Raw genomic sequence first — 135939 nt, forward strand, 5'->3', positions numbered from 1 at the left:
GGTACAGTAGCTACACCGGGCACAGAAAGAAAAGAAAATCCCTTTAGGTCACAGCCTCAATTACGGGTACTGCAGGGTGGGGAAACAAAAACCAAAACGAACAGAAGAATAAAAAGAATAAGAAGAAGAAGAAAAGGGGTTAAAGATTGGGGCAAGTAAAGCGCAAATCCTTTACTGCGCCTTCCCAAACCGCATCTCGGAGGGCTCCTGAGCCACCGGCTGTGCCTCTCCCTGGACAAACCGCTCCCCCGCCACTTCAATTTTAAAGAAACTGTCACCCTACTGGCGTCACACCAGGGTTCCGAAGGCAGCTGCTGACCGAGCCCGGCATCTGGAGGACCCTCTGGCTAAGAAAGACGGAGGAAGGAGACGCGAGTCGCGGGCGGTGGCTCCAGCCTTCCGTGCCCTCGGCGAGGTCCCGTTCCCGGCGGCGCTGTCAGGCTGACCCGCGCCCGGCACCCACTGCCCACCTCCGCCCGACACCCTCCTCAGTCCTGGGAATGCGACCGGGGAAGGCGGCGAGAGGGGTGGTTGCTCACGGCCAAGTACATGGAAGCAGGGAAAAAGATGGAATGTGAGCCCCGGAGAGGCGGGAGTCCCCACGCCTCGCCCCCGGCGTCACGGTCTGTCCCTTGTCCCAGAGCCGGAGCTGGCAGTGTCCCAGTACAGCAGCGAGCGCCTTATACATCCAGAGGTAACCTTTTCCTCGAGGGTATTTATAACAGCCCAGTAACAAATTATTTTGGGCTATATCTCTTATATAATTGGGAGTAGTCTTCTTTTGCTTTCGCTGCTACCTTCCTGTTGGGTGGAGAGGAAAAGGGGCAGCAGAAGTGATACTGGGCAATCTCGCTGCCATCTTCCTGTTGCTAGATTAGGATTTTCCAATGATAAAACTACAACAGGGATAACTTATCAGGCCTTGTCACAGGCTTGACAGAAACAACCCATTTCCCAGTCTGATTAATTAGAAACAGCATTCTTAGTGATAAATACAGGACATTCAGTGTCTGCTCTTCAGATGCTTTCATACATATGCACATGTTCATACACTGTTCATATCAGTTGCAATATTTATCTCGCCAGGCTCTAGAAGGTCTCCTGTTTTAAGCCATCATTGCTCACAGGAAAAAGCAAACAGCACAATTTCAACTCATTGCCAAAATTAATTGACAAAGGTGCCCACATAAACCCAGAAACTCATTTAAGACACAGATGTGTGGGAATATGTGGGGCAATCGACTAAACTGTCTTAAGGAAGAAGGTGATGTTTGTAGCTTTCCCGGGTCATCCCAGGCTCACATGCATTAAACCTTGCCTGTCCTGCTGCTCTCAGTACCTCAGTGCACAAAGGAGTGCCTTTTGACCTGTAGAAACAGAAAGCTTCTGCTGCCTCCAACAGATCAGGCCTAACTCATCGCTGGCATCTGGAGGTCAAGGCAATGTCTCTTCCAGATGGGTAGAGGTGTACTTGGAGACATCTTTCCCACCACCGTGCTTGATTTAGTACAGCCTTTTTTCCCTGCCTACTAACCAAAGACCCTTGGCTTTTCAACAAAATTTCAACTTCACCACTACCTTTATTTCCACCTTTCTTTCTATTTCCTAGAATCAATCAGTAGGTCTTCACTTAATTTTCCCTCTGCTAGCCTTCCCCTTTTTGTTCTCTCTAAAACAAGCCAGCAACTAACCCCCCAGTTGTTTGAGACTGATGTACCTACACCCTTCACACTCTTTCTGTTTTAATGAGAAAAATGTGTTAGTAAGTTTGCTGTGCTCACCTGCCTTCACTATAGCTGAGGGGATTTTAGAGGGAACTCCAGAGGACTGCCCACTGCACAGCTTAAAACAAATTTATCCAGAAGAACCCTGGGCCATCAAAGCCATGAAAGGAGGGAAATCCCAGTGAAATCTTCCTGCTCTTATTTCATGAAAATAAAGGGGACTTTTGGGGGATTTGAGTGATATATTACAGTAACTCACATCTACTGAGGTGGAAAATGTCTGTATTTAGGCAAATGTTATTACTTCTTCAGTGGGCTGGAGAAACCTCGAGAAGAAAATGATGAAAGGGTCTGGAAAACAAAAGGGCTGCTTCTTTGGAAGAGAGGGAATAAATTAGAGCTGAGCAGGGAAAGGATGGTACTGAAGTAGTAGGTAAAGACCAGAGGTAACCTCAGGACAGACAGATGCAAATGAAAAATAATCCAGACAAACCAGCAGTGGCGGAAGATTCAAAATATTTTTATATTTAGAGGAGAACAAGGCACAGAAATTCCCTTCTGCCCAATTCTGTGTTCTTATGTGAACTGTTTCTTTTTACAGGAACCTGTTTGCCAAGTTTCACAAGGTTCTTTGTATGTTACCTTCTCTGGAGCTGGTGGTGGTCAAGGTGTCACAGACTCTCTGGGATGATAAAACCTTTGAAGTTAGTGAGAAAGAGAGGAAGTAGAGAGCTCTTGTCCTAAAATCCAGAGAGGTCTTTGTTCCTCTTTTTTTTATTTATTCAGCTGTAATACACCCTGCATGCTGGTGAAAGAAACAATCAAAATTCCTTCTGTAACGAATGAGGTCTATTCTTTTTTCTTTCCTCTGCCTTCTGGGTGGACACATTCCAGTATTAATATACTTCTTCATTCTTCCCTTGATTTCTGGACTACTGACTTCTTATAAGCAGAGCCATTTGAGCCACTAGCCAGCAAAACCTGTACAGGCTTAAGGCAAATATATGATACACCTGATCTGCGTTTTTACATAGAAAAGGAAAAAAAGGATAAATGGAGTCAGTGACACAGATTCCAGTAAAACCAAACACAGTGAGTTTTATAGGAAGTAGTGCCTGCTGGGTACTTAGAACATCTGCTCTGCTGATTCAACTCCCTTCTGGCTCTGCACATATCAGTAAGCATATCCCCCTTAAGCATCATGCTCAAGCAGTGCATCTTCAAGTCATAAATGCTCAAATGGGTCTACTAGAAGGTCTAGCCTGGTCCAGAGGATCTGCCACCAGCTGTCATTTGCTGGTGATTCAACCACATGATCATAGATAAATGACATCTCTCTCTCAGGCTTACTTCTATAAAAAAGCAAATGTTAAATTGTTTAAAGTTTGAGATCCTAGCAATTCTCCAGTGCAAGTTGCACAAGATTTCCCAGCAGAAAGTTAGCTGTGTGGGTGGGGATAAAAGCACAAAAAATTTCTGGAGTCCCTTTAAGTGTCAGTTTATCAGTGTATAAGGGGAGACTGGATCAAGGAAGGGGAGCACAGGAGAGAACAATGGCAGGGAGTGGGTGAGGAATTGGAAGAAGAAGAAAGTGACCACGGTAATGAAAGTTTTAGCCCATAACAGGGCAGATAAGGGGGGCAGGGGGGGCACACAGGTAGTACATGCCCCACTGCAGCAGGTGGTAGGAGCTGAGGAGTCCATAATTGTTAAGGTGTTGTATGTAGATTTGTTTTACAAATGCACACACACACACACAGTGTAACTTGTTATTAAGGGGTCCTTAAGTGATTTTAGCTTTAGAGAAAGAGCAAGAAAAAAAGCCTAAACATGCTGCTGAGCTTGTAGTATTGGGAAACACTGAAAGTATGGTCATGGAAGAGAGAGTTTGGGAGGGGCTGTGAGGGTCCATGAGAGGCCACAAGGGGACAAGAGGAGCTGACAGAGTAGATGAGGTTGCAGCTGGGGACTTTGTCCAGCTGCAGGCAAAAGAGGCATAAGTGATCAAGCTGATGGAGGAGCAGAAGAAAAAATTTTGGGTTTGGAAATCAATGAAGGGTTTAGTCCTATAGCATGAACTTGTAGGGAAGACCTGGAGAAAGTTGTGAAGGTATGTGATGATTGGATATGTTATTCCTAGGGATTTGAGTAAGTTGTTAGAAGCAGCATGGAACATGTACAGTAATTAGGAGTGAAAGCTGCGATAGCAGAACAAAGCCCAGTAAGGGGGGGCATCATAGGAAAGAGGCAGAGAAGGAATTACAGGCAGTTGCACAGAGGTCTGTGTGCTATTTGTTAAGAGAAGGGCCACTGGAAATGGAAATGTCTGTGGGAAAGGGACAAACAGAAGCTGCTGGACCCTGGACTTCACCCAAGGCTCCTGATCAGGCAGGAGGGCTCCAGATGTTAGGAGATGTGCGATGCGGACTGGATGTGTCATCCCCAGCTGAACCTCTGGTTACATTAATGCTGGGGAATGACAAACAGAATTTCTTAGTAGATACTGGAGTGGTGTATTCAGTTTTAAATAGGCCTAAAGGAAAATTTAGTCAGGAAACAATTCATGTTGGTGTGACAGAACAAAAGGAAAATAGGCCTTTCTTTCAACATTAAAATTTGGAATTCGTAAGTGGGTGTTAGCCCATCAATTTCCTTATATACCTGAATGTCTCATACCAATACTAGGAAGAGATGTATTGAGTAAATTAAATGTACAGATTACATTTGAAAAATAAAAAATCCAAGTTTCTGGCCACAAGCTCCTCTGTTACAATGAGCTGGTTGGGTTTGTCCTGAGGCCGAGGGATTGGTGCAGCACTGCAGAGGCCTGTGCCTGCTCAGGTGAACTGTTCTGTGGAAAGGCTTCACCTTGTAACTGGAAGGGTACTTGCAGTTTAGGAGATTTGCTGTTTCACATGGACAAAGGAGTCTGGGCCAGGAAAGAAAGGAGGATATCTGTCAGACTCCTGAGCCACTTTCTAAAAAAGAACTGAGCCTGAATGCCGGAAAGCCTTTCAGGAATTGAAGCATGATCTATTGACTGCTCCTGCACTGGGACTACTGGACTTAGGAAAACCTTTTGAAATATTTGTGCATGAAAAATTGCATTTGGCATTGGGGATATTGACACAACAACTGGCATCCTAGAAGAGCAAAGGATGGTCAGCCTGCCTCCGGACAGTAGTGGCAGCAGTCCTCCAAATCCAGGAAGGAACAAAATTAACCCCGGGGCAGCAATTGACTGTTTTTGTGCCCTGTACAGTTGTAGTGGTGTTGGAACAAAGAGGAGGACACTAGTTATCACCAAGAAGGATGTTAACATACCAGACAGTACTGCTAGAACAAGATGATGTGGAGTTAAAAGTAACTAACCCTCTGAATCCAGCATTGTTCTTAACAGCTGGCCCATAATGAAGGGAATTGGCCCATGATTGTTTGCAGGCCACTCAACAGGTATACTGTAGTTGAGATGACCTACAGAACTTGGAAGACATGGATTGGGAACTCTTCATGGATGGGAGCAGCTTTGTGAAAAATGGAATCCAAAAAGCCAAGTAACTCAGTGGTAACTCAGCATGAGGTAATAGAAGCCGAAGTTATAACCCCCAACACATCAGCTCAGAAAGCAGAACTGATTGCATTGACAAGACCATTGGAGCTCTCACAGAATAAGATTGTAAATATATGGACAGACTTAAAGTTTGCTTTTGGAGTGGTCCATGACCATGGAACCATTTGGAAAGAGAGGGCTGTTAACCTCCCAGGGATCCCCTGTGAAACATGGACAAATAATAACAGAGATTGTTAGAGGGGGTGCAGCTGTCTTTAAAGGTGGCATTAAAGCATTGTAAATGTCATTAGTCTGGACAGGCCTTTGGACAAGCAGGCTTCCTATTATCAGGCTAAAGATGAGAAACTGGCAGAATTGTTACATGCTGAAAAGAGTCCTGAAGGATGGTGGATTACACCCAGCAAACAAGTAATAATTCCCCAACACCCTATGAGGAAAATCACAGGGGAAGGACCTATGGTAATTCACTGAGGAATAGAGTCTATGGCAGAAGCAATGAAGCCTCAGGTTTTGAACATATGACTGGTATCATAAAAAGCATTCCTAAAAAGTGCCAAACACTTAAAGAACAATGCACATGAAATAAGATATCCTACACCTGTGACTGTTAAGAAAGGAAATTGTTCAGGAGGCTGTTGGCAAATAGACTTTGCTGAACCACCATGGCAAAAGGGCAGTAGGTATTTATTGGTACTGGTAGATACTTTTTCAGGATGGCCAGAAGTTTCTTCTTGTTGCACTAACAAAGCTGGTAAAGATTTTGGTGAAGAAAATGATCCTAAGGTTTGGAGTGTGAGTGGGAATATCACTGGACAGAGGTTCACATCACTGCTGAAATAGCACAAAGGCCAGCTAAAATGTTAGGGGTAAAGTGAGACTTGCACAATCCATGGAGACCTCAGTCAAGTGGGAAAGTAGGAAGAATGAACTAGAGTCTAACAGAATATATGAAATCCCATAGGAAGGTGTTATGATACAAAATGACACAGAGTCTCCAGGCAGGTGCAGAAAGGAACTCTTTTATTGCAAAACCCAGGCCTTTTAAAGCAATTAGGCCTTTATTAGTATCATTCCTTTAAAACACAACAAATATAATTCAACCAACCACCATAAACCACGATGTGAGCATGTGATGGTTATACAACTTGTTTTTCTATGGTTACATAACTTGTTTTCTACCTCTATTCCAGCTGAGTAATTACCCAGAATCCTTTTCTACTTAGCCAAAGTAACAGGAGTGAGCCATGATTTTACAAGGGTAACAAGACCTTCATTTTATAAGTTTTTACCTATCTGCAACAGGAAGCTGTTTTCCTCTCTCCACAGACACATTGTGCTGGCAGCACCCGTGACACTGGATATCACAGCCCATCTGTATCAATGTGGAGATTACCTCAAAACCTGGACTGAAGAGCCTCTCCAAGAAAAGTGGAAGGGACCATATCAAGTGCTGCTAACCATCTATACTGGTGTTGTTGTAGGAGCTATTCCAGTTTAGGCAGTTTTATGCGTCCTAATTTGGGTTGTACGGGTGTTAGGTAGGATGGTTGAATGTTATGATTTGGGCTGTATAAAGTTACGCTGTTTAAACTGTTGAATAGAGGTGGAAGCCCTTTGTTTGGAGGACTGCAGTTGATATGAAGAGGCCAGGAGGTGATGATATAGAGTATGGAAGGTCCCTAAGCCCCATTGGGATTACATTAGCCTTGGGAGAGGCAGCTGCACCCACCAATCACCAGCCTCCCTCCCGGACCTTGCACCAATCACTCGACGCACTGTGAGGGGAGAGGGAGCGACCTAGTGACGAGCCAATCATCACCTGAGAAGTGGGAAATCTAAGCCAATGAACTGAGCCGCTAAGCAGCAACCCTGAGGACTGACCAATCAGAAGGACTGAAAGAGAGCATAAAAGGCCGTGTTCAGCTGAGAACATGTCCTCCTGTGGCTTCCAGTCTCTCACAGTGAAGTCCTTCTGTGATTGAAGCCTACCACAGCGAGGTCCTCCCGCCTCTGGGTTAAGAGGAGAGGGCTACTCCCCCTCCTGGTTCTTCCACCTAGTCTGTTTGTTTTCTTCTCTATTCTTTTAATAAATTACCAGTTAATCACTTTTGTGGATAACTGGCCCTCGTTTAATACAGTGTGAAGGTATATGAAGTAGATTAGTGGCTCCCCAACTTAGGATGGTTAAAACAACTGTTTGTACTTACTGTGATGTTCTTACTCGTGATCTTAATCACTTGTTGCAATGCTGTATACTGCTGTATAGACTAGGTCAATACAATAAGTGAATATGAGACTTTGAAGAAATTACATTAAAGTCTCAAAGGAGCAATTTGTTACCAAATAAGTTATATTTTTATGAATAAACTATTGTTGGCTTTCTAACCTAGCACACTGCTTGTAGAATTTATTTCCTGGTTTTTGGTGACACAATGTCGGTTTAAAAAACAGATGTCTGCTAAGGAGGGCAGGAATCTTCCTGGAATGGAAAGATGACCCCTCCCTCCAAATTATTGTAACTTTGAAATTAGGGGGCTTTCAGGTAAAAATGTAGGAAAAGGAATAACAGTTCTTTACTGGAAAATAGATATAGATATAGATGTTGTGATAGATAAATGTTATAATATTGGCTTTCTGCAAATGTTAAAGAGTGATGTTAAAGTAGCTTTGTTATTGTAATACATACATATTATAATAGTGGCTTTCTACAAATTGATGCTATATGTAAAAGTAGCTTTGTTACAAATAGATGCTATATGTATAATATTAAAGTAGCTTTATTATAAAGATGTAGTTTTGTAACAATAACTAATGCCTTTATTTCTGTCGTTAACTGAACTTAGACATAATAGTGAAATAGCTAATATAGTTATGCTTGTTGGTAATTGAACTGTCTGCTTGGTTGGATAACATCCAACCAACGTGTGTCAAAGACCCCTGCTACTGACACACCAACTATCGGCAACTACCGCAGAAACCATGGACCAAAGCCCACTCTGAGGATGATAATAAAAACTGACTAAAAGCACAACCAAGAAATGCGCATGCTCTAAAAGGGCGGACCCAAGGAAGAGCCATGCCGAACGTCCTCGAACATGTGAACTAGTTTGAGGAAAAGTTTGAATATGCATAATTGATTATGAATATGCACTAGGCTGATGCAATAGAACAGGTATGTAAAGGGTGTCTCCGAAATAACAGCTGTGCTCTTGGCTGAGTGCCAAGGCACCCGGAGCCGTGAATTGTGCTTTATTATCTTTGTCCCTTATAGTCCTTTATTAAACTTTTAAATCCTAGCAGAAGAGTGAACCTCGTTTTTCACAGATACGTAAGAGAGCAGAACAAACACCACCACAGTAACAGAAGTTTCGCGCCTGCTACGCGCCGTGTTTGCCCTACGGCCGGCAGGGAGCGCAGCCGGCCCTAGCGAGGCAGAGAGATGCCGTGATCCCCTCAGCCGGCGCCGGGAGGGAAGGAAGGAACTTGCTCCTTCTGCAAACTCAGGGTTCGATCTCAGCACTACCAAGGAGCAGCTGGCAGAAGCAGGGAAAGCAGGCAGATTCGACTGTAGCCAGATTGGAGCGTGGCAAAGTTCTGGAGCCCAATGCACAACTCCTGCAGCACCACGCTACCCCTCTCCTCAATCCCCTGAAACAGCAGAAAGGAAGGATCCACTCCCCCAGCGAAGTCTCACGCAGAGCCCAAAACTTCTCACACAATATCCCCAGCCTCCCAAGCTCTGAGGGGGAGAGCCCACGCCCCGATTCAAAATTCCCAAAACCCAAAACAATTCCATTGGTATGCCAGAGCTATCAGCCACTTCCCTTTGTGTCTTAATCACTGTCTATTCACTGAGAAAGCTGCCCCCTCGCCCTTCCAGCATCTCCCTGGTAAGATTGGGAAGAAATTCACTGAAACCTAAACCCACCCCCCACAAGAAATATGGAGGCAAGGCCATACGTCTCCCCTGACTTCAGCAGTCTCTGAGCCACTCAGCTGGAGTACCACTGGTAACTGTCTCACAGTACTGAGCCTGCACATTTTCTCTCCACAATTTCCACTTCCCGGTAAAAATAGTTAATGTTAGGGACCCAGTCTGGTGAGCTGGCCAGATAAACGACATATACACCGATATGATTAAGCATCGTTCTCCCTTTATTGTTCAACTATGCAAGCTTATATCTACTTTTGCAAAGATTCATGCCCAATCCCTCTAGACAGCCTCTAATCAGCAGGGGAGCCGGCCAGTGTATACCTTGCCAAGGACTCTCAGGGGTGCCTGCAGCCAGGTGCTTTCCAGGCCTGCCTGAAGCCAGGGGCCTGTTCAGGGGCTTTTCCTCAGGAACCCTGGGTTGTCCAGTCTTTCCAGGGGTATCATATGCCCTTGTTCCATAAGGAATTCCTCTACAAGTTAACTTTGAAAACGGTATTTAAACATTATCTTGTGTTATGTTTATACTCATATATTGATGGCATCCAATCATAGTCACAATGGAAGAGCACACATACATCAATGACAACCATGAAAAAACCCCACAGATAAATACTCTACCAAAAAAAAAAAAAAAGATAACGAGCACTTAATCTCAGGAAACCTACATTTGAGGAATACCAAGTTGCAGCCCTCATTGTAACCCACATGCATGCAACATGACCCACTTCAAGGCAAGCTGAATTAGCATGGGATTTTCAGAAAGCGAGGAATGATTGTCTTCTAAATGCTGAGCAACCCTTGCTTAAAACATCACTTGAGCTTGACTTCTAAAGGTCCATTGGCCAAGAAGCCTGAGATTACTTTCTAAAGGTCCCTTTACCAAGAAGCTCAGCTGCAGAAAATCCTGCTGTGTCAGAACCCCGGGCAGAATTTGTCAGAGGAATTTGGGCAGTCTGGCTGCTTTCCCAGGTACAACCAAATGGCTGCCATTCCCATTTCTCACTGAAAGGAATAGTAGGAATTTGGCTTCACAAACAGACATGTAGAGATAAGGCCAGAGACAGAGACAAGACAGTAACAGGAAGAACCATTCAGAAGAATGTTACTAATTGACACTGTCAGGAAAATTAATCCACAAACACCAGAGGTTTATGTCCAAAAAAGAGACAGAGGAGTCCTGTTACTTTATTCAAATAAAGGGAGAGGCCATGGGGCATTCCCCTGGCGTCTCTCAAATTATTAGAGGATGCAGCCTCCTTTCTATCCTAATTTCCCAGCCGCATTTCCCTCTCTCTTTCCCCATTGGCTGAGGTACTTGAGAGGTACAGACTTTGTGAATCATGTAATACAGACCCCCTTCTAATGTATACACACCCTTTTTCTTTTCCTATGGAATTTAAGGTTCTTCCCATTGCTTCTTTCATCTCTCAGTATCTATCTTTACCTATCAGCAAACCCACAGTTTGTTTGTAAAGACAAATCTATCTCATTCCTTTCAAAACTGAATGTTGCTCAACCAAGGCCTTGTTAAATTCCTGAACCTAGAGTAGAAGAACAAAGATACAAAGGGGGTTGTGTGCACATTAGAAGGGAACATGTAGTGAGTGAATCATGAGTGTACTGTACCTTCCAAGTATCTCAGCCAATGGGGAAAGGGAGAGGGTGATGCGGCCAGGAAATTAGGATAGAAGGGAGGGTGTGTTTTCCAACAATTTGAGAGAGGCCAGGGGAATGCCCCATGGCCTCTCTCTTTATTTGAGTAAAGTTACAGGACTCCTCTGTCTCCTTTTGGACATAAAATTCTGTCATCATTAATTTATCCACACATTTTCTAGCACCTTCTTTTACCCATCGCTGGCCAGCCTGGAAGTGTGGAAAACAGACTTGGGAACATTTCCACATTCCTTTCCCTGGTCCTTGGAAAAACCTCTTTCTCCAGGAGAGCAAAGAAGAACTGATATCCAGTGCCCAGTTCCTTCACCCGTCCCTTTCAACATCTTCTCTTCCAGCAACCACAGTCTGTGCCTCCTGCTGGGCAACCCTCACAGAGTGATTTCATCCTGGCATGACTTCGGATATGGTAGTTGTAGCAACTTGATACCAGAGATGGGGTTGCTGGATACCAAAAGACTATTTGAAAGTCCAAAGAGGAAAAACACAGTGCTGGTGAGTTACTATTTTAATGGAAGACTCACTGAAGGTGTTTTCCCTTCAGTGAGTGGATTTGGGATCTCTCCAACTAGTGAATTAAAGAACTTAAATCCAACAGCAAAATTCTGTTAGATTTAGAATTCCTTTATTACAGCGCTGGAGACATGCTGGGAATTTTTTGCCATGAGCATGTCCCACCAGACACAGTTCCTTGGGGTTTAAAGACATTTTAAGACTTAGGATTTCCTTCTAGCCCCTCCCAGAGTCTGCCCAGCCCATTACATCAGAGGTGTCCACTCCAATGTTGTCTTGGTGTGGAGCAAGGCTGCCATATAATGTCCTTTTCCTGTTATTATTTTGATTAGGGAGCTTTGTTGCTTCATCAGAGGGTCTTCATTATTGTCTTCATCTCTGGATGACACTTTCATGTTCACAGCTCCCAGCACGTGTGTAATTCACTTCTGATGACCTCTAGTTTTTTATCTTACTGTACTAAGTCACTACTAAGACAGTACATTTACCTTTAGTTAAAGATAACCCAGAACTCCTCTTAAGTAAACAATTCTCTATTGAATTTGCTTCTGTAGCTAAAGAATCCTCTATTCATTAAGTTTTCTGAGGTGTGTCGTTCCCTGATGTTATTTCCTGCAGGTTCAAGTTCAGCTGTTTATTATCTTGGGTTTTTAATCTTGTTCTGCTGACACTAAGTTAAACACAAATTTAAGTAAAAACAAACTACAAAACCCCCCACAAATTCTTTAGCTAACTAGGACATGACTCCTTACAAAGTTCAGGGGACTTCAAGATTCTTGGCTAAATGAGATATAAGTCCTTTTCACTAGAGGGTCCTGTGCGCTTACCACAGGTAGTGCTCTGCGCTGAGACTGTCAGAGGAGCCTTTGCAAATGCATTGGAAGCACATCTCTGAAACACCTCGTGTAATGACACACAGAGCTGGAGGGGAACTTTTGCAGATCAAGGCCTTAAAAAAATAATATTTTTTATGATTTTTTTTCCCCCCAAATACCAGTCTTGGTCTGGTTCTGTTGGTCTTAGCCCATCCACAGCACAGATCCTTCTTCCTGATTGCTTGTGAGATATTGAAGAACATCCCGGGACGTGTCCCCTACTCACTGGCTGGTGTGGCTTGAGCCCTGCTGGCCCTCACAGGCTCACCTGTGCTCGCTCCAGGTGCCACATCAGGGACATACAGGGTCTGGCCCTGGTCCAGGCTGGTGGCTGGCACTTGGCCTGTCTCACTCAGGTCTCCCCAGCTGCTGGCACCCGGGCACATGGGATCCCTGGTTCTGGCCCAGCTGCTGACATCAGGGCCCCCTACACACATGCACACCAGTTGGGGTGTCCCTCACCCCGGAGAAGAGTTAGAAATGGAGTTTAATGAGAAGACAGGACAGACTGTGGTGACAGGGCACTGGGCCAGCCCAGACAAGTGTACTGACCAGCCTCCTGCAAAAATGAAACCAGACCCTTTTATTTTTTTTATCCATCCATTTTCCCAGGCTTTTTATTCCCAGATGCCCTTGATTCCTCCTTTTCCCACTTTTGTCTCCTTCCCTAAGAATCCCATAACAGCCCAGTTCAGTCTCCAAATGCACTTCATTTGCATGGCATCACGTGTCCATAGCCCTCAGGCAGTGATGTCCTGAGTTCAGAAGGTGCTCCACTGATGGACTCATCTGGATGGGTTTCCCATACAGACCCTAGGACTAAGGATCTCCTGGGACACCCCTGGAAGGAGCCTGGGCAAGCTGCCGCTTCCTCTGAGTCCTTAGTGTGGGCTCCTGAGCTGGCATGGGCCCCTGTGCTCCTTTGGGCTTGTGGAGCTGGCTGGTGTCTGGCCTTCCTCTGCTGGGCTGGGGAGCAGCTGGGCTGGGGTGTCACCTGGACTCCCTCACGTGCCATTGCCTCCCAATCCTGCTTCACGGGAGAGCAGCCAAGCTCCTTGATGGATAACCCAGCAGGTCCACTCTTCAACTCACTTTGGAAGCTGCTGTTCAGGTTCTGCGTTTCCTCCGGAAACAAGGGCCTCCAACTTTTTCTCAATCCCAGGTTTCCGTTCCACCTTTTGCGTAGTGTGGATCCTGGTGTCTGCTTCTGCAAGAGACCCAGAAGAGTGGTGTGGTAATCACGGCAGAGCTCTAGACTACGTGGAAGAGAGAAGTGATGAGTAGACAAGAGAGTTCCCAGTTACAGCATGGGACCACCAGGAGCTTGCAGGGAAAACAGGGAACACATGGGATGTCAGAGCAAAGTGTCTAGGGGGAGGGATTCCCAGCTGTGACCATTTACTGGTTCTGTCTGTGGATGCCAGCAGCCCTCCAAAGCAGCTTTGTGTCTGCACCAGGAGGAGGGCAGGGCAGACCCTTCCCAGTGGGGAAACTTCTGTGTGAGGCTGCTCTTGACAGCACCCAAGCTCTGCAGGGCTCTCTGCCCTTGTCCAGAAGGGACATCTCATCTGCCCTCCTGGACATTTCCAGTGCCTCTTTCATGCCTTTGCAGCTAAATAACTTTGACTAACTTTTCTCCCCCACCCTCCAGGCCAGTGGTGCAAAACATTAAGCAGTTTTTCCTGATCGTTGCTGGAGGTTAAATGGGGCACATGTTGTGTCATCTACCTGGTACAGCTGTCCCATGCAGCAAAGACATGGCAGGAGAAACAGAGACCCCTAATGGAGGATGTGAATAATCACTAGAAGCCTTGGGGGTTTGTGTTACCTCGTTTTGGTAAGTGATGTGCTGCTCTTTCGGTGTGTGCAGGCTCTCAGAGGCTCTCTCACCTAGGTCTTGCTGTGAGCCTGTCTCCTTTGCAGGAGTTGTGGGTGTGCGGTGTGTCTTCTGCCTGGGAGAAAACCACAGCATCAATTAGTCCCATGATGCTTATTATACCCCTTGTCATTTAGAGTGAATTGTGCTATTTTAAAGACGCTGTTATGAGCTGGATGAGTTTCCTGAACGGATATATAAAAATGCCAAGAAGAAGGAGAAAGGCAAATTGCAAGGTGAACAGAGGCAAGCCACATCATTTGCAAGAAAATGGAAATTATTCTTACTTGTTCCTTCTGCTGTTATTCAGTCGCACGCCACAATATATCAAGACTGATAAGAGCAACACTGCTGTTAATATTGATGTGATGATGACAGTGCTCTTCTGAACATCTACAAAAAGAAACCAGTAAGTTCACACAGAACATGATGTGTTTCTGGTGTCCTCTTCCAGGGGCTGGGACTGAGAGTGCAACATTCAGCATTTTGTGCCCATTTATTCTTTGAAGGAGAGAAAGGAGCACTGTAACAATATAACTCTACCAAAGGTCCTCTACTGAAGGATTATTTTACGTTTTTAAATAAATATGGATAATGTCTCACACTTCCCTGGTATCAGGGGTATCAAACCCCAGAATTTTTACTCTTGATCTATTTGCGTTTCTCTTTCTGTTGAAAGAGGTTTTATCACAAGAGAAGTGTCCCATCCTTCCTGACACATATCTTCCAGCAAGATAATCTATGAGAAATGTTTTTCCCCAGCATTTGTCAGCCAGGAGCCTGCTCTGCTGGTACCCTCCCGCTGTGGGTACTGGTGCTCTAAATAAATCATTATGTAGAAATGTAGACATACAGAGCCATATATGCATGTGTATGTACAAATATACGTAGTTATCCCATATAACACATGCCCCACACACATACAAAGGTACTACAGGGAAGAGTCTTCTGGAGTGTTTCAAATCCTGAAATCTTCATCTAGCATGAGATCTGGCCTCACAGAAAGTTGTCTATCAAGACCTACATAAGTACAAGCGGCCCTCCCATAATTGCACATCCTTCCCTAAGCATACCCCACTACACATTACACATCTCCACAAAACTACAGCCTACCTTCCCCTCCTTTTTCCAGGTCAAGTGCCTTCATTTTCCTTCCTTGTGGGTGGTCAAGGAGGCAGAACAAGACATGGGGGTGCTTGGCAGAGAAGGTAACTCTGCTTGCCACTGTTACTGTTCCGTTTGTGTTTTGGATGTGGTGTATTTCAGGTGCGTCCTCCAGGCCTCTGTCATGCAGCCAGGTGATGTTGGGGGCAGGCTTTCCTGTTGCTGAGCACACTGCAGTGAGGAGACCCTCAGTGGGCAGGAGGGAATGGAATTCCACTGTGAGCTCAGAAATTGCTGGCAGCAAAATGAGAAGGTGCTTTTTACATTCTGTGATGAGTTTACAGTCAAAGCTGAGTGGGTTTATCTCTCTGTACAACGTTTTTATCCAAAAGCATCTGCTGGCTTATTTGCCTTCACTTCCCCTGAGGAAAGTGTTGTCTAGAAAATAGAACCGATCTTCCCAAACAATGTTAGAGTGAATTTAAAAGCAAATTTTTACTTGAAAGCTTTCAGGTACACAATATGGCAAAAACCACATGTGGAACAGTAATTCTACAATTTTTATAAGGATAATTGATTAGTATACCTGTCATTTATTGTCTATAACTAAAAGGTTAGTTGGTTAGGTAATAATTCCAGTGTGGCAGTCTGAACACTATCCACCAAGGAGATGCTGCTGTGTGGAAAATCTCCATGTGGTGGATAGGATAATGACATCCCCACCTCCTGACTACATCAGACCCGACCCGAGTGCCAGAAAGAGAGAAGATGCTAGTGCAAAACTTACTTTGGATGTTGAGGCGTATGTCTTTGCTGATGGAGCCACGACGGAACACATTGAAAATGCATTTGTAATAGGACTCATCTTCAAGTGTGAGATTTTGGAGGGTGATAGCTGAGGCCTTTGGGGTTGCTCTAGTGAAACGCACCTTCTTCTGAAATGACCCTATCAGCCTCAGCCCGTGTATTGGGCTGTAGGTGGCCATATTCTGGAAGGAAGTGCCATTTCTCTTTTGCCAGGTCACTTGCAAAACATCCATCCAGAGCGAGAAGTTGCAATAGAAATTTGCCTCTCCCCCGAGGTCTGCTACGATGATGGTATCAGACTGGATGGGTTCCTTCAAAGCTAGGAACAAAGCAAACCCCAAAATCAGGGCAGAAGGAAAAGTAAATCACTCAGGCAAGGCCATAGTTCCTTGAAACATCCAGTCTCATTGTTCCCATCTTGTAGAACACTGGAGTAAGGAATTCCACTGCGAGGCCGTGTGGCACACTGGGAGACTTCAGACACCCTGTTGTCACAGGTGGGCATCACATCATTATCCTCTGCTGTACAGTTCCATGGAGAGGAGGAAGGCAGCATGGGAATGGAGGGCAGGCAGGCTCTTTAGCAAGCACAGCAACCACCCAGCAAAAACAGTTCTCGCTCCCAAGAGCACTCCTGGTCCCCTCTTGCCGGCGCCTGCAGGGCTGTGGGGAGGCAGAGCAGCCCAGGGCAGCCAGGAGGCAGCACGAAGGGCTGCAGAGGGATATGCCCTACTCCAGCCTCTCCCCAGAGAAGTGTGCACCACCCAGACATGGACACTGGAAATGCAAACCTGCCCCATCCCCTGTGCTGAGGAGTTTAGCAACACCAACAAAGAAAGGGAATATCCAGGCAGAGCACACAGCTTGTGAGCAAAGTGCCCAGTGCTCTCTCTAACCAAGCCTTACCCAATTTGGCTGCTGCTGCTGACTCATGCCCAGCTTACTAGTTACTGTTCCAGTCACCATGTAGTATATTTTAGTCAGCATCATATCTGTGTCTCTCTGCTTGCTAGGAAAGGCTGGTGCTGCTCCACAGTTAAGCTGGTGTGGGGAAAGAGCGCTCCACTCACCCACTGCCGGTTCCACTCGCTGGCAGCCTCCCCAGAGCAGCAGGAGGCAGATTTCAGCCCAGAAGAGCAGGGGGGAAATCATTGTGGGTTGAAGCAATTGCCCAGGAAAGCTCATCCCTTTCCCCGTTTCCTTCAATGAGGGGCTGGCATTCTCAGGGAACCGTTGAAAATTCTGGCGCCTTTTTTCAGCACACTCCTCGGTGGCCAATCAGCAGCACCACTGGTCAATCATTGATCATTATTGTGCCCTGCCTGCCAACAGCACTGGCTGCCAGAGGTGGCAACAAACAGCCCTCACTCTTTCTTTTTTTTCCTTTTTTTTCCTCCTTCTGCAAAGTTTGGTGGTGTCCCTTGCTCACCCCATCCTGGTGATTTGTTAGGAGGCATCACAACCACTACTTGCACCTCTCAAGGGTGTAAATGTGGAATCTTGCTGGTATGTGTGGGAGGTGTCTGATGGAAGAAACAAGGGACCACAGGCCCTGACAGACCCTGCTCTCTTTCTCTTTGGCTGGAAAGGGATGGTGGGAAGGGAGGTGCTGCCTGTGGATCACTGCCTCGGAGGCTTGCTGGACATCACACTGGGTGCCAATACTGGAGTCCTCAGGGAGATCACTTTCCTCCCTTGGATGTGGCACAGAGGAATCCCAAGCAAGAGCGGGAGATGATTCCCCATCAGGAGAGCAGTGCGGAGTCGCCTGCAGGTGGCACTGCTTTGCCACAAGCAAACCAGACTCCCCCCCCCCCCCCCCCCTCTCCAGTGGGTTGTGAAAGGAGTCATTGCAGGGAGCAGGTTTGGCTGAAGTCTCATCACCCCAGATGTGTTTGCATCTGATATAATTCCAGCAAGGGAAAGCCAGGGGTGTGACGGTGCTCTGGTGCCCAGAGGTGATGCCCTGTGCCCAAGGGGTTCACTGTAAAACTGCACAGTGCAGTTCCTGCCCCAATGGCACCCCAACGTTGAGATCAAGCACCACGTGAGGTTCCAAGCTGTACTTACAGCAGGATACCCACTGCACTCTACACAGGCTTTCTGTAAGAAAGGGAGAAGGCTATTTTACAGGAGAATATGAGAAGCAAATACCAGTCTGTGTTCATCCCTGCTGTTTATGACTTTGACTCTTCCCTCCATCGGGGCAGCAGCATCAAGTTCTCTAGTTCTCATCAGCTCTATGATTTCTTACACTTCCACCCCCTCCCTTCTCCCCATTTTGTAGGTGAATTCCATACAAGGTGAGATGTACTGCAGAACATCCCTCCTGGCACCTCCTGGCATTAAGGGAAGAGGCTCCATCCAGCCCCTCATTTCTAGCTACAGCACCAGCTTGCACTGCAGGCAGTGAGCAGGGCAGTGAAACCAGCACATGCCACCATGTCAGAGCCTTTCCACAGCGTCCCTCAGGGGTTTTCAACTTCTCTCCCCTGATGCCTGCTCCCATCCCAGCCTCCTCTGTCCCAGAAGTCTGCTTTTGGGCAGAAGGGATGTCCCTACTGCCAGCAAGGCAGAAGCATTTTGGGCTAGGAGTGAGCTCCCAGGGGCTGGCTGAGCCAAACTCTATGACATGGAGCAGAGAAAGTAATGACAACTCACTTATGTCCCCTTTTCCAGGGCCAGAATTGCCAATCAAATTCAGGCACTTTGTTAAACTCAGAAACCTCAGCAAAAACAAACATCAGAGATTTTGGCGCAAGGAACTCAGGACAAGAAAGGACAGGTGAGGACAGGAGAGATGCAGCTAATGCTGCTGAGCTCACACAAGGATCTTTCCTGGTTTAGAAAGTCCAAAGAGCCCATGGATGTGAATATGCTCAATGCACATGGGCAGCTGCATGGGGGCACAAGGTCAGTGTACCAAGCAGAGTGACTGTGTAGCTAACACTAAGCAATCAGCATAAATACCAAGTACTGCAATGTGTATCTTACACCTAAGATACAAGAGACTTAGCAGAGCAGATCTGCTCTTTTCCATCAGTCCCCAGAGCCTGGTTGGAGATGGGAAAGCAAACCCAGGTGCAAGCATCAGTGGAGGGTTGCACGTGTAAAGCGTTTTGTGGAGGTACATCTTCAATTTCTTTCCTATATAAGAGGGGAATCATCTTAGTTTTCTAGAAGCTCTTCATTGTCCAGGCAACAAAACTGGGCTCAGATATTTTGATTACAGCAAGAACCTTTACCCTCTGAATCTCACTGCATTTTTTACCTGGGCAAGCATCCTACTGGCCAGCTGCATGTTGTGGAGCAAAACCTACCTGCTCACATACACAATTAACAACATACAGAAATTGCACTAACATCTCTGGTGCAACAGGTCCTGGCAACAGGTCAGATTACAGAAACAGAATCTGTCCAACTTTTTTCCCACATGTCCCTTCCCCAACCTTTGCTTTTCTTTTGCATAGTTCTGAACTTTGCTCAACAAAAGAAGCCAGCTGTTTTTCTCTTTTCAGTCATTTTATAAAGTTGCTGGAAGATGCAGTTGTTTGTTTAAACAGAACTGTCCCAGGGGACTGCTTGTCCAAGCCAGACCTCAGTACTTTCAAAGTTTTAGATAAAGCAGCATGTTTGGACTGTGAGTACTGGAGAGTGTCATCTTAATTACTTAATTCTTACTTTCTGAAGGGAAAAAAATAACTTTCAGAGTCTGCCTAATTGCCCTATGCTTAAATTGAAGAGACAACTTTCTGGTGGCTTCTCTCCTTTTTGGGCTTAAATTCTGCTATTTCTGCTGATGCCAAAAAGGAGAATTACTCGTGAAGAGAAAGACAGTTCATCAGCAGCTTTATAGCACTGTATTTCCCCCGCTTTCTGGTGGTTCGTGTTTGTTGTTCTCAGTTCTGCCAGAGATCAAGGGTCACAGCTCCTGGTCACAGCCTGTAGATGAAAGGGTGAGGAGGAAATGAAATGTTGGCTCACTCCTGGCTGCAAGCCCAGACTCACTGCTGAGCCAAGAGGGGCAGACATTCGACTAGAAAATGCCATGAGAGCAGGTTATCACCATTTTCTGTTGGTAGCATGTGTACTTCTGTTAGGAAGTTATGGGAATTTTATCAGAAATCAATTGAGGAACACAAAGTAATATCCAGTGCCAGATCCCCCCTGCAGCATCAGCTCCCTGCTGTGCCCAGTCCTTATCTTCCCTGGCTGCATTACCCATAGCCAGCCTCATGTCATATGCTGGCCATCAAGGGACAAAAAGGAATGCAAACTGCTCCCATCCATTGCTAATTAACTCTGCAGTCTTCACAAAACAGGACACTTGCTCATAGTCTTAAGAGGTTCTCTTTCTAAACACTCCTCAAATTACTTTCACCAAGCATCTCTGTGGCTTGGTTGTCCAGCTGGCCAAACTCCTCAAGCCACTTCGTTGCTAATGCCTGCAGGAGCCACAGGCCACAGAGAGGTATGTACAGATTGCAGGTAACATTCATATTCCAAAGCTAATTCTGCGAGAAGTTTTACTGCTGGAAGTAGCCAAGTCCTAAGCCCATGTTCTCTAACAAATTGCCAACTTGAGAGCTTTCCTGAAAAAATTGTTTCCCCATTTGGCTCCACTTTGAGATCCTTCCCCTGCCTTCAGGCTCTGTGTGTGCCCTTTTGCTTTTTTCTCTCCTTCCCTCCTTCCTCCCTAGCTCCCATTCCCCAGCTCAGCCCTATGACTACCCTAGTTGAAGAACAAGAGGTGCCCAGCAGAAAAGAGGTGATCCAGGTAGGTGGACAGCATCTTCAAAGATGTGGTAAGACAGAACAGCATCAGGGAGAGGAAACAACTTTGAAACAACCAGGTGAGGGAAAATAGGTGGCTGAGTCAAGCAACAGGAATACAAAGGACAAACTTGTTGTTTGAAGCAGAGATATGACACTGATAGTTCAGCATCAGGTCTGGATCCCATGGGCCAGAAAAAGAGCAAACAAAGAATTAATGTGCTAAGGGAATGAAGGAAACTGTAGATAATCAAGTATGGGGTCCCCAAGCCTTCCTGCTCACCTTTCAGGAAAAAGATCTGTCTCACTATTGATGACTGATGCTGTTCCTTGGAAGTTTCTGGCTTCAGTTTTTCCAAGCCTCCCAACCCACATGTGCCAGATCCACAGCAGAGTGATACAGAGTCACAAACCTGAGACTAGAGGAATTAAAACTGCATGATGGCCACAAGATCCTTCTGCTGGGCCAGAGCCCACTGGAGATCCTAGTACATCAAATCCTTTCAGCCTGGGATGTTATTACCTGTGACCCATGATGTGGCCCCCTTTTGTTTTGCATCCTAGTCAGAAGGTTTCCACCCCAGTGGAACCTGCAGGGAGCTCAGCACTTTCTCTTAGTGATGCAGCAAGGTCTGGGTTTCCCTGTGCAGCCTGAGCTAGATTCCAAGGAATGTCTTCCAATTGTCTTGATGTGGTCAGAAATTGTTACAATACAGATTTTCAGAAAGAAATGATGAAGTTATGTACATAAATGCTGAAGTATTGAGTAGACAACTGACACCTTATTTCTATTAATATGTCCTAGAAAGTAGGCAGCATACATTTAATACCCTTAAAATCAAACCATTCTAAAGTAGGTATGCAAAGAGTCTCAGAAAACTACACTAGGACTTTTCCCCTTTCTCCTCTTTGCGTATAGGTTCTGGTATTTAGAGAGAAACTGTAGCAAACAATAATATTTCTTGTTACTCAGATGATGGGCAGCTAAAATCCACCACAGTCTCATTTATGAAAATAGCTAGTTTCCTGTAAACAAGGAAGGCTCAAGGCAAATTGGTTTCTTGAAATTAAAATGTAAGCCTGGGTGTTTATGATGAGACCTGGGCTTTCTGTAATTTATCTGAAGGATAATATCAAATAAAATATTCTGATTGAAAAAAGAATTAGGTTGTTTTCTTTTTTTTTTTTTTAATTAAGAAGTGTAGGGTTTTTTCTGCAAGCTTTTCATTCCACCTTAGCCTGCTCTTTTACTAGACAAAGCTGCCTTTTCCTCCTTTTTCCTTAGGGTGGTTAAGGACCACAGCTTCATGCTAGGGAATTTAAAACTGTTAGTATTGTGTAGGGGTCTTAGACTGAGGATTCTCTCAGGCTTCCCAGAAATTTCGGGTGGCTTTTCTCAAAGTTGAGCAGACTACAATGGAGTCCATCCACAAAGAGGTGGACAAGTATTCACTGCTCCTTTCACACATAGCTTTATATGTCCAAAGATGAAAGCAGCAGAGATATGAAAAGGCCCTTTGTAAGGCTTCCAAAAATATGAGCAATTTCTGGTGTACTGAGAGTGAAAACAAAAATACACTTGATTTGTATCTGCCTGGCTTGATCGTCTCATTTATAAAAGAGAAAAATGCAATCAATTAGTGCAATTCTCTTGTTTCAGCTGATTTCCAGAGGCTCAGTGCTGAAAATCGAATGAAAAACAATGGGTTATATTTTCTTCCATGTCTGATTTCGTAAGAAAATTTACTTGTATGGTATTTAGATGAATCATTCCCCCAGGGTCATGCAACAGAGAATTGATGAATGATGCTTTCAAGGTCTATCACCAAAACAAAGTTTCTTTTCACTGTACAAATTTAGTCCCATGCCTCTGTCAGCACTGGTTTCAGAAAAAGAATATTCTTCCTGTTTCAGCCAGTGCCTATAAAATATCTAAGGCAAACATTTCAGTTACAATTTAAAGTCATATCTTCATATTGTTGGGGCAATTTGCTTGCATCTTACTGCTCTCTTAGAACCAGGAACGCAGTATCTGGGCAGAAAAAAATACCAACACAATACATCTCTGCAATACCCTGGCATGCCAAAACATGGACATTTTACACAGCCTGAAGAACCTTCATTTTATATATATATTTATATATATGTCTATATCTATAGCTGTCTATATATATCTATCTATATCTGTATCTCAACAGTTAAAAAGGACACTTCTTACATGAGTTAAAACCTTAACCCAAACCGGCTAATGTCAAAGGATCCCAAAGCTGAGAGGTGCAGGCTACATTTGCTTTATAAAGAGAAACACGTTACCCAGAGCCAGTTTTATCTACGTGAGAGGCAAGCAGGAAGGTGGCATTCCCTCTTGCCCCTTTTCCATCAGTTAGGAGAAATTATACCCTGTATCAACACCACTTGTCCCTAGGCTAGACAAAATGCAGTGACACAAAGTGGCCAAAGGCAGAGTTGGGTGAGAATGACAACTGCCCAGCCTCAAAAGAGGCAAAAATCCTAGACTTTTTTTTTTTTTTTTTGGTGGCAGTAGTAGCTCAGAACATTCTCATAGAATTTATTCTGAAAATATGGTCTGCTTCCATTTACTTAAAAAGTTAACTTGCTTCATATCGCTTGTATTGGAGCAGCAAAATGGAGCAGTCTATTTCACTTAAATATCCTACCAGTTTTATTCTTTCTCCTCTCAAGCTCCACACCAACCTCACCTACAGTCATGCAGGGCCACAGCAGACAAAAGATGTTGGAGATCACACCCACCCATTTATTAAAATCCCACATTTATTAAAACAAATATTAGGTCTGTGTATAAACCCATTCAAAATATAACCTCCAAGGAATTGCTTACAAATTGTTAACAGAAGTAACTGGACAGACAAGCACAAAATAATCACAAAGAAATCTCAAAACAGCATTTACGATGTTCATCATTCATAGTCAAAACTTCTGAGTTCCTCAGTCATGCTTTTGTTGATTCCACAAAAGGTGGTTTGTATCTTTTCCATATTCTTTTTTCCCCCCCATAGCTGTCAGACTGTTAATTATCCACAGTCTGTATTCTTGCATTCATTTCATTGCTATGTGAAGCCAAAAACCTAGCAGTAGCATTCAGCATTTTATGGCACTGCATCTTAGTAGATGGCTTTGTATAGCATGAAGGTAAGTACATGTATTGGTTTTAAGTGTTCTGTATCTGGATGTCATGTTCTCATTCTGATATCCTGAATGAAAAATAAATCTTGTACAGAATTTTTCTTGTAAGCCAGCTTCTGGACCTATCATGCTCATAAGCAGAAACGTCTAAAAGCTTAAAAAAATTCTACATTCAGCTAAAAAGTAAAAGAAACAACAGTCCCACACATAAACAGATACTTTTGTGACTCCAAGCCCTGCTTTCCCACACTCCAGGTGATCAGCTTGTAGAAAACAATAATAGATAATCTCTGTCATTTTCCTGGGTTTGAATAGATTTCTCATTGGCCTTGTGCCTATCTCTCTTCCCTCAGGAAATCCTTTTCTTTACCCATGTCCAAACTCCCTGTTTCTGCAAGAGTTTAGTTTCTTTTTTTTATTAAAAAACCCCAACAAACCAAACAACAAAACCTTAGTCTAAACACTAGCAGAAACCTCATGTTAGAACTCAAATAAACTGCTCTAAATTGCAAGTGCAGACTCTGCGGAATGGCAAGGCCTGAGGCCACACAGCCTACTCAAGAAGGGTGCCAGGGGCTCTCCTCCCATTCCTGCCCTCCCCAAGCCCAGGGGAAATCCTTCTTCTCCCCTGACCTCTTCCCTCATGGAGGAAGAAATGAAGCTGCAATAGTGGAAAAGTTTGGACAAACCATTACTTCCTCCTTTGACAGTTGGGGGATAAGGAGAAAAAAAACCCCAATTGTAACAGCTGCAGCCAGTTCCCCTTTCCCCTCACTCACCAACTGTGCTATTACTAAGTGTTAGGGGGGCCTAAAAAATGTATTTGATAGCAGAGACCAGGTTTACTCATTCTCACCCACTTGCTTTCATTTTAGTTCACTTGGCTTTTTGACCACAACTTAGTGAGTCATGTGGGATGCCCGTTTGAAATACATGGATGAGGAAAAACCAGATTACATGCATTCGCTCCGGGAAGCCTGCACTGGTGGCTTCCCACAAGACCAGCGTCAGCCAGGTGGGCTCATTTCCTCTTCCCTAAGTCTACAAGACTTCATAGAGCTCAGATCTGACCTACTGGTTATAAACAAAGCATTTTCAGAATAGAGAACACTCCTTGCCCTGCACTGGTATTTATCTGCCCATAAGGAAATAAATAAAGCACCCACCTCCTCAGGCCTACCTGCCTCCTGCTCCCCACTGCATGCACCTGCCACTACACCAGGACACAAACAAAATGTACTGGGCAACCTACTACCCCTGCAACTACTCCTTCATTGCCCTGCTTCCTCCTGCAGGTGGGTGGGATGCTGGGAAACACAAGGCACTGTGGAAAGCCCTGAGAATGAGGGAAGAAGGAATCATCTATGTGCCTTTTACATTGCTTTCCAGGAGAAGTGGCTGGAAATCAGACTTGGCACTCCCTCATGACTCCTGGCTTGAAGCCTGTTGCTCCTGGCACCTGGGTTATAAGTTCAGGCTGGCTGCAGTTTTGGCCTGATCTCTTGTGCCCTTTAGGGAACAAGTTCAACACCTGAAGTTCAGAGCAGTGTGCTAGGCTGTTCCATGGATTTTCTGCAGCCCAGCTCCTGGTCCATCAGCAACCCTTTCAAAGGCAGCCTTACAAAATGCTGCCTTGTTTCAGACAATCCCCCATCACTTTTGAGTTTGCAATGTTAAAATATCAAAAAGTAATAAACAATGTTCAAACCCCCCAAAAACACAAAGCATAAGTTCCACTAAATGGATCCACACAGCCAGCATGCGTTTCAAATAAATACTTTACATTTTTTTTCTTACAAAACAGAATATTATAGTGTAACAAAATAAATAAATATCTATTATAAATTGTCCTTTTTTGTATTTCTCTGGGAGAAAGTCACAGGAGGTTTCCTTGGAAGCTTGAGGTGCCATTTTAAGAGTTTCTCTCTTGCATGTGTAGGGTGGAGAGCTTCTCAGGTGTTCAGTGGTGCACTGAGGCTGGGGGACACCACAGGAGCCCACCTGCCTGCAGCTCCATACTGCCTGCACTTCTTGGCCTTGGTACAGGCAGGAAGTACCTGATGAAAGAGAGGTTGTTGTGTTTATTTTTTCAAAATATATGGATGTTTTAAGTGCGAGGCTAAAGATCCTGGATATTTGTATTGCCAAATGAGTCCTTGCATCTCTCTGTAACTCCCTTGCAATCCCACCAGTAGTCTTCAGCTTGGATCTAGAGGTATAACACCCCTGGAAGACATGTTGCATTTCCTCCACTGCTTCTTTTTCTCCAGGATTTTCACCAAAATTCAGGGTGCATATGCTAGGCATATACTGCAAAGAGGATGAGGAACCTTCACAAAACTGGACTGTGATTCTCTGAAATGATGCCACTTCACTCAGTTTACCCCCACCTCAAGCTTGTATCCTGCACTCCCTGCACTAGGATAGCCTCCATGGACAACCAGCAGTGCCTCAGCCCGTGCCACAGTGTGGGACCCTGGACTTCCCTCAGAGAGGCACGGTTTTCCTCCAAGACCACATTTTGTTTGACACACATCCTCAAAGCTGCTGCCTTTGTAAGCTGCATTGGCTGTGCTGAAGTAGATTATTTTAGGAGCTGCAGAAGACCAGTGCAAGGTCCTGGCCACTGCTTCCACAACTATTTTGTGTATAAATATAGTAGTAGAGTGATGCTTCTGCCGCAGCGTGCCTTGTCATTGGCACAGTGAATGTTTTCTAGCTCCCAGCACTCTTGGGCACCTGTAGGCTGGCTATGCAGAATCAGGTTTCTGCTTCCCAGCTGTCTGGCTGGGGGCTAATTCCTGTGTCCATCTCCAGCCCAGGTTCAGCCAGGCTTGGGAAGTGTGCAGGCAGCCCTGGTGTGGCTGGGGAGAGCCAGGTCACGGTACTGAGCCCCATGACCTGTGGGGGTGACCCCGGCAGCACCCTGAGGAAAGGCAGACCTACCCAGCATGGCCAGGCTGGGTTTCCCTCTGGGCCGTGTAGGTGCCTGAGGCAGGGGTAGAGAAGGCAGGTGAGAAGGAGAAGGGAGGTCAGGGGGACCAGGACCCCCACTGCAATGGCAATGGCCGGTGCCATGCTGCTGTCTGGACCTGTGGGGAAAGCACAGGGACTCAGTTTGTGCAGGAAGTAAAAATCCAACCCAAAACCCAATTCAAACATCCCTTGGCCATTCCCTGGGGTGAAATGGAGTGGATAGGGGCACTGGGAGCACATTTCAGCATGATGCACTCAAGTGGCACTGCCAGCAGACTTATGCTTGGGGTCTGATGTAAAGGTCAGGCATACAGAATTCAGTCTCTCTGACCTACCCAATGTCTTGTCAGTGTGTCACGCTACATGACAGGGAACCCTGTCACAAATAGTCTTTCACAGGGACAGAGAGGCTGGGGGACACCATGGTGGGTGAGAGGACTTGATGACCAGTAGACATTATGTGCAGTTGCCCAGGGCATCTGGATGTTCCATGGCACCTCCTCCATCCCTCCCAAGCCCAGCCACAGCTGCTCTTCCAGGTGCCTTCCCCACCTGCTCCCAACCCTCTGCGGAGTTTTCTGATCAACCCCAGGAGGTGTTGTGCAGTTTCTGCTCCACTCAGAGCAGGAGCAGACTTACATACTGACCTGGCTCCAGGCTGTCTGTGGGCAGGACCAGGGTCACATTTAGAGAAGGGTGTTGGATCACACAGGTGATGGGGTACTCCTGAAGGATTTTGGAGTGGGTGTGGGTAAAATTGCTGATGACAGTCACAGTCTGGTTGCTGAACTTTATGTGGTACTCCCTTGGTTTCTGCTGCAGGATGCTGGGAAGGTGCCAGGTTATTTTTGGAGCTGGTTTCCCTGTTGCTGAGCAGCTCATCCCCACCATTTTCTCAGAGTCCTCAGCTTTGTCTGGACTGAGTATAAGCTTAGTTTCCACTTTGGGGTCTGAGATGGCTGTAAACAACAAAGTGACAAAGTCCATTAGTTTCTGCCCATGTTTGAGCAAAGAGCATCTATATTTACAATTATCTTGGAGGACAAGCTTGCTATCTAATCTTGCCTCCCCCCTCCCAAAGCCCCAGCAGTGACAAATAAACATGAAAGTGATCAGACAGCAGTCTGGAAGTAAAGAGCTAGACAAAAGTAAAGGCAAGAGGGTAGAAGCATCTGTTTCAATTCTGTTACTAGCAGCAACATCCCAACTGAGAAGTGGTGATTATGGCTGAGTTAAAAGCAGAAGGTAGTGAAACTGTGAAATCATATGTCCTTTTCTCTCTGAAAGAGCTGAACTGCATTAATGAGTTAAAATTATTTTCCTTTAAAATTACCTTCAGGGTTATCTTTACTGCTGTTTGAGGTGTGTAGAGTTGCAAATCAAAGGACTAAATGCATTTATTTATGCAAGACAGTAATAGTGAATTTGTATGTGGTTACACCATGGGATTTCACCTGTGGAGGGTTTGTGCTTGTATAACTTTGTTCCCTCTTGTACTGGGTTTTGGGTGCATCACAGTATCCCTTAAAACTTTCATTAAAGATCACCTCTTCTGAGCTCTCTCACTCCAGAAGATTTGCGGATGCTGTCACATTTCATTTTAGTCTGGAAGAAGGATGAACTACAGGCATCATTCATGCTCACTCACTCACATGAAGTCTACTTGTTGATTCCTATTTATACAAACTGTGTTTGCAAGGAATAGATAAAGGGGAGAAGTTCAAGAAGCTGCTTTCAACCTGGATAGAACTCCAGGTGAGAACTGAACACATAAGGACACATCGGTCCCGTGTGGAAAAGTCACCTATTTATCCTTTGACATAAAATCATACCATAATTTAGGTCAGAAGGGACTTCTGGAGATTGTCTAGTTCAAGCTTTTGCTCAGTTTGATAAGGTCAGTTTGTGCAGGCCAGTATCTATAAAGGCGTGCAGTTCCATTTGGGAGTGCAATCCATGGCTTTCTGTGTGGCAGCTCACCAGCCTGCCTTCTACTTCAGTACATGTGCTGATGGAATAGGGGTCCAAACCACACTCTACTTCTAGGTCTCTGTTTCTCAGAATATTACTTCTTTTAACCATTTCAGTGCAGTGGCAGCTCTACTTTCAATCAAGTCTGGGGTACCACGAATGCCCTCTGATTAAAAAAGTATGCATTACTATAATTAGTAGAACTCCATGTGTATATTACTACTTACATAAGAAAAATAACAGCGGTAAGTGGCAATGTTTATGCTGAAATTATTTTTTGTCCCAACACTAAAACATCCCACTATCATTTAGCAATTCTGCTTTTAAACAAGTGAACCAAACTTCTTTTTATTCTTCTTAGGAAAAACAATGATTTTTTCCTTTCGTGAGGTAAACAAAGATTTGCCTGTGAAGTGTAGCAGGCACTGTGAAAAGGGGAAAAGGCTTGTGCCAGATGCATAATGGCACCTATGACCTCCTAGCACAATTCCAGTTGTACCTCAAGAGGTTGTCTGTGTCCTCCAAGCCATAACTGCCAGAGGGTGGAACCAAGACTTTGTATATCAACAATTTTGCTGCTTTTTGTTGGTTTGACTTTTTTACAAGCCTGACCTCATTCACTTATTATGGTTGTGTGAGCCTAGAAAAAATAAGCTTCTATTTCTCCTGTTTTGCATCACTCATAGACGAAAACTCAACCCCCACAGAGTTGCTGAAACCTCTGAGAAAAACAAGGAAAGTGTGTAGGGGGATTTCAGTTGGAACTTCTCAAAATCTCCCAGGTATGAAAAGACTAGTGTCACAAACAAGTTATGTTTCAATTAATAAATGATCTCCGAACTTCTTCTTTCACTCACGGGATGCATAAAAATAACATATCCACCCACAGCATTAACTTCAAATATTACATTGCAAAATTAAAAAACAATCAAAGGGACAAGTCACAGATGTTACCATAGAGGATGAGAAAAAATTCTCAGTGTCTTGCCAGAAACATAGGCACTCTACAGCTGCTCTTCTTCTGACTAAGCAGTTCTCTCTCTTCTCACAATGGACCCCAAGGAATGATCCTGTAGGGCTGAGCTTCTCTCTAGCAAATGTCTGTAACAGATGCACTGTCAAAACCTGTAAGTGCTTGCTTTTGCAGTAAAGTCCCTCTACACTGTTTGCTAGTATGTGCTGGCTGTTTATGTTTGATGCATACACTTAACTGCTTCTTTTGCCTTTCATAAAGATATTTGTTTCCAGTGAAAGTCTTTGCATAAGAGGTTGTTTGCAAGTATTTGCTTTAGTCTCTCTTGCAGATCAGTATTGCAGATGTTCCCAAATTTGATCTCTGTCAGCATTCCCAAATATTTGAAAAAGGGACTTTCTGTAATGGCTTTCCGTGATTGGAGGGGGACTGTCTGGTCATGATATGCTTTTTATGCTTAAAGTCTTAGTAGTGGTGTTATAGAGAATGATAAAAGATTGTAGGAATCACAGTGTGCCTTGTGATGACAGAAAGCTTTTTCCAGCCATGGGGGGGGGGGAAGGGGGAAGGGAGCAGTCTGTTTAAAGAGACCCACTAAGCTTGCTTGAAACTATTCTGTTCCAAAATGGATTTTGCTGAAGGGTAGGAAATTTCTGCTTCTTCCTGGGTTTGCTGTTTTCAGCCAGGCAGGTCTGACATCCCTCCAGTCATACCTGTTTCTTTTTTCACAGTGTTGTATCCAGTTCTTACGTGGTTTCATTTCCCCTCATCACGTGGCGATGGTGCCCATCTCTCCTGGAACAGCCGCACTTGTGAAGGCTGCTGTAATCGGGCAATCACCAGCTCGTAAACTCCCTGGCAGTCCCCTCTTGAGGGCAAAGACATGGCAGCGTTTCATTTTCAACTGGTGACTCTGATTTTCTCACCTTGCCCTGAACCTCTGAACCTTGGGAGATTCCTGCTGGCTTCACTCTCCCTCATGGGGCACCCTCTGGGCTTGTTCAGACAAGTTGTTCCCATCATTAAGAGTTGGGCAATAAGGAGCAAGACTGTGGCTTTTAGGTAGCATTGTATAAATTAACTTCAATGCAATAACCATATATGACCTAAAATCTTCTGTCAGAGTGCCAAATACTCAGTTTGTTCAAGGTGACCCTTGAGGGCAGGTTTGATACGGCACATTAAAGGGAGGCCACCATGACCTTGGTGAGGCAGCCTCTGGCAGTGGCCTGTGAGGCCTATGAGAGAAGTTAAGCCCTTCTCAGCTGATGTGTTTTCATCAGATGCAGGAAGAGATGCTTGCATGAGTGTGTGTGGCAGCAGAAAAACATCCCTTTTTTTTTTAGAAGTAGTGCTCTGGTGAAGGATGAACCATAGCCACAAGATTGGTGGTTTTGGGAAGGAATTCTCCCACTTGGGTAAAAAAAACCCAAACCAAACCAAAAAATCAAAAGAAATCTCTGTGTGTAGATTTACATGATAAAAAAGAATGGGATCCCTCTGCAAGGCACTTCCATGTTTTTCCTGTAATATATAATCAGTGTTTACCCTCTGACTGACTCAGAACTGGGTTTCTTTAGGAACTTTCCTCTTGATATATGAAATACTGCATGAATTTCTCCTAGTTTCTCTTTTCTGTCCTAGGAGTTTTCCCAGAAGAGGGGAAAAAGAACTTTTGTTCCAGACTTGATTTTCCCTTGTATTTTCCACCACCACCTCCTTTCCCCTGTAAGTTAGGAGCTTCCTTTCTCCACATGCAGGACTCCAGAGACATGTGTGTGGACATATGTGTCTGTGTCCTTGTCAGCAGAAGGTACTAGGGTTAAACAAAATACTCTGCAGGGGTCATATCACCAGTGAAAGGTCACAGACACTGACACTCTCCACATGGGATATGATCTTTGGCCAATGTCCCCACAGCAGTCTCATGCATGAGAAAGCCAGGAGCCAACAGGGTGTCTTCAGGGCATGTTTAATGTCTCAGCTTTCTCAGCTGGACAAAACCTAGCAGCTTTCCTCAAGAGATAAGCAGCTTATCACTCTTGGTTCTTTGAGTTCCTCATTTGTCTTTATTTCAGGTTACACTTGCTAGTTGATGATTTCATATGGAGGTGACAAATATTACCATCTTGACTCATGATTTGTTTCAGCTCTCTTCTTTAAGCTAGTTGATGCTGACCCCAGCCCAACTACTGTTATTTTTACTCTAGCTTCAAAATGAGCTTCCAGCTATTCTGGTCACACATGTGCCTCTTTGCCTTTTGAATACTTTGCAGGTTTTTTAAAACCAAATGCAAAGCAAGCTAAAAATTGCCTGATTTCCAGGATTAGGAGGTGAGAGAAGCAGTGAAAGGAAGCAGAGGGACACGGGGTTCGTGGCTGTGTTCAGGCAGCTGTCAGCACAGCACAGGACCAGGGAAACTTGGAGGAAGTCATGGGTTACACGTCAGTTTTAAATCTCGCTGTTGCTGACTTGAAAGGGAAGAAAATTAAAGAACTGTTGAATGCTGGTTTCCCATCAGAGGTAAAACCAGAGAGGGAGAGAGCCAGGGAAAAAGCTGAACCATTTTTCCTGCATCAGTGTAGCAATGTTAGGGAAGGTTTTTCACAGGAAAAATGATTCAATCCTCAGATGAGTGCCCGTACACAATTACAGTGCCTTACCATAAACCTTGAGACACATCCTGCCGGTGACAGCCCCCGAGGGAAATGTGTTGAAGATGCATTTGTAGCATCCTTCATCTTGGAGGGTGACTCCATGAAGGGAGATGGCCGAGGCTTGTAACTCGCTGTGGGCAAAGCTCACATGGCTGACATAGGCCTTGGCTATCTTTTGGCCGTTCATCGTACTGTAAGTTGCTATGTTGTCTTCAGCCCCATCTGTCTCCTTCTGCCAGGTCACCTGTATCACATCTTCTTTCGTGACTGACCGGCATGAAAACGTAACATTTCCTCCTGCCTGGACTGACTGGACCTTTCTGTTCATCACCTGCACAGAGGCTGGGGGAGAAGCAGGTGCCACACTCAGCATTTCTCACACTCTTCTGCAGCCCAACCCCAGTGGACGTTCCCGCAGCCCCTTACCTTCATTTCTAAACAGAGCAACTCTGGAGGATTTCTCTATCCCTCCATCCAGCGAAAAATTGAAAATGTGGCATGAAAGAATACCTAGAGAGTTTCAATGGACTTGCCACTCTCATACCAAGTATCTTGCCAGCCTGATACCTGTGCTGCAGAGAGCACCACTGAGAAAGGCAGCTCTGGTGTTGGGAGCCACTGATTTGTCTACTAGGACTGCTATCCCACGGGTACCCACAGAGAGGTTCCCTAAACTTCCAGCCATGCTAATGACCAAACAGCTGTTGGCCCAATACCATCCTCTTAGCCCTCCAGTGGCATGGAGTGAAGCAAATCAGTAAAACTGCTAAAAATTATTACGTGCCCCACTATACACTGTGTATTCACACTTGTCAGAGAATGGCAAAGAACAGAAAACCAGAAGGAAAAAGCAAGGTAAGGTGGACTTGAGGCCAAATACTTCTGTCCTCTTAGCATAGAAGTCATGCTGCTGAGAAGCAGCTGCAGAAGAGACCCTACTGAAAGCCCTGAAGCAGAAAACTTTCACAGCATAAATGCCGTGGTATTAAAAGTCTCCAGAGAAAAGAAGAAAGCAATCGGTCTCCTCTTCCAATTCGTAGACATGAAAAAATTGTTAAGGGTACAGGCAAGGTGAAGCTGACAGCTCAGCTCCACAGTTCTCTTGGGATAATAGTTTTCAAAGTTTATTTGTGCATGTCAGCATGGGAAGGGAGATACCAACAGTAACAGTTGCAGCACTGAAAACATAATTCAATTTACAAGAAAGGGAAATATCTTTGCAGACTTTAAGGAGGAGTGAGGTTGTCTGCAGTGCCCAGAGGTACACTAGGTTAACCCACTCGACAAAGTGCTCTGAGATTCTGGCTGTGACTGTGGCCAGGCAGATTTCCACCAAAGACCAAGAAGCCAGTTGCCAAGATGTGCCAGTCACTTTGCTTTCCAGACCTCAGCAGTGCCATAGGCAGACTACAAACAATGATCATGGGAACTACTTTGTAACTAATTCAGCCTTTTCTACATGACTTTTAAGTACAAAACCAGTGTAATACACCCATGCTTTTGATAGCCTGAGCAGATACCCACAAGCAGTTTGCCTGCTTTATAATTTGCCCATTGCAACCAATTTATACATCTCTCTTTAACTTATAAAAACACTGGTGGTAAATTAAGAAGTGGATGCTGCCAACACAATCAGCACTGACACGTCCAAAGGCCCAGGTAAGTAACACAGTGCCACAAGTACCGTGTCACCAATGGGCTTGCCCCAGGAGGGTGCGAGGTGGGGATGGCAGCACCCAGCAGCACAGAATGAGGCTGGCACTGAGGTCCCTAATGCTGTTAGGATAATGACACAGACACCCAGACAGACAAGGGAGTTACCTGGAGCAATGGTCCAGATGCTGGAGAGGAGCAGGCAAGTGACCATCATCATCTTAGCTGTGTGCTCAGTGAGACGAGCGACTGATCCACTGAGTGCCACTTCCCCTTTTTTATATGCTTTGCTCTTACTCTCGGGACATTCCCTCCATGCAGCTACAGTAAATCGAAGCTTGTAAAAACCTCCTGCCTCTGTGAATTTTAGGGGACATAACAACAAATGTCAGAGCCAGAAACTCAGGTTTTCCCAGCTGTGCTGCTAAGCAGATAGGGGTGCTGTTTTTTTCACAAGCACTTTGTCCATAAGGTTGGGTTTTCATAAGTGCCCAAACACAAGCACAGATTTCTAAACTGGCTCAGCACCCAGTGTCTGTGGGTTGCAGGAGGAAAGGCCACCCTGGCCCTGACCTGAGCTCCAGGAAAGGCCATGCTGCAATGAGTAGTTCAAATGTCCCTACATATAACTCAGAGGACCCAGTTAGGGGTCTGCACCCTTTGTGTAAATCAGTGAAGACCCAGGAGCTGCTGAGGCTTCTGTAACGTAACTCTTTTTCTAGATTAAGGAGACCAAAGCAAGCCAAGAGGAGGACTCAGGGCCTCAGGGAAAGAGCAGAGCCTTGGTCTCGCCTCTCCTCCGTTGAGGTTCCCACCATCTCCACAGGTCCATGATCCTTCCCCAGCCCGGTCCCTGGGAAAGACAGGGTTGCCCTTCCACAAACACACCCTTTCCCCTCCACTGTCACCTGAGATGACATAAAAATAGGTCACACAACTTGTTTGAGTCATTGTTTTTGTGCCTTTTTGCTTTGTCATTGTTATGCCTGTGTTCCCGTTTTTGTGTGGGTTGTGATCACACTGCTGAAACCAGCCAAACCCTCTGCCACAGGTGGCTCACCTATGGCCCAGTGCAGCAGCCAGACTGTGAGACCTCATTTGCTAATCAAACTTCTACTGGTAAATCGTGTTTCATGTTTCTGATTTCTGATGAGGTGGCTTACATTTTTGCAAATTCTTACTACTCCAAATGACTGTGATTGCAAATAAAATGTTTTCTCTCAGCTGAATGGCTGCACAGACTAGCCTTGAATTATGCAAATCGATTGCAAGCCAGTGGGCCCAAATCATGAAGTGACACAAAAAATTCTCAACCATGCTTTCACATTTATGGTTCCTTCTCTACTTGGTGCTAACTAATCTGAAAACAGAAACAGCTCAAGAATCAGTATTCCTCTAGAGAAACATTTTGCATGTGCTTTTGAGTAGGTTCAAGAATTCATTCCCACAAGTCTGCAAAATGCAATTGCTTCATACTATGGTCTTTTTCCTTTGAGGTATCTCATTTTCCTTTCCTTGAGTTATTTTCATAGTTGCACTTTCCTGCAAAATTTCTGGAAGGGCATTCTGGCCTGATCAAAATGTGAGATTGCCACTTAGCGATCACAAAATGAACTACACTTGATTTTAAAAAGAATTGCAGTCTCAATTCTGTAGGAAATGTGTGTAGGAAATATTCTTGTCAGATTTAACCAACTTATTTTCTCCCAGAAACACTCTAATCTTCCAGAACCCTTAAAAACTGTGTGCTGCTAGAGGAAACACTTTTCATGAAGAGCAAAATTTCAGTCTTAGCAAAGGACAGAGATGGGACGCCGGTGGGAGAAATTTGTTGGCTTTAATTTGTTACAGCATCCCTGATGAGAAAGAGCCATGTATGCGGTCTGCTCCTTCCAAGCTCTGCCTTTCTCCTGACAGCTCCAGGTGCCACAGGGAACCTGAGCATGCAGGGACCTCCCTAATGGCCTTCATGAGTCGGTGCTTGCATGCACATCCAACTGCTGCAGCATCTGTCGGACCACTCCCCTTTCTCCAGGGACCAGACAACAGCAGCAGTTGATTAACTACTTTAAACATAACATTTTATTCCTAATGAGAGATCCATTAAACCAGCCACTTATTTAAAAATTTCGAGTGTCTCTTTAAGTGTATGTATTCCTGCTCTGTTCATCTTTGCATAGACTTTTGGTGGATTACAGACCTTCTCCTTCCTTGTCAGTCAGATCCCATGCTCTTCTGCTTCAGTTGCACAATGTCCTCATTTCTGAGAACTGCACACCGTGCCTAAGGTTCCGCCACATTCCAAAAACAGTGAAAGCTTGGGGATAAATTAGGCAGAAGTAGTTGTGCAACTACTGCTTGGAAAGCACAGTGATTTGTATTATTTTCTTCCTTTCTGTATCACCAGTTCTCTTCAGTTCTGAGTAAATTAAAAAAGGACATACAAGAATTGCACAGTCACAAAATGCCAGCACTTCCCCACAGACTGAGTGACTAATGAAATTAATAATTCACATAGTTGAACTTCCAGAAAACATTGCCAGGGACAGTCACTCAGGCACAAATGTAGTCTAAAACATTGGTTTGTCAACCACCAGTCTAAACCACTGTTTTTATAACCATCCAAACCCAGGTTAACAACTGGACAATTGCCTACCTTGTCAGAGGGATTCAGTGCCACCTCTCAAGACATTGCCTGTGAAGAGAACAAAACAGGTGGAGAGGGTTTCATCCACTTCTGAATTGCAGTGACTTTGGCTCCTCAGCTCTAGTTGTAGGTAGCACTGTTAGGAAGCAGCTTGTCGAATGCAATTGAACGGGCCTGGAACTTTATAACATGCTTAAGTAGTGCCTGCATATGGCAAATCACTCTACATCTCAGTTGAGTTTGGAGAGCTGCAGTACACTGAGGTAAAGACAGTAGCTACATCAACCAACATTTGCTCCAGCCTCTGCCATTGCACCAGGGCAGGCTGTGGCAGTTCAAAGCCAAGGGATGCTGCAGGACCAGGTGGTGCTCATTTAGGCAGGATTACAGACAAATTGTTGTGTTTGCACACAAGTTTCAGGTCAGAGGACATAAGGGTAGTTTGTACACAGTCACAGCTGTTTATCCTTGTAATGTTTGAATTGGAGGTATGTGATCTGTGATCTCTCCCCAAACTGGACTCCCTCCCTCTGCTAATACACTGCTGTCAGCTGCAAGTTACAGCTTCCATTGCTGAAATCTGGTGTTGGACTGCCTAGCGAAGTGCAAAACAGATTCAAAGGAGGGGGCTACTTTTTGGAGACATAGCTCATGGTGGTGTACCTCTATCTGCAAAACCACATGCTCCCAGTACGTGTTCTTAAAGTGTCCTGTTAACTGCCTGACACTTCCTGCCTTTGAGGTTTGATGAAGTTGCTGCAGACACCTGAAGTCTTACAGATATTTTATTTTTCTTTTCTGGCAGTGTACTGCAATTACAATGTGTCAACTAAAACTTGATTCCTCCCCAGCCAACTGGCCCTGCAAATTGTATTTCTGGTTCTTCTATTTTTCTTCTTCCTTGTAGCTCAGGAGAAAGAAAAAGGAATAAAAGTATAACAATTTTTTTAAAAAGGACAAAAAGGAGGTGAAGAAGCATAAAACAACTGCACTGGAAAACTTCGGTAGCAAAGACTGTGCTTCCTTGTGGTTTGAAGTGTTTGGTTTTTTACAATTCAGTTTGTCACAGCATTTCTCAGAAGAGCTAGATGGCTATGCATGTGGTTTCCTCTTGCCAAAAGCACCCAAAGTTGCTATTTCAGACTACAGAACCTAGAGGGAGTCCATTCTGCAACACATTAGTCACTTTGTGGAGGCCACCAGCTCACCCCAGCACCCCAGGAAGCTACATCACTCATCCATTCCACTCTCTTCCTCTCCCACCCCCACTTTGTTAATGTTTGCCTGCAGTGGAGGCTTTGGGGTGGTTTTTGGTTTTTTTAGGTGCACAACATCTGAGTGCTGCATACCCTTATAGTGAGATAATCAGCTGCTTTGGTCACTGAGTTTCATTCTGTAACACAGCCACTACAGAAAACAATTCAGCCAGCAAGGAAACCCCACCAAAATTGGCTACCAAAGGGTACAGAAATCCAGTGGAAGGATGGGAAACTGCCCACCAAGAATAAGGTAGGTCCAATACCATTTTATATTTAATTACAAAACAAAAGGACTAACGGAGTGATAATGAGAGATAATGAGCTGCTTTGATCACTGAGTTTCATTCTGTAACACAGAAAGTACAAAAACCAATTCAGGCAGCAAAGAAACCACACTAAAATTGGCTACCCAAGGTGCAGGGATACAGTGGAAGGATGAGAAACTGCCTACCAAAAATAAGGGAGGTCCAATACCATTTTGTATTTAATTACTAAACAAGAGGATTAAGGGAGTGATTCCAAAACACATAATACCTGCAATGAATCAGCCTCAAGGGATCATGCGAGGCACCATGAGGAGCTTCTTGATTAACAAAACATAATTTAGCAAGCAAATGAAGATGAACAATATAGTTCTTAATATGTCAAAGAGTATTGCCTCAGGATGATGTTTAGAGAGGTAATGTCATCTGTAAGCTCCCAGTACAGAGAGTCTGCTGAAGGGAGGAAGGGAGTTCATCCTGGTGAGGAACAGAAGGAACAGAAAATACTTGCCATCTGCTCCAAGTTTCCAGGCAGGAAAACTACACTTAGAGGAGATTCATCTTGGTATCTCCTATCTGTTAGTACCATGTCTCAAAAAGACAAGCTTTTATATATGTCATATAGAAATAAACTAAATTGTACAATATATTTAATTGCTGTACACAAGATATGTGAGTGTCCTATAGTTACGTACAACAGTGGTTAGGAATAGATTCTCTCCTAAGGAACTATAAAGACAGAGGAGGATGCTCAACAAGAACCACCTAGGACAGGTGGAAAATTCCCTTTCTTTTCCACTGTCTTCTTGATAGGTCAAAGAAAAGGTCATGCAACCTCTGAGTACTGTACCCTGACTGCTTACTTGGTCTTAAGGAACTCAGATGAGGCACTCCATTGCCAAAATTGAATGTTCCTCTTGTTTCCAAAGAGCATGCATCTCTCACATCTCTGCAGATCTGTGGCCAGATGTCTAAGTTGTGACCACATTACATGGCCTTGAAGAAAAGGGCAGAAATTCTCAAAGCACAAAGCCTTGCTCTCAGAAGCAGTTTGAGTCAAGGCAAACAAAATCCATGTGAGACTGGTGGGTCCTTGCCTGTGGCAGCATGGAGCAGGGATGAGCTCGTGTGCCTTAAGGGTCTCAGGTCTCAGGTCCAGGCTCTCAGCTCCCAAGCTTGCTGAATCCCTGCTTCTTTGTCACCCTTACATGTGGGATCTGCATTGCTTTTGAAATAATTCCTGACTGCTTTTTAGGAGCAGGAATAAGAACAGAATTCTTTATAAGAACCTTTATAAAGTTTTTGTAAAGCAGATTTTTCCTGCTAGCATGGTGGTGCTGTGAAACCTGTATCCCCTATCAGAGGGGAGGAGCCACTGCCATAAAAGAGATAACTGGCATGGTGCTGTGCCCCAGTCTGTGCTCATGCAGCTCTCTACCCTGTTTTCCTCACTTTCAAAAACTCTAACAAACCACTGCCAGGAGAAGTCATTCAGGGAGAGCATCGACCAGCTGTCCTTGCATAGCAGAGAACAACTGCAATTCATCTCACCCAAGCTGCTGTTGATGAGCCAGGCCAGCTTGGGGTGATTTTTGCATGGCACATGCCTCCTCAGTCATAGCTGCCCCACTGCTGACAAAGCCATGTCTTTCAGAAAAATCATAGACCTTGCAGAAGTTCAGAGGGATGGAGAAATGACGAGGTTGGAACGTTTGGTTTGGTTTTGGTTTTTTTTTTCCAGAGAAGAAGTCATTCTTATGCAGTGACTCAGCATCCTTGCAAAACTCTGGTGCTTCAAAGGTCCAGTCCTGGTTACCACCGCTCTCCAAGCAGTGTGAGAGGCAGAGACTGAGGGTCAGCTTGGAAAGGCTCCTCTGCTCCACAGCACAGGGCCAGCTCAGAGTAAGGCCAAAGGGAAAGCTCAGGTTACAACAGAAAGTTTATAAGTATCTTGTAACAGGCAGCCCATCCACATACAATTCCTAAGGAATGAGGCTCATGCAGTTTCATCATCCAGCTGTCAGCATCTCTCCTGAGTAACTTTAAGTAGATCTGAAAAAAAATCAAAGTAGATGGGCACCTATAGGTAGGGAAGTGAGAAAATTGGCAGCCATTTGGATGAAATATCCCAAAATTATCACTCCAGTGAGACAGGCAGGCAAAGTTCACCAGCTTCAGATGAATTATCCCACATGTAGGTGAGGACCAGCCAATGTCTGGTGGGGTCCAAGGGAGGAGGGCCCAGAGTCAATTACAGGGGTGGCAGCAATTAAAATGTACTGAAGTGTTGGGGTTTTCTTTGCCAAGCAGCCAGCCACAGAGCAAGGATGGTGCTTTTTACTTGGTTGGATGTGGGGGTTTTTGAGAGTTTGGCAGTTTGGTGTCAGAGGTGGTGGGTTTAAGGAGTCAGGTAAGAACTGGATATTTTTGGAGGAAGGTCCAGCTATTTCTAGACCAGCAACCTCTTGTTGTGGGACACCAAGTTAGATGGAGACAACAGCTGCAGCAGGTCCCCACTGAAGCCCTCCCTCCTGAAGGCTGATGCTGTCATGCCCCACAGCAAGTCAGAGGAGCTTCATATTTCTGGAAGCAGGTGAGGCTGGCATCACCCCTTATTAAGGTGGCTCTGTGGGTGTCTGTGAGACCTTACCAGCAGCATCTGCCCAGGAAGTCCCCATTCAGGGACAGACAGGGGTATCCACTGCCCTGTCTCTTGGCCCTTTGGCAGCTGGGTTGAAGTAAATTCAGACTGAAGGCAACCTTAGTTTCAGGTGTGCAAAGCAGACGTAACACAAACTTGAACTCTTAACAGCAGGTGCTGGGAGAAAATGTTGCAGACCCTACCATTTATCTGTAAACTCTGCTGCTTCCTCTGTAATTAATTTCTTGACTCTTTCCTTCTTCCTATACATCCCCAGGTCTGCCATTTCATCCCTCTGTTTGGAGTGTTTGCTTTTTAGAGGCATTTCTATATTTGGTTTGACCACTTCCCGAGCATGACAGCCTCTGTAGCCTGTAACATGGTTCATGAAGCTTCTCTGCAAAGAGCTAAGTGAAACTGTGGAGAGAAAGAAAAGGAAATCTGCCTTTTTTCTCATTTTAATGAGAGTCACATTTGTCCTCTTTCATGACTGCTGGCCAGAACTATTTCCGAGCATTTTTAATAATAAACTTATAATTGCCTCAAAAAACCTCAACCCAATAAATGCCAACCCTTCAGAACCCCTCTGCACCCATAGGCCAGCTGGACTCCCTTTCTCTGACTGCTGGGGACCTACCTCAAAGAGTCAGCATGTATGTAGCATGAATGCAGATGCTGAGAAAGGCTTTCAGTTCTCAGACCATGCGATGCATATTCCTGCAGGATTACACATGATTGACTAAATAAGAATCTATCTAAGAGTTATGCATCAGCTTACACATCTAATTTGCTATAGGAACATATGGTATTTATCTTTTGACAGTCCTGGGGAAGAGCAAACCCAGCAGCCTTTTCATCTGAGCACGGGACTAAAAAATCAGAAGCCAACTGAATATAAACAAGAAAAAGTGGAATAAATAGACATCAGGAAACAAAAATACTTATATCAAACTCACAATATCTGACAGCTACAACAGACTCCTAATGTTAGTTATGTGTATTATAAATACATATACATATTTTATTTTAAATGTAGCTCATAGGACTTCTATTGAATTGTATGAAATTGTCACACTGGCATCTCCAACTATGCTAGAGGATTTTATATCCACTACAGGCAAAACTCTATTTATAATTAAAAGAAAACCAGGTAGGCAGCCTGGAATGAGGTAGTATTACAGCTTTATTTTTATGCCCAGCTGTAATGAAAGCTATCTAAGTTCTCCCACTAAACAGAAAATTGGGAAGTTCACTAATATTTGCAAAACTTTCTGCTACTCTTGTAAGAGCATCAGGGACATCTGCAGAAAGAAATTATTCCAGGTGAGTTGAGGAAGTTAGGTAGTTTATAAAAGAAATGAGACCTAAGAGCAAGGAAATTTAGCAAGGAAAGTATCAACAGCAAAAAAGAATGGTGGCATTACCTGTTTACCTCAGTCCTGGGAAAGAAAAAAAAAAAAAGCAAATAAACAATTAGAAACTGATTCATAATGTACCTCCACCAGCAAGTTGTGTGTAATTCCTAAATTCATATGACTTGGCAGCTTTATATCCCTTAGCACATTTTTATTATATATATAAATCTAGCATATAAATATTAATGCTACACTGCAAAATGTTTGTTACTTATCAGCTTTTTACAAGCACAAAATTGTAAACTATAAGCAACAGTGCACGCCCCAGAAAGCTCTTATTACCAAGAAACTTGCTGAGAGCAACTGAACACAATGTAAAGGCTCTTAAATTTGCCAAATGATTTCAGTCCTTAAACCTGCAAGTATAGTCTTCTGATTGAACCAGCAAGGATTACTTCAAGTGCTAGAGACCAGATCTGATAGCTTTGCACTCACCCTCATGTGTTTGCACTTTCTTTCACACTGTCGCTACATTTTCCTTCCTTTTGCTCTTTCCCAGGACATGTTAGAGGTCAGATTGATGGAGATCATTTGTGGGAGCACGAGACTGGTTCTTTCCTATCTCTTCCCAATATTTACTGCTGACTCTCCCACCTAGAGCTCTTTAATATGGACAAGCCCAGAAAGGCTTATTGCTCCTCCAGTCCACAAACTTTGCTGCTGTACTGCCAGGGTTCCTAGGGTGCTTCCCAGGATCAGCTAAATGCTGTAACACCTGCCAACAGCTGCCACCTGCCCTCTATCCCTCGACTTTTGATTTGTGCCCTGTGGCAGCCCCTGCTTCTGCAACTCCCAGAGCAGGGCTGGGTGCCTGCCAGAGGCTGCGTCTTGGAGAGAAGAGCAGCAGAGAAGCTGCATAAAGTGCCTTGTCCAAAAAGCTGGAGAAGGCATCTCCCTAAGGGTTTACATGTGCCCACAGTTGGCAGCAGGAAGTGAGGATCATGAAGCCCCAGATCTGCCTGCTCACCCTTATTTCCATGCCCTAGGTGGAAAGCGCCCATCCCCATCCAGAGAAAAAGATACTCCCACAAGCAAAGTAAGTAAAGAAGCTGCTTGAGCCCCTTGGGTGTGGTGTGGCATGGCGTGAATGGGGACATGGGGGAGTCCTCTGCATCGCTGCAGAGGCAGCTGGCAGGCACAGCCATGGGCAGCAGCCACGGCAAGGCATTTTGCATCCCAGGGGAGGGAAACCTCCTTGCATTGGGTGGGAAATATACCTGCCCTCTGATGCCCCACTGTGCTGGATTGCTTGGGGGCTCTTTGGTCTTTTTTGTCTCTGGAGAAGGCAGCAAGAGGGGGCAGCCATCCCCTCCAGCTGTGGAGGTGCCTCAGCCACTGGCTTGCAGCTGCCTCCTGCCATGGGGCACTTGGCCCTTGTATGTTACAGCCAGACCCACAGGCTTGCAAGCACTTGAACCACAGTGGGGGAACCTCTGCTGTGCTCCTGCTTCCTCCCCAGCAAATGAGGTGGAGGGCTGCTGAAGCAAGTGGGCCAGCACAGCACAGCCTACATTTGCTCACACACTAGCCCCCGTTCCTCATACACAAGCACTGTTTAGGACTTTCTCTAAACAGATGTCAGTATGAGGTGTTCTCCTAACCAAAGAGTTTCTGCATATTGAATATGCAAATAGGGGAGACTATGACAGCCAGGATCACATGTGCTCACATGAATCAGGAGGTCTTGGTTTAGATTCAGGCTGTTGCCTTTTACCTCTCGTGGGTAAAGCCATTCATGTAGCAGAGGTATAATACTTTTACCACTTTCACAAGTTGCAGTATTAGGAAAAACCCTCTTCTTGTTAGTCATGTACATTGGCAATTTCATGGCAGTGTTAAGGAAGCACAATAATGTTTGAAAACACCATAAATTCTCTAAGATGGCAGCTTTACTGCAATATTGAGAGCCTGATGTCTCTCCTGACAGGTTGCAAATAAGTATGCTTAAAAAGCCCTGTTATCTTAAGCAAAAGTGAAAGTTCAGCTCTGAAATTTTACAGGAGAAATCTGTTCAATCCACCTCATAACAGGGGCCAGCCAGACTGATAAAGATAAGGCTTGGAGAAAGCAGGATGTAAAATGACAGGCCTCTGCCACTGAGATGTTTATGGGACAGAGAGACAAATTTGCAGAAAAGCTTCAGACTGCCAAATGTATGCACACAGACACCCATCGCATGTGGCACATCATGTAGTGCCTCTGTGCCCAGCACCCAGCCAACAATCCCAGGCAGAATTAAGGCTGCGCTGGTCATACAGCTAAAATACAGTCAGAAAGCAAGGAAAAACTTTCATTTCTAAGACAGACATGTAAAACTGATTTCAGTTAATTAAATGAAACAAAAAACAAAACAAAAAGAAAAACGCAAGAAGATTGCACATCTAGGTTTAATTAAGGTCAGTGAGCAGTGCTGTGTGACACAAGTGTGTATAAACTAGAGAAAAGATAAATCTCGAAAAGCCGCCAGAATTACTTAGCTCTCAGAGGTTCAACCCTTTTCCCTACTATTGTCACACAAGTTCATCCTTTTGCACAGCCTATGCTCAGTCTGTAGCTGAGTAAATCCTGTGCTGACTAAAGTCCTTGTCTTGTGTTGCTACACCAGAGAATGACACTCACATGTGTTTTCTTCCTCTTTCCTCAGCACAGACCTGCAGCTATCTGCCAGGTACCATCAAGGTAAAGATTAAAATTCATTTCCCCTCCCCCTACTTCCCCCCCCCCCCCCCCCCCCCAGCTCTCTAGGGCAACTGAGTCCAAAACACCCACATTTTAGAAAGAAAAATTGTCCATCATGTTCCTGCAGAAGAGAGAAAAGCCCATAATAAAACTATTTGCTTAGGATGCAGAAAAACACCAGTTTAAGCCTACGTACAAAATGAGTGTATGCACATAAAACTGTAACACAGATATGCAGCCCCACTCTTGGGCAGCCAGTGGCCAAACAGACTGCAGCATGCACTCATAATTTCTGAGGGTGAGTGTAATGTTGTCTGGCCCAAATCAGACAATTCAGGAGGCTGAACCTTGTGATGATGTCTTGGGTGAATGTCCTCAGCCACTGCACAACTTAGGGCTGTGGAGGTGCTTCTCTGTCCTCCTCCTCCTTCCCTTCTTCACTCAGCTTTTTGGTAGCCAGCGGAGCCTCTCTTGACTACTGGTGTGTTTCCCCAAAAAGTTTCAGTTTCAGCATGACACTTTCTAAAAGTCATTTAAATGGACTATTGCCAACCAGGTTTAGTAATAAAGAAATCTTCATTTGAAAAACAAAGGGAGATTTAATCCTTTGAGGCTTAAAGGGTTTTGGTTAATCTTTGCACTATAAAAAAATAGCTGATGTATCAACAAATGGCTAAATTTCTGTTGGAAGAGAAAAAGGTTTCCCCTTCCAGTGTCTCACTGCCTCTAGAAGGAAGAAAAAGAAGACAAAAGATCCCCACAAAACCAAACATGCCCTTTCAGGTTGCACATTTAGCATCTGATAAACCAGAATGGAGCAAATAGTTGCATTGCAATGCAGGAAAGACTGGTAAGATAAACACACTGCCCATTAATCTTACCTCCCTGCTTTGGGGTTAGCTTTAGGAGTTCTGGCAATGCACCCCAGAGTAATTTAAGAGGTAACCCTATAACTTGGCGTGCACCCTGCTTCTCTGCCCAGACTTATCATCCTGGAAGGCAGGGGTTTGGGAATAGCCTCTTCTCAACTGTTGCACTTCACAGTCTTGTGTGGTTCTTTGTCTGTGGTTGTTTGTGTGTATTAATATACTGGGCTCCGAGAGGCAGGAGCTGAGTACCTGTGGTTTGCTGCCTCTGCTTTGGAAATAGTTCATTGTAGCAGAGGGTAAATGAAGTTGCCTCTTGAGTCCCTGATGATGAGCTATCACCAGAAGCCCTATGTACCGCAGAATGAAGAGCTGCGTTTTAGCAGCCTAACTGGGTTGGTTTGTGGTTTTTCTTTTTAATAAATATGACATCAGTAAAGCAAAAGTTGGTGCCCAGCAGATAAGTGGGTGTTAAGCAGAAAATTTTGAAGAAAGTGGGCAAGATGAAATGAGCTCATCATTTGTACCTGTGAGTGTGGGATGGACTGTGGGGGAAGAGGAGGGGGTGGAACTGTAACGGGGAACCTGCCAAGTAGCTGTCTGGTTTTGAGAGTTTTGGTGTCCCAAGGAAAAGTCCCAGAGTGTGGTTTGAAGACAGTCCTGGCAGGGCTGTTAGTGCAATACGAGAGACGCCCCTTCTGAGTGTTAAACTTGGTTTGTGAATAATGGAAGTTTTCACACTTGCTCCATCGGCATGTGGGAGAAATCACTCCACCTCTGCACTTCAGTCTCCCTACTGATAAGAGAAGGTTGATAATAACAGCCTTTCAAAACATGATGACTGGAGGGATTCTGGAAAATGTGACTCAGAGCAAGTCTTGGTTAGACCTATGTGTTTGAAGGGAAAAGAGGTGCTCCAGACTTCACTCAGTGGACTGAGAGCCACTCATGAAAATTAAGAGCCTACCTGTTCTCATTTAACACGTACATTAAGAGAAATAATGCTGTCCTCCCATCTTTGCAATCATGGCCAGGGAAGGAGAGAGCCATGCACTTGATTATAAGCAAGTCTATCCTGTCTATCTGCTCCTTAAAATTTCTGGAATTTCTAAATCTCAAAACTTTATAAAACCTCAAATAAAAAATCAGAATTTATTTTCAGTGAAGTGTCCTCAAGGTCAGAAGATCTTTCATGCAAAACAGAATCTAAACAGACAGTATGATTAGCATAAACTTGGAAAATCCAAGGCAAATTCTGCAGGAATTTTGTTCTAACACCATTGTCCTGCTTCTAGGCTTGAAAAATAAAAGCTAACCCTTTGGGGTTTTTAACCCATGAAACAGAGACCTCTATTACCTTAAAAGAGTGTGAGAGGTAGCTACAAATGTCACCATGAACCCAGCAACACTCACTCAAAGTACTGCCACTACAGCAGACAACAGAGAATACCACTATAAAGCCTGTACTTACTGGCTTCAGTACCCAGTGCATTCAAATCAAGAACAGAAGGGCAAACAATTTTTTAACTTCTGGCTCCAAGTACATAATCAGTGCACATTGTCCCTTTAATGAGTCATCCTGCTAGCTGTTTAATAATCACCCACAACCCATTAGCAAACACCTTCAGGAGGCAAAAGGAGAGACAAGTCTAAACAGCGTGGGGAAGGCATTTGCCCACACAATCTTACCTCCTCCTTTGCTAATGGCTCTTCTTTCTCCTCCCTCTGCTCTCAAGGAGACCATCAGATGAGGTCTGCTGGGGATTAGCCAGGGCCCTTTCCAGGCCAGTGCATCTCCTGTGCAGCTACACGCACGCATGCACCTGGGGCTTTAATTGCCTCCCAGACCCTACAGTCTCTCTGGCAGCTTGCTGTGACTCCTGTCCCTCCCCTTCCTCTGTTTTCTTATGCTTTTTACTCTGCAAGTCACCCTGACCCCCTTCCTTTAGTTCCTCCCCTAAACACTCCATACTAAGTTTTGTTCAAACCCCAAATGCTCTCCCTTCACATGCATCGATAAAACGTCCCATGTAACTTTCCCTTCTTGCCCATCAGCTCCCATTCCCACCCACACATTGGGTGGATGTCACAAGGATGGCCTCTCTCTCGGGATAGCCCTGGGGGGAGCCGGGGCCCGGGATGATTCAGGCTGCCCGGCTCCATTTGTGCTGCTGTGCTCCCTCGTGTGGGGATGAGCTTTTACCATGTCACCACCGCTAGGCAGGGCCGCGGGTTGTTGGGCTCTCCAGGTGCACAGCCACGGCCTGGACAGCTGGGAAATGACTGTGGATTTACGATCCCTTCCCAGTACTGCGTGTGTTAGTCAACAGCACTGCATGAGTATACAGGCTATACCACATCTGCTCACGTCTCCAAACTTCTTCAGGGTATAATCATACTGAAGCTTTGCTCTTTCTCTCTTCCCCCTTTTCCCCCTCAGGAACATGTTGCCAAAAAAGATTCTATGAATTCCAGTGAACTGTGGTACTCGACTGTCAGCCACGATGTAAAACACGAAGTCTCTGTGATTGACAACAGTAATCAGACAGAATATGCACTTGTCAGTGTGCCCAAGAAGAAGGCAGATGTTCCCAGCCCTGAAGAGCATAGTGAATATGATGATGTCCTGGTACCTTAGAAGGCACTCTTTGCCTCAGTGTGTGCAGCCATGATAACCCATCCTACCTCTGCTGTCGGGTCTTCAAACAAATATCTCTCTCTTGTTACCAAGCTTACTCATTAGGCTATGTCTACCATTTGCTATGAGACAAACCTGTCCATGAGCAGCTGATCAGAGAAAGAAACATGGACTGGCTACAGGACTTGAAAATTAAACCACAAGGAAGCAGTAGCAACTGCCATCATAAGACAATGTTCCTCTATAGAAAATTTGGAGCTACAATATTTGAAGAAACTGAGGCTGTACATTTTCCTGGACTTTTATAATACTTTTTTATTAAAGGTGCCCTAAAGAACTACTGCTATAAATCTCAAAAATGCAATAATAACAGGGTTTTTCTGTTTGTTTGGGGAATGTTTCATGTTTTAAATGAAAGTGTAAACCTTGTGTTAGATGCACTTACTCTTGTCCAAAATTTCTCTGACCTGCTCGATTTGTACCATTGTACAATGCACAATTTTTACAAAGAACTAATTTCTTAAATTCTCCCCTCCCCCTTCTAATGTAATACTACTTAGTGTGACGTCTTAATGAAGATGGAATTAAATAAAAAACCCCAAAACAATAAACTGCATGCGAAAACCTATTACACCCACTGAGAAAACAGTCAATACTGACACTGCCCAGGTGGTAGCTATCTCTCAGTAGCAGAAGTCCAGGTGCTGCTTCCATGACACAATGCTTCCAGCTCACTCCTGCTGGAGTCTCTGGTTTGTGCTTTCTGCAATGCTAGAGTATCACCTCCTCACAGCCCAGCACCCCTCTCTGCAAGCAGCATTTCATATGCAAAGGACTGAAAGCAGGTATTCAACTGCTTACCAGAGCTCATAGAGTGATTATGTGCCTGCATTCTTGCTTAAACATGCTTTTTGCTCCCTCCATTTTTGCAACAAAAGAGTATGGAAGAAAATGTTAAACAGTTTTTCTGATTTTAAGTCTTCCTTAGTATGTAGTATGTGATTGCTGGCTGCAGCCCTGGCTTTATGGTGCAGTGCCTTTGTGACTCCCACCTGCCATTTCCATACTGGGGACAGTCCCATGGGCAAGTGCACGGAGCAGTGGATGGGCACACTGCCAGCACGTGTAGGTGTCACTGCTGTGGCAGGCAGATGAGTCTTCCCAAAGCTCATACTGGCTGCTGTGGCTACACAGGTGGTACTTGCCATAGGATTTTAAAGGGCTGATTGTACACTCACAAGCTGCTTTTTAACAGTGTCTCAGTTATTAAAGTATTATCCTCATTTATTCTATTAAAATTAATATTGATCATTCACACAAAATAGCTAACTTGATGTAAAAATGTGTTTTCACACTCCTGTGTCCCTAATGGATTGAGTCTTAATTAATTCACTTCTTAATTTTCTTTTACATGATCAACTTACCTCACAGATAAATAACCAGAAACCACTTTTTTTTGACACTTCCTTCAATGAGAGCTCAAAACCTGACTGGATGCAGTCTGTAAAGTCAGACGTTTTCTGTTGAATATTACATCTTAATACAGCTCCACCTCCTTCTTTCCTGTGAGGTTCTGGGGTAAAGGTATGGAAGTAGAGGAGGATGGCTGGGAAAAAAAATGAATGCTTGATTCCTTTTTTTCTCTCAACACACAATGCTCTTATGGGTATCATCATAAAGAAGTCCAATAATTACATTATTTCTCAGCTCCTAGAATCAAGATAAAGAAGTGTTCAAGGAAATGATCAGATGTCTTGGTGAGAGCAATAAGATTGAGCAGCATCTCAACAGCAACTTATTTCTTTGCTGCTGGTACTTTCATAGCCTGCTGCTTTTGGGACAAGCCATATAAGCCATGAAGTTTATCTTTCCCCAGTGTAAGAATCAAAAGGATCCTTACAGCTCTCTTCTAGCTGTATGCTGCATAGAATATTACAGCAAGAGAAATTATAGTTCTTACAATCAATGCTATATCTTACAAACCAAGAGGGGATCAGAATTAGCCATGAATATGAGAGTCATGCAAACTACTAATTTGGTCCAGAATGTTTCCCTAGCTCAGTTTAAACACATGCAGCAACAACTACAGGTTTGAGTGTACAGCTCTGTCATACATGCTTCATACAGCTCAGCATTTAGAATTCCAATGGCTATTTTCCAACTCAAACAGCTGAAAGATTAGAGCTGCTAAAGAATGAAAACAGTCACTTTAAGAGTAAAAATAAATAATTTAATGCACAGTAATATTGTCAGATTACTCCTTAAATAAACTAGTAATATTAGAAAAAGAGAAAAACAATTTTCCATGACATATTTCTTACAATACAAAATGTTTCTTAAAATAAAAGGGTCTATCCAACAGTACTAGCATTTATAAGGCTATAAATAAATGACATGATATACTTCACTAACATGGTAGTGAATACATTTCATTCTGCATAAAGTTAATGCTTAATTTTTATGTTATAGCCAATTACTGTCTATAACTTAAATGCCACGCTGGCCTACGTCGTCTGCTTCAGCATCTTCCTCTCGGCACTGATTCATCTCATCTGGTCTCTCATCAACAAGAACAACAATTTACTGCCTTATTAAGGCAAATACCTTACATCTGTTCATTTTTATCCCCAGTGCTGGGCAGGAACTCTAATTAAGGGTATAGACTAGTCTTCAGATTTACAAATACAGGTCAAGTAGCTGTCTATTCACTAGTAGCAGTAGTTAGCTATAAAAGCACACTGCTAATTCGAGCCTTGAAAGATTCCTCTGACATTCAGGTGCGCTAGCGAACAAGGCATGTCTTTTCATGCTTTTGCTTTCTTCTTTTGTATTTCACATTGGAGAAAAATAGAGCAAAGAGCACCTTATCCAGGGAGACTGTAGGAAGAATAAGGAAGTTATGAGAGTTGAAGCTTTCTTAACAAGCTAGTGCAAAAGGCCTTGCATGTAATTAAAGAATACAAATACATATATACCCACATATATATATATTTAGGTTTTCACCCTCTTTTACAAGGAAAGAGCAACAAGGAAACATGGCATATGAAGTTAGGAGGGAAAAAAAAAAAGATACGAATTTGGGTGGAAGTGAGCATTAAAGATGAAGCTGTGCAGATAATTTTGGATAAGCCAAGAGAAGAAGAAAGGAGTCACATGCAAGACTGCTCTTAAAGCTTGTGCAGAACATTCAGATTTAATCATAAGGCAAGACAAACCAGAGCTCTGAAAGTCAACAGAGCATGCATCGAATACATTATTTTCTCAAGGATGAAATGGATTACTGAGATATAGAAGAAGGAGGTAGTGGTGCTATAGCAATACAACACTGTCATAAATAGACCACATTTTCCATTTATAATGCATCACAGGTAGTATTTACAGGACAACTATTTTAGAAGTGTTTCTACCTAATGAATAGTTCCCTGCCCTGGGATTACTAATAGATGGGGAATCCCATCTCTCCTATGTGATGATGAAGATGAGGAATCTTTCCATCATTTCTCTGAAAGTTAAAACAGTACAATATTAACATTAAAATGAAACTTTAATTAGTTATTTCAACATATTTTTTCCTGTCTCCTTTTACACTACTTTTCCTAAGAATCCTGTCAATATATAAGGAACAAAATGCTTCTTAAAATTGGAACTCATTACTTCTTGATCTCTTGTCTTTGGTTAGAGTCCCAAGAAAAATCATACTTATCATCACTTATATACACTGCAATGCTGAATTGTTAGCCTAGGATTATTCTAAAAGCATGTAGGTGTGGCTCAGTACATTGGGGCTGGGAGGAGGCAGCTCCATGCATTGTTTTCAGTATAACTTCAAAGCTTACAGGACTTTTATACAGGCATTTCTATCAGGCCAAATATAAATGAATTGGAATGACTGCCTAGAAAACCTGGAAGAATGGACTTTTGGTTCCTTTAAAAGGGATCTCTGTGCATAATAAATTTTTCAAAAAAACTACAGAAAGACAAAAATCAGGAGTCTTTTTCATCCCTTGGATTAAAATTTGCTTTGTTAGCATTCAGAAACAAAATATACAACAAGGAGAAATATTTTAAATTATTTTTCTCCCCATTATGGTACACATACATACAAAGAGAATTTTTTTGTACTGATAAATTGCAATATTAGATCAGAAAAGTTTGGTTGGAGTCCACAGCCAACCAGTCTCATCACTATTCCCTTTCTCATCAGAGGACAAAACAGTGAGTTCCAGGTTTTAAGTTAAGCATATCAAGACTTTAGGAAAACTATTTTAAAATCTTCTTAATACTGTTATGCAAATTATATTTACTAATGAATTTCAATACCTTTCTAGAAATATTTTCCTCCTTTCCCATAACTACTTCTGCTCTTTGTAAAGAAACAGTTTCTATAATGTACAGCACTTACATGTGAGAGAAGTTGGCTCAAACTTTAATCTGTCACATTCAGATGCCCCAGGATTAAGAGAATCTTCATCATAAATATTTTGACGTAAAATGTTCCTTATAAAATCTGGATTCATAGTGTTTTCCATAAATCCTTCTGTTGATGGTGGTACAGAAAACACTAGCTGATAAGTTACACTGGAGCTTTCATTACTGAAAGAAAAAGTCAAGGATGAGTATCTTCAAGTTTCAACAGGGTCTTTTATTTTATTTTTTTTTTTTGAGAAGACTGACTTTTCATATCAATGTTGGCATGGATATTTAAAAAAAAAATTTCCCCAAGAAAAGCATTATAAAAGAAAACTGCCAAAGATGCCAGTTTCTGCCTCCCCCTCCGTTCCCAGAACAGCTCTAGAGACTGGGTACATACTTGAAGCCAGCCAGAGACATTTTTTCAAATGCACAAAGGGCAGTTGGACATGTGTCCTGGTGGGATGTGGTTTTCAGCACTGGTGCTTCACAAGAAACTACTGATAAGAGGTGTTGCAATATCCTGCACATAGTTTAGCTAGGAACCTGAAGGAAGGTTTGTGTTCCTGCTAGCAGTTCCTGGGACCACCCAGCTGTGCTCCTGACTCAGCTCTGGAACAAACCAGTGAACTGGAGACCATCTCTGAAGATTTTGTTTTTTTGTGGTCTACCAAAACTATGATTCAACAGCTACCCTTTGTACTCACAGGATTCAAAACATTTTCAAAAAATACTTGAATGGGGGAAAATAAAAGGAAAGAAAGAGAGGGAGACAGCAAGAGAGAGACATCAAAGAGGCAGAGAGAGAGAGGTATCAACTAATCAATATATATGCAGAACTACAGCTTTGTACTTGATGGTCTAAATCATAATAAGTGCCCATAAGGCTAAGGAGCTCACCATCGAACAGAGCTGGCATGCCCAGGCTGGCAGGGCAAGGGAGCAAAGTGCCCTCACGACTGCCCCTTGCCACATTCCAACGTGGCTCTTCCTCTGTCCTTGCTACCTCAAAGAACTTGGGACTTTGCAAATCTACTTGCCTTGATTGTCTCCTGTCTTTCTAACTCCTTTTGTAAGAGTTCTTTTTCACAAGTCCTTGGGGAAGCTCTCTGCCTTCCTTTGCCTCTCTGCTATTTCTCCATGACAGGAGACATGTATTGCCTTTATCTCTTTTGGGAACAAAATGATTCTCTCCTCCCCATGAATCCTGTTTTTTTAATTTAAGAATTCTTAAACTACATCAATCTTAAGTGACTCCAGCAATTAATTTTCCTTTTAATAAATATCCTTGAATATGTTTATTAAGGGCTGCAATTGAAACCAAAGATAACAGAGATGATACTTCACAGCAACAATATGTTCCCACCATTATACAATTTTAGCATCATTTACCAGGTACACCAGAGGATCCTTTGACCAATTTTTACTGCCTATACACATAACTTTCCCCAAGCAACATATTTTTCACAGATTTAAATACTGTACATATTTACATAAGCACATACATGTCTCATCAAAAGTCTGTAATTTTCAGATAACTTTGGTGAAAGAAATTGCTTACCTGAAAGAAATCACCTGAGCTGACCTAAAGTAACGTCCTAAAGCTGGAGATGAACTGTAGACCTCTGTTAGCTGAGAGAAAAAAAAAAAAATTCTTGTATTCAATTTCTTTTTTCCTATCAAAAAAAAAGCACAGCAAATCATTCTTACAAGGTGCTTTAAGGAGCATAAAAACAGGTGCTGAAGGTCAAATAACAGCAAATATCTGCCCTGGAAAAGGTACAGAGTCCCTTTAAATTTGACAGAGAAGCTAATTGTGCATTTGAGTGATTGCTATATAACCCTAACACAATGGAGGCATTCAGGGTGAACTAAAAGCATGTGCTCATGTTGCCATGTGCAATTGATGTTGTTAGATTTGGGATTTAATTAGTGCCAAAAGGCTCTTCTAACTCCTACTTTGTAGAGGGGAGGGTGTCTCTCCTGAGACTGCCTTCCCACAATGTCCAAATGAGCACTGCCGTGTATGCTGAACTTATTTCAGCTGTAACTCAGAGTTGTGTTGGTTCACTAGAAATCACAGCTATAAACCCAGGCTGTAGTCGTGTACTCATAAGAGAATGCAGCACACGGGATGTTTAGCCCATATTATGCTTAGATGACTTTCACAGGCCCCTCCTAAATTATTCAATGGTTCTATGAAAAAGGTGAAGACTGTGTCTTAACAAATGGTCAAAGTTAAGGGAAAAAAATCGATACCTTTTTGTGCTTAAAAGCAGACAATTCTTTTTTTTCTAGATTATGACTTTAAAAAGTACAACACATTTTTTTTGTGGACTTGCAAATGACTGAGTTGCTACACAGAGAAACAGACACTTCTTAAAAGGCAAAACACTGAAAATATGTTGTAAGCAGAATCAGCCTCGCCAAGAATCACATAAACACTTACCCTCTTAGTAATGTCCTCAGAGGAGAAATGAGGGAGAACACACATTAACTCCAATGTTCCTGAAAAATTGTGAAATTTTCCACTGCTTAGCAGTTCATCAGGATCCCAGTAGTCATCCTCATCTGTGTAAACATCTGATAATCAAAAGGAGACAGAAAGGGGAGAAAAAAGTTTCAGTTAGCTGAAGTATTAAAAAAAACCCCCTCTTGGCTTTCTCCAGGGTGGCTTTCTCACAAATTTCCTAGGTAAGGACTGACTGGGAAAGACAGAAAGAAAGTGCAGGTCACCTGAAAAAAAGTGACAGCACATGGAGGTCAATCACCCACCTCCATTAGCAAAAGTCATCTGCTCTGGGAGCCTGACAGGCAATGACACCACGGGACCTAAGTCATCCATGGCACTTGTTCCAACATTACAAACATCATTTCCACCCTCATATCCAGATCTCTTCTTGTAATATTTTCTCACTTAGCTACAAACCGGAATTGCCACCTGATCAGGATACAAGTTGCTGCTGCCTGCTAAGATAAAAGCATTCCCATCCACTACTGAACACACTACCCTCTGCAGTCAGTATCCCAGTTCCTTGTGCAGTTTACTGAAGGAGATTAAAGGATGCTATGGTTGGATTTGTGTTCTATTAGATTGCACATATTGCATGTTTGTATTAGTGTAACCAAGAGTGTGATACTTACTAGAATAAAGAATTAAGCTGATGAGAATGACCAGGAAGATCACTAGAAATATTGTAGTTATAACCATCCATAGTTTACACTTCCAGAAAACTACATTCCTGCATGATTTCCAGGGATCTTTCTCCTAGGCATAACAGAGAAGGGCTTATTGATTAATCAAATAAGGCAGGAAAAAATACTGAAGCATGTCTCTACTGTCACGTTTAGCAACAACCCCCCCCCACAGATTGGTAAGCAATGCCCTACACCAGGGGTTCCCAGCCTTGACTACTGCTGCAGGAGGAAACACAGAACTAGAGAAGTCGGAGGACAATCCCTTGAGAGGGACCATTCCCCTTTGTGCAGAATTTCCGACTCCTGAATTGCCTATAAAGCTAAAGGATTGCAAAGGTGATTTCTTGGCTCTTTTTTTTTTTTTTTTTTTAATTACATGAATTAAATTTGCATATTCCACAAGCTCTCCTTTTAATATTTTTCATCTCTCCCAGTCGAAAAGGTGTCTTTGGAGGTATTTCCAAAATCATTGACCTCTGCAGCATTGATGATGTCAACCTGCATAGTTCCTGGGTGCCAGCACCCAAAGCAAAGGCAGTGCTATTCAATAGATACTATTGCATTAAACCCTCCATGACGGAACTGAAACTTTTATAGCTGACCTACTTTTTCTTCAGAAGATTGGAAACTTGAAGCCTATTGAGTATATTTAACAGAGAGATTAATACAAATCTCACCTGTTCTATGAGGTCATAAGAAAACTTTACTCAAAGCAGCTGTGCATGTATGTACATTCATATGGGAGAGAAAGGACAATACCTTACCTGTCATTTAATTTTTAATAAGATTGAAAACCATGACAGAAATTAGTCTTTTAATGAGTTAATCCAGCAGGATGAATATTAAAAAAAAAAAAGTAAAACAAAAAAAGGCAAGCTTAGGAGACAGCAAGACAGAAAACTTCATCTGTCTTGTTCCACAGCCAGAAGAATCAGAAGACTGAAGGAAGGGCTTGAATTCGTAAGCAGACCATGCTGTCTTTTTAATGACTCCTTTTCCTCCCTCTCCATCCCCCATAAAGGTAGTAGTAAACTCCACGTCCTTTTTGACATCAGTACCAGGTAAGGCAAAGCACATGCTGAAGGTTGTCTGGGTCACACACGTGCAGATTGGCAGGAACCAGCTGCTGGCTGGAGGCACTAATCCAGGTTTCCTTCCTTTACTTTTTGAACTTTCTAAGAACCAAGAATAACAGAGAGGCTTTCACTGAATTTAACTGAATTGAGTGGCTGGATAAAAGCTTTTGTGTGGGTGGCTGGGGAACAGGGAGAGGAAACAGACACATAGAGAAAGACCTTACAAGAGAGATTCCTCCAGGAGCAGAGGCAGAAAAAGGGAAACACTCTCTGTAGACACCTCTGCACACAGAACTTTGCTCTGCTAGAGAATGAAACGCAAACACTGAATATGGCTTCATTTACAGCATGCTTTCAGCTGTAATCACATTTACATGTTTTTAAAATTTGTTTTTTAAAATGTTTTAGAAGTATGAAATTCAATTTAATACTTAACACTAGCATATCGTTTTGTATTTAAAAAGATTTTTAAAAGCCAGTAACTACTGCCTAGAATGCAACAATGAAATCAGCCATAGCCCCATCCATTGAGACAGACAGCTGTCAAGCCCAAGTTTTGATTGAGCCACCACATGATTAGACTATCACAAAATGCAATTCTTAATCACACATAGCAAACTGGCTTGATCCCAGGAAAACATTCAGCTTCACAGCTAGTCCAGCACCTTCTGAACTTTGCCCATAGGCTGGAGGGAAGCAGCAGCAGCAGAGAAAGTCTCTCCCCGGTGGGCAAGGCAGCTCTGATTAACCTGCCAGCTGAGCAGAAAGCAGAGCATGGTGACTTTCCAGCAGTCTGTATAGGACGGGAAGCCAGTTGCCAGAATCAGCAGAAAGAGAGCTCAAATGAAAACTCAGTTCTGGAAAGGGGAAGGATAAACCGAAGGGTTAAGTTTCTCAAGATAAGTCAAGCAGATCTAGCTCACCCCTGCCTCTCCTCCACCCTCTGCTCTTCCTCTTTGTACCTCCTGGAATTTGTCTGACCCTGCAGCGAGCTGATTCAGTTTACCAGACCACAGGAGGAGTAACTGACCCCTGATATAATAGAATAAAGGGGATTTTGCCTAGCCAGCGGAATGAATCAGCCCAAGAGGTGACAGGCGGGGCTCACAGATGGAAGCAGTGCCGTTCACAGGGAGCGGGAAGGGAGGGGCGGTGTGTGACTCAGGCAGACGGTCCCAGCGGGGTCAGCCGTGCCTGCAGAAAAGCGGGAAACATCTTTGCTCTGCCACAAATATTCCTGGAATAAGTCATGTAATTCATTGTACAGCAGCCACGTGTGAATATGTTACTTCTCTGCCAGCATTAGTCTGTTCCGTAGCTTTAAGCTAGGGACTAGGAGCTACCTCCCTCAAGATTGATGTGCTGATCTTAACTGAGGCTTTGGAACATTCTATTAATACAAATTCATAACTGTTAGCAAGTGAAAATTACTAGAGCTAAAGAGAATCTAACATGCCCTGTTGAAGGACATCTTATTTTTGGTTTGGCAGCACTGTTTCCTGGTTAATTTCTACTGAAGGAAAGCCTGGTTTTAAAACTTATTTCAACTTTTCTGTTTCCTGGTTTTGAGCCCACTCCCACTGACAGCACACAAAAAGAAAAGCAAAACTCGGAGCACCAATTACAATTTCAGTTCCTAAATTAAAGCTTAAAATCCCACTCTCATATTAGAACAATTCATTGATAAGAAAAAAAAAAAAACCATTTAACAGCTTTTAGCTTCTTTCCCTCTCCCTCAAACAACAAATTCAATCACCCCTACAAGATGTTCCTTCAAATGTAATTTCTCTTGCTGTGTAGTATTTTCCCAAACAAGATGGATCAAATGAGTAAGTGAAATTCCTACCTTTCTCGTTTGAGCATCTAGAGTCTTGTCATGATCAGTCTCACTTTCCTCCACCTTACGTTCCTGTAATTCAATAATCTCATGCTCCTGAGCAGAGCTCTGCCTTTTCATTGCTTCTGTCTTTGTGCGAGGACCTCTGTTTCTGAAGCAAGCACGGAGCCAACTCATTTCCTTCTGGTTTCAGCTGCAATTATGGTCAGTAGTAGCTCTGATACGAGGCTGAAAACAGGGAGAGTGGGGATAATTTTCACAGAGAGGTCTCAAAATACTATTAAATTAGGGGAATTCCTTGGATGAACAAATAAAGTCAGCTGCCCTAGCTGCAGAGAAACGGGAGGTGGAGGAAGTATCGATTTGCGTAGCCGTGAGAACTCCGGCTCTCAGCTGTGCAATACTAGGTTTTCCAGTTTGCCTACCTGCCTGTACCAGCCCTTGACAAGCAGGTGACTAAACCCTCAGCAATGCTGTCATTTGCTGGGACGATTTTGAAAGGAATCAGAGTGCTTTCTCTGCTGCTGTCAGCCAAAACAATAAAATGTTATTACTGTTATCCATGCAGCTGAACAGATGTGGTGCTGAACAGCACAAACTGAGTAAAAGTTCATAGAGCATGTTGTTTGCTTAGGCTGGGACACTGTCAACACTTGCAATTCTGGTCTCCCTCTGTAGTCAATAAAGAAATGAACACTACTGACCTTTGTGCTGTAAATTTTTCTCTCTCTAGCTATTATACTGCCTAAAATCATATCTGATGTTAAAGAACCATTTGTGTCCTTTAACATACTATTCAACCTCAATCTGAGAAGCTGCTTTCAGGTAAAAAAACCCAAAAGACATAGCTGAAGAGAAGAGAAAGATGGCCTTCAATTTCTACTTGTGCTCTACAGGACATGCTTTAATGAAACAACCATGATTTGGTCTGCACTAGCTTCCCACATGAACTTTCACGTGCACTTAGAGTCACTCACAACAGCTTACTGTAGCCAGGGGCTGATTACACATGCCTCCAGCCTCTCCAATATCCTTCATCCTACCTCCTCTTATTTCTCCTGTTCATATGCCATCCACGTTTCTCCCTCCTCCCCACAGAGCATCTCTCTCCCCTCTGAATCGAAGTCTGGGGAGACAGCTGGTAACCACACCCTTGCTCACTCTTTTGTCCCAGCACAGGGAGTACCATGCATTAAGAACCGAACACAGCCTCTCTCCCCAACTCCCTTTCCTGCTGCCTGGGTATCCACTCAGAGCACCGCTCCTTTTTCCTGTCAAAAGCTCAGGGTGCTCTCTCCTCACCTCACTACCTCAGTTTTCTCTTTGTGCAACTCACCTTGGTTCTGCCACCTGAAGCATACCCAGGGTTTGCATTCCTGATGTCACGTCACACCAATCCAGGCAAAGGCACACCACGAAAGTGAGCATGTCTTAGGTTTATTCCACAAGTAAAAAGAAATACAAATTGCATAACCCACACCTTTTGGTTCTGAGAATCCTTAAAGCTCTGGAGGACTGATGGTAAAGCTGAGCAGTCATCAAGATCAGAACATGTATCTGGATCCACAAAATCTTAGTTGGGACATCTTACACTAGAAAAGCCTTTATCTGGTTCTCGCTACTCCTGCTGGATATCAGGTTCATTTATTTAATTTCCACTCACAGTACTCACAGTAGAGGACTTTACCTTCCTACTGAATTGTCTGAAACCAAAACTGTTCCTCTAAGAGAGAGTTAATGATTATACAGCTCTCACCATGCAAAGGCCAAAGTCCTTATTTTATTTTACATATTTGTGAAGAAGCTTCTTAAAGACTTGGGTTTATTTCATCTGGGGGATCTAACTTCCACACTTGGTGCATTTCTTCCATGTGAAATACTGACCCTTCTGACATGTTGCTGAGAAAATCTCAGAGAAAATGGGAAGTCAAGAACTGACCTGAACTTTCTGGGCCAGGCTTTATCTAAAAGAAAACAGCAGGAAAGTTGTTTTCTTCCCTAGGCAAGACATCTCTGGTTTCAACAAAAGGAAAAGAAACTCGTGCCCTTAAATATACCCTTTAGTAACAGGGGAGCACTAGGCTCAGCTTTACAAAAAGAGGAAAGTCCCAGGCACCAATGCAGTTCTGATTGCAACTGGGGTTGAGAATTTCAGAGGCACATCCAAACAAATAAAACACAGCCACTCGCAGCTTTAGCACATGTTTATTAAAAAGGAAGATGTGAATAATTGACTGGCCATTAAAGAAACAAACCTCCTAACATACAGGCTTTGAGTATAGCTCATGCTCTAAGTTTGACATGAGCCAGGGCAAGATGCCCAACACAAGAAAGGAAGGAAGAGCAATTGCAGTGTTAGAAAGAGGAACCTCACTGCATGCAGATTACAGTGCTGGTTCTTTTCAACATTTTCCCCACACGCTGCACGGTGGGTCTAACATTAAACAAAGATCACATATGTACTGCAGAGTAAGTGTGCTTTGTAGGCAGCAATGACAGCTATTCAAACTGCCAGCTTCGTTTTTTAATATATATGTTAAAGGTGAAGGCTAAACACTTCCAAATGTTGAGCACAACTTAAAGACCATCTAAATGGTCTTAAGGCCATCTAGACAATTCTTTTATTAAGCTAAGTACTGGTATTCTGAAGTCCCGTAAACAGCTTTGGAAACCTTAAATTGGCTAGATTTGGAGTGAGAAGCTCATCAGGAGATTAGAATTATCAAAACTAGATTTACTGCCAGGGTTAAAGGAATGTTACTGTCATTTCTTCTTTTACTTTCTTTGAGCCCAAGGATGCATCCAACCACATGAATCCATTTTCCTTTTATGTCCATTTCAATTTAGTGTGGCCTTGTGGGCACAGCCCAGAAAGATACACAACAACAACAAAAAAAATTCCTGAGCCTGAATCTCTGCTTACTGTGGACCAAGGACAGCAGGAAAAACAATCCTAACGTACCAGGAACATGCTAAAAATTCACACTGCATGCCAGAGCCAAAGCTGGAGAAATATACCTGTAACATATTGCAAACATTAGACTCTACAGTTAGTTCAAATTCTAAAGAGACTGTAAGAAAGCATTAAAGTTTCCTTTTGTTTATTGAATTACAACACGTTAATTCCTTCCTTTTTTTTAGACATCATCCCAAAGAACCTAAATTATGCTTTTCCAGTTCTTTAATGAAAATTTCTTGCATCCTGACATTTTTGAGCTACATATCTGGTATTTTTAAGAAAACACCGTAGAGATCCCAAAAGTTAAAGCCCAGAAAGTAAAAGTCATGCAGTGGCATGTAACTAGAATGAATTAATCTCAGCTTTTTACACAATACACTATTCATTTTTTTGAGAACTATGAAATAATTATTTGTGTTTAGAATCCTGTAACATCCCTAAGGAGTTGAATATATATGGCATGTGGTCATTTTTATCCAGATATGCACATGTGGAAACAAATATAGATAACAAGGGACAAGGAAGGAGAGGAGAAGGTTTATGAATGAGGTGTGGCTGGATTTTTGTTACAGGTTCTAATCCATTTTATCTTGTTTTTAAGGCAGTGCTGTTTCTGCAAATGGGCCTAAGGAAGATGAATCCATAAGGAATCTGAAGTTCCTCTGAGACTGAACAATTTTTGCTAGGTGAACCGCAAATGATAGTTTCTTCATTAAAAGTGTATCTTTCACAAAGAACAGTCAATGGCATTTTCATGTTGTATCATCAAATTGACTACAGTAGGAAGCAGCTTTCACAAAGAGATGATCTGCATTTTCTCCTTGGCTCATCAGTTTGCATTCTGACGGATCCAGTCATAAAGTGCTGTCACCTTGGTGTACACACCAGGACGATTGCGCCGAGCACACCCTTCACCCCAGCTCACAATGCCAGCAAGGTACCATCTATTGCCCTTCCCTGTGCAGGCCAAGGGACCTCCAGAATCTCCCTAAAATGAAGGAAGTCCAGCCATTAGTGCATGCACACAGAGCACTGTAATAAAAAATAGGTTATTTAAGAACAGTAAATACCTGCCCCTCTTTTTCTCAAATTAAAACTTAGTATTAGAATCTTATTTCTTCTTATAATGTACCCAGACAGATGTTAAATTTATTCAATTATTTTAACTTATGTATGTAGCACCCTAGTCAGTATAAAGCCAATGGGAAGAAACAGTTTATAAAATTACTCCTTGATAATGTCCCATTACAGGATTCATAGAATAACTCACCAAAGCCCAAATAGGGAGAGAAGAACACAGGGATGGAAATGGGGAATTCTACTACAATTTGAACGTAAATTGTTCACAGGTTGAAGGCAGATTTCTCAGACTGTATGTTAAATAGGAACAGAAGGATACCACACACCCCCAATCAAAAACAGCCAACAAACCAAAACAAACCCAAACCCAACAAACAAGTCAGGCACAATTAAGTATTATCAGCAGTTTTATAATCGAGAACGAGTATACAGCAGACTACTTTGGAGAGGTAGAAGAATGAACAAAGACTAAGGAATATGCAAATAAGAACTGGCTTCTCAAATGGAACATGCAGGTTTGCACAGCAGTGTAGAAAAACAAAAATTCCCATTAAATTCAGTTCACAGGATCAAAATGCATTTGGGCTCATCAATGCTTTTTCGCCCTTCACTGCTTTAACCTTGTATGTCTTCTGTGAACTGGTCTGTTCACAGAGCTCTGGGCAGCTACAGGGCAGCTCCTCCCTGCAGCTGTTCCTAATGCACACAAGGAAGTCAGCAGCCTCTAAATTGACCCTGGGGTTTGTCTGAGCCCTCAGCTGGAGCCAAAACATGTAAGAGGTCAGGGGAAAGCCATGTACTGAGAGAAGAGTAATAACAGAAAGTCTTCATCACCCAACCGAACAAAATTATGTATTATGGTGATACAAAATTATCTAAAGATAAGAGAAGAAGCCAGAGCTCTTCCTCTCTCTCAGGCTGCTGTCACACTAGAAATTTTGATAATCCAAGAGACTGATGTCAAAGTGACTTGAGAAAGGAGGCTGTGTAGTCCAGCCAATTACTCAGCCAGTTCTGAAAGATGAAAGGGGCTGTATGCCAGTGGGGAGAGGAAGGATCCTAAGCAGAGGAACCAAGATCAAAGAATATCCTAGAGTGATAAAAAACAGTCTGAACAGGTAAATGTTTTATTTCTCGTGTATAAGATCCCCTAAAGATGAAAGGTATTTGGAAGCTTCACATAACTTGTGCAACACATGCACCGCTTACATGTCCAGGAAAAAGTGGAACAAAACAGGATGCTCACAAGCCTGAAAGCATAGTAAAGGGGGTTTAGGGTGCTGTGGGGGTTTCCTGAACTCCCAATGTCATTCCTCTCTAGCACTGTGCAGGAAATACATACTATATATTATATAATACATATACTAGTTACAGAAAGCAAAAAAACCCAAACCAAAACAAAGATGCTCCCCAGACTAAGAACTTAGAGACCCAGAGGTACAACATACTAGAACTCAAACACAGCAACTCATGCTGGAAACTGGCCAGTATGATGTATAGCTGAATTGGTTAAAAATGCCCATCTGAAAATTCAAGGCCATTTCATAAGCAACACATTTTTTGGAGGAACATCACCCCTCTAAATTAACATATTTTAGCAAAACAATTCCAAGGTCAAAGTTTGCAGACAAACTCTACATAATGTTAATAAAAATAATAATTAATTTAATTAGATCTTAGAGACCACAAAAAATTTCTACAAATAGTCTATTGTGTTAAAAACATTTGACCCATCATGAGCTACAACCTTGCAAAAGTTATCCTATTGCATTAAAATAATCAAGTTTATATATTACACAAAAATTGTACCAAATTACCTCAGTCTAATAGTCAGTAACAGATTTCTATCCCCTTTACATGGTAGCTGGTATAAAAAACATATTTATAAAGTTGATATTAATCATCAGAAGTTTGAACACCAATGAAGTACACAACTAGTCTAATAACTAAGAAGGAGAAAGAAGGCAGAGTCAGGACAGGTGAAGTACGGCCAAAAAGCAGTTTCTGATTGTGTGTGTAAACAAGTTGGGTTTTATAACTTACGCTACTGTGATGTAGTCACAACTTGTAATTATACACATGAATGAATGTTTGAAATTATAAAGCACCATTGCAGCTGCCGTTCCCAAACTTAGTTTAGCTTTTCCTTTTGTATTTCTTTGCCACTGTAACAATACATTACTCATCATACTTTTACAGTATTTTAGCAATTCCATACCCAGAGATTAAAAAAGATAAAAAGAAATTAATACAAATAATATAATTCACAGATGGACCCATCTTGATTCCTTTTATCTTTATACTTTTGTTCTCTTGTATGAAATATAAATGTTGAAGATGAAAAAGAATTCTTCTTTTACCCCTTGTCTTTGCAAAATGATATTTCTCAAGAGAGTCAGAGATTATCTGTGACAAATTTTCTTCCTTATTTTGGTGGGCTTTTTGTTGCCATGTTAAATTAACCATATACTCACACTCAAGACATCTCATTGTACAAGTTCCAGATTACCTGGCATGCATCAACGCCACCATTAAGATTCCCAGCACACAGCATACGTGAAGTAATAAGATCATCGTAGAGCTTGTTGCAAACACTTTGGTTAATCATTCTCACTCGAGCTTCCTGCAGTGTTTTGGCAAGATGACCTAGAAAAAAATACAAATTGTATTGCAGAGGTTAAGGTGGCACAAATTTCTTATAGAGATACCAATTATCAAAACAAAGGAGAATTGCTTCAAACTCAAAATCTACCCAGCTAATGACAGCAGAGTAATTCCCTTCCCTTCAAATGGTGCCTGCCCTAGTTTTTGAAAGCTGTTGTCCACACTACCCTATAGCCATAGAGGTTCCAATGCACCACCTTTTCATTTCCCTGAACTTCATCCTTATGACCTTATTCTGCCAAAAAGTAGTAAAAGTGCCACGCAAATTGTAAGATAAGACTGCACACAGGTGACTAACTGTAAATGACATTTCAAATTATGCCTGGAGCTTTCTGTTACTATTTACACCATGGTTGTGCTCCAAACAACATCCAAGTCCTACAAAATGCAATTTCTATATTGTTTTCCACCCTTTCAGTTCTAGGGAAGAAACTGAGGAATAAAGCTGAGCGGGGAAAAACAAATAATTAAAAAACCCCCCCCACGTCTGTAATTCACAAATGATGCTAAGAGCTTAATTCTGTACTATGGTATTGACATGAGGTGCCCTTGTGAGCTAAAAATATCCTGACACCTCTGATGTGCTGAGACGCTCTCCAAGCCCAGGTTTCAAGCTGTTTAATGATGAGACAGGGCAAAGATCTCACAGACTCCCCTGCCACCCCTCTTCAACTCAGCGTGCTTTTTCCTGCCTCTCCACTGCAGCTGGCTGCTCCAAGCTACACAGAGGCAGAACTCTTTGTGATGCATACTTTAAACTGCCTTTGGTTAAGACAGAGGAAATGAAAAATCCTCCACAATTTTTTTTGCAATTATTGCTACTTATGGCTCCATATTGTCAATCAATCTTAGAAACAAATTCTTTCTCTGCAATAGTTGCAAGTCACTGATCTCTTTACTTGCAAGTTTCTATTCACCAGATAAAATGAGTCATGAGCATGAAAATGGGCACATTTTCGTAAATCTATAATATTTTACTTTTCAATGATCTATGACACCCAAGTATGCATTTTGTCACTTACCACCTGCCACCCAAGCAACTATTCAGAATTCACAGGCTGTAGCTAAGGAGATTTTTTCTGGCTTTTTACAGACACACTAAGTAAACCACATGGGGTAATTTTTGCTTACAAGTATAAATATTTCATTGTTAGAGTTTAAAACTAAGCCAAACTTTCAAAAAGTATATCCAGGAAATGAACATACTATTTTCTTTTATGGCTCCCCAGCCAGTTACATAGCAGACAGTTCCATAAAGAAATACTCTAGAGGTGCTGGGTAAACAAATGGGCTGTACCAGCTCACTGAAGAGTACAGGCGTCTCCATTTCCAACAGGGCAATGTCATAGTCTGAGATAGATTGGTCATACTGTGGGTGGACAATAATCCTTTTGATTGATCTCATAGCTACACGATTGTTCTTTTCATTAATAGTATGTGAGCCCATATACGCCCTCCATTGCATCGGAACAGAGTATCTGTAAAAAAAATGTTTTTAGAACGTCCCATTGGAAAGCAATGCAGTGTTAGTTCACTCCATTTTAACTACCTTTCAGTATTTGAGGACATTCATCAAAACCAAAGTTCATGGAATAGAATATGACTTCAGAAGATGGGTGCACTCTAGTCTCTGTCTGCTAAAACATTAAGTAATGTTTTTACTTGCTATTTTGAAAATATTTAATTTCTTGGAGCTATAAGACCAATTCCTTGCTATGCATCAGGACTTGGAACTCACAAAAGCAAATTATTAAACTCTGTCTCCTCCTTACCACATGTAGGAGGTACGCATTTTCAATTTACACTACCTAACTGAACATTAGTGGGTTTTCACTCCATTGATCAATAAATAGGACCTGTCTTGGGAAAAAAAAAGGCCATAGCTTCTACTCAGAAAATCCCTGCCTTTTGAAAAGAAGGGGGGGAAAAAGAATTGTGTTTACCCTAAATCTAAAAGAGCAGTGTTCTATCATGTAGGATTCACTGGCAATGGAAACAAAAGAATAACTTCAAAAACTTAAGCGTTTTGAAGCCAGAAGACAACACCGAGTGTTTATGTAGTGAGGTCATGTAACAAAGTTATAGCCTGGATCAACTTATCTAGACAAGGAATAGCTTCTACAAATCATTGAAAGCAACTTTATAAGGTTATTAAACTGCAAATACTCTACAACAGTATAATTTCTTCATACCTCACAGAATCAGAATCCAGGAAGCAATGGGCAGCAGATATGAGCCACCTGTTGGAAATCACAGATGCACCACACACGTGGCCATGTGCTCCCATCTGTAAACTTGCTTGCCAAGGCCACTTTTCAGATCTTGCATCTTCACCTCCAACAATTCGGTTTTTCTTAAGCTGGTGTCTTCCACAAGCTAATAGAAATAATTTAATAAATTAGTAAAAAGCCCACCAGTTAATTCACTTTGTCATGCTTGACACAAACTTTTACCCTTAGACCTTACTGTGCAATTGGTAGAAAAGTGAGTACTTGCCCATTTTCACTCAATGGGCAGGTCAGATATAAAACAATCATTGCCTATCCTCCCATGCAGCTTTGTAAAGAGTTGAATAACTCAAAAGGAGATTAAGCACAATTCTAAAGTTCATTTGAATAATTCTCATATCTTTTCCCTCCTTACAAACACAGCTCCTTGACTGCATTTCATTCAGCTCAAAAAAGCAGCAAGACCTACCTGCTTATCCTGGAAGTGCATTGCTTGAAGTAAGTCATCATAGACAGAATGGATGAGTTGATTTAAAAGAAACAGTGCAGAATTCAAGACAGACATTTGCATACAGATGTTACCAGGAAATTCATTTTTTAAAATTCATATTTGATTTAGTCAATTTTTAATCCAATAATGCTTAATAATAACAACACAAATTGCTGACTTAGTTTCCCAAGTAATTAACAAATTTTAAAATAAATGTTACCACACCACAGTTCATTTCATCAGATCCATCTGTACAGTCTCTTTTCCCATCACACTCAGGATTTGGTTTCAGCAGGCATTTTCCATTGAGGCATTTGTATGCATAAGGGGAGCAACTTTTGTAGGCTGAATTGAGAGAGAGTAGATAGTGTCACATGTTTGGAGTCATGCTTTCAAATTATTAACAAAACCTTTCATGTTCAACAAGTTGTTCAAAGCTACACGTTCTAGCCTGCTTGAAGTAGTAGTCTGTACTGCTGTACACCGGTCCCTCTGTGAAGAGGGGACCGGGGAATGATCCAATCTAATTAATGATCACACTAATTTCAGTCTCCACTATTCCTGGGGAAAACAAAGAGTCTCCAACTGTCCACTCTCCCATTTTACATAACTCTAAACTGAGTAAGCGAGGCTTGTCAGATCTGTTCACCAGCACTACTGGCATTACAAATCATAAATCTTCACAGCATCTTTTCATTTTCAAGTGAACTTAAGAAAACTGTGGAAGAGCTTTATACCTCTCCAATAAATTTCTGACTAAGGATTATCACAGTTTACTATGTGAGAATCCTGATAGATCTCAGCAATTGGCTTCCATTACTAGTATTCTTATTACCAGTTGTTTACACAGACCTCGAAACAGTGGGAGGTAGGTTTACTTCAACAAAGACATACTCTTGGCTACCTCAAGGACTCAAGATTGAAAGCAAGACAAAAATTATATCAGCAAAATGCAGCAAGTCACTAGGGAGCCATTGGTAGTACCAGCAAAGCCCACAACCATTGTGGATCTACAGTAAAAAGACCATCAATGTGGCAAAGTCCCCAGCCTACTATGTCTCTCTTCCTTAAATTATGTGGTACTGATCCAACAGCATTTGGGGAAAAATTACTCTTCCAACAGGATCACCAGCAAATTGTGGTTTGGTTTCTTAACTAAAATCCCTGCTATCTTGGATTTTCCTTCATTAATTGTCTTAACTGTCCCCAAACCTATTTTTTTATTTTGCGTGTTTTGTGTTCACTGTTATGAAACTTTTACTTTGTGCCACAAAGAAAAAAATATCTAGGAACAACATATTTAACCATTAAAATATGCATATTCCTGCTTCTGCCTTCCACCATCTTTTGGAAAGTAGCTATAAATACATACTTACAGCAGTTGTTTTCATCACTGTCCTGCCCACACCTGCCATCATCTTTACAAGGCTTATAGTGATGTTTACAGTTCCCATCACCACAGTTCAATTGTTCTAGATAACAACCTGAATAAAAATGGTCTGTAAATTTATAATACAAGTAGCAGACAACAGCCACATGCTACACAGACTCCCTATCAGAGGTTCCCTGGATGTTGCTGTGCCATTTCTGTCAGATATTTATCTACCTTGGTTCTGATAGCATCCAGTGACAGAGAGACTTGTGCTGTAATCTCTGGCCTTGGATTACCTTCTGGTCACTCCTTCTGGCATCTTTTGAATGTTCCCTATCTTCTTTGAAATGCAGTGCCTAATTTAGGTACAGTACTCTACCTGAAGCCTTCCCACTGGTGACTGGAAAGGTATTTTCAAATTCCTGTTTTACATCCTAATGTGACACTTAAAAAACCCCCAGAACAAAGACAACCAACCAATGAAACACCAAATACAAACAAAACTCACAGAGTATTTTGTGACTTTGACTCACAAGTCAGCTTTTGAACAACAATCATGCCCCCCATCTTTTAGCAAAAAAGCAACATAGGCAATCCCCATGTCCATTTAATTACCTACATTCAGATCTTCAAGGAATCACAGAATATTCTGAGTTGGAAGGGACCCACAGGGATCAACTTCATAGTCCAACTCTTGGCCCTGCACAGCACCATCCCCAAGAGTCCCATCCTGTGCCTGAGAGCATTGTCCAAATGCTGCTTGAACCCTGGTAGCCTTTGTGCTGTGACCACTGCCCTGGGGAGCCTGTTCTAGTCACCAATCACCCTCTGGGTTGAAGAACATTTTCCTAATATCCAACCTAATCCTCCTCTGATACAACTTCAGACCATTCCCTCAGGACTGTCACTGGTCACCAGAGAGCAGAGATCTCTGGTGTCTGAGATCAGTGCCTGCCCCTCCTCTTCCCCTCACAAGGAAGTTGTAACTGCAATGAGCCTCAGCCTCCTCTTCTCCAGGCTGAACAGACCAAGTGACCTCAGCTGTTTCCTTGTACAGCTTCCCCTCAAGGCCCTTCACCATCTTTCGTTACCCTCCTTTGGACACTCTCTAATAGATTAATATTTTTTATACTGTGGCACCCAAAACTGCCCTTAGCACTTGAGGTGAGGCTGCTCCAGTGCAGAGCAGAGCAGGACAATCCCCTCCCTTGCCTGGCTGGCAATGCTGGGCCTGATGCCCCCCCAGGACACCATTGACCCTCGTGGCTGCCAGGGCATTGCTGACTCATATTCTTGTCTTTATTTTTCTCCATATATATTCTACAGCTTCTCAGGACCACTTACAAATACATCCCTCTTAAACACTTCCATCTTTCTATTGTGTAACAGTTTTCCTATTTCATAAGAATCTACGCTAATCCATCATTTAGACCGTGAACAAAAATTATGTGACATTCCATAACAATATTGGCAGAATGACATTAAAAATATCCTTCCTCTTTGGTAATGAGTCTTGACTACTCGTTCTGTGGACACAGTTTCCTGTATTTTTTCTCCCCACATTTTCTTTACTTACTGATAAGCTTGTCACACAAGACCGTGTCAAAGTACAAATTCTCTATTTATCCTCTCACAGCAGGGAACTAAAACAAAATTTTAAATCTCCATGCTGGTTTTAATATTCTCTTCACTATTTACAAATAGCTTACTTTGGCTACTTCTTGTGCATTATTTTTTTCCTTTGGAAGATTAACTTATAAAGATTGGTGTAAAATTCCCTCTCGATTTTGCTGTTCTCCCACTCTTTAAAGGGACACATTACACAGCCTCTTTTCCAGACTTTTTCATCTTCACCCACATCCTTCATGTGATCTTAAAGATTGCCAGCAGTAGTTTAGAGATAATTTCAGCCAATCTCTCAACTTTCTGGAAAAAGCTCTTTACAGAAATCAACAAACAAGAAATAGTTGCTCTACCCCAATCCAATTAATCACTACCATCTGAGCAGCCTTTCCAGCATTCAGACTGATTTCTTGAAGGAATGCACATTCTGTCTCTATATCTAAGGACAAGCTAGAAAAATGAGAAATCGATGACACTAGAATTATCGATACAGTCTAAATACAGTAATGCAGGACTCTACCATGAAGAAATATTAAAATGGCCATTAAAAATTAAAGCTAGTGTCCTTTGTAAAATAAATTGAATATTAAAAAAGAAATAATATCTTATTTGGCACAATCTGTCAAAGATTTTTATCAAGCAGTCTGAATTAAATGAGTCAATATTCACCTAAATAGACTTAGCCAATTAAATACCCATTAATTGCCGCTAAGGGTTGAAAGTCATTCACCACAGATACAGAAGTACTGATAGGTAGCACTTCTTTAATTTGTTAAGGTAATGCATTTTGTACGGCAGCAGCTAAGGAGAAGGAAAATAAAATCAAAACTAGGCATTTTCTTTAGTATTACAAATACATATTTCCTGATATTAATATTTTGTAGAAATTGATCTCTGTGTTGCTACGCTCAATGTCTGATGCAAATAAGTGCTTTATCAAACATTTCCCAATAATCTTGCAATCTCATAATGAAACAGCCTTTGACCAAGAATTTCTTTCACATTCACATAAACTAACTACTAGTATAGATGGTAAGTTGTTTCTTTCCAATATATAAAAAATATTTGTTCTCCTTCACTCTTTCAGATGTGCAAGAAAAAAAAAACTCTGAAAGAATAAGTAGACCAAACCACTCCTCTGCCTGCCCAAGTCAAATTAAATGAAACTTTCTCCCATTTAGCACCATAGGCAAATTAAGAGCTGCATCAGATTGAGAGACCATTTGTCCCACACTTGTTTAGTCAGTTCCAGTCAGGAGTAATTTAGTCCTGTTCACTGCCTTGCATGTGATGTCAGTGGGAGGAAAGCACACATTACACAGCCAGCAAGAGCTCAAAGCAGTAGCGTCTCCATTTTCTTGTCACCTCTCCCTGAAATTATTCAGCTGATGGCTGGCATTTGCTTTCCAGGTCAGCTCAGAGCAGTGCTTGTGATTTTTAGTAACTGTGCTTTGATAGGCACCCAGCAGTGGGAAGAAACTAATCTCAGGTGGGTGACTGCAGGTACTAAAGATGTGGGAGAACATGAATTTATTTTTTTCCTTCTCCTGTTACTACTGCTACGGGCAAGGCTGATATAGGCCAGTGCTCTCAATCCATGCTGGTATCTCAGACGTCCTTCCACAAACTACTGCATCAACTTGATACTGACACATCACAGCTATTCCACTCCTCCTGAGTCTTTATACAGAGCCTTATGATTGTGACTAAGAATTGATTAAATAACTTTGAGCCATCTGCTTGCTGGCTCAGTGCTAGAAGCAGAGCACACAGATACACACAATCAAGACTGGGGATTTTCTCTGTTAAAAAAGGTATTCTTGGGCTTAGACTCTTTTTAGCCATTTTTGAGGCAGTAACCAGAGTAACCACAGAACTCAGAATTGTTGGTAACTTTTTCTAGTAGAAAGAGACACACATTGGTGGAAGAAGAAATCCCTGAAAATGTGTGAGTCTTACAGAATGACCGACCACAAAACCTGCCACTTAGAGTGAAAGGCACGAAACAAAAATCTTTACCAGAGACCTTAACACTTAAATGCTTCTATGTCAACAATGAACAGAACTACATTCAGACAAGCAAGCTGAGGATTTGAAGAGGCTTCTCAAAATGAACTGATCTCTTGAAATCACAGAGAACTTTAACTACCTAGACATTATTGGATAAAGAAAATAAAAGGTATTTAAAAAATCAGAAATTGCATCTTTTCTAAGAAATATCACAAGTAAATATGTGTATCTCCTGAAAATTCCTGTTCCACCATCTGGAAGCCCCCCAAAAGCTAACACAGAAGCACATAGACTGGGGAGTTAGGAAAGGTCTAGAAAAAACCCAGACATATTTCTGCAACACCTTCTAGCAAGGGTCCTCTTTGACTGCCAGTAAAACTTAATAGTTTGTCTAAACCTGGAAACTGATCTAGAGCACTGATCTTGAGTTGTGATTTTAAAGAGAAGGCTAAGTATTCATGGTTAACTTTTGCTGGTAGAAGAGCCATGCTTAGAGGACCTCTGCCATTCTATTTTTATGTTGCAGCTTGGCTATTTTAAGGTGTCAGCAAAGTGCCATATAATTAGATCTACAGAAACTGAGAAATTTTACTTTTACTCCCCATTTTACAGAAGTGTTGATAAAAGTTAGAAAATAAGTACTTGCTTCTAAAAGCATCTTACATCTAAGTTTTTACCTCTATTTGTCTAACTAAAGGCATAATAACATTTTACACTTTTGTCTCCTGCAATTAGGTTAAGAAAATAGCCAGGTTGAGTTGTATATGATTGGCCTGTCAAGCAGGGTTTCTCAAAGATTTCTCCTTAAAAATTAAAGTGTGTGCTCAATTACTTACAGTCTGTGTGACTGAAGGCTTTGTATTCAATATAAAACCCTCTGTGGGTGACCAGCTCATCAGAATGGAAGTTGATTGCAACAGAATAGCCATATTCTCTGTTCCTGTTGTTTTCTGAAAGAGCTTTACAGTATCTAGCAAGGCAAAAGTGAGAAATAATAATTTCTAACCAAACTGGCCACTACCATCCAGCTGTGTCTCCTTTTACTGAATAGTGGTGACATCAAAAAGCTTCAAGACAATGCAGTAAGGATCAGCTGTATTTTGGTGTTAAAAACAGTCCAACAGAAGTATTAGAAAGCCTAGTTACAAATTTCTCCCACTCCGCAACTTTTTTGGGACTAGCGGACTTCGAAACAAAATACAGCAAGATGATCGGTGTCAGGATCTACCATATAAACACAAACTGTTTCAAGCATACTTGTTTTCAGATTGCCCATTTGGGTTTGCAAATCCAAAAGCAACAAATCCAGGAAAGAATTAAATAATTCAGCCAAATCCAACAGCTGTTGCTTGTTTCAACGTGCTCCTTCCAAGAGACAAATTTCTCTGAATAGTGTTATTTTTAGTGTTAGCATAACAATTACAATCACTGAAGAGCAAGTGGTAAAGAAAGTGGAACTTCTGATTACGAAACTCTTCACCCACTTCAAGACCACAGCCAGGAATTTACAGTTCAGCTGCAGCTGCATAGAGTCTTGTAGTTTTCTACATGATTACTCTAAGGGGAACAAAAGAAAAAGCAAATGCCTGTAAGAAAAAACCAGGATGCCTAAATGTGCAGAACTTCAAAGTGCAAATTAATATGTCAGAAATGTATATACTCACCTAACTCCATCAATTTCTAACCAGTCTTTATCACATTTACTGGACCCTGGAGACTTTTCTTGAATTTGTATTACAAGGATTTTTAGTGAAAGCTTGTAGCCAGGTAATGGTGCCTAAAAATCAAAATTCATGACATGACACACATTCACAAAATGAAAACAGCCTTTGCTTCCAAGATGGTTTACTTATTATGGGATTGAAAATACTGCATTTCTATAATTGAAATTAGCACCTCTGAAGAAGCAAAAAACTTTGCTAATTTGAACATTTATAGAAGCCTTTTTAGACCCAACTTTGGCTACCCATCTGTGCCAGATGAAGGAGTGTGCAGCCAGCACAAAGTACTGTATCTGAAGTTCCTGCTAAGTTTGTAATGCCATGTGTTCCTGTCCTGCACAGAGGTGTTTTGTTCTACAAGCTGCTAATAATTTTCATTGAGTACATGAAAGGTAGAGAGTTATCAAGTCACATACATAAAAAGTTTCCTTTACCAGGGAAAGTAAAAAAATAGTGAAATGCTGAATGGAGCAATAGACCAACACATTGGGCAGTTGGTAGAAATCATGAGCAGATTTTAAGTCTTGCCAAAGCACTTGCTGGAAATTCAGAGGTGAATTTCTGAGCTAGACAAGGTCCTGCCTCTGCAGAATTCAGGGAAATACAGTGTGGATCCATCATGTGAGGCATGATTTACATGACCATTTTTTCTTTTTGACATAGAAGAAAAGCTCTGATTATTATTAATTTTCTCTGGCTGCTGGGAGTTGTCATCTTACACATTAATTTGTTTCTGTCACGAATAATTCTCAGACTTCTGGAAGTTGGCAATATTTCCCTCTCATAGTTGGCACCTGTACATAGGACAGGAAAGAGATAAGTGACTGAGAAGAAGTCAGGTTCAGTGGTCTCACTAGGTTTCCTCTCCGTTTCACCTGCATCAGAAGGCATTTCTCCCAAATATGTGTCTACATAAGATAAAGAAAAGCCATCAGTACTCAGAAGAGCTCCCAGCACTTACCTTGATGATCCAGGTGCAGTCAATGTTTGGTGGGTAGTAACTTGGGTAATAAGGGGAACTCAGCGTCCCATTCCAGGAAATATAATGACCACCACATACTAGGAAAGAAATACATCAGCAAGGAACACAATTATCTCAACTAGACCAAAGTGCAGAATCTACTTCACTTGCTAGGACCCTTCTCTATGTACAGAGTTAGAAGAATACATTGTGACAGTATTAAACTCACATTTTTCCTGTAGTAACTGAAAATCACTTAACTGCCACCTCCTCATCACACTGAATTTCTCTTATTTTTGGATCAAATTACAACTAAAGGGAAGTAAAAACCACCTCTGACTGAAGATTTTTTTTAAAAAAAGCATTCTTTCATGGTAAGTGAAAGAAGCAACTAAATATGGATGCAACAGACCTCCCCCTTCCAATTTACTTCCAACTTTTCTGTAAGTATTTTCAAAATAAAAAAGCCATCAGCCCAGTGAAGTGAAAACTGATTAATTTCATGTAAACAAGGAAGTTTGTGTGTCAGTTCTCAGTTTGAAAATTCATGCCATATTTGAACAATATCTTTGAGGTTTTATTTTCTACCAAGGACTCTCCTAGACATCCGGTCCTTAGTGCTTTTGGTTCCCTTTAGGTAACACCACGAATGCAAACATGAACATAACAGAAAAAAAGACAAACTTGAAATAAAAAAAAAAAAACTTATGGCAAAACCTGGGCTAAATATAATTTGGAATACCCATCCTCAGAACAATAAAGACATTTTAATTAGTAATGTGCATGGGATAAGTATTTGCATAAGGAGCATGCAGAGAGACATAAGCTGAAATGTGGCAGCTTTGGAGGAGTTTATCCTCTGTGACTTGTTCCACACATTAAAAAAAAGTCACTTGTTTCATTGTCAAAACTCTTTCACTTACACCTTACCAAATAACTGCGGCTAAACTTGACCTTGTGAAACCCCATTATCTTTTTTAAAATTAGTACTGCAGTTTAGCATTACTCAAAATATTTCACCACGCAGCACTCATGTAAAATCCATAGTACTCCATAGGTTTGGAATATACTTCTAAGGTCTGGAACACACTTTCTTTATTCAGTTAACTACACTGAACAATGCTTTCAGAAAAAGGACAAAGGTAAATTAGAAGTGACTGCTCTTGTTTTCCTTTTTCTTTAAACACACATGTCCTAGGTCACAATGTAAGATGTAACCAAAAGCATGTATTCTATTATCATCTTCACAAGCTATTAAAGCAGGTGGGACAGTGTTCATCAACATTCCTGCCCCCCCCCCTCCCCCCCCAATATGTTCAAGGCAGTATCAACTTTTTTAGAGGCAAAACCAGGAATAAGTGTGCTTCCATCAGATGCTTGTTTCTATTAACTACATACTGATTTTAGGAACGGCTTGAAAGTGAGCTTTTAATATGTTGCTTTCTCCTCTTCGGTCCAGTGAGAAGGTAAGCAACATTACATTGCTTGATGAAGTTAAACGCACAACAGAAGGAGTCCAGGCCCCAGGCCCACACCATCTGGAAGGTTACCAAAAAAGTGCATTAAAAAAATAGTTCCAAAACATTTCCCACATTCCTGTCATCTTTGCTGAGAAACTGGCCAGAAGTAACACTGATCAGGACATCTGTGTTTCAGAAGCATTCCTTTGGCTACCCTGTTATTCTTCCACCCAGCTGATAGTACACAGGATGCTAGAGTTTTCTAGCAGTGAGGCTTCGTCACTCTGGGTGTACATCACCATTTTCTTGCTTAACAAGTGCCCTGGAGTTTTCATACCTATAGAAGCATCAGAAAGGCAATGCCAGATTACCTTACTTCAGTGGTGATAGTGGCACTGAGAAGCAGAGGTTAGGCATGAAAAGGCAACAAGTGCCAGTGCAGCAGTGTTGAGCAGCATCTATGCAACAGATGAGCCCAAAACACTTCCAGTCTATCCACGTTCAGCCTGGTTTCGTGTCACAAAAGCTATCACAAAAATGTGAAGCCCCATGCTTGGCAACTATTATTCCTATTGTTCTTTTACTTAATTAATGAGTTAATTTATATCCTGAAGCTTGAAACTTACTTCCACTTGTAATGTGAGATGCTATTTCTTGCATCTGTAAATTCACTCTTATGCTTCATTTTGCAACCCACATCATATTTTGGACTTTTTTCATTTATTTATAACTTGATGATCCTTGTGGGTCACTTCCAACTCAGAATATTCTGTGATATGTGTGAATCTGTGTGTTAAAAATTTCTAACAGGTTTCTCTTTTCTTATGCACAGCAAAAGAAAGCAATTAAGATTAGACCTCACAGTAACACAGTATTTCCATCACAGCCCTGCTTCAAGTTTTAATGTCACTGAGATCCAGCTTGGCAATATTAAAATCAAATTTTTGAACCTTGAATTGAAAGTAGTTGTCTTCTGCTTTAGCACGCTATTCCTTTCACCCATTTGAAGTGAGACACTAGTGAATGAATCCCTGATTTGCCTCTCCTGCAGACATTATTAAATGCTTTATATTATAACAGCTGAAAAAACATTTATAAAATAACAATTTAAGTCCTCTCCATGTTGCCATGTGGAAATATTTCAGCATCTTCATCAACCCGGTCAATAGCCTGGCTTATCTTCTATCTGTACCTTCTGTCACAGTATCATCAGAACACCAAGGCAAGCTATGAGGAGAGTGGTCCACATGAGATGCTTACTCTCACAGTACACCTCACCATCTCAGCTTGAACACTTTAGGATTTGTCACTGAACAGATGTATTACTGCAGTTTACAGAAACTGGTGAGAATCATTTCAGTCAGCATGTGTGACTCCAGACCTAAACATCAGGGAATAATGGCTGCTATAGTTACTGGCTTTCACAGATATCGGACATTCTATTATTATTAGTTCTACTGTATGTGTCTTAGGTATGTCACTAGGCTGCTTTTGACCCAAGCAGAAGACTAATAGACATATGCAAAACAACATATTTTCTAGGGTGGCAGTAAAAGTAACCAAAAAGTCAGCTTTTTTTGAGGTATCATCAGACATAATTTCAGTCGCCACATTCTGGTTTGGTTCTTTAATAGATGGACAACAATGCAAATTCTTAATTTTTTTCCTACAGCTTACTGCATCAGTGTTCTCTGAATGTGTTACATCAGACACCTGTGTTGGTCTTGCTGTCTTCCAGGTGCTTTTGTGCTCATGGCCAGCTCTACATTTGTGGTTCCTAAAAAGCTGAGCCAGTGTTAATAACTCACAATGGAGTAACAGTCACAGCAATAGTCCATAATAAGCAGCAGAACACATGCTGGCCTGCATCAGGAACAGGATTATCCTTGTTAAGCTACAATTTGAGAGTAACTCCTTACAAAAATCTTGTGTCCATTCCATGCCAACAATGGCAATCTGTTATGTCTTGTTGCATAGAGAGAAATGAGTCCATCAATAAAGCTGAAGAGGACCACCTACTCAAGTAGCACTCCTAAGTTAAGTGCATTTCAGATTCCTAGCTGAATCTTCATGCCCAGCTAACCTCTTCCTGAAAGTTCCTAAAAGAAAAAAATTAAATGAAGTTCCCTTCTTGAAACCATCCATCCTCTGATCCTCCAAATTTTTTATTTATTTGGTTGAGGAAGACAGATTCCTTGTGTTCATATACGAAATTTGACTCTGAAAAGTAGGAGCAGTGTAACCAGTCAAATTTAAACATCATCTGAACTCACTTATGCAAATGGACCACGCAGTGACTCTGAGGATGGAGCCTTCCACAGACACAACCCCCCTATTATGAACAGGAATTCACCTGTGACTGGACTGCTATAAAACATATATTTTCTGACAGTAACAGAATACAATATTCTAAAAAAAACTGTACCTTTTTGAGCTGTGAGGGTAATTGTATGAAATGAAACCCATTAAGAATTAGTCATAGTGTAGAATAAACCCCACAGAAATTTATAGCTGGTTACCCAGGGAAGGGGTCATAGCACCAAGCCTGTCAGAGTTCAAAGAACATCTGGACAATGCTCTTAGTCAGATGGTTTAGTTTTAGGTAGTCCTTTGAGGAGCAGGGAATTGGACTTGAAAACCCTTATCACTCCCTTCCAACTTTTTTAGATCTTTTTATTACCCTATACAAGACTTTTAATTGTTTTTCAAATCTCACATTTTATCAATTTCGTACAGTTTCAGAGATTTCCTGTACAGCTCATCTTTGCTCTGCATATCTTACCTGGTAATGATCTTGTTCTGCAGTGGAAGAAGGAAATCATATGCTGATAAGTGGTGTGATGCACAGCTCTCTGGAGTGACACCACGCAAAGCGACAACTACCAGTCTCACCACATAGTTAGAGGGAACTCGCAGCCTCCATTGATAAAAAGACTTTTTGGGATTCATCAGAGTTAGAGTCCTGTTGTTACCTGGCTTGGCATACAGGTCAAAGGATACTGCTGCACAAAAGAATGTAGATCAGTGGATGAAAAACTGTTAGACTGAAAGACAAGTCCTTGGGTGAAATTTCAGACAAGGTAGAAACAATCACCTACCCATGTTTCTTGACTTCTCTAGTCCCTTTTTGCTCTTACATTTACATCTCTATCCCTTTTCCCTACCCAACTGCATCACCTTCTCCTGCTCTGGCCAAGGAAGTACAAAGCCTCACCAGCTCATTGCACATTCCATGAGCAGGAGCTTGTTCAGCCGCAATTGCAACAATCTCTGCTTCACACCTACTGCTTCCTTTGCCATTTTCTCTTTGTCCTTCTCCATGCAACGAGAACACTAAGTACATGAAGACAAATCTCGAGACATGCTTGATATGAAGAAATCAGGCAAAGTGAATTAAAGCTCTGCATTATCTGACTGATAACTAACAACCTATAACCAAAATTATCTAATCACAAGACAAATGATGTATAATTTTTTAGAGGTTTTTTTGTTTGGTTTTTTTTTACAGATGCCAAAAATAGGAGCCACAGCTCACTGCAATTCAGTGGGAACTATTAAATTTCAACCATTCCAGTCAGAACATCAGAATAAAATCTGTAAGGTATTTTCATCCAGCCTTCATTTGAAACACAAGCCATGGAGATTCTGTAGTCTAGTTTAGTTCATAAGCCCTACAGATATAAGAATAACTGGAAAAATGCCATTTTTCTATCACAGGATTCCACTCCCCCCCCTAGTAGTATCACTCGGGATTGAGGCATAATTACCTGATTTTAGCATCACATCATATTCTGTGGAATCTGAAACTGAAATTTAATAACTATCAGCTACACAAGCCAAAGACACCAACTGGAGAAAGAAAAACAGACAGAATAGGTGTTAAGTGACAGGTACATTGTTACCAAAAAGATCCATTGTAACAAGATCAAAATCCTCCTCCCCAGAACTGAACAAGTGAGCTGCTTTTTTATTACAGATTTCTTTTTGTTCCATGGGGGTTAATTTTTTAAGAGAAGCAACCATATCTTGTGGTGCCCAGAATGTATTCCAGAAGTAAGCTCGCAGCCCAGATTGTCCTTCACTGTGAAAGGAAAAAAAGCATCGTAAATACAGTCTAATTACAATTTTGGACGTGGTTTTCCCTGGTCTGCATTTTTGGCTGGCACAGTTTCATAGCCAGTTGAACCTCTGTGCCAATAGTTGCTGCTAAACATGGTGACAAAAAACTTTCTTGTTTAACAATTATTTTTGCTATACAGTAGAAATATTTTTGACATATGGGGCTTAACCAGCTACACACTGAGACTGAAAACCACACCTTGAAATCCTTTATGAAATTGGATGTTACCATCCCTACTATATAATTATACACTTTTAAGATCATGTAACAGCTCCAGACCCACTGTAATTAATATTTTTTTAATGGAAGCTAGCACCATACAACAACAGAATTTTATGCCCATACTTTGATACAGCATTTCACAAAATTTTTGTTGAAATAAACAATCTTTGAGCATACACATACAAGTCATTACTTCAGTGATTCCACCACAATCCTCCTGTTGACATCGCCTGTGTACTGACCCTTCAGGGTTTTCAGATTGCAGTAACCAGGATTGTAGTAACCTGCTGCTCAATGGATTTACATTTCTTACCAGGAGCTCAAATAGAGTGTTTTGCTCCAAATTATACATTTAAGGATTTGTTTTCAGAGGTTAAAAAGGAACTTCATTGGAATGGACAAAACCAAAATAGGATTCTGCAAGTGCTGAATTGTTATTTCCAAAATTAAAAATAGATTAATTAGACAACAAAAGAACCCATGGACTCAGGACCAATTAATCAGACTTCATTTCTCTCACCAATTCTACAGGGCAGGACAGAAGTCACACTATTAGCTTAGCTCATATACTTAAGTGCATTTCTTCATTTTTAATTCTCTTATAGAGATGTGCATGTTATTCCAGATAACTAATTTAAAATACATGAAAGAAAGGACAAACACAGCTAATACTTCAAATTTCTACCATATGCTGAAACAGCACCTACCTGAAAGCAGCCACTACAGACCTCAAGTAGTACTTTCCCAAGAAGGAAGATTCATATGTTTCTGCCAACTGACAATTAAATAGTGGTAAAAGAAAATGTGACATTATATTTTAGTGCCAATATTGTCTCTAATACTATAAAGTGCTTGTCTTTTTCATTCTTTCCCCTTCCTCACCCCTCCACATTACAAGCACTGTCCATCATTTTCACAACATGTATCAAATAAATGTGCATTAAATTCCACAAAAAATTTGCTTCTAAGTCACATCACATTTCAAAACCATTGAGACAGTTCCTGATAGTTAGTAATGAAAAAAGTCTTTATGAATACATTTGTATTTTTGTTTCAGTCTTTAAATTTCCAGTATGATCAACTTGTATTGGCTGTGCACAAAGTAGCTTTGAGTCACCAGATTAGCTCTTTTGGGAAATACAGGCTAACAGAGAACACCTTTGTCTTCCAAAATGCTGTCCACATGTACCTAGGAAGCAGTATTGATCTCACAAATAGAAACTCATAAGAAGGGCAAGCAAGCAAGAAGAAAGCAAGCATTGTTGTGATAAGGAAAATGAAACAAAAAGGTGAAGCATTGAATTGGAGGTAAAATTAAAAAGAAAAACGTATGAAGAAGAGAGTTTGAATAAAGTAAAATAAAACAACACCCACTGTCCTATTTCCTTCAAGACAAGTTATTTTTCCATAACCCTGAAACCTTCTTACCTAGAAAATACTGTCCTTACTGTAAGACACAGCCCCATCTGTGTAGCTACATTTCTAAATCTGAAAACTGCCAAGGCTCTTGCTTTAAACTTATTATTTCAAAGGAAAAAAAGTAAAATATGGCTAACAGGAGTCCTCTCCTCATTCCCAGTCTGATTCTGTATAAATATTTACAAGATATTGCTCTACTTATATGGGAACTTACATAATTTTGGACTGCTTTTGCTTGCAGGAAGAATTTCTGTGATGTTGGATCATTGAGGTCATTTGTATAAGTCAAATTAGGAATTTCTACACTTCCACCAATATAAATAAAGGAAAAAGCTGGAGCTGAGAAAAAAAAAAAAAAAAAGATAAAAAATTAGCACACCTAGTAACGTTACAGGACAAGATGCTTGCAGAAGTATGTGCTTGTCCTTGGCATTTGCAGGTATTAGCTCTTAAAAGGAACATGCAGTAACAGCCAGAGCACTGAGTCAGGCCCACTGACAGAGTAAAGCCCAGCAGGAAAGGAAAGGAAAGAAATAAAGGTTTAGGCAGGCATTTCTACTAGGAAGATTTCATTGTTAAGCTTCCATTTTTTGCAGTGCTCTCCTCCTGAAGAGGCATGGTTTTAATGGCTATGTGGTGACATTTGGGAAAGCACATAAACAATTTAGGTACTCATTCTGTTTTAAAAAGAAGTGAAGAGAAAATAGATAATTCCTATAGGTTCCTGGAAAAGTTAACACTTATCATAATGATAGTATTCATGAGCAGAGACAAAAAAATATTTAGAGATAAAATGCACACTTGCAATATTCTTGTGCAACTACTAATTGCTAGTTACTGTGTATTTTGCTGCTTTAGCAAAGACATTAAGAAGAAAGGAAAGTCAGTAGTTTATATACACATGTTATGTGCTCAGCTGCTTAGTGCAGAGCTCGTCACAGTGCAAAATATCCATCCCACCCAAACCACGCTGGGGAGTAACACTTACAGAGTGAGTAATGCCGGACTAGCACGATTACTGCAACTGTTAAAGAAACTGTAGGTAATATTCCTAGGATCCATCTCCTCCAGAAACACAACTTCATCCATTTGAAGGAACGATACTTTTGGCACAAGTCTTCTTGGTAGGATGAGCAGTAGCAAACCCGCGGACTTTCCTAGAGAAAGACCGTGGAAGGCATCAGTTAGTAGGACAGAAGAGATATTGTATCACATTTTGGTCTATTTACTCTCTTAGTTTTAAAGAGATTAAAACTGAGATAAGATCTTTGATGTTGTCATCTATGTCACACATGAAACCTGCATCTCTCGTGGCTGTTTCCTCCTTCTATGCATTTCAAGCTGTGAGAGCGTGGGGGGGAATTATTATCACTTTAGTTAAGAGTAATTTATGAAGAAACGGGGTCAATGCACACAGGAGTAGACAGAAGTAATTTATTTACTGCATTCCTGCTACAAAGCTTAGCTGGTGGCTCTTACCTGCCCAGCAGTCTGTTCAGAGTCCGGAGCTGTAATGCTGTACACAGAAATCTGGCTGGAGGGAAAAGCCTGGAGCATGATGCCGTGACAAATGCCTTTTGACAAATCTAGCAGCAACCCCCTAAATGAACTTGTTTCTTATATATAACTCAGAATAGCTGCTCTCCCCACCACACACACAGGGCTTCTCTTATTTCACCTTTGCCATACTGCTTGAAGCTGGAGCCAGCTGATCTGCAGTCAAAGATGGTGGGCAGGAAAAGTTACCATCACTGTAACTCTTTGTTTTCCTAACTGGCTAAGTAGGATATGGATCCCATCATTTGAAAATAGATCACTTCTTTCAGAAATACAAGTGTAGGGAAATAATTTATGACACAATGCAAAGGACATGCAATCAATTTACAGATAAAAGGTCCCAGGGCAATATAAATGAGGCAACTTATAATAAACACCCCGTGGAATCCATAGAAATATCCACAAGAGAGGATAAATGCTCAATTCCACATATCACCTTTGTTTTCCAGCTTCAAGATGGTACCACAGAATAAATGTGGTAAATAAATACCAAACCAATTTATGTTCACATTTCCTGTTTGAAAGGAAAAGCAGCTTTAAGTCAGCAAACCAAGTTCAGCATATTCTGCATGTAAAATAAGAAAATCAAGGATGAGTGTGGGGAAATAACATGTGATACATGCTGAGAGAGAGAGAGCACAAAGAACAAAACCTAGAAAAGCAAAATGGGATGAAGAAATCTCAGCCCCAGAAAAATAATACAAAGGGAACAAACAAATCCCAACACAGTTCACACAGAGATTGCAAAAGGGATTAATTGGAAGGCAATCCTCACAGCTCAGAAATTCAAACTACAGCTGCAGACAGATGGCTTTGTTAAAGTCCTCTTTTTTTCAACAGCCTGTCTGCTACACACACAACCTGCTGACTGATACTTTGCCCCTTCCTTCAAGGAAAAGAGAAAAAAACACAGAAAAAGCCTAGAAAAAAGCCTGAGGAAACTAACCCACTTTTGCATAAAAATTGTATCAGGACCTTTCAGTTTTATTTAGGCAAGGACAAGACCATTGCAATAACACACATCACCATGTTTATTCATCTTGTTAAGGTTGCCTGAAACTAGAGAATTCAAATTCTTAGGTGGATGAACTTGAAAATAAAGAAATGATAGCAGGAAATAAAAGAGTTAGTAGCTCCAAATCATGCAGTTAATTAAAATGAAAGCTGGAGAAGGAATAAGCATGCAACAAATCACCACTTTTAGCAGCAGAATTTCTGACCTTCAAAACTTAAGACCCTATGGATTTGAAAGGATTGAGTTCACTTTTGGCAATGTCTCCTCTCCCTTTCTTCCTGCCAGCTGTTCTTGGTGGAGGAAGCAGGGAAAGTAGTATTTGCCAGAGTGCAAACAGTTCATTGCTGCTTCACAGTTACTCCTGTATTGGCTGTACACCTCTCAGAAGAAATGATGAGTAAGCCTCAGGCTCTCTGTTTACATGATCAATTGTATCTTCAGCTTCCTGACAGATGAGTGTACCTGCACTTAGTTGGTGCCTTGAAAATGGAGTTTATTATTGCACCTCCCCCCATGTCTCCAGACACCTGCATGGAACAACCACCACAAGGAACAGACTCCTCCTTTTTCACCAAAGCTTGAAACAATGGTATTTATTACCTCTATATGTGAATTCCACAATCAGCAAGAGACATGCAAAGAAATTCCACCATGAACAGTTCTTCCAAATATGATTTTAATGAAGATATCTAGGACATGTTTTATTCCAAGAAAACAGCTTTCAAGTTACAAGACTGAAGGCACATATTTGTGTATCCATGGTGCAAAATTTGACACTCTTGTGTAGACACCTGGGAAATTTGGTCTTCCACATCCATAACCCCAGCTCACAATGCCAGTCAAAAACCATTTTCCATCTCCATTGCTTTGACATGACAGTGGTCCACCAGAATCGCCCTAAAAATAATATATTGAGTTATATGTGTTTGCAATATGAATTATAAAAACTGGGGGAAAATCCAGGGGAGATATTTTGCATGAGTAATTCTAGTGATTGTATTTTCATGGTCACATAGTTCAAACAATTGATAGGGTTTTTTTTTCACGTAGATGGGATTGCACAGTTGTACCAAAGTTTGCTCTTTTACAAGAGAGAAGATAATTCTCACTCTTTAAAGACACTAATTAAGATATTATTTTGCAGGGACTACATTTGAAATTCACTTTTTTTGTCTAGCCTAAAACTTACAGGTAAACCCCAAATCTGCTACTAAACATGTTCATACATTCACAGGTTACACACTGAAACTCAAAACCAGTAAGCTTTAAAAAAATATTTAAAAAATAAAATAAAATTAATATAATAAATAAACTATTTAATAATTGTATGACTTCTTTCAAATTAGAGATAAATGGAAACAGATGGAATCCCTCAATTGTTTTGTGTTTGTGGTTTTTCTTGATTTTTTTTTTTTAAGAAGGAAAAAGAGCCTAAGCATTGTCCTTTAGTAATGTAATGTTTAGCATGTAATGTTTAGAGTCTCATAATGTCTTTGTAAATAGAGCAGTTAAAATGAAGTCTGTTCTAGACTTCAAAATTTAATACAGGATGTCATAATGCTGTAATACAGGACAAAGCAACTAGGACTCTTCTAGAGCTAGGGTGTTCTTGTAGGAATGCATTGACAGAGCTTCAGGTGTAAAACCATTTGCCACCATTTGGAGAAAATTCCTTGGACCAAGCTTATACTTGTATACTTAAACCTGTAAGGCTCTGCTGTACACACAGCATCTCTGAAAAAGACACCCAGTGGTACATTAAACTTCACCAAAACATTGGGTGCATTAAACAACTTCCAAAAGCAAAAGGTGCATTTGGCAAAATTCAGATGTTTTGCAAGAGAAGTGCCTTCTTTCTAGACAAATATTTTGTTAGAGCTAGAAAACTATTTTGCCTTCACTTTATAGTTTGTTGGGATATGCAGGTTGGAAGGGACCTCTTCTAAGGTGCTTAGGTGGCACCCTCTCCTCAAAGTAGGATTACCCTGAATTGCCTCAAAAAGGTTCAGAATTTGGAAGACAATTTCTTCCTTCCATGACAATTAGTATTTTACATTTAGAAAGAAAAATTTGCAAGTCTTTTCTTTCATTCCTAGGACAAAACACCAGCTGGAACACCAGCATTTTTCACAAAACAGGAATACCATAATTTGAATAGATCTAACAACTGCCAGACACAGACACAAATCATTTGCCCTTAAAAAATGCAGCCAAAATTATGCCTTTCCTTGCCTATATCTTGAGTGGCCATAATCCAACAAATTCTCCAGATACTGAAAATGATACTTAATATCAGTGGTCTCACTAACCTCTAGAAACAGCTGGTGCATTATACTCCCTCAGCCATTGTAGTCTCACTCACTTTTATGTAGATTAGTGAAAGCTAGAATATCTTGAAGATTCCAGATCTCCATCATAAAAAAATGTTTTTATTATTATTTCAGCAGTAAATTTACTACTGTTTTAGCAGTAAATATGTATGGTTTATGTAAGTTCAATATAATATGGCATATTAGATCTGTAATAGTAAGTGTCATATAGATACATATTGTGTATCTATGAGGTTTTACTACTGCTGACTAGGAGTAAACTCAGCACTTTACATTTATCATCTTTCAGCTTTTCCAGATCAGAAATATCTTACATTTGTAAATTTATGCCTAATTGTCTGCATCTCATCAAACAGTCCTGCAGTTCCAAGTTGGAAGGGAGGGATCCTGAAAAGACACAGGCTAGTTTCTCAGTTTTTTCTTCAGCTGAGAGTCTATTGTGCCAAAAATTGCCTGATTTCAGCTTATTGGGACTTGCAACTCGATTGGCTCTTGACCTGTCACTGAAATTAGTGGTGCTACTCATTCGCATAAAGCAGCAGAACTCTGAAATCACCCACAGAAGTGCTGACAGACAATTCTCACACTGCTCTTTTTCAGAACTGAAACATATTGACCACAAAGTGGTCTGCCAGTCAACTCTTACACCTCATCATGCAACAATGAAAGACAAGATAAGCTTTATGCAAAGAGTGCTGAGATACATACTTTACACCCATCTCTTTTCCCAGATGATAGCCCAGCACAAAACATCCTAGCTGTGATAATCCCATAAGTGGAGTGACATAATGTCTGGTCAATAATTTCTACCTCTGCTTTCTGAAGAACTGCTGAACCTTCATCATCTGGAAAACAAATTTGGAGAAAGGTGATTCAACAGATCTTAGCATTTTACTCATCTTTTGAAATACAAAACAAGAAGTCTTCAGGAAATATCCACAGATACTTTTGATCATTGAATTATTCCAGTTTCCAAACAACTAACTGCAACACAGAAGAAAGCCTCTTCTAACTATGAAGCAATTGTGTAACGTGATCTGGGTCCTTTGGACACACCAAATAAAATGACATAATCACTAGGATTGGCCAAAAAGTTTTTTGTCTTTTTCAAAATGTCTCAAGACTTCTTAATTTGTTCTCTTTTTATTTCAAAAAGGAAACAGAATTTTACAAAGATATTTAGATCATCACATGAGAGATTTGCAACGAGAGCAGTATATCTGAAGGAGCCAAATTCAAGATTAAGATTATGAGACAGAGTTTCAGAATGTGAATTTTGGCAGCATAAAGAACCAATTCCCAAATTTGATTCTTTCTATCTGAAAGATTTGGTAAAACATCTCTTTTTTATAAGATATATAGTTTAATAATAACAATAATAACAACAGAATTAACTCAAATTTTCCCCTCCTTTGAATACAGCAGGCCCAACCTCATCAGGTGATCCTTTCAAGATCTGGTTATAGCCAAAAACCCCTCACCCACATATTCAAATATGCAAGCGCTGGTTTATATCATGAAACTTTGTTTTAGGATTTGATAAAGCTAGTATGTAATAAAGTATACTTTGAAGTTAAAAGACTGATTTGGCACTTTCATTGTAGAAACTGACAAAGGGAATAGAGGGAAACAGGGAAAAATGCCCCCCTGGGGTTCTTTTTGAGGCATTACATTTATCTTTCAAGTAACCAGCCTTTTAATTTCACATACGAATAACCAGCAACCCAAAGAGAGAAACCACTCCATGTGTCCCACACCTCCAAGGGGAACAGAGGGGAAAGACAACACTGATATTTTGGAGTAAGTGAAGCTCTCTATACCAACAACACAATATGGAAGACTTTCAGACCCATGGGACCAGCAGCCAATTTTCCTGAGCATACAGAAGGTAGGTGCACACACCCCCAGGTGTGAAGGCTCCTGGGAATAAGATCAGCTCAGCAGAAGGGATAAAACTCACCTGCTTCCTGCTTTTGGCCCCAACCTGTTATCCAGCACTTGTCCCCGCTGCGGGCTTTATGTGAAGAGGGAGGCAGGCAGATGGGCTGGATGAGGTGGCTCATGGTGTCCGGCCATGGTGTGCTCAGCTGCAGCAGCGCGATGTCGTAGTCATAGTTCCGGCTGTTGTAGTACTCATGGACTATGATCCGCCTCACCGCAGACACAAACTTGGCACGGCCTTGCATTTGCATGCCCAGGTGGGCACGCCATGCTCTGGGGTCAGCCAGCCTGGGTGGGAGCAAACAAAGAAGACATTTCTTTAAAAAGTACCTCAAAACACCTGCTGACAGCAGGGCTGGGGAAAGGGGAGTGCAGCACCTCCATGCAGTTCAAACTCTGGAACCTAAAGGCACTTGTGGATCCTGGCCATGTCTGGGATAGAGTTAGAGGGAAGACTGCTTACTTGCTCCCTTGAAAGCAGTGTGCTGCAGACACCAGCCATTCTTTGGATATCACTGATGCTCCACAGTAAGCAGCTCCCCCAAAATGAAGGCTGACCTGCCAGGGCCATTCACCTTCCTCAGTGTTTGAGCCACCTACAATCCGAGAGATGAGATTGCTGATCTTGCTACTGCCACAACCTGCAAGGGATATTTCAGGTTATAATCCCCATCTCCAGTACCTTCCTTTAGTGAGGGGGCTTCCCACACAGGGCATGAAAAAATATTGCACTTTGAAATATTTTGAAATCTATTTTGTTCTCCTGCTATAATCTCAAAACTTCTCTCTTTGGCTACTCTATTAATGAAACAAGAGGTGACTCCATAAAAAGGCACTAGTCTGGAAATTTTACTAAGTTGCTTTTCTAGCTCTGCACAGAAATTAGCCCCTAAATATTTATTGTGCCATAAATGTCACATGATCCATTGATCTAATAAGCATCACAATGAATATACACAAATAAGCAATCTCTCATCTCTTTTTGATGCTGCCAACTCTGACCTGAAAGGAGATCATCAGAAAAGAAGTTCAACATCATCAGAACACGTATTTCTTGCCAAAACAGTGGGAATGATACAAGAAAAAATGTATGTGGAGATTGGACATTTATTTGAGAAACAAGGTGGTACAATCATTATTTTCTATGGAAATGACTGACAGTCTGACAATGCTGCATATTACTAACAGGTGAAGAAGCCATGTCTCATCAGCACAAAAATCTGAACTCTTAATTAGAAAAGCAAGGAAGAAAGACCCTTCTGTAAAGCCTCATGTTCATCCCTAGTGCCTGCACATAAAGTTTCTGCTCAGGAGTTTTAGTCCCACACACAGGTGTTAATATTTCTGGACCCTTTCCTGAACACATCCCAAACGTTGAATGCAGCTTTAACGTTTCCAAATAAAAATAGGCATATGGCTAGTCTCTTAAGAGGTCCTACTGGAACCAAAGCAAGTGCTGAAAGATTTGACATACAGATGGCATGCCAGAGGCAGCTGAGGGCCAGGCAAAATCATAAAATTGTAGAATGGTTTGGTTTGGAAAGGGACCTTAATCTAGTCCCAGTCCCCCTGCCATGGGCAGGGACACCTTCCTGCTAAACCAGGTTGCTCAGGGTTCTGAGCCTGGCCTTGAACAATTCCAGGGATGGGGCATCCACAGCTTCTCTGGGCAACCTGTGCCAGGGCCTTGCCACCTTCGCAGTGGAGAATTTCTTCCCTGTATCTAATCTAAATCTACCCTTTTTTATTATAAAGCCATTCCTCCTTGTACTATCATTACATGCCCTTGTGAAAAAGTCCCTCTCCAGTTCTCTTGTCGGCCCCTTTAGGTACTGGAAAGTGCTAAGAGCCTTCTTCCTAAAGCTATCTCTTCTCCAGGCTGAACAACCCCAGCTCTCTCAGCCTGCCTTCATAGGAGAGGTGCTCCAGCTCTCAGATATCTTCATGAACCTCCCTTGGACTTGTTCCAACACGTCCATGTTATGTAATATACCTGAGACCATTCAGTTTAAGCAACTAATCCTAACCCCACTTTTTTTGCTACTGCAGTGACAATCATCTGTTTGTGTTACAGCAAAACAAACTGAAAAGGTTGTACAGAGGTTACTTTAGGAAGATTTAAGAGTAGAACATAACTTGATACTATAAAGTATTGGGGTCTTCACCATCTGGATGAGTCAGAGAAGTGAAAAGTTCATGAGTTTTTTCTCATTGCAGCTGTATCACTCCTGAAGTCCAAATACAGTCTGACTTCAGCAAAGTGCTGGCATTGCTGCAGAGAACAAAAGTGCTGCCTCACTAGCTAAGCAAGTTCACTCTGTAATTAACCCTGCTGCCCTAATCCTTAGCATAGCTGCGATAAGCAGTACAGCTGTCTAAGGCTCCCCATAACTGGAAGCCCACCCTCCCACAAGATCTTGGCAAGTTCTGCAACCAGATCTGAAGTAAACTGATAGCTAATTACCCCACTGTCACAGAGAGAATGCAATAAAAATCCAGTACCTCCGGCATGACTTGTACCCACTCCAAAACAGGAAGAAATAAGTCTTTATTATGTAAAAAGTTCAAAGTTCAGAAAGATGAACATTTGAGAGGAACTTACTGCAGCTGCTTTCATCACTTCCATCAACACAGTCCACAGTCCCATCACACCTTGCATATTGTTTCCTAATGCAAATGTTATTCCTGCACTTGAACATGTGGTTGGTGCAGGGAATACCTGAAATAGTTGTGAGGAGAAAAACCCAAAACAACCATTGGCTCAGCTTAACACACGAAGACATGTCTGCACAGATAGAAGATGTACATATATTAATACACGTATTAATAGATACGAAGTAACATGACAAAAAAGCACTTTGGTTGGAATGGCTTAAACCAACCTCTAAACAGAATAAATTATTCAAATAGGACTGCATCTATACTTGGGTGTGCATTTACTTGGCCGAGTCCAAACAAAGATTTCGTCACATTCTTTCCTGCAACACTAACAAACACAGATATAGTAGTGAAAATTAGATGTAAAGTGTAAGGGTGGCAAGACAAAACGTCCAGTACTCTGGAAAGAAGCTCTCCTTTGTATTTCAGTATTAAATGTGAAAAGAAAGGTTGCAATGAAACCAGCCTTATTAACTGTATCCAGTAAAACTGCAACCCCTAAACTCGGCATTTTCCTGTTTCCCTGTGGCTTGCAATAAATGAGGCCACTCAAACCCAATCTATTTTTCTCGTCAGCACACAGAAGTATCCTGTAATCATTTACACAGACTGTCTTTTCTGAGGGATCAAAAAAGTTTTCTTCAAAAAATCACTTGCAGCACTTTTCAGTTGTGCTCCCTTTCATATGTCACAGTGTCCGTCTATTCTAAAAAAATTCAAGAAAGTTCTGATTCAACTTTCATTTGCCTAATGCTAAATTTATGGCTTCCACTAACCTTACAACCCTGAAAACTGCCACAGAAAAACCATCATTTTTACAGTTATTTTACAGATGGTAAAATAGATCCAGGAATTAATTTGCACACATTATGCTGTAAAGAGATAAAATCTCAGATTCAAGTTTTAAATCCCTAGATCCCCAGCGTGCACCTGAAGTACTTAATTATTCTGCCAGTATTTTGCAGAAACAGATGTTCATGAGCTTATTAAAAAGAAACAGTTTAAAATCAGTAATGGCTTGTTTCTAAACATATCAGAAAAATGGAATGGAGTTACATAGCCCAAGTGAGATTTGACAGTGTCTCTTAACCCTTTGAATGCAGCATCCAGAATTCAAGTCAGGAATAGACGGATGATAAAAGAGAGAAAAAAAGTTACTCAGGAGAGCAGCCTTACTGTGGGTGCAGTTCTGCTCATCTTTTCCGTTCTCACAATCACGTACTCCATTGCAGGCAAGCAAGTTGTCCTGTATTGCGAAGCTGGAGTTACAGTTCCACTCAGGGACAACTTTAAAAACATAAGCCAAATCAGGTACAGAAGCATTCCTGTAAATGCTAACACATCCCTTTCTGGCTGTGCCTGGATACCACATTCATTCCTTCACAGCACGGTACAAGGATGGGCATGAGTGCCACGTTATCCGTGGAGCAAATAGAGCACAAAGGAGTTCAGCGAGCTCCCCAGGTGGAGATGTTTAGTATCACTCTCATCTACTCTGTGCACCCCCCTTTGTCATTCCCCCACAAAAATAGAATAACTCATCTCAAAATGGAACAGAACTTTATTAATAATTCCTAGCTTTTATCACATGAGGAAAAGCTAAAATATAGCCTACTATGGCTATTACTGCACATCTAAATTTCTTCCTTGTGCTCTCCAGTGCCATACCTTCTTCATTCTTGGTTTTGTCCCTTGCCAATTAACTACAAATTAAGCACTCAAGAGACTGTACCTGGACATATAAAGGAAGCTGAAAACATCTTTTGGTATCCCCATTAAAAATTTTCACCTTGTTTCAGCTGCCTTCTAAGACTAGAGAATATATTCACAGTGTTTTCTCGTCAAGATCTCTAATAAGTGAATACAAACCACAAGAAAGTTCATCACTTTCATCGAAGCAGTTGTTTATGCCATCACAGCGCTGCATCTGCTGGATGCATAAGCCAGTGGAACACTTGAAATGTCCAGGTGGACATGCTGGAAGTTAAAAAAGGAAAAAAAAAAAAAACCAACAAAACAAAAAACCAAGCAACCAAACTTCAAAATTTCCTTTCACAAATATTGCCAGCTTGTTTCAATTTACAGTCACTAAGCTTCTCCAAGGAACAATTAAGTTGATCTAAATTTACTATAGCCTGTATACATTGCCAGCACTTAAATTGAATTCAAATGTTGAAAACTGGGATTTAAAGAAGAGGAAAAAATTTCTCTAAAGTTCCAGTTCAGCTAATCCTGGAATATGTACCATAGGCTCTCTAGGGCTGGACCAAATCAGCCAGTGTTATACAGGACAACACAAGGCTGCTTAGTAATTATGTATAGAAACCACTGCTTCTTTATTACTTTAACAGGAATATGTAAGATTAACACAGGTGAAAAAGTACCAGTAAACAAGTTGTCTGTTTCAGGACTGGAAGAAACTCAGGGTCTCAGAATTTATTAACTTTTTGAGCTGTTTTTTTAATCTCAGATTTCAGATTTGAACACAATATATATAAATATATGGAAACCGTGAAATAAGCAGTTGGTTATTTGGTACTCTTTTCATTACCTGAAGTCTTATAGCAATAGAAACATTGCAAACAAAACATTGGGGATGAAAACAAACAGGAACAGCAGACTTCAACTGGCTGCACCATGGCCATAGCCATGCAGGAAGCTTTGAGGACTGTGCAGAAGAGAATAGACTGTGTGCGTGCAGGAAACCAGAGCATGCTGCACATGCCCACAAACCTTAGATGTGCAGCCTAGAAAAGGTTCTTTGTTTGCTAGTCATCTGACTTAGTAAGATTAGAAAAGAAAATGAACTGAAACCCAACAGGTAATTTCCTGCATAAACTTAATTAAGTCCTACTGGACCCAAAAAATGCTGCTTCACAGGTCTGAAATGCAAAGAAGGGTTGAAAAAGATAAAATCCATCTTACGCTGGCTGATGTTGTAGCTGCCATACTCCACCAGCAGGGGCTTCTCAGAGACCTTCGAACTGCACTGGAGCTCCACACTGACAGCAGAACTTGTAATGTGGAATACTGTTTGGTGATCAACATAGTAACCACAGTACCTAGAAGCGTTCATGCAAGTTCTAGAGCAGCCTTCATAGGAAAATTGCCTTACATACGATTTAAATGTCAACACCACTCAAATTCAGAAATACAGTCATCTGCCATACTTTAACTAAGAACCAAAACCAAAAATATTTCTTGGTGGTCACCCAGCCTTCATTCACCACTATCATTGTGGAAATTTACTTTTGAATATCATGCCTTCAAATAAATAGTCTTAAAAATAATGCCTTGGATGCACATCGACTTTCAGTTGCTATTTTGACAAAGAGGTTCCTTGGACTTCTGCCTAGGTGCCACTTGATTCAGAGAAACCTAAATGCTCTCTGATGCCAGCAAACATTTAATCCATCCATTGTTAATGAATTTCTAATGTCCCTTTCATCAAATAGGCCAATCTCTAGCTGGGGTGTGGGGGGCAACAAAAAACCTAGATTAAAAAAAAAAAGCAAAGTAAAACAAACAAACCCCAAAGCAAAAAAACCCACAACAAACAAAGCCTCTTTGACCAGGGAAAGGTTGCTGGATCATTATTTTAAAAACGGAAACAGTTTTAAATGTAGTAAACCAGTGAACATCAACAGTACAGGTTGTTCTAGGAAGTGGAAAAAAAGACCCTCTCCTCTGTTCAACAAAAATGCCTCAAAGATGCAGCACTTACAAGAAAACATCTGGCTTTAATATTCCTGCAAAAATCAAAGTACATATGAATCTTTAATAGATTTAAGAGCCCAGGCAGCTCTCTTGATTTTTAGCAGACTTGGCACACATACCTGTTTGACAGCAGTACAAGGTCACTTGCTGACAACAGGATGAACACAAAGAACAAAAGACAAAAATGGATTGTTGTATTGTTCACCGGACTAGTGGACTATTAGCTAGAGGTAAATATTTCCCTTGTGTATTTTTCACATCAAGCATTGCACTGGGACTACTCTTCATGTCAATGAATGGAGAAGAATTGGTCAGTGATTTCCATGTGAACAGATGTTGCCTCAGTGTCTGGAGCATCCCAGTGAAGTCTGCCACAGGGAATGGATACACTCATTCATATGTTTTCAGGTGTGCTTTATTTCACCCTACTAAAATGAAACATCCTGTTAATAGATCTAGGAGATTCTGTTCCAGCAATGTGAAAAACAAAGGAAGAAACAATTTAAAAGAACAAGACTCCACTTTGACATCCTGAAAGCAGATGCAAAAAACCCAGTTAATTTTACAGACTTTTACTATAGGAAAATTAATTGTAAAAGAAGCCCCAAACAAAGAAGCAAGCTGTTAAAATGGGAGGAGCAGTGTTCTTTATCTTTACCATGACTCAGTCCTGGTAACTCCCACCCGGGAAGCAGCAGCCACCCTGGGGGGCCATCTCTGCTAATGGACCACCAAGGTCTCACAGAGTGACTCATAGAATTATACCATCCCATTGTGAGATATCCCACCCTGGGGGGAGGAACCAAACATTCCTACCTGCATATAATCTGAGGCTTGGAACACCACGGTAGCACTACCACTGGATGCTCAAGGACAGGATCTCAATAACCACCACTGGACCTCCAGAGAAGGACCAGATCTTTCTACAGGATCACTGCTTTGACAAAACCACATCCATCACTCCAAAGGGACTGCAGCCACCACCAACAGGGTGTCAGGCCGTATTCTGACTTTGTCAGTTTAAGCCAGTGTTTCCGTATTATTGCCTTTATTTTAATTTTCCTATTAAATTGTAGTTCTGACTTTGAATCTCTCACAAAATATTTGTGTAGAGTTCATTTTTCCCGCTGGTTTGCCTTCAAACCAGTACATGCACCCGCCAAATCCATCAGTGTTAAGAGTGAAGACTTCCTACAACAGGAACTCTAATTGTCACTAATTTTAGTGTTTGTCACCAACGCTCCCAACCTAAAACAGCCTGTCAAAGTGCACAGCAAAATGCCATCTAACAATCTGATTCCCATCAGTTAGCCCACAGACATTTTCTACATTTCTCCTGTCAATCACTTAGACAATCTTCCTTCCAACAAACCCTAGCACCATTAAAAAAAAAAACACCCCAAAAAGTTGCAGGCTGCATTGACCCCTTCTCAGACAAATAAAACAAACTCATCTCACCAAAAGTAGAGGAAATTGCTGCCCATCTGTGGAAAAGCTGAAACAAGTACATTGAGTAAGTTATCTCCTACACACAGTGAGAAATGCCATATGCTCATGGGATTTGTAAGACAAAGCTACAGGCCCTCAGGAGCCTTTTGCTGGTGTTTTACTGGTCATATATCCAGGTCCAGGGCAAACGGAAGTTGCAAAGCACCATCTGTAACTCTGTGCCATTGCTCCAGAGAGAAACTGATTAAGGGGATCCTGTCCCATATGCTGGAAAAGTGAGTGGGGTAGATTTTCAGGGGATGAGCATGCATGCTGCTCAGAAACGGTGGGATGTTGCACTAACAGTTTTAAGACAAATAAAGCACCTCTGTGTTCACATAAACCTCTAGCGGCCTGCTCACAAGAGACTCACTGGTATTCCTGCCTCTGAGAATTTCAGCAAAAGCAGTTCATCAGCTGTAACTTCTTTGACTAGGCAGTGGAGCATTGTATGTCCATGAGGAAGAACTGCATGGTTGTGTTCAGTGTCTCTGGTTAGATAAAGCTGTCCCTAGAGGTCTGAAGGAACCTTATCTGCACCACCTTCTTGGTCCCAGTCTTTCCTAATATCAGTATCTCAAAGTTTATTAACCATTTTTACCTAAGATAACAGAATAAGCATTCCATAAGGCACATTTGCAAAAGAAAGATGGGGGTCCCCTGCCCCACCCCCCGCATTTCATTAACTACTAAAATTTGGGGAAAAAGAAGAAAATAAAACATCACCATGTTTCATGCATTAAGTCATATTTTTTCCTCTTAAAAGTAAACATAGAACAGAAAATCAGAAGTTCAAAAGCCTTATTTTTAGTGAAAAATACTCTCTTTCAAAGGAAGAGGTCTTGGTCTACTACTATAACCAGCAACTTCCAACAGAAATCAGAAGCACGCATTCTTGTGCAGTACTTCTAAAGTAACCCTGAGTGCGCTTCTAAGAATCATATCATGGACATTTGATTCTGTGGAATGCATAATTGGCAGGTTTATCAAAAAGCTGCTCAGATTCTTTCAGGATTCTCTGTCAGATAATCCTTCAGTATGAACCTATTATCATTTTTGCCTCCAGATTTTGCCTTTGTTTTTTATCTCAGCCATCCCAAATAACACAAATCTTTCCATTTCTGTCATAAAAAGAACACCAAAAACCCCCACAAACACACTAAGCGTGGTGTGTTTTGACTGGTGTTTTTATGTGCTCATCTAGTCCAGCAACCAATTCCCATCAAGGCACAATTGTAGGAGCGTCAAACTGAATTTTCTCTCTATAAATACAACATGGTATTGAAGAACAGACAAAGTTTTTTCTTCTCTCTGTAATTCTTTCAGTTGCACTCTAAAGGGCCTAATTGACTTACTTTCAGTAATGAGTTCAGAAACTCAGTTTAAGACTAATCTTACTGAGGTTTCCATTTGAATGAAGTTTAAGAAAAAAATCTGATGATTTAAATCTAGCCTTGCCTCATCATCCAGCATTCCAAAGATGACTTCAAAATTGAGGAAAGAATGGGTGGACAATGGGCTGGGAAAGCAGTGGTATCTTAATAAAAAACCAGCAGCAATATTTTAATAAAGAACACTTCAGAAATAACAGTGGTTCCTTGAAAGGCACTTCGTGCAGTTTCTCTTTCAAGAGCCAGTGACTGGAATGAGGAAGTAGTTACAGTTCTATTTCCAATCATCTCATTGCAATGGCTTTCACCAAGAAGTTAATTAGATTCGCTGTCCTCTTGAGCAATCTTAGTATTAAGTTACACTTAAAAGGGTTTTGAACAGACCTTGTTTAATGGCCCCAGAAAACACAGAATTATTTTAGGGTTCGCAGGACATCAATCTTTATCCAACTCTTTCCATTTCTCTCTCTCCAGAGAGTACGAAAGACTCTTGTCTTCATTTTTCTGGTACTTTTCAGTAGAATATATATATATACACATATACATATATATATGTAAAAATTTATGTATATATATTTATATGTATATAAATACATTTTATAAAGATTGTACATCATCAGCTAAAATAAAAGAATGGTAGGGCACCCAGTGAATTACTTCTGTCCTTGTGGAAGCTCTCTGAGCTGCAATAGTAATGGGAAGGTTTATTTTGGTACCATTACATTAATAATCCATGTGGAGTACTTACATGCGTTCATTAATTTTCCACCACCCTCGCTCACAGCCTTTAATATTCTTCTCACTAATGGTATAGTTATGAAACTTCAGAGCTACACCAAGGCTCTTCTGTGGAGTCTGTTGTGAGCAAGAAAGACAGTGCAAGCAGTCTTCTTTTTTCCTTTTGTGGGCATAGAACACAGTAGTCTATAAACTTATTTCAGCAATTATGGAGCTTGGCAATGCCATGCTCTGGGAGCTGTGCTGGCTTCGCCAGCTCAACAGCCAGCACCTTACACACTTGCCAGCTATTCAGTCCTGAGTAAAAGCAAAGGTTGGCACAGCCCCACCACAGCTGCAGGCTTTCTTCCCCTCTAGCCAATAGCCTTCTCATCTTCAGAGAGCCATTGACCATAGAAAGCAGCTTTTGTATCAAGATCAAAGCACTCAAACACATCCAAATGTACTTGTGTAGGGACACAGAGCCACAGCGGATTTTTAGAGTTAAGATACCGCCTGGAATACTTGTGTCACCTTTGTAATGCTAGGAGTTACTTCTACCACAATATTATAGTCTTCTGCTAGCACCTGCTCAGCCATGCATTCTTTAGTATTTTACAAAATATTTCTAAACCCAACAATATCACGAGTGTTCATACTTAATTGGAAATTCCTTTCATAAAAGGATCAGAACATGTTTTGCAAGGCAAGGCAGGGTTCATTTAAAAACAAGGGCTGATTCAGGGCAAAAATCCAGAAATGAAAAATTTTCCCCTCTTCTCTTACAGAAAATATAATTTGGGAAATGAGTGAAGTTTCAACATTGTACAAAAATAAAATCTTGAAAATGAAACTGGTTTGAGCAATAAACCTTTCTATCAGAAGTCAACGGTGAAGACCTTAAATTTAGCCCCCCAAAAATCGCCTTATCATTCTAGAAGGGCAAGAGGCTGTAGGTCATGGCTCGCTGGACTTAATTTCTATTGCTGTGATTCAATGTGGGCAATCACTAGCTTAACAATAAGCAGAAAGATGGGTAAACAGTGGACCTCATCATACCCATTGCTATATTCTTTAGAGAGGTAAGCACTGAAGGGCAAGCCCTAAGTCAAAGACCTTATTTTAGCAGCACTAATAAGGAAACACTCATGTCAGAGAAAACAAAACTACTTTAAAACAATGTCAGCTTTCAGCAATTTGCTTTCAGGAGAGTACCTAAAAAGATGAAGGAAAAGGATACCAAATTAAAAAACCAGTCTACGGGATTGTGCTGATAGGACAGACCATTCTGAAGACAAATTAAATGTATTAGGCATATCAAAAGATACCAGAGAAGTGGTGGTAATAACTAGGTGAGAGGAGGTTTTTTGTACATACTTTTCATCCAAATTTCTGGGAGTGGGAAGAGAGGAGCTAAAAACAGTCAAGTCTTACATTGCCTGCCATGAAGTAATTATGCTGGCTAAACATCAAAACTTATCTTAGCTCTTCACCTTTGTAATAGGACACCTTAGGAACTATGTTCTCTTCCTTAAAAATAAGTGCACAGAAAGAGAAAAAAGAAAAAACTGATACAAAACATCAATGCCATTTCTATAAACTACTGCATCTGTGAGGATGCAGGTTACTGCCAACTCAATCACTGCTTTACTTAAGCTCTCTGTTCCCCAAACACACAGCAATGCCTCAGAGAGAAACAGTCATGTTACCTGGAAGTTCCATGCACACAGGCATTTTGGAGGATAATAGCTTGGGTAATAGGGACTTGTGATTCTCCCTTCATAGCCAGTTTTCTCCTTTGTCATTATTGCTTTTCCACACTCTAAGGGAAAAAAAAGAGGCAAAATTTGGCAAACCTTGATACACTTTCAGTAAAGCTATTCAGTGGGTTGAAGCATCCAAATTTATCACAAGTCAGTCACTGCAAAGCCGGGCAGGTGAGGAATTATATTTAGCAGGATTCAAGTTGTAAAAAGAGACCCTTCCCAATGATGCACACGGAAGACAAAGGATGTAAAGATCCAGGGATGAGTGCTGGGCTCTGCAGGACCGGAAGAACACATTGTAAAGTTTATCTATATTATTTCACTGAGGAAAGTTTTGCAAACAAGAATATCAATACATCCACACTGCAGTACTACACAGGGACCTCTAGTCTTAGAATGCAGCCAGTTAGAAGTGAAATGTTCAACATACTGAACTAATCAGCCTCCTGGAAACCAAAACTTTCTTATATGACTGCTCAATGGATTTACAGAATTCATTAAAGTCACACACAGAGAGAAATGAACAAAGAAAATCCAGACTCAAACTTAAAGAAAACAAACCAACCAACCAGCCCACAACCCACACAGAACGGAACTTGAAGTTACTTATTATGGAGAACTTATCACATGCTTTTCTGATGGTATATTAATGCTTAATTACTGTCAGCATGAAAAGTAGGCAGCATCTTTTAAAGCAACTTGAATTTCCTTGCACTGAGCTGCGTGAGATTTTTCTCCTCGTGCCACTAGCATGATATTCCTTGTATTATTTGTGATTATGATCTAACCACTTAAAGATAAAAGCAATAAAGTGATGGACTTGACACACAAACGTTACTGACTCTTTTGTGTTCTTGTGGAGTCAGGGACCGATAGCAAATGCAGACAAAGCAATTGAAGCTTTTTTTTTCTGAAAGCAGGTTTTAGTGCTGACATCCTTCCACCTTTAGCCTGATCCCTGAGTCCCATGGCAGAACGGAGGCCACTGCTACACCTGAAATAATAGCTCCATCTACTGGCACCTTGCAGCCCGCGCCAACTGAATTCAGGGCTGCTTTCAGCCCTCTACCTTCATACTTCACAACTAGTCTGATCAGATAACATTACTCAATAGGAAGGCACACAGTAATGCAAAGGAGAAGAAGGGGAGACAGGTACCTGTAAAAAGAAGAAACTCAGTCACAGGAATCATTTATCCATAGTCAGAAACATGACAGCCACTTCAGGCCCTTAGAAGAAACAATATAATAAACACACTTCCAAACACCGAACAAACCTACTTTCTTGTGTAATGACCTCAAAATAGCCATGGAATTCCTTATGCTCCTTTACTTGTGCTGCCTTAAATATTACCAGCATGAGATTATTTGTGGACACAAGTGACACCAATGAATCAGGTGGTTCACAAGCTCTGAGGGGGAAGAAAAGAGCAAATACATAAGCAATCACTTAAAAAGCGAAAAGCTTAACACACTCTCACTCTATGCATAAATTTTCCACTGGTTCAGATCTTGCCTACTTCAAAGTCCACTCAAATTTCCATGCTCTTAAGCACAAAAGTACCTGTTACAAGGCCAGTTTAAACCCAATACTGGAAATTCTTCTTACAAAAAAAGAAAGAAATTGCAAACATGAAAATGGATATGGAATGGTTCACTCTATGAGGTAATGACTTTCAGCCTTCACTCCCAGTAAAAATGAATGAAGCCAACATTAACGAAAAGCTGGAAGAAAGAGAAATCTTATTTTATTAGACCAACAATTGTATCTTCTTGTTGGGCAGTGGGAAAGACAAGAAAGTTATTCTTCAAGTCAGAAATTAGGAACCTGAGCCAATAAGAGGTCTCAATAAAAAAAACCCAAACACGTTACTTTCCATATGCATAACCTAGCAGACATCTTCAGTCCTCTACCGATACTAACATGTAAGTGAACACCATCCGCTGTTCCACAGACAAGTCAGTTGGAGATACAGATTGGTAGAGGACAGCTCTCAAAAAGGACTGAAAAGCAAATGCTCTGGTTTTGAGGCTTATACACAGACTGAAATGCCAGAGAAAAGGGTTTCAGGGGTGAAAACACTGAGCTTTTGTCTACTTCATGAAGGTGCTGTCTTTTCCTTTTGACTTACGTAGTCCTATGGAATTTATTATCAGGAATTTCAAAGAAAAAGTCCCTAAACAAGCATAATGCATCATTAAAGAGAGAGAAGAAAAAAGAAAAAAAGAATAGTCCACATCCCTCACCCCATCACAGCGTTGACTCTACATTTTTACAACCCTCTAAACAAATAGAGCAGATAAAAAAAGCACTGAAGTAGTGAGTGCCAGTAAGTGAAAAATCACGAGACTTAGTTTCTGAACTTCAGTCTTCATCTGAAAAGCACTAATCTTCATACAGAAGAATTTGCCTAAGGGAGGAAATTTTGACATTCTCTTTCAGTTAGCATCTGTTTCCTGATAAGAAACAGAAAATTTTGCTCAGTAATGTGTGAATTTTTAATAGTTCTGTAGCTAGGTGAAGATGCACTCCAGTTGAAAAAAAGAGAAATATTTGAAGAAAATTTTCCCTTTTACTAGCAAGGTAACTTACCCAAGAAATTTTAAATTGCCATGGGTTATGTGAGTAATACATGAAGATCAGAGCAATTTTAACAAAAACAAACTAACCACAAAATACAGATGGCATATCTTCAGAAAAAACCCCAAAGTTGTCAATTAATTATCAATAGAAATTTATACTCACCGGTACAGTATCTTATCTTTGATTGGCATCAGAGAGTCATAAATGGTGAGTGAGTCAGTGATGCAGTTATCTGCTTCAATCTGAAGGGATACTATTGAAAGGCGGATAAGGTGGCCCACAGATGCAATAAGCTTAAAATAGCAGATTGTTCCCTCTGAGGTAGCTCGCATATCCAGAGGAAAGTGCTTGTGCAGATGGTCAGCATAGAGATCATACATGCAATTAGTTCCTGTGAAAATGTTGCATTTTCAACACTGGATGCAATCACTCCAAAACTCCGAAATCCACATAGCATTAAAACAAGAAATCCTAAAATCCTTGTGCTAAACTAAAGCAAAATATGAAAGCATATCTAACTTGAAAAACAAAGTAATAATCGAATCATACAGTGGTTTGGGTTCTAAGAGATCATCTAGTTCTGAACTCTCTGCCATGAGGGGGATACCATCCACTTGACCAGGTTGCCCAGAGCCCCATCCAACCCAGCCTTGGACACTTCCAAGGGGCATCTACAGCTCTTCTGGGCAACCACCCCCACTGTAAAGAATTTCTTACCCCAAACCTATCCTTTTCTAGCTTAGAGCCATTCCCCCTTGACCTTGTGAAGAGTCCCTCTCTGGCTTTCTGTGCCACTCAGTGTTTTCATCTTAGTTACAACGCTGTGGTCAAGGAACAGTCTATTCATAAAAGTACAGAGTATGGCCAACAAGTGCTGTAATTCAGTTCTTGCACGGTATTTCCACTAAAGCAGTGCCATTTTGTACAGATTGCAGTTAAAGTTCCGCAGACTCCCTAGAGAATAAATGACTCTAATAATTGTTCACTGGGAGATACTCATCTACTTTCAAAGCATAAATGAACTGCTTGCCCCTATGGACATTATGATATTTATAATACGTAAAACAAAATCAAAGCAAAAATGCAGCTACATGTCTGTATTCCCCCACCTTTTTTATTGATCAAATGTCAAGGTTCTCAATGTTTTATCATGACATGAACTAGAAGTGTAGCAACAAATTCGGATTCCCCAAATCCTTCCGTTTGGAAGGGATGGAGGACTTTTCTTACTGAACATCCTGCTCAAAGCAGGATCAAAGTTAATTCAGATCAGGACTTTGTTCTGCCCCTTCTTGAAAATTTTTGCAGCATTAGAAATCACCATTAGAAATGGAAATACTGTGAAATACAAATTATGCAACCTACCCTACACAACGTTTACAAAGAAAAGGGTAAAAATTTTTGCCATAATTTAGACAAGGATAAGAAGAATGTTATTCTACTTGCATCCAATTTTCCAATTAAGCCAAAACAACTGTGATTTCCAAATAAAATATATTGAGATCTTTATTTCAATTCAATATTGCAGCTCACAGTCAGCAAAAAAAGTAGGGAATTTTTGTTTGGTCATATCTAAAATTCTTAACATAGCTCTTTGAAAGGTGAGAAAAAAGGGAAATGCAAATTAGGGGGAATAAGATACAAAGTGAATATTTGCATTAATTTCTGGCTATTACAAACATAAGTCTCTGAAATAGTTACCATAATGGGAAACCAATTAGAGCGCTGTGAAAGTTTACTACTAGTTGTTGACTCAAATTAAATGTTGACCTTTTGACCAGTAGTTAATCAAGACAGGAAGTGGCAGGCTTTGTCCAACTTCCACTTCTTAATAACAATCTCGAAACTAATGCTATGAATGTTTATGAACAATCTGTAAGGGTCACATTCCATTCAAATAAATTACAGTTACCGCTATTTAAAGCTTTGTTCTTCCTTCTTCCTTGTTCTTATCTCTTCCCAATAACATTCTTTTTGTAATAGTTATTTGTGCTTAGTTAGTCACCCTTAGCAGAGCCAACTTTGATCATAATCTCTAAAATTATGCGACTACCATTATTTCTACTAAGTAATTAATAATGGGAGAGCTCACTGCTTCTATGGAGCACAGTGCAGAGAATTCAGAGCTGACTCTAGAACTACAAGTAGTGCAAGCATGCTAGCTTGAAACCAAAGCTGCATAAAGTCTTTACCCAAGCAAACCCTGCACAACCAGATATTACAGCAAGGCAAGAACCTTGGGTCAGCTGAATGTCCATGAGTCCCTTCTCCAGCATCATTCTTCAATAAATCTGCACTCCGGTCTGTGCCTGAACCAACCACTAGGTGCGTCTCCATACCCAAAGTCAACTACGTTTCTCTCAAAATACAGCCTGCTGATACTCATTCCTTTTGTGCTGCTGCATGATCACTTTCACCTCCATGTCATATTCCATAATCCTAAATGGACACAGCCAAAGAACTCAAACAAATAAAATTGCACCAGTATAAGATTCTCAACTACTGTGGCCATCCATGTTGTTGACTTTGTTACATACCCCCTCCATGCTTCCCACAGATACCAGCTGTATAAAAAGCTGCCTATATAAAGTCTCCGAAAGGTGTCTAGAACATGGCAGGTCATACTTTTCCCTTCATGTGAAAGATATCATATAAGTCCTAAAAAAGACTAAAAAAGCAACAATTATTTTGTTGTGCGCTTCTTAATGTCTTCTGGTTTAGGGGCTGCATTCTGGAATAAATTGGAACCAAGTTCCAACTGTGCTAATTCCTTTCCCCTGGAACACTGAACTGGGAAATGAAATCGCTATGCAAGCAAACACCAATATGCAAAACTCTTTTATAGAAATAAAATGCATGTAATGAGATGCGATAGAAGCCAATATTGTTATGCATTGCAGTTTAAGTCAGGAGGCTTTTAACAAGTGAATGCTGTAGCAAACTTGCTTGAGTTTTGAGAAATTATGGGCAATATGCTATTGTAAGCCCTGGCCCATGCCCTGTGACCTGAAGTCTGCCTGTGGACCTCAGAACTAGGAGAGCTTGACTTGGGTGCGTGGCAAAAGTACTTACTGGATTCTGAAAAAAAATGCAAGCTAAAACCTTTGCAAAGTAACAGAAGTGAAAATCACAGATAGAAGTGCAACAAAATGTCTCATGAAAGAAAAATACAAATTCAGAAAGCTGTAAAGCCCTTGAAAAACTTAAACAGTGCAACTGCTCAAGATGAAGAGTCAGTTTGTGTCAAGGAGCAAGGGAGGTCAACACATCCCCAGCTGATTGATAACTGCTGGCCCAACAGTGTCTTAGCGGGTGTCTGCTTCAAAGGTGATTAGCCTATTGCTAAGCCTAGTAGCACATTTTTTTTAGGTACCTACTCCATATACTAGCGAAGGTAGATGTACTGTACTTTTGAACTCCTTGTTCAGTGCTTTGCACACTGGCAAAGAATCCTTCTGGGAGGTCTACAACATGAAACCAAGCAGGTGTACAAATAGTGTCTCCCACAATGCAGGAAAACTCAACTGCCTAAACTAATTACTGTTAGGGAATTCACTCAAAAGAATAACTCACCATTAACCTTGGAGAAAAGGGAGTTAAGGAGGATAAAGGATGCACAAAAGCATTGCTCTTGTTCAGCATATTAAATTCATTACTGTCCAGTTTAGAAAAGGTTAATCTGCTGGTCAACACAATGAATAGTAAACACCTGATTTAGTTTGTTTCCTACTATGTCACCAGGTACATCTAAAAAATTTATCAGGCAGATTAAAGGTAGATAGTTTCTGTATTTGTTATTTGCAAGATTCTTGGTCATTCTTTCAGTAAGTCAGGACTTAAATGCCAAGGCTGAGTTTAACCCTCTTAAATTAACACTGAACAGTATCTTTAAGTTCAAGTCATGAACTCAAAGCTTTGTTCTCCACCTCTCCTCTGCAGGAAGCTGCCAAAAGGGTGAATTACCTGTTCCCGTTGTTGACCAATAATCTGACCGAAGACCTGCTGCATAGAAAAAGAGTTGTGTAAGTCTTCTTGTCTGCCTGAAATCCAGAATTCAGGGTTTTATTCAATCACATCTCAGTCCTAATACACTGAACACACAGGATAAAACACTTCTCTCGATGAGTGGGGTTGCCATAGCCCCCTTCATTTCTGCAGATTCTGTAGCTTTGGAGGTGAGGCAAGAAGAGACTGCATGGCAATTAAGCAGTCAAAGTCAACTGAAGGACTGAGACAGAGGTACCCAGGAGGTCATTTTCTCATCCTTGGCCACAAAGTCTCTCTCAGCTTTCTTTTTGACAGAATTGTTCTGTCTGATGTCCACAGAATGGAAAATCATTAAACATTTTGTAACTAAATACATTAAACAGATGCTTGAATCACACACTGTGAGTTTTTTCCCCAGACAGGAATGTCACAGGAGTTATTTAACAAATGGGCAGCTTTATAATCTATTTTTGAATCTTTAATAAGGGGGTGATAAGAGTCTCATTTTCAATGAAGGGGCTAAAGTTTGATCCATGTGATCCACCTTAGCCCTTCATCTTTTTATGCTTTTAAAATCACAGACTAACCCAAATCTGCCTACAAGGTATCCATCTTACCTCCTGACTATGAACATGAGCACGCCCAATACAGGAAGTTTTGCAATCACTGGTTACAAGGACAATTTGTACCTTAATTTGACCTCAAATCACATTTTTATTTTCTTTCTCACTTTTTTTTCCTATTAAACTTTTAGTATTAGAAGCTAGAGATCAAGATTTTAGTTTATTTATAGAATTTGCTACTCCAAGGTAAAAATGTTTGCTTACTGAAGTGTTTCCTCAAGGATATGGATATGCTCTAATACTAACCACTTAGGACAATGGAATCCATGTCGACTGCAAGGCCCTGAAGACTTCCCACTGAAGTCCGGTTAATAATACTTGTCTGAATGGAATCCTTTAAAACAGCAGCCACACAATCCTCACACAGCACCTGCCCTTTTGCCTGTGGTACCACAAATACGATCCAGAAATGAATGAGAAGGCCTCCATTGTTGTTGTTACTGAAAAAAAGAGCTCAGATTATCATCCTGTTGGAAGTTCTCTGAAGACTAGACTCTTAGCCCAAGCTTCTGAAGTACAGATTCAGAAGCATATGGCTCATTTCCATATTTTTAATTACTTTAACCCACTGAATATATATTTCCCCCATAAAAAAAATCAAGCAAACAAGACAAACCCCAAAACACCCAAACACACTCTTCATATCTAGTTGGGAATATTCATTAGGCTAATTTCCTGAGGGCTCCTGACTTTTGAGATCTATGGAAATCACATTGTCTACCCATGAATTAGAGCTGGACTATTTCCTGAAGATCAAAACAGAACTAGTAGAACAGAAACAGTAGAACTATCATCTCCAGAAACGCAGAGCTCTGCACTGGTATGCATCTCACCCTGCACTGTGTGCTGCAGGATGTAAGAAACGATTCCTAGATTATTTAGGTAACACATTAGAGGCTGTTTATGATCACACTACTCTCTACCTCTTTAGTGGGGAGAAAGACCTTTGAATCAAACACAGCCTAGAAACCTCCAGTTTCTGAACCAAAACTGTATTGGGTTCAAGAGGACTGAAATAACTAAACTTCTAACATTAATTGCAAGCATAATATTAGAGTAAGAATACTTTATTGCATAGAAATTTCCTGCTTCTTCTATAAGTAGAAAATAGTTTTATTCCAATAACATTACCTAAAAAATACATGCAATTTAGTCAATTACACAGAGTTGTGCTCCAACAGCACGTTTAAGTAGTTCTGCATGAGCCAAAGTATCACCAAACCTCTTTATTGACATAATTTCTGTTCATCTTGCACTGTATTCCTGGCAGACAAGGAACTGTTTATATGACTTTAGTTTGTCCTTACTTTTGTTAAGTGAATTGGTATAGGTTATAAACCTATTTTGCTATCAGTTCAAGTACATAGCAAAGACATTGAATCATAACCATTAAAAATAAGCTTGTTTTGCAGGCTTCTTACATTATATACTGGCCAGTAGAAAAGCAATTGCATCAACTGCAGTTTTACCTGACTTCTGAGACGGTGGACTGCTTATAAAATTTGGAGAAAGAAGAAGTTGTGTAGACCAAGTTCATCTGAAAGAGAAATTATAAAGATTTAGCATTCTGAAAACCAGTCACACCTAGAAATGCTACATGCCTAGGTATTCCTACGAACAACCTATTTTCCACCAAGATTACCCACCATGCACACACTTCCAGACATACATCAGCCAAGCTAGGCAGAGCAGGAGATGGGCAGACCAGCTCTTCAATGCACCCATAACAAATCCAATATTCCCAGGAAACATCAAATCTTCTGCCCATGGCCAGCTGACATATACAGTAATGCTCTTTCCATAGAAATGAATTTTGAAAAAGGTGCATATCCTTCACCCAGAAAATCCCAAACACACAGGGCTCCCCTATGCTGATGCTAAAACTTAAGGCCAAACTTCCAGAAACATGCACACACTCATTACATTTTTTGTGTTATTACTAACGTGCAGTGAACAGCACATATCAGAGCTTTTCCCACAGAATCACAGAAAGACTGAGACAGGAAAGGGCCTCTGGAGAGCATCTAGTTCACTGCTCAAAGCATGGCCAACTATACCACGTTGCTCAGGGCCATTTCCAGTTGATTACCTCCAAGAACGGAGACTCCACATCTTCCCTGGATGAGAACCCCCAGTGCTTTGATTCCCCTCGCAGCTAAGGAATTCTTTTTTTTAATGTTTCCATGGAATTTCTTGCACTTTGATTCATTTGTGTATATTTTCTTTACTGACAGCTTAGTATTAACATATTTCTTTCCAATACACACAGTGTAAAACATGTGGAGAAGCAAAATCTCTACCTGTTCCCTGCTGAAGGACTGCCTTTGGGCAAAGCAAGCTCCTGATTCTCCCTGTTGTTGGGCTGGGATAATACCAGTGTGACAATTACCTTCCTCTCCCCTTCCTGTTCAAAGCCACAAGGTGGCATGTACCTCAAGCTGTTCAGACCTCACTCTGCGCTTCATGATTAAAACTAATGCCCAAAGGACTATGACACAGATTATTTCAAAGGCTGTAAAAATCACATCCATATTAATCCCTTTTATTGTTTGAAACGGGAAGTTTGAACAATAATTTTAAAGGCCTGAAAAAAGTGGGTAGAGCTCAGTCGTTCTCCAGACTAAGGTACAAGGGATTTTATGTATTACTGCTACTATCAAATGAAAAGAACCTATCTTGAGAGGTTCTTCTACTACCACTTGGGGTCTTTGGGCCAGCAGCCATGAACAAAAGGGTTTTGAGGACAACAACTAACAAAATCCTAAATCCCCCACTTCCCTACCAATTTTAGTCAATAGTTAAGGTTGCCACAAAGCCCAGTTTCAGCAATGCAAAATGCATTGGTGATTTCAGGCAAAGATAAAGAATAAGTTCCAAGTAATGTTCAAGTAGGAGGAGGTGACACTGGCAGCTCAACACCTTCTGTCTGTCACTTCTCTCCACTATGCACGACAAGGGCAGGATGCTCTGAGACAAGAGCAAGACACAGGAGTCACAGGAGATTAGAGCTGCTCCATGGAGAGCAGGGAAAGGTGATACCCTGCACTGGTTATCTGAAAGAAATTTAATGATTAATATGCAGGACTTGGAAAGAGCCGGAAAACAGGAACATTAGTTCACATTATAAGATGACAAAAACTTAGTAATTATGGAAAAATTTCTTGCTTGTATCTACCATTTTTTCTTTGTTTGTTTTTGTTTAGCATTTTTTATACAGTCGCTTGAATCCTTGTGTGGACAGTACTGCAGTGACTGGCATTAATGTATTTTTGCTCTCTACACCAAATGTCTTCAAAGTCAAATTCCCTTTTAACCAAGATTTCCACCCTTTTCTTCCTGCTGTAGAACAGCTATTGATCCAGAGTTCTGTTTCTGCTTCGTCTGCTGAAAGGTATTTGGGAAGAATAATGGTCTTTAGAATACCTAGTATCAGAAGGAAATGTAAATGTAAATATGTTTGTGATCCCTAGGGTAATTATAGATGCTTTAAGGCAGAAGACTGGCAGAAGATGCCAGTGTAAATGCAAAAGATTTCATCTGTTTGATGTTTAAAAAGTGGCAATTGAGTTTAAGGACTTTTTTAGAATTTTAGTCACAGATTTGTGGGGGAAGTATGTAAAATTTTAAGTAAAATGTAAAAAACAAACAGACCTGTTCAAAACTCAGTTTGTGATTAACAAACTGAAAGCAGTCAGTTCCTCCATACCTCTAGACAGCCACCCTTTGCACATAATCCTGTGGGGTGAAAGGGGTGTAAGAACACCACAGCAGCTTCAATGGCACCTGAACATCACTTGTTCACAGCTCTGATCTTTTTTGCTAACCAAGTAGCCCACCCATCTTACCACATGCTGCACAGTCTGTGCCATAGAGAGGAATTCCTTTGACTCTTTCTGCCTATATTCTGGAAGAAACTCTATGTTGGCAACACGAAACAGTCCAACAAAATACAGTGCATCTTTGTTTTCTGCCTGAACTGCAAGAAACAAAGAAGACAGTTAGCCTTTTTTTCTTTTCTTTCTTTTTTTTTTTTTTTAAAATAACAATTAAGGTTTTTTATTAAATTCTAAACCAAATTAATCTATTTGGCCTAATCTAGTTTCTAGTTTGAAACAACTACCCAAAGAACACTGCACTTTTATGGCCAAACCGTTCTACATGTGTACCAAATGATGGTTAATTGAGCTCCTGTTCCCTACACACCAGATAAGACACCACCATACAAATGAGCCAGCATAATGAAGGCAGTATCAACATCCAGATTCTGGAGCATCCCTAAGGAATCTTAGGCAGTATTAGCATCAGGGGTCTAAAGAGGAAAACACATCTTTTAATGCTTAATTACACACATATTTATTTTACTCTCCTTTTACTTCCTTAAATCTATTCTGAAAAATAACCCGAACTTCAGAAGCCCAAGAAACACAGTGGAAGGCAAAATTTCTGAGGAATCAAACTCATAAAAATGTTTCGCATAACGCTGAAATAAAGTCACACCCCCTAAAGCCAGCAGATATGCCTGCTTTTCTAATTACTTGTTAAGTCTTAGTAAGACAAAAGTTTTTCAGACCCCATTTAAAAATTGCCATGTTTATTTTAGAAACAGCCCTCAGGACAACTGAGATCCTAAAGTAATCTCAAAGTACTGTTGGCAATAACAATACAGGAGTTGGCACGAGCTTTCAGCAACTCACCAATGAAGAGCCACAGTAATGTCCAGGTTACAACTCCTAAAATGAATAGAATGAGGGTAAAGAGAATTATTTTGTTTTGAAAATTCCATAGCAACTTATCTTTTTTCTTCAATTTGTCATGCTTTTTCCTTGCCAGAATCCTCTTTGCCAACTTGTCTTCTGCAGATACCATTTGGACTGAAATGCTGGCTGCCTAAAATAAGGTGAAAGACAACAAAAATCGTGGAATGTTTCTAGCAGGAATTGACTGACCAACAAGTCTCAACCAATCTGTTCCTCAGAGAAAAGTCTCCACTTCCTTCAGGATGTGGAGTGGTGGCTATGGACAGGCTCTTCCTGCATATCTAGCTCCCTCTGAGAAGTTATCTCCAGCGAACAGGAGAGCACAGCACAGGTCTTGCTGAGATGGGACCTGCACAAAATCATCGCCTGGATATCCAGATGCTAGACAGTTTATTTTGAACTACAGTCCCACATTTTCTAAAGCTAGATCCAAAATATGTCCTGACCATCTCATCTAGGTGCAAAAGACTACATGACCATTTCTATATTTGCAGGAGTAGTTTCCACTTCCTATAAGGTATCTCCAGCTTATCTGTCTGGAAAGTCCATTTGTACCAGACACCACCACCATGTCCCAGGCATTTTCCTCAGCAAAAGATAATCAGCACATTTAAGCAGACAAATAATGTTTATCAGTTGCTGCAGGCACAGCAAGAGCTGCCTGAAGAAGTCTCTGTCACTTCATAAAATTCTCTCTTAGGGTAACTCCTGTCACAATGGTTTGTTGTGAGATCAGCTAGAGATTCAATCACCTTTTCTCAAGTCAATTCATTGTCTTATCTCTGCAGTTTAGCCAGCAAATTCCTGGACCACTCACAGCATTACTGACCAAGTGCACTGGTTTTACAGTTTTAGCTGTTATACCCAGCTGCACCAGAATTAAATTACAAGAAAAAAAAAAAACAAAAAACAAACAAAAAAAACACCCCACAACAAAACCCCAACAACCCAAACCCACCATGCATTTCCTCCTTACATAACAATTATAGCATAAGTTAGATAATATTGCTACATAAACAAGAAACATTCAGGAAAAATACTCTAAAAACATGTTGATGCCAGTAAGAGGGAAGATCTCAAGGAGCGGCCTTAGAAAGCTGTGGGTTGTCCATGACTGGAGGTGTTGACGAATACCAGTCAGCAATCAGCAGCAGGAGTTTTAGTGCACAGTCTTCTATGAAGCACAAAACAGTCTTAGACAAAATGACATGGCTCAGGAGCTCATACATATGAGGATTAAACTGAACTTCGTCATTTCAAAGATGAAGACCAAAACAAATAGGTGTTTTTCCTTGTTTTTGGGACATCTTGATTCATTTTAAGGGCATCTTCAAAGTGGATCTCCCTCACCTCACAGCTGAATTTATGCCACTCAGAGGCATCTCTAAGTCATACATCATCTACAAGCAGTGTAAATCAAAAAGCTCTGACAACGACCAGTGATACCTGGTCTATGATGTGCTCAAGATGCTGACAGCCTCACTCTGAGAGACAAACCCCTGTCCTATCACCTATCCCCTTCTGTGCCCACACAAAAATACACCGAGGAATTCACAATCACACCAGAAGAGACACACAAAACAGCAGAGCCCCTGACTTGGGCAGATTTAGCTCTTCCCTGTGCTCAATAGGCCCTTTTTAGCCTCTGCAGAGCTACAGCAGGTAGACCACGAGGAGAAAGGGTGCAACAAGATGGTCACCTATTTACCAGCATTGCATTGTTTGAAGCCTTTCAGAAGGTATCCTGCCAAGAGGGTGTAGCCTGTTGTAGACTAAAAGGTGTGGACACAACAGTCATTTTTCATCCCTACTAATTTTATCCCTACACTTGATGAGAAAGAAGACCATGAAAGTCTGGAAGTAACCAGCTAAGGATTTCTCTCTTGGGTTTTCATTGTGGGATGCCAAGTTTAATACAGTGGCTACAAAACCTCTTTGCTGATGCAGCTTGACACATAGGAAATGACAAGCACAACTGCCAGCCATTTGCAAAAGTGTTGTTGTGCAATAACCTACAATAAGTGCTTGTTTCCTTTTGCTCAAGAGTAGGAGACCCCCATCTGTGTTTTGGGCCTATCAGGATAAGAGAGATGTTGATAATCCAGAGTGATTCCAGAGGAAGATCACAGAGGTAGGGAGTTGGAGGATGTGATGTACAGGAAAAAAGCTGAGAGCCTTAGGGTTGTTCAGCAGGAGACAAGAAGGCAAAGACAGTGTGAGTAAATCTAATTATACATTTCCATATCTAAAGTGGGCTATGGATAAGACAGAGCCACACTTTCCTCACTGGTGCACAGTGAAGAGAGCCACAACAGCCACATACAGCAGCAGGGGACATTCCAGCTAGACTGGAGGAGGGGGAAGAATGTATTTCACCACAAGGGCCATGAACCTGAGCCATGCCCAGAGAAGCCAGGAAACCCCCATGCCTGGAGTTATTCAAACCTCAGGGGATCAATGTTCCAAGAAATCTGTTCTGGTTTTGATGTTAGCTCTGCTTTTAAAAAAAAAGAAAATTCTGCAGAATTCTCCATCAACACATTTTTTGATACGTTTCTCTGATATTATGCACTAGTAATACTATCAAGAAGACACCTCTCTACATCCTCAGAGGGAGCATAAGAAACATCCCCACAAATATCCTGTTGGTCCTGTAGTCAAATACAACAGATAGCAATCTTTGACCTCAGAGTGGAGGATGTTCAAAGCAGAGAAGAAAACTTGGCAATAAGTAATAACAAGTAGAGTTCAAAGACTAAGTTAAAAGACCCTCTACAATTTCCTCAAAAAAAATACAAACAAAATCTTTAAACACAGAATTGCAATACTTCAGATTTGTGTCTTCTATCTAAGTAATTAACTACACTTGTTTTGTGTGTTCTCCACTTGATTTACCCATCTTCTGTATTTTTTACAAACCTTATTGAGTCTCTTTAAGGATGAAAACCAGATTGCCTGTTTGTTGGTTTAAAGCTCTGGATTGTCACAAAGTTCCTTTATACACTCAGGTGTTCAGTAGGCCAGCTTGAGGCAGCTCAATGAATGCTGAGTTCTGACATCTGAAACTTTGATCACTTTCATCAAGATTCCCACAATAATATTTTATATTAAAGTTTTCCCATGTAACTCCTTTTTGTGGCTCTAGACCTAAACAGAGATTTATTATTAAAATTTAAATCCTCTCAAGTATTGTTAAAAATTGCTCAAAATTGACATCACTGGATATATACGTGGGCACTTGAAACAATTGATGTCTTCATTGCATGTACTATAATCCTCATCTTATTTTTTTTTTTAAAGCAGTTCATGTATCAAGCTATCCATGACAAAGTTCTCTGTTACATGGGATTCATAGGAATATTGAATGCAGTGTGCTACGTTATCAATATTTCCACGTTTTATTAATTTACTATAAACATTTTATAGTGAGGAAAACAACAGCAAAGTTAAGCTGCTCCCTTCTCTCAATATGGACCATAATTCTCAGTTCAGCTTCCCTCTCTGCTGCAACTTAGTTCTTGTATTCTAGAATTGGTTTCCAGCTAAAGTTGCAGTTTGACTATCACCCTTCACTAAATTATTTAATTACTTCTTTGTCATGAGTTAACACTCATACTACAATCTCCTTCTCTATCTTCTCTGGGAAAAGCAAAACACTTTGCCTCCTTTAATGTTGCCTTTCTTGCCTAGAAATTAACTTCTTTGTGGAAAAAGGTGCTGCATGACACCAATATAAGCTTTTACGTCGTCACACTGACACGTCCATTATTTCAATTGTCTGAAAACATGCATTACTAGCAATCCAGAGATAAACAAACACATGTTGACATTTTCAGACTGAGCTATAAAACAGAAAATGATACTGAATCTAACCATCATGTTAAGTTTAGTACTTGAGAATTAGATCACGACAGATCTAATAGTGTCAAGAAATACAGAAAATCAAGAATGTTCAAGTCACCTACTTACACTTACTTCATCTTCAGGTTTAGCTGTTGGGGGATCATTTTTTTCATCCATTTCAGCAGAATTACTTTTATGACTTGTCCAAGCTGAGAAAGAGCTTTGCACCTTTTCTCAGGCACCCCTTCTGCTTGTGAAGCTGAAGACAGCTAATTGCAATGTTCAGGACCAAAAGAGGCATCGATTTACTTTGATGAGTTTCCAATTGTAATCTCATCTGCCCTACTGCACCTTTGCCAATGTTAGGAGGCTGCTATCATGTAACTTTAGACTTCAAATTCAGACTGGATAAAACAGGCTTTTCATGGTCTTTATAAAGCTGAAATATTAAAACACAACATTGCAGCGCTAAAATCTATACATCACTGATCCTTGTGAGTCCCTTCCAATTCAGCATATTCTATGATTCTGTGAAAATGTCACAAAAGTAGTTACATGAACAAGAAAAATAGCAAGTAAAATGTAAAAGTGAGAGCAAAAACATGCTAAAATAAGGAAAGTAAATGTAAGCACCTTAGGTAAGAGTGTTGAAAATAGCAGATAACAACAGCAAATCAAGCATTTTGACTCTCTTCTAGAATTTTGTAATGTGACTGTTGAAAACTCAAATTTGGTTATTCTATTGTAACTAAAAAATAAACTGCTCCAGGCAACTTATTTCATATTGTTAAAATAGATCAGGCTTCAAACTGAGAATCCTTTTTGTAGTCAGATGCAGGAAGTCACTTGTATTATAACAGTTGCATCCTATTTTCTTTGTTAATTAAATATTTATAGAGGATGTAAACCAGTACTTTCCTCAATGGATGCTAAGTATAGAGCTGTCTTTACTTTTAAGTGATTAACAATCTCAATGTCTTCCTTGGGTCAACTTCAGAAATGGTACTGGAGATACACTATTTTTAAAATAACCCTTTTATTAATTTATCTTTGAAGAGATAAAACCTAGATATGCAATCAAAAAAAAAAAAAAAAAGGCACTACAGTAGAGGTATAGAATAGAAAAGATTTAGTCAGAACTCATAACAAGTGAGCTCCAGGTGTGATCTATGCTCTGTCCATGTAACCAGCAATAAATTACTTCAACTACAAGGCAAAAATTCCTACAGTTAGATAATGTACTAGCAAACTAAACACTTCTTATCAGGGGTCTTTGGCTTACACCCTGAAGCACAGTAATTATGTCCTCAGTCCTTGCTGCTTGTTCTAGAACTGCAAGGTATTTTAACCACATGAAGTGATATGTTAAGCTCTGGGTCATATTAAAGCTTAGCAGCATAGAAAAGTCTATCCATGTACACTCCATATTACTATATTTAATCGCTTCCAAGTCTTTCTTTTTTTTTTTTTTTTAAATTTTATTTAATTATGCTTACCTTTTGGGGACTACTCTGTTCTCTTAAAGTGTTCATGGAACTCCCCAAAGCCTCCCACTACCCCATGCACAGGGAGTTACTATGATACAAGTGCTATTTCAGAAGCTAGTCCATAGATTGAAGGATCATTGTACAGGTAAATACAATAAGTTCCATCCCCCTGCACTACTCAGGGTTTGGGAGATGAAGAAGTACGGGTAAGTAGAAGAGCAACAAGAGAAGTGGGCCTGGGAAAGCAGGGAGGAACAATGCTGTTTCAATGTTTGCCTTTTGTTTTCCCACTACCCACACTCATAGTTCCGTTTCTATTTGAATTTGCAATAAATTAAGTAAATTTTCCCCAAGTTGAGTCTGTTTTGCCTGTGACAGTATTTGGCAAATAATCTCCCTGTCTTCATCAGAAAACATTATTTTTCCCTCCTTCCTGTTTCTCCTATTTTCTCCCCTGATCCTGCTGAGGGGAGGAGGTAGGGGCTGAGCAGCTGGGTGGGAGTTTGGCTGACAGCCGTGATCAACCCACAACAGTATTGCAGTACCTGGTACATACTTTCCCCTCCTTTTAAAAAGTAAGGGTTTGAGTTTTGTTCGTGATATCTTTACTTTGAAACAGAATGCACTAAATATAAAGAGACTGACAAAGTGAAATTAAACGTGAAACACATTAGAAATAAAACCATCTTATGAAAGCGAGCACTGTTGTTTCTGTTTAATTAATTGCATAGTCCCTATATTAAAAAAAGAAGTCTAAAGATTAAAAAAATTCAAAGCCAATACAAACTATAAGCTTACTCTCTCAGATCCCCTGATGGGGACCAGTGATTCCAGTTCAGCTTGAAAAGCTACCATGACCCACCTATTCCAGTTCTAAGCTCTGTGGAGAAATTGGCTTTCACACAGGTCCACCTGAAAGGGCTGTTGGTCTAAGTGGGTATGAATGTACTCGTATTAAGCAGCTTGATTTTCATCTTCTGTAAGTAGTGCATAACAAAACATGACTCTAACCTCTTTCTGACAGGAATCAACATAACAGTTCCAGCATCCTATTTTCTTCTCTTGTCACAGCTTCCAGACCAGTCCCACTACCTCATGTTTTTCTACTGCAAAACCCAGTTTCACAAATCACAGACTTCTCAGATTATTCACACGGTGACGATGACACTTGGTTTTACTCACACCATTCTCACTTAGGGGATTAACTTCCTCATGCACATCTGTTTGGCAGCCTGACTTTCTGTTTCCCATCTCATCAAGACCCTCACACAAGTGGGGCAGCTTGACAGTCTAATCTGTGACTTCCCATGATGGTGACAAGAAAAAAAGATAGTGAAGAAAAGATAGTTGGATCTTTGGTGCATCCTCCCCTACACACACAAACACCCCTTGCCCTTTCCACTCTGATGGCAATGTGATTTGTCCTAAGATGAAAACACCAGGTGGGTACTTGCAGGACGAACAGTCAGGATGCTCATGTAATGAACGCATTTCCAGAGATGGAGGAGCTGTGATGTTTGGATTGACATTGGTACACACTCTCTTGCAAAAAGGTATAAAATGCTACTGGAGACCAGGCAATCTGAGCAAACTGATGTCCTGAAGCTGCCAGAGGCTTTGGGGTGGATTCCTTTAACAGGGAAGACAGGAAACACTCACTTTTGGATGTGTGACTAAAAGTGCTAAGATCCTGATAAATACAGAGATGCAATCCAAATGAGCTACATAGGTGCTTTCTTGCTTTATAATTGAGAATTCTGCAAGGCTAAAGATTGTAAACTTACACATTTCTAGCCAAACCTCCTCATATTATAACCCTTTAGATACTATAATCCATTGTAATAGATGATAATGCTTTTATTTATATGCTGCATTGGCAATATTTATATACTGTACTAGCAATAAATCTAATTATGATAATCCACACACTGATTGTGCCCCACTTCTCACATCTGGCTGAGAACACTCCCTCAGCTAGTCCGCTACAACCCCCAGCCCACTGAGTTCCTGATTAAGAGAAAGGTTACCGAGGATCCACACAACAGTCTCAAGCCTCAGCAGAGATGTCTGTATCACGTAGATGTACCCTGGAGGAAGCTGGGATACCAGCAATTCAGCCTTCTAGGACAAAAAGCTTGTCTTGTGCTGCACAGACCTAGTGCTATGCTGGGGGAAGGTAGGATTCATCTCACCTGTTTCAGACTGTCTAGAAGTTAGGCATGTAAATCCAAGTTTGTTTTCTAGACTGAGTCTACACATGATGCTGACATTCAAAACAGAGAAGATGAATCACACTTTCACCACTGGGTACAGACAGAAAAGAGGCGATTATCTTACCAAACCTATCCTCTACAAAGTCATCTCTGTGTAATAGAAATGTTCCCCTTCTGACCAAAGCTGCCTTCATGCTCAGTTCTGAGGCCTTCTTGCTCCTTTAACTGATGAGAGCCCAGAACCAATGCTGACAGCATCGGCTCACTAACATGGCAGGGTGCTCCACAGAGCTACTAACCTCAGCATGACATTTTTTCCAAACTGAACATCAGAAGTGACAGAGTTTGCTTGTATTGCAGGATCTTCCACTGCTTACCAGAAATGTCTAACAAGATGCATGAAATCATGGAGGAAAGTCCCTGCACAAAGCAAAGTTAGCTCTACTACAACCTGGTTTTATTACATATAAGGATTTTCTTGCTAGTATCTGTTTTTCTTTAATCAAAACTCAGGCAAAGCACAGGTTTTAACATGCCTGTGAAAACTAAACGAGTTTAAGTGACAATTTATAATAACATTTCAGGAGGCATTCATAAACATTCTTAAATCAATCAATTTTCATTGGTACAGAATCACACTGTCTGATTCCATACTTCGTCCCTCAAATAATTTCTTCAAATCACAGCTGAGCTTACTTCCATCAGAGGAAGAAAAGGTTTTGGCTGTTCTTCCTAATAAACCAGCTGAATTTGTTATTCAGCTTCATTTTGAACACAGAGAAGGTCAAATACCTGTACCTTCAGTAAGCATGTACTAATAACTACTGTGGTATTAGCAGTCTGCAAAGATCTGCATACACACAGGCAAGTCATTAACATTTTGGATACATCTCTTCCGCCCCAGAAGACAGAACCAGTACACAACAGACGTTATTTCAATTTTTGAAAGCTGAAATTGTAAGCAAGATGAAGTGACACTTTTATCAAAGCATGGAAGTGGGTGGCAATTGATTACTAAATACTAAATTATTAATAACTGTCTACTAACACGTTTCAGTATCATCTTTGAACCTCTTTTCCCCTCCTCCACTGAACGAGTACCATGTTGCTTCTTTCCAGATCTTTATCATCCAGAGATGCAACTTGGAATCATAGTGCTTGTATTTATTTTTCTTCTCCTTGAGCCTTACTCAATGTCTGATTGCTGAAAATGCTTGACTATGCACTAGAGGTCTCTGGTGTAACAAAACATTTTCCAACAGACAAAATCACCTTGGAAATCACAGGCGATTGAGCTGTCTTCAAGGATCCAGAAACAATACATAACTGCCATTGGCAGAGCACATTGCCTGAAATGAAGCAGCTGACCATCTTGCACAGCAGTGCTAATAGAGCTATTTCACCTCAACAATGGACTGAGAATAGCTGTTATTTGCATCCCATCAATTTAAATTAAATTTAAAATGCTAAGTGAGCACATCTTTTGGACACAACATCCATTTATCAGTCTGTGCCATTTTAAGGACAGCAAGCCCTGCTATTCCATCAATTAACAGTCTTTCTCTATTCAATGCTCATTGATGCCACTAGCTAATTTTACTCTCCATTTCTCTCTTGCTTATGTGAAACTGCTAAGTGTAGCAGGGCAAGGAGCAACTCAAGCAATATTGACATGGCATACATGGAATAATACTGCTAGATTAAATATGACTTATTAGGACAATCACAGTAGTAAAAAACCTGCTGCGTTTCAAATAAAATAAATACTACAAAAAAATAGAGTGTCTACAATAATGATGTTGATGCAGTTGAAGTAGCACTGAAGCCAATGATATCCTCTACAGAGGCCAAGCCAGGGCAGCTCTTCAGCCAAGCAAAACCAACATTTGTAGTTTTTCAGATGATTTGCTGATGTGCAAACTCCCATCTATTAGAATGCTCAGTCAGGTGTGCTTGGATAGGTCAGGCCTCAGCAGGGTCTGACAAGCCAAGTCAAAGCACTTTTACTGGTGAAAGTCTCTGTGCTTGTCCCTGAAAATCACACTTCAGGTGGTGGCCTGGTCCTTAACTGGTTAAAAATGAACAAAGATGAGATTTATAAGGTCATGGCGTCAGCTTGTGGGCACTGCTGTACAAAAGCACTGGTCCATGAGGCTAAGACCTCCAGAAACTCTCATGATTAATGGATACCCTGTTCTCTTTCATCAAACCCTGTGTGCCACATGGAAAGCAAAGAGGAAAACATTTCTCTTCTCTCACTTTCTTAGCAGTCATATCTGTTACCACAACAGATGCCAGCTGATGTGAGTCTAATGTTTAGTGCAAGCAAACCAAAAATATCTTACTCATGCTTATCTCCCCAGGAAACACAAAGCCCCATGCCAGCCTAGCCTCAGTGTTTACCACAAACAAATGCCCCTACAAAATGCTAGTATAATCTGCTTGTTCTGCCTTTCCACAGTTGCATTTTCCGTGCAATTAGGCAGACAAGATCTCTGATACCCTGATAGAAGACCAGCACTGGAAGTTTAACTCCTTGTCTTCCCTTCTCTTTCTTTCAAAAACCTACCCATGCCCCTTCCTTTCAAGTCTTGATGCTTCCCCTCATTTCTATTACTCTGATCACTTTCTAAGTAGGAGGACAGACCAAACAAGCCCGGGGGGAAAAATCCAACAAACCCAAACAAAACCGAATCCCTAGAGTTTTTCTGGCTTTATTACTTTTACCTAAAAGACTTCAGGAGGGCATTGATGCCGCCTGTGATACTTTTATCTCTACTCTATCAGTTCTTCCATGTTATCATCCAGGCAGTGAGAATACAGCAAGCACACACAACTTCAAACTGTTAAGGAGCAAAACAGATTTTTTTTTTCTTTTTAAAGCAAGTAACTCAAACTAACCTACTAATAAGCAGTTAGATTATTTGCACTTTCAACTATTAAACAAGCTGTTTCACTGAGTCTGGTGAGTTTGGGGTTTCAGTTTCTTTGTTCAGGAGTTATGGAGAAGCTCAATATTTCATCCCTAGAAGTGACTGACACTGCCGTTGTCATCTCGCACCCACCAAAATTTTGATTAGCAGAATACCCAGAAGACCTAAAGAGATTAATTCAGGAACTGAAAAAACCTACTTGACAGGGAGAGGCACTGGGAAGTTAATCCACCTAATTTGAGATAGAAAAGTTTAAACAAAAGTATTTTTAGTGTTTGAATAACATAGCTCTGCTATTCGCAAGTCCTCACCAGGACAAAGAAAATCCTATGTCCCAGCAGAGGCAAGGCAGTGCAACCAGATAACTTACAAAGAAAATCTGGTGTTCAGGATAAAATCCTCACAGAAGCACAGACACACCTGTCAAGAGAGCTGTTAACCATAAATACAACTGACCAAGAATTGTACTGGCTTCTATTGACCAAATTGCTCTGTTCAAGTTTTACTATTTTTTTCTGGAGATGCTCTTGATGTTCTACCTAGGTCACTGCAGTCTCCTCTGACCTTGACATCTTTGGGTACTTTATCTCAGCTGCAGGGATGCTAATCTTCATTAGGGATTGATCACCAGCTGAATATCTGCTTGTGCTCTTGGGCTGAGCTCAGGGAAACAACAGACAGAAGTTAAGAGGATCTGGACTGATGGAAACAAATAAAAGTCTAAATATAAAACTTGTTACCGTGCTCCACACAAGCTGCATTTTTTCCCCTGTCTGCTTCTACGTTCTGCATTACAGAGATTGCTGTTTTTATGTCGGTTAGAGAAGCAGGACTTCAAGGGTTGGGTATGGGCCTGTTCTGCCTATGGCAGTGTCCTTACACATTCACTGCCCTGTGAAGAAATTGTAAGAATTAAAGAACTATAAACAGGAGGGAGCTACAGCCCTGTCTGCTCCATTTACAGTATAATCACTTAAAAAAAAAAAAACCCAAAACTTCCTATAGTTTGAACTACAGCTGAGGGGATTTGGTTTTGGTTTTATGTTTTGTGTCTGCCATGTGGAAGGTCAGCAGAGAGAAACACCCTTTCCAGCTGCTGGGTCTCTGTACAGCTTCAACACAAAGAGCTTGTGAACTTTTCTCCAGCACCATCATGTTATCCAGCTCCATCAGTCAACATCTCACAGCCACACCACGAGCCAGCTTTTTGGACAAAAGCTCTGCCTGAGATTTAAATACTGTGTTTTCCCATAAGCAGGTCCTACTCCATATTCTTTCAAGAAGCTTCAACTCTCCCAGTGTTAGAGCCAATCCCTTTGTAAAAGATAAAATGAAGCTAATCAAGATCATTGGGGAAATCAGTCTGATCAGCAATTTGCCAAATCGGGCGAGCCACCTGAGATTTGTTTAAGGAGCACACAGCACACAAGCTGATCACACATGTACAAATACAGTGCCTAGTAAGGACAGCTGGTCACATAAATGCACCTGCCTACTGCAGCGAAATTTCAGTATCCTTTGTTGTCTGGAAAGCATGGGATAAGATCCCCACACTAAATCCTTTGTGTACAGTAATGTCAGAACCTGCAAAGACTGTACTTCCTCCATGTAACACAGTAGTGCTGAATGTCTGTGTCTCTTGACCTTCAGACCCAGGGAGCTCCCTATATCCACTTCCATGTTGGCTACCTACCTACCTTTTGCCTGTCCAGACTTGTAGTGGATTTATTTTGACAGGCCTGATGAATCCCCCATGGTGTCTTGATGAGTCAAAAGGAGGAGAGAGCTAATTTAGGATCATCTGAGATGCTGGAAGTGCCACCTTTTTTACTGTCATGGCCACAAAACAATATAAACATGACAAAAAATGCCTACACTTCTGTAAGGACAGCTTGGACCCCTCCTCACATAGCTCAGAATTTAATGCAGCCTCATGAGCTTCTATTTGCTCTCAGTTTTGCAAGAGACATGCAGGGCTGTCAATATTTCTCCTCCAGAGTATTTATTACACACCGAACCCATCACATAGTTGGGATCCTGTTCAAGACATCAAATCTCTTCGCTTGCCTCAGCCTCATCATTACTCAAACCTTTTTCTCATAACATTTTAAAGAATATATTTAACTCCAATTTCCCTTTGGGGGTGGATGTGGGGAGGTGAGGACATGACACATGACTGTATGTACACGATTTCAAATTAGTTATAGAAATTGTATTTTTCAATGAGTCTTCATAATACCCTGCATTTTCAATGCATCCCACCTCATGATGATTACAAAGAGCTCCCAGACACAATAATAAGTCTCAGAAGTGCTTTGCATTTGTAATGAATCCTAAGGGAGGAAACATGATTCATTCTGTAAAACACTGGGCAAATGGCAATAGCCAAATCCTCCATCTCAAAGGACAAAGTATAGTTACAAGCATCCAGCTCATAAGTAATGTTCTTTATAGAACTATTTTTGGAGTTAGTTCTTCTTGCTCCAAAGAGAAAAATAGTGTTCTTAAAAATTAAATTTTTAAAAAATATTCTTTTGGAGGTCCTAGTTGCCTTTTGATGAATAGACACCCATCTATACTGGAATACAAACACCTTAGTCAGAGCGCTGTCTTTAATTTTTTGTTCTTTGAGTAGCTCCTGCTGGACATAGGAACAGTTTTTCCCAGCGCAGCAGCTCTGCCTGCACAGAGGGGAGGATCTGGAGAGAGCATGTGCGTTTTGCTGTGCATTCAGTCTTATTTTAAGACAGCCAAGTAAACAAGCAAATGCCAGTTCTCTTTAAGCAATGCACATTACTGGTCCGCGCTATGAACAACTTCCCACTAATGTGAATAAAGTTCCGCCTTCCCTCATTCCCAGCCAAGATGACAGGACTTCCACCTTCACTTGCTATATATAGATTTAAATTAGAAGCCTAAACTGAGCCTATACAAACATCAACCAAAGGAACAACTAAAATTCAAGGCCCCTTGGTGACCTTTGATGACAGAAGGGGTGGTATTGATGACATTAAATGTGACTGGTTTGTGTTTCCATTCGTAGAGGTAATTCATCTCCCTCTTCTCCCAAATGAGGGAGATACTCCTTTTTTCTAAAGGAACAGCTGGTTACCCTCCACTGTAGTCTTTTTTCCCCAAGAACTTACTTTATTCTGTCCACATTTTCCTGTGTTTTATGGGTTATCTTTTCCTGTATTTCATAGGTTATTTCAAGCCTGCTCACAGAAAAGACAGCTTTAAAACCATCTATTCTTCTTTCTAATTTGCATTTTTTTCCTAATGACTTGCCACATGTATAAAACAGGCAGGTTAGCAGCAGGTAGGAAATGTTTACATTTAGTTTTTATTTGCTATCAGACCGCATCTGCTCCCCTTTTCAGAGTTAAATAAAGTGCCCAGGAATAATAAAAACCCCACCACCAACAAAAAAACCCCTCTCTTGTTTTCTCTGCCCATTAGTGGGTGTTATATTCATCACCCCCCACCTAGGCCAGCCACTGCAGTTCAGTTCCCTGCAGACTTTGCTGACCACATGGCACTCTGTAGGGGCTCACATCTCACCACCATGACACAGCAAGCAACCAAATAAATCCAGATGTTTCCATCCTGCATATTCTGATACTCTAAAAATATCACTGCAAGGTTTTGAAGTTTAAAGCATGCTAACTGTTCTCTGCTGGCCTTAATCACAACTGTTATACCTACATTACAGTTGAACTATCATTTTAAGGAGATTCTCCTAAACACAAAGCTAAAATGCCCCTTTTATTTCAAAACCACTATAAAGAACATAACATTTTCTGAAATTTATTGTGTTCAAAACTAAAGATTCATTCTAGATGAATGTTAAGGTTTATGATTCATCCCATTATAGCTAGTACAGAGCCTCTTAAAGGAAGAAGACAATGTTCAGGACTAAAACCTCCTTCCTCTATCCCCCCTGCTTTTGTAAGAGCCAGCATTTATGCTTAGCTAAAGGGCAAGAGCATCATTGCTCCTGCAGTTAAGTGCTCCCTGGGCCCATTTATCTCCAGCTAATAATCCAATTTGCCTGGATGTACTTGACTCCAGTAGGAATGCAATTCACAGAGCAACTGCAGAAGGTAGTTCTTAAGGGACTCATCATATTACATGGAGACAGGCATTTTAAATAGAGAACATATTCTGCCAGAGTGAGGTACACTCATGCAGCCTGCTTCAGTGACATGGCAGTACTATGGCTTCCTTTATTTCACAACTCCCACTTAAAAAGCAAGCAGCACAAAAACTGTTTAATCATTCATGGATTCATTTTACAGAACACAGAGGCTGTAAACACTAATTTTGCTTTTGATTCTCATCCTACACCAAGTATAAAGAAAGAAAGTGAAAACGACAGAAGTAATAAAGAAAAGGGAAAAAAAAGGAAAATAGCAAATTACCGTAAAAGCATCACTCTCTTTTTTTCTACTTACTTTGATTCAATGGGTTACAGGTGTCTCACATCCAGAAAACACAGAAACAAATCACAACAACCACTTTCCCATAATACTTCTCTTCATATTCTTTCTTGAAAGGTTATGGAAAAGCTTGACTTAATAATGCATACCCCTCCCCACCACCAACACAAAAAAAAAAAAAAAAAAAAAAAAAAAAAAAAAAAAAAATCAAAAAATCTCTGTTCTAGCCATTGTATTTGGCACCTCATAATCCAGCTCATATTATGGCAATGCTTCTGGGGGAAGGATTTACATAATTAAACATGTCACAGCACAAAAAGAAGACTTGTGCTTTTAAGCAAGACCTCAAGAGCCAAGTAAATTTCTCACAAAACAGTATGCTTTTAGTGGATCTCTTTCAAGACCCGAGCAGAAATGCTTTTTAGTTGCAGTAAGAAGTCCTAAAGAGAAGATCTCCAAGGAAAAAGGTAGAGAATGAAACTGACTGCATAGGAGCCTGAAATAAAATTCCCAGTACTGAGAAGCTGCGGATCTGTTTCCTAAAACTCACTGCATGGACCTTCATGGTGGCAGCCAGCACATCTGTGTGGGCGAGGCTCTCCCAAGGGAGCCGGCTCCTGCCCCCAGGCAGCTCCTGCCCTTGGGACACAGACACTTCACACAGCCACCTACAGGGCTCACCTTCAGCTGTGGCCACGCTGGCCCTGGTTAACAACAGCTTCATCCACATTCAATAAAAAACACGCTTAGTAACAAACAGCCAGGGAGGATTAGCAGCTGCTTTGCCGCAGTCCCAGCAGCGCTTGCTCCCGCTGAGCCCTTTTAGGGACACTCCCTCATAGCAAAATCTCCCACAACTTTTACTTCAGCTTACACACGGGCCTGGGTGTTGTTTACTTTACCTTCTCTCTCTTCAGGGAAGGCCTGGATCTTTCACTGCAGTTGCTTTATGCCCTCTAGCTACCAAATTCACCTGGCTACAGCTCAAGCTCTCGCTTTTCAGTAGCAAAACCGTCTCCTGCTGCTACTTGCTTGGGGACCGAGCTGTAGCTCATCTTCACAGAATCATACAATCATTTAAGTTGGAAAAGACCACAATATTGAGAATTTTAACTGAGTCCAACCATTATCCATATTCTGAAATACACTTCTGGGATAGGGGAATCTAAGAAATACTGCTTTGATTTAACACCACTGGCAGAGCTGTTGTGGCAGATCTGGGAAAAAGGTATTTTTAAGAATGCCAGATGATGAACATTCCTGGCAAATGCATAGAATCCCTTGATATCCCACTTGCACCTTCCAAACTGCTGCCTGAATTATTGATTTTTCCTCCTTGAATCAAAAGGTTTCTCTATTCTCTTGGAAAACTTATGTTGCCATGGTATCTCAGCACTTTAAAGCCAGACCTGAATTTATGTGACTTTTCCTGAAGATGAGGAAGGGGTTTTGTCCCCTTTTACCAAGAGCCACACCAACAAAGACCATGTCCAGTGCTCAGCAGCCCTGGGAGTGCTGGGGCATATCCATGGGTGCAAGCACTCCAGCACATTTGAGAACCTGGTCAAAACAACCCTTGGGCTGTGTGCTGGAAGGAGCTGGAAGCAGCAGAGTTATCCTTACATTTACATTATGTGTGGGAGCTAATACAAAGAAACTTAGAATGAAGCATTGACTCATAATGACACTAATGCAAAACCTGCTTCTAAAAACAAACCCTGTTCATTTTTGCTGGCCTTTCCATGACTTGACAAGAAATGAGAGAAACAGAGCATTTAGTTGATTTTTGTGCTAACAAAAAAGCTTTCATCCACCTCACATCTTTGCTGACAAGATGACAATGAATACCTTTTCTTAAAATTCAGTTTGTAAGTACCCAGCAGTGATGCCTGAAGATTTTTGCTTTTTATATATTTTTCCTATACTTGTAGTTTTGTAGACCGTTAATACATAGTTATATAGCTTCTAGTACTTTTCCTGCCCTTTCTCTTACATTTTAGAACAAGAAGCTAACCCTTTATAACACTTTCCTGAAATTCTGTTTAGTCTTATTTTCAAGAAGAGGAATTCTAACAAGGACACTGTTTTGCACTAGAACTTAGAAGATATAACAAGAAAAAGGGCAAAGAAGTCCCTGGAACAACTTCAAGGGGCAGACCCAAGGGTGGGTTGCTGGGGCAACTGGTCTCTTATTGGATGTATCTGCTAGATATACTGATTAAGCAACCTTATAAATTTCATAGCAAATCAATTGTACACATGCACAGAGCCATATTTGTGCACCTGAAAGCTTGCATTAAAGACCTGCTCTTTATATTATCACTCTTAATGTCATTTGGAAAGTTTTTGTCTTTGATTCTAGGCAACAGCAGTCACCAGCCCATCTCAGACACATGCTGCTTCCAGCCCCTGAAAGCCACATGCCTGGGGCTGCCTGCTCCTTCCCTCTAGCACTGCCTCTCCCCTTGCCAGCAGGCTGGGCCCTGCAGATCTCAGGAAAGTAGAACTCTCTCCTGCGTTTCTGGTCATCACTTCTTCTGAACCTAGACATAATCTTTGAAGCTGCCACATGGTCTGCAGAGCACTGACTCACTGGAGCGTAAGATTTACTTCTGCCCAGTAACAGAGTAACCTTTCTACCAAAGTAAGCCCTTTAACAGAAATTTCATTAGGGAGAAAGGTCACCTCTCTAATTTCCCCTATAAATCAAATAGGACTACAGACAAATCTATTTCTACATCTGAGGAATGGCGTTATAGCTTCACTTGAATGTCACACCAGCACGCACTGTGTGGTAGTACAAACAATGCAGGTAAAAGCAGAAAAACTTCCTTCCATCCAAGGTGGTCATTTTCCCTCTATAGTAACAGTTAATATTTTTTTTTTGTCCCCCTGTGCCATTTTATCTCATGGTTTTTTACTGCTCAACCTTAGTCACAGAACTGTGGTGGTTTTATTTCGGAGATTCATGTGGGCAGAACAACCTCAGCAAAGTTAAAATAGATACATCGATTTGTTAGGGTGGGGAGTAGTGGCTGCCTCTGAGTGTTTTCCTACTAGTGGCTTGTGGTGTCTTCTTGCCTGCTTTTTCTGCGGGACAGCAAGCCCCATGGAAGAGGAAAACAGTTTGTTTCCAGCTAAGAGCATACTGTGTGCAGAACTCATGCTGACAAAATTACCTATTACTCTGTCTGTTTTGTGACAGCCTTAAATTTCAGGTGTTGCATTTTGTTTCCTTTGGTATCTCATCCATGCATTAAAACTATCAGCTTTTATCTTTCTTTTAAAGTTTGTGGAAGACAAAATAGCTGTAGGAAGGTCTGTGTACACAGGCTTATCTTCAGCCTTGGTAACCCCTCGCTGCCTTGCTCAGGAACTACATTGGCAGTCGCAGAACAGGCTTAAGAGTAAATGGCTGAATTTCTGTCCTCTAAAGGTGCTCGCTTCCCTTCTCAACACACTTAAAGCTTATTTTCAGTCAGGAGACATTAGCATATCAGTGATGCTATTAATGTCTGAACTGTTCAAACCATCACTATTGCTAGTATTTCCCATTGGAGGAATGGAGGTAGCAACAATGCAGCCAGAGCCAAATGCAATCAATTACAGACGTGGAAATGAAACTCTTATGTCCTGAGTCCTTATCCTTGCTCCTTGCGGGCTCTGCTTTGGCCTAAGAAGTCAGAAAACAAGACAGCTTGGTCTGAATGCCTGTGAACAGCCCACACAGACAGCTCCCAGGTGAAAGGGACAGGGCTGCTGGTGCCCACTGCTGCCAGGAGCACCTTCCTTCTGCTCTCATCCCTGCTGAGTGTGGGAGATGCTGTTTAGCACAGGCATCTTAGAAAGTGATGGTATGGGCTAATTTACTGGAGAGCGAAGCCTCTTCATGCCATTCACCCTCATTGGTTTTTATTTTAAACACATCTTGTTATGCTAGCCTGACAGTCCTCGAACTCCAACTTAATTGAACTGGCTGAACTTAATACTGACTTTTTGTTCACTGTATTTTCTTTCTGCTCTTCTTATACGTGGAGATAAACTTGCATCCCATTCTCATGTATGCAGTTCTTCCCCCCTCACACAGCTGTTGAGCATCCTTTCAGAAGGCCATTAGATGCCAACTTAATGTTAAGAAGTTATTTAGCAATTGTTCATAATGAGCTCACGGTCTCAAAACCTCTATAAAGGCAGATAAATATAATTTATTTGTCTACAAGTATGGCAAACTGAAGCTCAAGGGTGACAGTGTTCAAGGCTTTTCTGGTACAGCCTGCTGTGATGGGGCTTATCTGGTACAGCTGTTGAAGGGGGATGGTATTATGATATTTAAAGCACTTTATCACAAAAACATTCTATTCTATTCTATTCTATTCTATTCTATTCTATTCTATTCTATTCTTAAGCTGGGATAGCTCATCAAGTTACAGCCAGACTTCGAAGAGGATTATAAACAGCATGTGGGAGATCTTGTCTTAGCTTGTCCTTGCTGTGAGACTGAGTCCAAAGCCTTCAGGGAGATGCTGTTCATCATCTGCAGAGGAAACCCTCCCCTAAGCATTAGAGAGCTAGGAGAGGAAACACGTAAACCCCTCCTCCCAAACACACACACTGTCCCTCAGTATTCAAAGCTCCTGTATGTTTTTATTCTAATGTATATCAAGGCTTTTAACTAGTAACAATGCAGAAGGTTGTCACAGAAATTACTTAGCCTTCTGGGAGACGTGCATAAGTGCTTTTGATGCAGTAGAAGCAAATTTACAGTGGCTTATTGGTAATAGAAGAGAAGTGATGATGTTTTCTGGTAACTTGGTTACAACTGGCATGGTACTGTATCAATTTACCTCTTAGCTTAGGATGTTTGTAAACTTAGTAATAAGGATATTTTAATAGAAGAATATTGGTAGGCCAGAGCATATTAACATTTAATTAACAATAACATTAATATTTCTGTATCTATCATACGGGGATATGAAAGGATAAAGCTGACTCCCAGAATACAGTATACTTTGCAGCATCAGCTGCCAGACATTAACAGCTAGATTAGTTTGATGGATTAAGGTAATGAAATAGTATGTTATGATCTTGGGGATGGGTTGCTGGGGAATAAGGAAATAAGGTCCTGGGGAATCAGTATTTTTGGCCATTGTTCCCACACCAACCAAGTCCTGTGTCTGGAGCTACATGGTATAGATTTTCTTTCCTGGAGCACTTAGCTGTTTTCCCCTAATATAGTTGGTTACATTTCTTTTCTTTACTCTTTTTTTTTTTTTTTCTTTTTTAATGTGCAAGCACACAAGGTTTTCTATAACTTCAATGAGGCTGTTAGCATCAGAAATAGAGAAAGCAACATACCCTGGGAACTTAATTGTCATGCAGCTTTTCAAAATTGTGTTTTCAGAGCGGACATATGAATGGAAAATGGAATGAAAATTCTGCAGCCAGAGAGAGGAGGCTGAGGTCACCAAGTTCAGGATGGATCCTGCAGGCTGTGTCCCCTGTGGGAGTGGTGTGGGGCAGAGGGTCAGGCTGGGACCTCTCAGGCCTCTTACCTACCTGCAAGGCAGTTCTTCCAGCTCCTCCCATCCAGCCATTTCACCTGCTGGGGCTATGACTTTCTAGTTTCTATTAGAGGAAGGTGGCTGCTGTCCACATTCACCAAGGTGAACTTTCTGCTGCCAGGCATTTGTCTTTCCATCAGCCCAGATTTCTTTAACCAGCTGATTTGGTTTAAGTAAGAAAACCTGCTATTCTCTTCATGCTACACTTAATGTCATGGCTAGGGGGAAGTTATGTACTATACTTTTCACTGTGCTGCTGCCCTACCACAGCTGAAAGGTGAGCTCCCCTACCTGAGATGGCACCATCTGGAGTGGTCATCTGCTCCTCTGCTGAACTAATTTACCTAAGTAACAGAAGAATAGCCCTGAACAGGTAGTAAACACAAACCCCTGTTTGACAGTAGGACAGTGGAGGAGCCAAGATGCCCTGTAGAGGAGGTATAAGTGGGGACAGGACCTTTTCAGGGCAGCTACTATAGATCCACTCAGCCCCAACAACATAATGTGACCTTCACATCACTTTCTCTGCAGTGCTTGGCTGCAGTGGGGAGATGTTATTCTCTTCTCCTGACAGGGAAGATAGAGCTTCCCATGAGCTGAAGGAACCATCCCTTCAGTTTACTCAGTGGTAGAAATTTTTGAAGCCACACAAACCTGTGTGTGGCTGGCCCTAGGGCTACTTAGTAAACAACCAGCTGTCAGCACGTGTCACTGGGTTCGGAGCCAGACAGAAATCACCCCATCTATGGATGTAGGCACTCAGAGAGCTGTCAGAACAGATTAATCTTTGTTTGTTACCTGTCTAGATACTACGTTTTCAGGCTTTCTTGGAAGACTGTCATGAATTAAAAAGAAAGAACACCAAAGAGCCCACAGAATTAAATTATCATGTTTCCCTTCCCTCTTGCTTGTGGGGAAGAAGTGAATGGGCTTTGTGAGAGAAGCCAGCAGACAGTCAATAGCAAGGAAACCCTGCAGAGAAAATAGTGTGCAACCCTCAAGTGTATGTGGGGCACAGCCCCAAGGCAGCTGTGCTGACTGGCAAGTCAAGTACTCAGAGAATGCTCTGGCAAGCTTTGGTGGCCAGGTGACTGTGTCAGCCACTTCTATTGACAGCCCAGCAACCTGTCTCCAAATGAACCACCAGCCGCATCTACAGCCCTTCACAGGTGAACAAATTATTTGAATTTGAACTGTGGGTATTTTTCAGGTGAGAAGCATTCTGCTACTTTTGTTCTGTTTCTTGATTTGCATTTAAAACGCACCGTGCTTTGTGCTTTGCTTGGTATAGTATCAACTATCACAAGATGAAGCCTGTTCTCACCTCTGTCTGACAGACTGTTCATTCACAGTGGAGAATTCCCCAAGCCTGGAGACTCACCTGCTGCTGGGTGTGCTGAGTCTGGCTGGGATGGAGCCTGTAGCGTGCTG

The 135939-nt window shown here is 41.3% G+C and overlaps 4 protein-coding genes across 5 annotated transcripts in view; all 4 read right to left on the bottom strand.

The window, feature by feature from the left end:
• Positions 1 to 390, bottom strand: part of CD200 (CD200 molecule) — a gene marked incomplete at its 3' end in the record, with an annotated part of 5227 nt that extends 4837 nt beyond the window's left edge. The window contains exon 1 of the mRNA XM_082277660.1: positions 295 to 390. The remainder of the gene's footprint in view (positions 1 to 294) is intronic.
• Positions 391 to 52077: 51687 nt separating this feature from the next.
• LOC309571658 (TPA-induced transmembrane protein) lies at positions 52078 to 59365 on the bottom strand (the record flags this gene model as incomplete). 2 transcript variants are annotated; one of them, XM_082279353.1, is made up of 6 exons in its annotated part: positions 59183 to 59365; positions 56207 to 56330; positions 55512 to 55645; positions 54624 to 54694; positions 53055 to 53245; positions 52078 to 52154 (listed from the first exon to the last, which is right to left on the bottom strand). In XM_082279353.1, coding segments are annotated over exons 1-6 (690 nt in total). In that variant the 5' UTR covers positions 59351 to 59365. The 2 variants fall into 2 exon arrangements, with proteins under 2 accessions (XP_082135479.1, XP_082135478.1); XM_082279352.1 differs by lacking the exon at positions 52078 to 52154 and having other exon boundaries at positions 53035 to 53245.
• Positions 59366 to 62961: 3596 nt separating this feature from the next.
• LOC309570653 (suppressor of tumorigenicity 14 protein-like) lies at positions 62962 to 85059 on the bottom strand (the record flags this gene model as incomplete). The annotated part of the gene is made up of 17 exons (XM_082277632.1): positions 62962 to 63120; positions 65722 to 65858; positions 67083 to 67354; positions 68069 to 68252; positions 68820 to 68939; positions 69971 to 70078; positions 74436 to 74569; positions 75264 to 75376; positions 76282 to 76379; positions 77680 to 77819; positions 80524 to 80740; positions 81509 to 81547; positions 81644 to 81822; positions 82791 to 82858; positions 83717 to 83841; positions 84491 to 84659; positions 84982 to 85059. 17 exons carry the CDS (start codon positions 85057 to 85059, stop codon positions 62962 to 62964), a joined length of 2340 nt encoding a protein of 779 aa, XP_082133758.1.
• Positions 85060 to 86800: 1741 nt separating this feature from the next.
• Positions 86801 to 118052, bottom strand: TMPRSS7 (transmembrane serine protease 7; the record flags this gene model as incomplete). Its single annotated transcript, XM_082279349.1, has 18 exons — positions 86801 to 86971; positions 89113 to 89249; positions 90365 to 90633; positions 90809 to 90986; positions 92948 to 93064; positions 94180 to 94290; positions 94873 to 94980; positions 95929 to 96065; positions 100348 to 100454; positions 102026 to 102138; positions 103363 to 103493; positions 104828 to 105056; positions 108629 to 108667; positions 109522 to 109715; positions 110745 to 110812; positions 113121 to 113251; positions 113970 to 114162; positions 118002 to 118052. The coding sequence occupies 18 exons, from the start codon at positions 118050 to 118052 to the stop codon at positions 86801 to 86803; spliced, it is 2484 nt and encodes an 827-aa protein (XP_082135475.1).
• Positions 118053 to 135939: the final 17887 nt, after the last annotated feature.

The sequence above is a fragment of the Coloeus monedula genome, assembly GCF_965178545.1.
Source record: "Coloeus monedula genome assembly, chromosome: 3".
Taxonomy (NCBI): Eukaryota; Metazoa; Chordata; class Aves; order Passeriformes; family Corvidae; genus Coloeus; species Coloeus monedula.